General features: G+C 42.3%; 1 protein-coding gene across 2 annotated transcripts; it reads left to right on the top strand.

Annotated features, from left to right (window-relative positions):
• The first annotated feature begins 29,299 nt into the window (after positions 1 to 29,299).
• On the top strand, positions 29,300 to 122,892 carry LOC138368652 (1,5-anhydro-D-fructose reductase-like). 2 transcript variants are annotated; one of them, XM_069331360.1, is made up of 10 exons: positions 29,300 to 29,377; positions 36,617 to 36,731; positions 39,449 to 39,616; positions 43,694 to 43,811; positions 61,847 to 61,935; positions 79,466 to 79,538; positions 98,211 to 98,349; positions 101,898 to 102,072; positions 111,198 to 111,292; positions 122,553 to 122,892. In XM_069331360.1, exons 2-10 carry the CDS (start codon positions 36,621 to 36,623, stop codon positions 122,593 to 122,595), a joined length of 1,011 nt encoding a protein of 336 aa, XP_069187461.1. In that variant the 5' UTR covers positions 29,300 to 29,377; positions 36,617 to 36,620; the 3' UTR covers positions 122,596 to 122,892. The 2 variants fall into 2 exon arrangements, with proteins under 2 accessions (XP_069187461.1, XP_069187462.1); XM_069331361.1 differs by lacking the exon at positions 111,198 to 111,292.
• The last annotated feature ends 21,287 nt before the right edge of the window (positions 122,893 to 144,179 follow it).

Genomic DNA, 144,179 nt, shown 5'->3' with positions numbered 1-144,179 from the left:
AGAACTGATCCCTCCTGGATCTGGTTGGGTCAGTGACCTTGTCTTCTCAGGCTAGGCTCCGTCTCTCCATCTACACAACTTGTAATCGAATTTACATAAGATCCTGGCCTCTTGCTTTCTATTAAATGATGCAAAAAAAAAAACAGTATTTTCTAGACTATGTAAAAGTTGGAACTAGTTGATTCTCCTGATGGTACTATGAATGACAAAATGAAGTACATCTGCTAGCCTACACACTGCACCGATGGCTCATATCTCCTTTTCCTCGCACTGTCTCTCTGCCTTTATGGGCCACTACAACGCCCCTCACACTACACTGCTTGGCCTCCACTCCCACCCGTCTCATTTCATCTGTTGGGTTACTTCCTATTCCCGCTCCTCACGCCTGCACGCCTACCCTTACCACTGCGGTTTTAGGCCTTCATATCAAATCCTCAAACTGCCGGGTTTAGTCGCCAGTGCCATTCATCACCCTCGCCAGCCACCATCTATTCTCTCTATACAGCTACAACGCTCTGTGACGTCACCCATATGCCTCACCCGGCAGCCACACACCCGGCAGCCGCACCCGGCAGCCGCACCCGGCAGCAACACACCCGGCAGCCACACACCCGGCAGCCGCACCCGGTGTGGGAACCGACCTGTGAGATTTATATTTATTTAATTTATATGAATTTATATTTACGTTAATTTATATACTTCGATAGCAATTTGTATAATAATGAGTGGACTGTATTTCTGCAATAATCTCATAATCTCACAAATCGATCCTCTACACATTAGGGGGGTTTATTAAATTTATATATATGCAGCCAATCAAACTACAGTAATAGCTACATACATTGATGAGGTTCCTTATCTTATAGTACAGCAGGTTAGTCCACCAGGTATAACTAGGGTGTAGACACCAAATTATCCTCTTTGAGGTAGCTTCCATATCACCCAGTAACTGGTGCACAATCTTGCATCCTCGTCTTGACCTGTCAAAAGGGCGCTAACTGTGAAGCCAGAATCCTATATATGACAAGCTATATCAGAGAAAACACTATACAGTACATGGAACATTAAAGACCTGGCTTAATTACCTTTAGTTTGAGGCGATTTCGCGATCTAACCGGGTCACCCTATATCCTGACATTAATGGCCATAAATGAATGATAAACGGGTTTCGGATAGACTTAACTTGAATTGTAGACATCGTGTTGGAGATGGTACCTTTGGTTTCCATAACACTACGTCCAAGTAAATTAACAGGAGCCGAATTTGCTCCTATGTGAGCCTCTGGTCTCAATATAAACAATGGCTGTTTAACACTCCATTCTATTGACGTTACTGGCCGACATTGTCCAGAATGATAGGAGCCGAATTTGCTCCACACGTCTCGGAGGTGACACAACAATGGCTGCCCTCCTTCCTCACTCTGACGCCTGGCCTACTTTGTCCAGATTTCAGAAAGTGATAGAAGGGTCACATTTACTCTACTTTAATATTGATAATTAAGTTAATTTATATAAGATGTTTTTATGATGGTAAAGTCCAAAGACTAATGTATTTAAGAATAATTCCCAGCAGAATAGCTGGTGAATTATAATAGTATGTGGTGATGATATCCCGTTTTCTATAGACGGTAATTCCACTACAAGTTACGTTTTCTATGGTTAACTTGTTTATACAACACAGCTATTATCTGTATGATATATTAAATGGTGTCGGATTTTCCGACATAATTCCCCAGGGGGCTGCTCACGGGTCGAAGTCCTGTTTAGAACAGACGAACACCGATACTCCTCCTTCGAATTATTACATTAATTTGATGTTAGTAGTTAGTAATCACACATTTGTGCGTCTGTTCGTACAGGACGGATGTCCCGTACTAGAGTTGTAGGGGTTAGAAGTCTAATGCGATTTCATTTCCCTGTCAACTCTTGAAAGGCTAATATTCAAGCCTTATTACATATTATTTAACCCAGAAGACTGAATGTGATCAAGTACTACAGTCAAGTATGATTCAGGGACTGCAGTGAGATCAGTGACATTAGATATAACTTGAAGTTTCTTCAGGTAACTGGTCACTGATATATAAACACTGAGGCCCATGGAATACATCTTGATTAAATAATAAATGTATCAAATCAGTCATCAGATTTATTAGGGTTTAATTTAGTTAATTGATTCAGAAGATTGAATAGCTCATCATTAAAGTAAAGTATGGTTCTGAGACTGCAGTGGGTTCAGTGACATTGGTCGCAGTGACTTGTAGCTGTTTAAGCTACTGTTCACTGATTTGCCACTGAGGCCTCATGAACTCATCTCCAGCTTTAAATGATGATCTAACATCAACCTCTGTTGGTATAGTCAGCTGTAATCTCCTTAGTATAATGCTACTGGAGAAATATAATCAGCTGACAAATTTAGATTTCTATTGGTATTGTTTATCTGCAGTCATAGGTCTCCTCAGGCTTGATACTGGGCCTGAGAGTAATTTACCTCCTGCAGAGTTTAACATGGTTATACCCTGATATTTAGTAGGGCTACCGATGAATCGATGACAATAGTCTGTCCCTACAAGGAGATCGAAGTCGGTGAGGTGATCAGACTTAATATTATCTGCCAATTTTATTCCTCTATGAAACTTCTAATATTATCTAGAAGTATTAAATGTTATTAGTGACCTCGCGAAATAAAGTCCACAAAATTCGTAGATAATCTCTCGCGAAATGTAACACCACGAAATCCGTGAACAATCACGCGACACAGTCACTAATTAGGCTGGCTTCTATATTAGCGCTGTCATTTCACGAAATAACACGCCACCAAATATCTGTGGGTGTGCATGAAACCGCTGACGAAGCTGAACTGGGCTGAGGGAGGCTCCTGAGCTCCCTCGAGGCTACGCTGCCGTCTTGACTGCTGGCTTTGTTTAAATAACACTGCACTAGTATATTTAATGAATCCACTGGTTAACTGGTTCATCCGGTACTAAGATGACCAAATGTGGGTTCAAAGGACCGAATATTCCGGTTCCGAAGGTCCAAATAATTCGGTTTCGAAGGACCAAATAATGTGGGAACCGACCTGTGAGATTTATATTTATTTAATTTATATGAATTTATATTTACGTTAATTTATATACTTCGATAGCAATTTGTATAATAATGAGTGGACTGTATTTCTGCAATAATCTCATAATCTCACAAATCGATCCTCTACACATTAGGGGGGTTTATTAAATTTATATATATGCAGCCAATCAAACTACAGTAATAGCTACATACATTGATGAGGTTCCTTATCTTATAGTACAGCAGGTTAGTCCACCAGGTATAACTAGGGTGTAGACACCAAATTATCCTCTTTGAGGTAGCTTCCATATCACCCAGTAACTGGTGCACAATCTTGCATCCTCGTCTTGACCTGTCAAAAGGGCGCTAACTGTGAAGCCAGAATCCTATATATGACAAGCTATATCAGAGAAAACACTATACAGTACATGGAACATTAAAGACCTGGCTTAATTACCTTTAGTTTGAGGCGATTTCGCGATCTAACCGGGTCACCCTATATCCTGACATTAATGGCCATAAATGAATGATAAACGGGTTTCGGATAGACTTAACTTGAATTGTAGACATCGTGTTGGAGATGGTACCTTTGGTTTCCATAACACTACGTCCAAGTAAATTAACAGGAGCCGAATTTGCTCCTATGTGAGCCTCTGGTCTCAATATAAACAATGGCTGTTTAACACTCCATTCTATTGACGTTACTGGCCGACATTGTCCAGAATGATAGGAGCCGAATTTGCTCCACACGTCTCGGAGGTGACACAACAATGGCTGCCCTCCTTCCTCACTCTGACGCCTGGCCTACTTTGTCCAGATTTCAGAAAGTGATAGAAGGGTCACATTTACTCTACTTTAATATTGATAATTAAGTTAATTTATATAAGATGTTTTTATGATGGTAAAGTCCAAAGACTAATGTATTTAAGAATAATTCCCAGCAGAATAGCTGGTGAATTATAATAGTATGTGGTGATGATATCCCGTTTTCTATAGACGGTAATTCCACTACAAGTTACGTTTTCTATGGTTAACTTGTTTATACAACACAGCTATTATCTGTATGATATATTAAATGGTGTCGGATTTTCCGACACCCGGCAGAAACACCCGCCACTCCTCGGGTCTCTAGTTCCACATCTCCGATCGTTGAAGATACTCATGTATCATAATTGCGAGCTCGTTAAGTTACCCCACAGTAATCTATCACATGACACCTAACTAATGACTCTAAATCAACACCTGTGGTCACGAGAATGACCAAAATGTACTCAAACTCTCTAGATACATTTGCTTCAAAAAGGTTTCATAAGTTAGCAAGGAAATTGCATGATGAGTGTAAGAACGGAGCGAATTATGAGGCGAATTTAGCAGTGAGAGAGAAAATGATGATGGACGACCGTGGATATGTGTGGACTGCATCGGTGTTCCCAAAATTTACACGCACACACATTACTGTGTGTGCGTGCGTGTACTCGCCTAGTTGTACTCACCTAGTTGTGCTTATGGGGGTTGAGCTCTGACTCTTTGGTCCCGCCTCTCAACTGTCAAACACCTGGTATACAGGTTCTGATCCTACTGGGCTCTCTCATATCTACATTTGAAACTGTGCATGGAGATTGCCTCAACCTCATCACTGCCTAATTCATTTCATCTGTTAATTACTCTGACAATGAAAAAGTTCTTTCTAACGTCCCTGTGACTCATATGGGTACTAGGTTTCCACCTGAGTCTTCTTGTACACGTACCACCCGTGCTAAATAGTTCATCTATTTCTACGCTTTCGATTCCACTGATAAATATATAGGTAGTTATCCTGTCTCCCCTAACTTTTCTGTCTTCCAGTGTCGTGAGGATAAGTTCCAGTAATCTTTCCTCGTAGCTCATACGTCTCAGCTCGGGGGCTAGCCTGGTGGTATACCTAAGACCCTTTGTTTGCCTCGATGTGGACTCCATGCAAGAGATGAATATTCCAATATTGGTCTGACATATAATGTGTAAGGAATCATTCAGAATTCTGACATACAAGTTTCTGAAGGCAGTTCTTATCTCAGCCAATTTTGCATATGCCGCTGATATTATCCTTTTCACGTGGGCTTCAGGAGAAAGGTCTGGTGTGATATCAACCTGATCCTGACTTTTCTGACTCTTGAAGGATTTTCTCTTTTCTCTTTTCCTGACTCCTGGAGGATTTTCCCTCCAAGCTGGTACCTTCTGTTTGGCTTCCTGCTCCCTACGCCTATCCTCATAAATTTGCACTTGCTTGAGTTAACTGGGAGGACTTGCTTGAGGACTGGGAGGGCTTGGGGGTGGGCTGGACTTCTATTGGGTGGAAGGTGGGAGTGATATTCCTCTTTCTGGGGCTGCTGAAATGCTTGTGGAGGTTTCCACACTCCCCTCTGGGAGTGTAGGGAATGGAGCCATTGTTCCCTGATTTCCTTCTCTTTCTCCCTGCGCTTCTTCCTTGCATCTGATACCCTCATTTTCTCGTCCCTTGTTATATCCTTCTATAAGAATACCGTTTGGAATTTCATTACATGTAATAGTCTACTCTTCCTTGCTAGAAGTACCTCTTTTGAGTTCTCGTTCGTGAATTCTACCTTTATCAACCAGTCATTGTCCTTGTTGCACTGGCAAAGCCTGAAAACCTTTTCTATACATTGTTCAGCCCTCTTTATCTGTACCTCCCTTCAAGATCTCTGTCTCTGCAGCTTTTTCCCTTATCTCTCCACTCCACCTGACTGGAACCTTCCTGTCGTTTTATAAATACTATGACTACTGCTCTTTTCCTCTCTATCATCTGACTAGTACATCTTGCTGCTTCCTGAGAAGTGGCTACTTTCATGACAGTTTCCTTTACTGCAGACATAGCTTCACGGCTCTTTCAAAGCATGTCTGTGAATGAGGGTTGTACTGTAGAAGTTCCTTCTACAGAAACATTACCAACTTCTGGAGGGATGGTTGGTGTCTGTTACTGAATAGAGTTTTCTTTCAGGCTTTTTATCTCCGTTGCTACCTCCAGCACATCCTATAGGTTGATTACTGTCTTCCTTATTATGCTCAGTTCATTATTGAAATTTCCCCATATTTCAAAGATCATCTCTGTATGTGTGTGATTGTGTATTTACTTTTTATTTACTATTTCAGTCTGCAGAATCGAGCTATTCCATTTGATCTTGGACCCCGCCTTGCTAACCAATATATTTTTCTTCTATTATATCTATTACATATATTTCTAACACACACACACACACACCAGGCTAGTACCTGGGATCAGAGGTATGAGCTACGAGGAGAGACTACGGGAATTAAACCTCACGTCGTTCAAAGACAGGAGAGTTAGGTGAGGGGACATGATCACCACGTACAAAATTCTCAGAGGAATTGATAGGGAAGATAAAGACAGGCTATTTAACACAAGGAACACACACACTAGGGAGCACGGGTGGAAATTGAGTGCCCAAATGAGCCAAAGAGACATTAGAAAGAACATTTTTAGTGTCAGAGTGGTTGACAAATGGAATGAATTAGAAAGTGATGTGATGGAGGCTGACTCCATACACAGTTTCAAGTGTAGATATGATAAGAGCCCAATAGGCTCAGGAACCTGTACACTAGTTGATTGACAGTTGAGAGGTGGGACCAAAGAGCCAGAGCGCAACCCCCGCAAGCATAAATAGGTGAGTACACATCCCCAGGAAGCAGCTCGTAGCAGCTGTCTAACTTCCAGGTACCTATTTACTGCGAGGTGAACAGGATCATCAGGGTGAAAGAAACTGCGCATTGGTTTCTGCCTCCGCCGGGAATCGAACACGGGCCCTTAGGACTACGAACCCCCCGAGCGCTGTCCACTCAGCCGTGAGATCCCTACAGGAGGTGTGTGTGCTCACCTATTTGTACTCATCTATTTGTGCATGCAGAATCGAGCTCTAGCTCTTGAACCCCGCTTTTATAGCCGTTGGTTGTCTAATGCAATGACTCCTGACCTATTTCTCAATCATACCTGCTTTTAAAGTTATGAATGGAGTTAGCTCCTTTAACCTGGTTCTTTAGAACAATCATTTTCCTCACTACCCTTACGCTAAACGAAAACTTCCTAACATGTCTGTAACATTTGACTCTCAAGTTTCCATCCATGTTTCCTAATTCTACTGTTATTCATTGTAATCATTTCCTCTGTTTCCATCTTGTCAAGGCCTCAAAGTATTTTATAAGCCTCTATCATGTCCCCCCTCTAGTTCCACCTTTCTAACGTCATGAGGTTTAGTTAATTTAGTCTGTCTTCGTACCTCATCCCTCGCAGTTCTGAGACGAGTCTCGTTGTAAACTTCTGCACCTTTTCGAGCTTCCTGATGTGTTTTTTAGATGAGGGTTCCATGTTGGTGCAGCATACTTCAAGACTGGCCTCACATATGCTGTGAATAGTGATCTAAAGGTCTCCTTATTCAAGTTTCTGAAGGATGTTCTGACTTTTGCCAGAGTTGAGTATGCACCTAACGTTATTCTACTTATATGAGCCTCTGGGGTTAGGTTTGGTGTTATGTCCACTCCCAGATCATTTTCTCAAGACATTACACTGAGGTAGTTTCCCTTCATCGTATATTGGCATTTCGGTCTAATTGCTCCTTTCCCAATTTCAATCACCTTGCACTTATTAGTTTTGAACTCTAGCAGCCATTTATTGGACCATCTCTGCAACCTGTTCAAGTCATCCTGGAGAATCTTACAATCCCCATCTTTCTCAACCCTCCTCATTAGTTTTCCATTATCTGCAAACATTGACATATAAAAACTCAACTCCTGCAGTCAAGTCATTTACCAAAATGAAGAATAGAATGGGTCCCAGCACCGATCTTTGAGGCACCTTGTTACTCTGCGCCAGTCGGACTCCTCGCCCCTCACTTTCACACTCTTACACCTGTATGTTATATTACTCCTTACCCAAGATAGTGCATTTCCGTCTACACCCACCTGCCTCTCAAGTTTGCATAGTAGCCTTCTGTGTGGCACTGTATCAAAGGCTTTTTTACAGTCCAGAGGATGTTGTTGCGAACCCGATTCCATCGTCGGAGCATGGAGCAGCGACGTCAGTGCCATCTGTGAGTCCGCTCCCGAAACCCCCCAAAAATTGGACGACGCTATCTAGTGGTGACAGGATTATTCCAGCAAGAGGCGCTAGATTCCTGTCCTAGTCAGTTCGAGTGGTAGCTAGTACTGACCTCTGGTGAGGTGGCGCCTAGAAAATCAGGGCCATCTTTTATAAGAGTAGTTGTATGTCTATGTCAGAGTACGTAAGTGATGTTTCCTAGTGTCCCTTGTACTGACCACCCTGGAATCACAAACCGAAACTGTCTCTATTTTCCTCTTGTTACAACTTGTAATAAAGTTGTTACATCTTGGCTTAGCGTGTTTATAACGTATTAGAATGTTGTTACAACTTGCTATATTGGTTGTTATAACTGGTTAGGAAGTGTTAAAACTTGTTCGAACGTTGTACCAACGTCGTAATTTCGGTGTGTCTTTGGAGGGCAGTGTACTGATGATATGTCTGTATCCACAGAGCCGACATAAGGCTGCTGTGGTACGAGGACAGGCAGTCTACCCAGGGCAGCCAATAGCTCTCTACTACATTCTGCTTTACGGAAGCAGTGAGCCGCCGCCAGAGAAGAACTGTGTAGTGTTCTACTGTCTGCCTGTGAAGTGGCAGTGACAGAATTCGGCGTACCCGGGACTGGCTAACGGAAGAGACGACTGGCGTAAGGTGTTACAGAGGAGTGTAACCAGCGAGTTGCTAGAAGCTCCTGCCAAGGGTTCGCTTCCCTTGTATTTGTACGTGAAGAGGCCCAGCAGCGCGAGGCTGATGTTCTCTGCCAGCACCAAGCTGGAGAGTGATTGTGGGCGTGCACGAAGAGCACCTAGTGAGACTGTGTTTTGGCTGGCCCGTGGCCACGGTGGACTCGGTGTTTCCCAGTACTGGTTGAGGACAGTACTGTGTGTTGAGGAAACACGGTAGCTGACAAGACTGCATCAATTGAGCATTAGTGTCCTATGAGAGAGACACTTGTGTACATATAAAGTGTAGTAATAATTCCTTTAGGATTATATATGAGGTGATGGAAGAGTAATTATATGTGAATATATTGATAATTGATGAAGTGTCGTATTCAATGCACCTCCCCCATTGTGTTTTACTTGCATTACCGAGCTCACTCTTTGAAAGCCACTACTAACTTGGGGCCGGATACCAGAACTTTAGTTCCACCAGCAAAGAACCCGGTTGCGACCCATTGTGGCCGTAACATAATTGGCATCCCCAGCGGGATCCGACCTCTTGTCAAGTTCGTTTGACAAGGGTGGTGACGTAGTGCAACCCCCTGTGAATAATTCCCCTGTTCGTTTTTTTTCAGGACGTTACATGTCCTGTGCAGTGCTTAGTGTGATTAATTGCAGTATTGGCGAGTGCGGTGCTCAGTGTGATCAATTGCTGTATTGGCGAGTGTGGTGCTCGGTTATTATAAGTGCGTAGTGTCAAGTAAAGCGGTGTGTTGCGTGCTCGTTTACCACTTGGTGACAAAATGGCAGAAAAAATAACCATTGAGGATCTAGACGATGTTCAAGAATTTCTGAACAAGGAGGACTGTCTTCTTTGATTGAAACATCTGGGAAAGCAGGAACTTGTGCTAGTAAGTGCCTATTTAGAGATCAACATTCGTGAGAGTGATTCCCGTGTTGAAATCTTATCGAAGGTTCATAAGCACTTAAAGGTCGGGGAGAAGCAGGAAAGTGAGGCACAGAGTACAGAGGATAGTGTGGTGGCTTCCACTGATCAAGAAGATGAAGGCAGTGACGGTGAGAGTGAGGCGGGTGACCTGAATATAAGTTTTCTAACTCTCAAAATGCGTACCTTAGAAATAAATCGTGAGATAGAGTGGAAAAAAATAGAAATAGAACGGGAAATAAATGAGAAGGAAATGGAAATGAAACGGTTGTAATTACAAGAAAGGAAAGAAGAGCGAGAAAAAGAAGAAAGAAGAGAGAGGGAAAAAGAAGAACGAGAAAGACAAGAAAAGGAGAAGGAAATAGAAGAAAGAGGAGAAAGAGAAGAACGAGAAAGGCAAGAAAAGGAGAAGGAAAACTCCACGAGTTAGAAGTGCTACATTAGTTGGTCAGAGGAAAACAAAGGAATCAAGTAGTTTCGATCCAGTGAGAAATATAAAGATGGTCCCAAAATTCAATGAAAAAGAAGTTTCAAAGTTCTTCGCAGCCTTCGAGAAGGTTGCTGCCTCTTTGGATTGGCCATAGGAAAATTGGGCCATCATGATCCATGCAGTCCGTTTTGACTAGGAAGGCTCAAATTGCCTACTCCACGTTGTCGCTTGATGATTCCAGTGATTACGACGCTGTGAAGAAGGTAGTGCTCATGGCTTATCAGTTGGTGCCTGAGGCCTATAGACAAAAGTTCAGGAACCTGAAGAAGACCTTGGAGCACACATTCACAGAGTTTGCTAACATCAAGGAACGGCTTTTTCAGGGATGGTGTGCATCTTGAAAGGTGAAGACGAAAGAACAACTCGAGCAGCTGATACAGTTGGAGGACTTCAAAGAGTGTCTGTCTGGAGATCTCAAGATATACTTAGAGGAACATCAAGTAGAGACCTTGAGTGCGGCTGCCACTATGGCTGAGGAGTACATCCTAACTCATCGATCCTCTACAGGTATGTCCCGAAGAGTTACCCACATCTGTTTGGCAAATCTCGACCGGAAGAAGGAAGACCCGTCCCACAGAGTTCTTTGAAGACGCCCCCAGGTAGTCCCCGAAGGACTAGTCCTAACAGACCAACACACCGTAGTGCAAGGAGGAACGTAGTGTGTTGGACGTGCGGGCAGAAAGGGCATGTTGCTGCCAGGTGCCGAGGAGGGACAAGTAACGACCCACGTAGAGAAGTAATTCTGATGAGTTGTAGGACACCACCAGTGGGAACCCAGTCTCTAATGACGAGTAGAGAAGCACCAGGATTGTTTGCACCTCACACTTCAGGCGGGAATGTAACGAGTGATCATACTGGTAGATCAGTTGTAGTGCTCAGAGATAGTGGAGCAGCCCAGTCCCTGATCATGAGAGACTCGTTACCCGAGGGAATGAGTGTTGACGGGAGACAAAAGGTTGTTCTAGTTGGGTTTTCTTTGAAGCAGTACGTTGCCCCCTTAGTGCAAGTACACCTAGATTCGCCCTACTTCAGTGGCACACGTGCGTTGGCAGTAGTTGATATCCTGCCCATAGCTGGGATAGAAGTAGTACTAGGCAACGACTTGGCGACAGGTTTGAACTACGAACATCTCAAGATGGTGGACGATCCAGTAATAAGGTCTGAGGTGACAGCAGAAAACATTAATACCCAGGTACATGCAGACGTGAAATTATATAACCTGTTTAATTCTCCCTCTACCCAACAGATTGAGAGTATTCCAACAGATTCTGCTGACTCTTCTCCCGACGAGAAACATGGGGCTACAGTGACAGAAGCAACTGAGCAAGAGGAGAGGCCTCATGTATAAGTACCCACGGATACCCAAGAGTCTGGAGTACCGGCATATAAGTACTTGCGGTATGGCAAGGTACTATATTCACTGAACCGGCCAGAGATTCCCCTGACGTCAGAGGTATATGCGCAGGTTCTAGTGCCCTCTTTGATGCAAGCCAGGCTAATGGATATAGCCGGCTATGGATATTACAGGCTCATGAAAATTATTCCTAAGTTAGCCAAATGTTTCTTAGCAGTATTTTGTATTAGTCTCTTGTGTGTCCTAAGTGAAGATCAGTGGATGAACCGTCAGATGATGGCTCCTATGAACATCGTGGTGAGACACCAGGGATTGGAGACCCGCCCTATGAGTATTGCAGTCGAAGAAGGGAACCAGAAGGTGATTGATGATACAGGGAGTAGGAAAAATGTTTTAATGAGTGACTGTTCCCGACAGGTTGACACCCCCCGCGTAATTGCTGAGCCTGGATTCAACATTAAACGGAACGTTGGTCGACCTGACAGTGGAAGAGCGAACACAATTTTCAATGTACAAGTAGTCCTGTTGGGACAAGGGGTGGGCCTATTAAGCAGTTATGCTGTAAGTACACATATAAAGACTATCACTGTTACTCCGATTCATCTGTCCCCGGTATTCCAGATTTCCGTCTCCCTGAAGGACTGACAAACCGGTGAAAAAAATGCTTTCTGCGATCAGCCACTAGCAGTGCCACGACACAGGGAAGTGTCTATTCACTTCTAACCTCTCGAGATCGAGCCTCTGTAGATCCTTACCCAAGACACGTGAGACAATTGTGCCTCTGACAGGCATCCCAGTAAGGTTTCTGGAAGTCACATCAGGCAGGTCATTGCCTATGATCTTCGAGTTTTCCTTGTGCCAGAGTCTCCTATTAAGGCAGTTTTGCTGACAGGACATCCTTGCCTCATCAGTCCATTGTTTATGTGCGTCTGTTTGGTTTTGTACTAACGTTCTAATTTGGTTTGTTTTCTCTTTTGTGGAAACCCAAACCAAATTTCTTTTTGGTGGGGAGGTGTTACGAACCCGATTCCATCGTCGGAGCATGGAGCAGAGACGTCAATGCCATCTGTGAGTTCGCTCCCGAAACCCCCCACAAATTGGACGATGCCATCTAGTAGTGACAGGATTATACCAGCAAGAGACGCTAGATTCCTGTCCTAGTCAGCTCGAAAGGTAGCTGGTGCTGACCTCTGGTGAGGTGGCGCCTAGAAAATCAGCGCCATCTATTATAGGAGGAGTTGTATGTCTATGTTAGAGTACGTAAGAGATATTTCCTAGTGTCCCATGTACAGACCAGTGTACGGATGACGTGTCTGTATACACAGAGTCGACGTAGGGCTGCTGTGGTATGAGCACAGTCATTCTACCCATGGTCGCCAATAGCTCTCTACTCCATTCTGCTTTATGGAAGCAGTGAGCCGCCGCCAGAGAAGAACTGTGTAGTGTTCTACAGTCTGCCTGTGAAGTGGCAGTGACAGAATTCGGTGTACCCGGGACTGGCTAACAGAAGAGGTGACTGACAGTAATGTGTTACGGAGGAGTGTAACCAGTGAGTTGCAAGAAGCTCCTGCCAAGGGTTCGCTTCCCTTGTATTTGTACGTGAAGAGGCCCAGCAGCGCGAGGCTGATGTTCTCTGCCAGCACCAGGCTGGAGAGTGATTGTGGGTGTGCACGAAGAGCACCTAGTGAGACTGTGTTTTGGCTGGCCCGTGGCTAGGGTGGACTCGTTGGTGTTTCCCAGTACTGGTTGAGGACAGCACTGTGTGTTGAGGAACCACGGTAGTTGACAAGACTGCATCAATTGAGCATCGAGGAGCGTTTAGTGTCCTATGAGAGAGACACTTGTGTACATATAAAGTGTAGTAATACTTCCTTTAGGATTATATATGAGGTGATGGGAAAGTAATTATATGTGAATATATTGATAATTGATGAAGTGTCGTATTCAATGCACCTCCCCCATTGTGTTTTACTTGCATTACCGAGTTCACTCCTTGAAAGCCACTACTAACTTGGGGCCGGATACCAGAACTTTAGTTCCACCAGCAAAGAACCCGGTTGCGACCCATTGTGGCCGTAACAGATGTCAATGTTTTCATATGATGGAAAACTAATGAGAAGGTTTGAGACAGATTAGGATTGTATGATTCTCAATGATGACTTGAACAGGAGAGAGATGGCAGTTGTCACGCATCACTCACTTTGGCCTTTTGTTACTGGGGTTACAGTTAAATAGCGGGGGGGGGGGGGATCATGCTACTGATCCTGTAACCCCATGCCACGGGTCTTCGCTCCCTCTACCAGGGAACCATTTACCACACCCAGGGAAGTCTCCAAGTCATGCCACTAGTCCGGTCTCCATTACTTGACCATGGACCCAAGGTGGAGAGGAGAAGGCCCAGCGCACACTGCTCGAGCTCGATCCTGCAATGTTCGACACCTCCTGTTACGAACCTTACTTCCTGTGGAGGTTAGTTTCAAGTATAAAATGTTGGTGGACACAGTGGAGAATTTTTGATAGGAAAATATCTACAGCTGATTTCAGGGAGGCCGCGAGTTACTAGTAATACTCCGCCCAGCAAAGTTGTACCTTCTCAGCTGGAGATTGTCAGGAATAATGTGAAATGGAATAGCCTAACTATGTGAGGGAAAAATGGACTCAATCTAAAAGCATGCATGAGAAATATGGTAAATAAAGTCAATAAAGGGTTTGATTGTAAATGTAAAGCATAGAGTATTAAGGAGCGATGACGCAGGAGAGGTGGACGTCATCTTCACTGGAGGGGGGAAGTGTATTGCTAACGACAGATACTGCCATTTGAGGGGTTTTCTCCTGCTGTACAGTCAAATAACCCTTCCTTGGTACTTTAGCAGGGATGCAAAAAAGGGTAGAGTAGTTATACAGATTTTGGAGAGGTTTTATAAGTGAGTCTAGGTTTCCTAGAGGTGTAAGTATATGAGTCACTGTGTTGATTGCTGCGGTGGCTGTGTATATGGTTCCAGATTTGGGACGGTGAGCCTTAGGGTATCTAGAGCCGCTAGGGACTTTTCAATAATACTAAATGACCATGTATTGTAAGGATATCACCTTATTGAATATGTTTGTGTGTCTTTGCATAAAAATTTGTGTCAATGTTCTAGGCTGTTTACCTTACTCCTTGATTTGCTCTAGGCTCATGTACAATCATCTATTCCCCTAGACAACATTTAAAGGTTCACCACCACTAAATTCTTAACAGGCCTCTGAGACACAGCTATGACAAGTGTCTCTGACACATGCCCTATGACAAGCCCCCACCAGGCCTGCCCACCTACACCTGCAAAAGTTTTGCTGGACCTCAGGCTTTAACCTTAGTACTCACCTTGGTTTCCTGGTCACCAGCTGAGTAATCTTCTCTGCGTCCCAGCAACGCCTTTATTTCAAATCTATAACCATGTTGCCACCCAAGGGTCTCTTTTCTATTTAATGCCAGTACTAGTGTGGTGCAAACTAACGTCATTTATTCTCAATGATCAATGAGATGGAGGAGACATATAAAAGCTATAACAAAAGTTGATAGAATTTACTGAAGAGAAAACTATATAAACATTAGTGAAGTATGCATATAATGACATGATGTAATGTATATAAATAAAAATGGAAATGTTCGTTTGTTCAAAATCGTTAATCTCCGAAAGTTCTTCACCGATTGCTTTGAAATTTTCACACAATGTTTCATTCGCATCCGACCAGGTTTTTATATATATACTATATAGATGTCACATCTGTGACGGTAAAAAGGCATCCTTTTTCTGAAAAACTAAGTTTTTTATGTATTTTTCACGTGAGGGAAATCTTCGAAACCTCTTTACCGATTGCTTTGAAATTTTGGCTCAACATTGCATTCGAATAGGCGCATCTTTTTTTTTGTATATCTACTATATACATGCCTCACCTGTCACAGGAAAAAAACATTTTTTTTTTTTTTTTAAACAGAGCCATCTGTTGAACGTAAGAGCAACACACCCTGTAATCTCCGAAAGTTCTTCACCGATTGCTTTGAAATTTTGTCTCAACGTTGCATTCGAATAGGCGCATCTTTTTATATACCTACTATATAGATGCCACCTCTGAGACAGGTAAAAACATGTTTTTTTTTTTAAAACAGCGCCATCTGTTGCACATAATAGCAACATGCACGCTATACTAAATATGTTATGAATTCCATTTCAATGTTTCCGATTGCATTGATAAATTGAATTTATATAGATTTAAATTTATTTTAATTTTGATTTAATTATTTTGTGTGACATTGCGATGGAACTGAGCTTTGTTGTTTACCATACAGTTCGTTTCATGAGAGTAGCTAATTTTTTTATTTCTTAATTGTTTCTCATTTCGTTTTTTAATTGTTTTTCTTATATTTCAGTGATGGAAACATCAGATCATTTGATGTTCCCAATTTTCAGATTGGAACATCAGATCCTTTGGGAATGCATTGGACGAGGGAATTGGGAATGGTGGGCAGGATGAGGGGACGGGAGTGCAGAATAGTACTGAGGACTGCAGGACAGGGGAGGGGGGAAATGGTGTGGAGAACGAGGGGACGGGGGAGATGGTGGAGACGAGGAGATTGGGGAATGGAGAATGGTGGGAAGGACAAGGGGACAGGAGAGTGAGAGATGGTGCAGAGGACGAGGGGACATGGGAAGGGGGAATAATAGGGACAAGGGGATGGGGGAGTGGGAGATTGTGGAGAGAACGAGGGGACGGTGGAGTGTGGAGTGGTTAGGAGGACGAGGGAACGGTGAAGTGGGGGATGGTGGGGAGGACACTGGGATGGGGAAGGGAAGAAATGGCGGGGAGGAATGGGAGACAGGGGAAAGGTTGCTGCGCTCAGCAACGTACAAGCATTGCTGAGCACAGCAACGCGTGGCCAGGTACTGCTAGTACATAATAGTAACAGTAGACAGCAGAGCTTCTCTGGTGACCTCCGGCAACTCGTGTCAACTGGGCGAATTTAAAGGGGTACCAGCCCCCCCCCCTCCTCACAGGAGCCACCTCACTTCCCACAGTCACATAGTTCTCTAACGGTTCGGCCACTCACACCGCTCGATGTCTTACCCAGGCAGTAACATATGCAAGCTGCCCTACAGCCTACTCTACCTACTAATAATCGATAGACACTCTAGTAACACCCTATGTATATATTCCTAGGCCTATCTTGCCTAATACCAATGGAAAATGGGAGGGAATAATGATCTACCTTTTTAACATACCCTGCCCTCAGACGCCAGGACTCCGATGGTCGTCGTGGTCCTCGGTCCCTCATGTCGCTCTCCGGCGTTCCGGTCGAGTTACAGGTTCCTAGGTGTCGTGAAGATATGCGTCGTCTCTGTGCTCACTCCCATATGTGCAGTTCCTGGTCGCTGGCTGATCGAGTTATCAATGCTCACGTCGTCTCCCTTAATCGCCTCTTCACCAAGAAAAAATACTAATGGATCCGGATGCGACTTCTCCCTTCTGAGTTCCCAGTGGGCGTGATCCAATCACAGCAGATCTTAGCACCTCGGCGTTCCACTGACGGCGAGCCACTCACTACTCCTGCTGTGGCTACTTCCGACACTTCTAAGACTATCAGCTCACAGTCCTCGGCACCCTAACACAGCTGGAACTTGGCTTCCTCTCACTTCCCTGAAGTGTTGTAGTCTTCTGTGGTCGTTGTGAACGTGTCAGGATCCGTTACTACATTGAATGAGGCTCCTGGACCTCGGAACTTGAGAGCTCAACCAGCGTACGTCCGCTCTCAACGAAGCGCTATGAATTTCTGAGTACTCAGTGCTCTGCAAGTTGTGAGGCAGGCCTCCCAGTGACGTCACAGTCCCCAGGGGCGGGCTCTCATTAGCCACGCTCATTAGTTGACCACAGCCAGCCAATCGCTAGCTTGCTGGCGTCTTCACGTTTTTGGAGCCCTTTTGTCGAGATCGTCGTCATTTTGTATGCACTAGGGGCATAAGTCCCTTTTCAAGTCAAAACCAAAATAACAGTTTTATTCCCGAATAAGTACTCTTCCTAGCAGTTATCTATGTCAAACGAATCCCTGCAACTCAGGGAAGCTGCAGGGGGTATAAATATGACTCTTCTCGCTGGATAAGGGAAGATATAGGACAGTGCACCATAACAGTCCATAACACACAAATATGCAATACTTCACTGTCTTTCCTTATTCTCCTTACTTTATCATAAAATTCCAGGAGGTTCGTCAAGCATGATTTCCCTTCTCTAAAGCCGGGTTGTTGTTTACTTACAAATATAATTCTTCCTAGGTGTGCAACTCTTAGCCTTAGAATTCTTTCAAGTACATTCCAAGGGATGCTTGTGAGCAACACTGGTCAGTAGTTAAGTGTCTCTTTTCGATCTGCTTTCTTTTAGAGTGACACCACATTTGCCTTCTTTCAGCAGCTGGGCATGTCCCCCTGTGTTAGCGACTCATTATAGAATAGTGCTAGAAGTATGTTGAGGGCCTATACTGCTTCTTTTAACAGCCATGGTGATATTCTATCTGGCCCTGTAGCTTTAGTTACATCCAGTAATGCTAGCTGTATTCTTACTGCCATTGCTGTTACCTCCATATTTAGTAGTTTCTCATCAGGGGATACTTCCTCATTGAGCTGTGGGAGCTGTTCAGGTTCAGTAGTGAACACTCCATGGAAGCAGGCATTGAGCCCTCCTCACAATTTTTTTAATCATTTTCTGAATACTGGCCGGCTTCCCCTTTTTTCGTAACCTGATCACTTGGTATTTCACTGTCATTTTTCTTTTTATATTTCTATGTAGTAGTTTCTGTTTGGTTTTTGCTTTGGAGGCAATGTAATTTTCATAGTTTCTTTCTACTAATCTTCTTATGTCTGTGAAGTCATTCATGGTCCTGTTGTAACACAATAAATGGTTTTACTTAATATTTCACATACACCGAGAGTCAGTCACACAAGCTATTTGCGGCGCCATGTGGTCGACCCTCAGCATTCAAAAGTCACACATTGCAAGTGTTGTTTGTAACAGGATGCCTTCAGGTCTGGTCGCCTCTTGTGACCTCGCTCTCTGCTAAGCTGATAATTGCAGACGGTTGACCGTTGTTTCCATCAAACAGATTAAAGACAAGTCGTTGCCTTGGTATTGTAGGAAGATAGACAGAGGCTATCTCCTGGTTGACGGAGCTTAGCCCTTGGTGGCCCCTTAAATATCCGTGGAACTGTACGTTAGAGACACACAGATAAATAGATACAGAGAGAAGTCTTGCTACACCAGAGCAGCCCATCTTCCTGTTTTGATAGTACTTATAGTAATGATGCATCTGCATATATTCCGACGTACAACGAAACTAGAACGTATAAATCTGAACTATTAAGTTGTACAAACCAGAAAACTGTTTTTAACTTGTGTTGCTTTGACAAACTATCCTAACCACCCAAGGCCTAATACACGATATCTTGAAGCCCAATATAATACATATGTGTGCTAGGCCTAGGAATATTTAAATTTGTGTTTTAGGTTAATTTATTTAACAAAAATTACTTACTAGTGCTATGATCTCAGCCTACAGGAGAAACGAGTCTCCCCCTTGAAAATTATTCAGCAAGCCTGACCTAACTAGAAGGTATAGGAAATATAGAGGTGATAACACATATGTAAAATAGTTGGTAGGATTTAAATAACAATTTAAGATTATGAGCAGTGAAGAAGAAAACAGATAAATGACTGGTTAGAAGATGTGGACATTTTGCTGGAGGCGTGAGGCTCGCTTCTGGAGGGCTTTGACCTCACTTGAGCGCCAGACATCGAAAGGGAAAGCCGCGCTCCGTTGAGCTCACGTCAGAAAGGAACCCCTAGTGATATATTTCAAAGAGAAGTGTGCAGACGTACCAGCTGTGGAATCGAGCCTAAGGATGTGTGGTCTCAAGTCCTGGGCGATGAGGAGTGTTTATTAAACCGCCCAGAGGCATTATTGTGGGCCGTGGAAGCGCCCTGACCAAGCTTCGTCAGAGGGAGGAGCGCTCTCGACCAGATAATCTGTGGTAAGCACGATTTATGCCAGTTCATAGTGATTGCTTGTAGTTGGTCGTGTGCCCAGCGACAGTAGCAATGTTTATTGATAAGTTAGACATGTCTTAATAAGGCAGAAAACCTGAAATAAGAGAGTGGAGAGGGAGGAACACAGAGCGACATCCGTCTCCTCTGAGCGCTGGCAGGCAACTGAGGGAGCCCGGCTCCTGACGGCGGACGACCCTCCCAGCGTGAGTGAGGACCGCCGCCGGGCGAGGTGGAGTATGGACCCGCCCAACGGGGGAGTCCACTCTCACTGTATGTAGAGGACAGATAGAGGTTTGATGCAAACATATTGTGTGGTGATTTTTGTTTATGTGTTAAAGGGGAAACAATTTCATTGGAGTGTCAATGGGTTGCAGGTTTGTCTTTGGGGAAGAAGTTGCTGAGAACTTCGAAGCCAGCACAGATGAAGTAGTTGATGAGACTCCAAGGTAGTGGAGCAGAGGACCTCGAGCTGTGAGGAGAAGCAGTGAAGAGGAGTGTCACGTGCTTCTGTAGAGGTGGTGAAGCACCATAGTTACTCGAGGGAACTTCATGGTGTAGCAGCCAAGAGAGCTGTGTAGGAACCTAGCAGAAGGGTGAAGCACCGTAGTTGCTCAAGGAAACTTCATGGTAGCTGCCTGGAAGAGCTGCAGAGGATCCTGGTAGTTAAGCCCGGAAGAACCTAAAGATATCAGGGTAGTGAACTTCCAGAGGTGGAAGGGACGTTCTGGTGGATTACTTGTAGGGAGTTGATAGTGTTTGGTTGTCATTAGCGTGCAAGACGCAGTGAGAGGTGAGTGAGTGTTTTCATTCTTATGTCAAGGAGTGTTTTATACTGAAGTTTAGAGTTACAGTCGTAGGCTGGATTACCTACAGATGCATGTGTTCTAAGACTGATAGAGTGATCGATTGATCATTGTTGTGTATCAAGGAACATTTGTACTGATATATGTTATTGCATTCACATGCTGATTTTCTTTGTACACATTTATAGATACATATATATATTCTCTTGCTGATGGTGCAACAGTGTATGTAGACTTGATCAACTTGAGGAGGTTGATAGTATCAGGTGGTGAATCAGAAGATAGGATACCACTTGGTAAACTGATAATAGAGTTCTGATGGTGTTGGAATGCAACCTGATTGTAATATTATAGAGTATAGGATTCATTATTATTATATGTGTGTATGTATTGTGTATGTGCTTCGTCCAGTAAATGTATTCCAATTTGCTGGTGTTTGCCCTTGTCCTAGTGAGGCTTCCCAGAAAATAGTAAAGGAAGAGAGAGAGAGAGGGAGAGAGAGAGAGAGAGAGAGAGAACCAATAACCACCGCTGTGGACAGGGTAGGATGGAAGATTAGTAAGTTAAAGGGGATTGAGGAGATCATATCACATAAGGAGAGAGTGGGGAGTCACAGCGGCTCGAGTGGGTGTGTGCACGTGACAACGAGGCTAAGTGTTGGAGCCGCATCCCCTAAATATGTAACGTTGATCCCCTCTCCAAGAGCCAGAAGCGCCTAGTGTGATCTCCTAGCGAGGTATAAGCACTCTACCGAGTTGTGGGTTGGGTTGTCTGCAAAGGAGGAACAACACGACAACACCACCAACACACAATCTATAATACTAGTCAGTATACTACTGTCTAAAAGTTAAGAATTTACACATTCTGACTATTGACGATCGTCACAATAGGTACTATCTAAACAGGAGGATGTGCTGACCATAAAGGTTCCAGCAGATCGGGTGGGGACTGTCTTTTCAGCTGGACCCCTCCTCCCCCCATCTCTACTATTTTATACTCAGAGACTTTAGTGAGTGAATTTGTAAGGTTACTGCATATTGTATTTTCATATTTAAGAGGTAGGTGATTTCAGGAGCAGTCAGCTGTATTTGCTCTCAATTTGTTTTGTGTTGACTTTAATTCTGAATTAATGTTGACATTCGAATATCAACTGAAATGGTTGAATTATGATACCCTTAATAGTAAATGTATGAATGATTAACTTACTTTTTAAATTGTCTTTAATTATGATCCCTAGATCTTGGACAGTGAAAGGTAGAGTGGAGAGCACTTTGAAGCGTACTTGCTGAAGATGATTTAAAATTCTTGACTATATGATTACATGTTTTCTGTTGATGCGTGATAACATTAGATAATATTATTCTGCAGACAAGTTACATTCCTTGTTTTATAAGTAACTATTGAATGGATGGTGGCAGCACTTTCTACTATTCTTTCCTACTTTCTAACACTTTCATCCTTTCTACCTATTTCCTTCCCCCCCCCCATGTTCTCTCATTCTAAAATTTTCCCTTTCTCCTAACCACTCTTCCTCTTCCCTTCCACCTCATTACCTACCTCATTCTTTGAGTAATTTTATTTTCCTTCTCCAATTTCCGATACGTTACAATCCGGACGTTACACTGTTGCATCTATTCCAGTTTACCTGTCCTTTGCTTTCTATATTTCCTCGACTCCCTCCTGCATTTTGTATTTGCTTCCTGGCACTACCTATTGAACTCCGGTTTATTATATGTTTTCCAACTTTTTACCCTTAATGGTAGTATGAATCTCTCTTTTGCCCCTTTGCACTTCAGTTTTACTTTGTCCATCACTTCCTGGACCGTCTTCCCACTGGGTTCTTCCGTTCTTCCTCCATTACACATTTCCCAGATACTCTCTTACTTTCATGTAGTCTTCTTTTTAATAGTCTCCTCTCCCTTCCCTGACTCCTTGTCTAATGGGCACTGTTCTGAATTTCATCATGTAGTCGAATACCAGGACATAATGGTAACTTTCTCCTGGTGGTACTTAATGCTCAAAGTTTTCCATGTTTCCTCATTCTGGGTGAAAATCAAGTCCAGAAGGCTTGGTGTGTCTCCTCCCCGTTCTCTTGTGTCCTCCTTTATATGTTAGGTTAAGAAGTTTCCTTCTACAACTTCCCACGTTTTTTTCTCCCCACGTTTATTCCTCAACATGAGGATTTCTGGAATCCCAGTCAACCTCTCCATGATTTTGTCCCCCGTGACTAAAAGTTTAGCTCTCATTCTGTGTGCCACTGTTGCTGCTCTCTTTAATGTGTCTACGTATGCTTTGTTGTTGTCACCATATTCCTGCCTGGGCCTTGTGTTGTTTGGTGGGGGGTTGTAAATCACCAGAACCCAACCACAATTCATTTTCCAACTGCTGTCAGTGTCCCATGATGAAGTCTGTGTATACATTTTCATTCTGATTCTTGAGTTCTTAAAATTTCCACTCCTGTTTTACTCTGAGTGCAACTCCGTCTTGGCTTTGTTGTCTTTCTGTCCTTGTCACTTAGAATCCCCCTGAGAATATTGCATAATAGACCATACCATTTATTTTTGTTTCCACTATTGTAATCAAATCTAGGTAATTTTTACTTACACAATCTTTAATTTTCTCTGCTTTATATGTAACTCCGTCGGCGTTCGTGTACTAAATCTTCAGGCTCTTCCTGGACACCTTACTCCCAGACATTTCAGTGTGATGGAGGGGGCGGGAGTCCGAGGGTGAGTGGGAGTCAAGGTGTGGGTGGGAGTCAAGGTGTGGGTGGTAGTCAGGGTGTGGGGTGGAGATCAGGGAGTGGTTGAGGGTCAGGAAGAGGACAGGGGATTGGAAGTGTGTTGAGGTCTGGGAGTGAGTGGAGGTAAGGAAGTGAGTAGGAGTCAGGGAGTGAGTGGTGGTCAGAGAGTTGGGGAGGGGCTTCTCCAATGTCTTCAACGAAACCATAGGAGAAGCCGTTCGTTGAAGACATATGAAGGAAGGTGAAACACCATGCAACCTCTGAAGAGACAACTAACACAACACCTGTACCCCCTATTAGACTATTTTACAGGAACTTTTTTTCCACAGCTCATAAAACGGAGGAAAGGGTCCTGAAAGATATTGTTAATAGGAACGTTATCCCTACAGACAAAAATCAGAAGATACAATTGACGATCTACTATAAAACCAAGAAAACAGTCAACCTACTCATGAGAAACTCTCCAGACACAAAGCAGAACGCTTTAAAAAGAGACCAATGTCGTCTATGCCTTCAAATGCCCACTTGGGGACTGTAAGCCTCAAAGAATTCAGTATATAGGCAAGACAACAACATCTCTTTCCAGGCGATTAACGATGCATAAGCAACAGGGCTCCATTAAGGAACATATAATCTCTTCCCACAACCAGACCATCACCAGAGAAGTATTAACAAAAAACACAGAAATCATCGATAGATACAGCGATAGCAGGCGGCTAGATATCTGCGAGGCACTACTTATTAAGAAGTCAACACCAGCAATCAACAGCCAATTAATGCACAACTATATTCTACCCACTTCAAGACTCCGCACCAATATAGAAGCATCAAGAAATATGGGCCAATAGGCCCTTTGCAGTTACTTCCATTCTTCCCTTTAACTTACAAAATATTATACCCATTATTTCGTGTTCTGTTTTGTGTTGAAAGTTTGTTTTCACCTCATCCAAAACTGTTGTAACATATCACCTCACCCAAATGCAGGTATAAAATCGAAGATGTTTAAACTCTGTTCAGCTATAGTTGTGTGTGTGTAAACTAAAGTCTTTGAAAATGTAATAAGTTTTACGAAACGCCCTCAAGTGTCGCGTGAGATTAGAAATAAAAATGATTTTTGGAGAATTGATTTTTCAGTTACCATCAACAGTGAAAAAAAAATATAAGAAACATTGAGAAAATTAGTGTTAAAATTATTAATCTTAGTTTTTCGGTCATATTTAATAATATATGTCTACAGGAAAGACTGCTACCAAAATATATATTATGTAATATATATTATGTAATATATATATATATATATATATATATATATATATATATATATATATATATATATATATATATATATATATAACTGAAAACTCACACCCCAGAAGTGACTCGAACCCATACTGCCAGGAGCAACGCAACTGGTATGTACAGGGACGCCTTAATCCGCTTGACCATCACGACCGGACATAAGGAAGTGATAGCCGAAGCTATTTGAACCACTTCCCCGCCGGCACTCGGATGGTAATCTTGGGCATAGCATTTTATCAAATCACCTCATTCTTTGGGGCACACGTGAGGAACACAAATGGTCCTGGGGACCATTCAGGCTTGTTTGCATATATATATATATATATATATATATATATATATATATATATATATATATATATATATATATATATATATATATATATATATATATATATATATATATATATATATATGCAAACAAGCCTGAATGGTCCCCAGGACCATTTGTGTTCCTCACGTGTGCCCCAAAGAATGAGGTGATTTGATAAAATGCTATGCCCAAGATTACCATCCGAGTGCCGGCGGGGAAGTGGTTCAAATAGCTTCGGCTATCACTTCCTTATGTCCGGTCGTGATGGTCAAGCGGATTAAGGCGTCCCTGTACATACCAGTTGCGTTGCTCCTGGGAGTATGGGTTCGAGTCACTTCTGGGGTGTGAGTTTTCAGTTGCATATTGTCCTGGGGACCATTCAGGCTTGTTCGCATTTGTGTTCCTCACGTGTGCCCCAAAGAATGAGGTGATTTGGTTAAATGCTATGCCCAAGATTACTATCCGAGTGCCGGCGGTGGGGTGGTTCAAATAGCTTAGGCTATCACCTCATTATGTCCGGTCGTGATGGTCAAGTGGATTAAGGCGTCTTGTACATACCAGTTGCGTTGCTCCTGGGAGTATGGGTTCGAGTCACTTCTGGGGTGTGAGTTTTCAGTTGCATATTGTCCTGGGGACCATTCAGGCTTGTTCGCATTTGTGTTCCTCACGTGTGCCCCAAAGAATGAGGTGATTTGGTAAAATGCTATGCCCAAGATTACTATCCGAGTGCCGGCGGTGGGGTGGTTCAAATAGCTTAGGCTATCACCTCATTATGTCCGGTCGTGATGGTCAAGTGGATTAAGGCGTCTTGTACATACCAGTTGCGTTGCTCCTGGGAGTATGGATTCGAGTCACTTCTGGGGTGTGAGTTTTCAGTTGCATATTGTCCTGGGGACCATTCAGGCTTGTTCGCATTTGTGTTCCTCACGTGTGCTCCAAAGAATGAGGTGATTTGGTAAAATGCTATGCCCAAGATTACTATCCGAGTGCCGGCGGTGGGGTGGTTCAAATAACTTAGGCTATCACCTCATTATGTCCGGTCGTGATGGTCAAGTGGATTAAGGCGTCTTGTACATACCCGTTGCGTTGCTCCTGGGAGTATGGGTTCGAGTCACTTCTGGGGTGTGAGTTTTCAGTTGCATATTGTCCTGGGGACCATTCAGGCTTGTTCGCATTTGTGTTCCTCACGTGTGCCCCAAAGAATGAGGTGATTTGGTAAAATGCTATGCCCAAGATTACTATCCGAGTGCCGGCGGTGGGGTGGTTCAAATAGCTTAGGCTATCACCTCATTATGTCCGGTCGTGATGGTCAAGTGGATTAAGGCGTCTTGTACATACCAGTTGCGTTGCTCCTGGGAGTATGGGTTCGAGTCACTTCTGGGGTGTGAGTTTTCAGTTGCATATTGTCCTGGGGACCATTCAGGCTTGTTCGCATTTGTGTTCCTCACGTGTGCCCCAAAGAATGAGGTGATTTGGTAAAATGCTATGCCCAAGATTACTATCCGAGTGCCGGCGGTGGGGTGGTTCAAATAGCTTAGGCTATCACCTCATTATGTCCGGTCGTGATGGTCAAGTGGATTAAGGCGTCTTGTACATACCAGTTGCGTTGCTCCTGGGAGTATGGGTTCGAGTCACTTCTGGGGTGTGAGTTTTCAGTTGCATATTGTCCTGGGGACCATTCAGGCTTGTTCGCATATTTATATATATATATATTTATATATATATATATATATATATATATATATATATATATATATATATATATATATATATATTTATATATATATATATATATATATATATATATATATATATATATATTTATATATATATATATATATATATATATATATATATATATATATATATATATATATATATATATATATATATATATATATTTATTTATATTGCTACGAGAGATCAAAAGGATTGGAATTGCTAGTCCTTATGCTAGCCTGCTTCACAGTTGACAATCACAAAGTGCTTCTGCCGAGGTCTTCTTTGCGCACTCGCTGGTACGCCCAAGCAACAAAACCTGCAACACTCGACCAGCCCCACTGGATAGCGCCTCCAAAAGTAAAGTCCACAGTGCTCGACCAGCCCACTTGGCTATTCCATCCAGGAGTAACGCCTACAGCGCCCGACCAGCCCACTTGGCTAGTCCATCCAGAAGTCCACAGCACTCGACCAGCCCACTTGGCTAGTCCATCCAAAAGTCCACAGCACTCAACCAACCCAATTGGCTAGTCCATCCAGAAGTCCACAGTGCTCGACCAGCACACTTGGCTAGTCCATCCAGGAGTAAAGTCCACAACGCTCGACCAGCCCATTTGGCTAGTCCATCCACGTCGACCTCTGTCTTCCACTGTCCCGACTTCACTGTCTTCCCTAGCCTGCCTCTGGTTCCTATTCACCCTTCAGCTTGGCAGACTAAAGGATGGGAAGCTATGATTACTGGGGGAGTCAACTTGCATAGTTCGGCACCCGGATCGTAGATGGCGCCGAAGTCGTCACAGGGGTCAGGGAGTGGACGTGGGTCAGGGAGTGGACGGAGGTCAGGGAGTGGACGGTGGTCAAGGAGAGGACGGGGGGTCAGGGAATGGACAGTGGTCAGGGAGTGGACAGTGGTCAAGGAGTGGACGTGGGTCAGGGAGTGGACGGAGGTCAGGGAGTGGACAGTGGTCAGGGAGTGGACAGTGGTCATGGAGTGGACGGTGGTCAGGGAGTAGACAGAGGTCAGGGAGTGGACGGGGGTCAAGGAGTGGACGAGGGTCAGGGAATGGACGGTGGTCAGGGAGTGGACGCCATATTTCCTTTAAGAGGAGTCGGAGGTTTTTGCCTTAGATGACTGAGAGATGAAGAGGAGCTTCAGCCCAGGAGCTGAAGTTCAGTCTTACAAACCCATATTATTAAGCGTTCATTAGGTATTAATTGTTACATAACAACACACCTTCGTGCACCTATTTCTACACAAAATATTGTCATCATAACTTTGTTCTTGCCCAGGCACTCCTACCCCCACCTTCCTCGCCTCCTCCCCCACCCCTCCACGCTGCGACCTCCACCCCACCCCCTTCCATGCTCCGTCCATGCCTCTACACCCGTCCCCCCTCCACACTCCATCCAAGCAGAGACCCCCCCACCCCTATCCACGCTTCGAAACCCCCACCTACCCGTCCCCCAACACACTCCTTCATAATTATAATGGTTATACTTATTGTTATAGTGGTTATACTTATGATGGTTACAGAGACACAAAAAACGCTCATGAATTGAACCAAAAATATCTTTAGTTAAGCACGTTGCGTCTGTGATAATTAAGTTACATAATACCGTTGTATTATGTAACTAAATTATTATGTATTATGTAATTATATTTCATGACCGTTGTCCAGCCTCCAGAGCTGGGAGGCTGGACAACGGTCATGAAACAACAACTGAAACACTTACAACAGCTGTTGGTAGAACGTAACAAAATTTACTGTTGTTCCCTAAAAGTTAACGTTTAATTCTATTTATATACTTCAAATTGAAAGCCAAAAATGTGGATAGTACTGTAGAACCCATACTGCCCTAAGTCAGCAATCCCGGCCCTTGTCAACAGTACCTTACATAAAACATGTATGCACTATACGAGGCCTAGACAAGTTTGATTGCTTATCAAACTTGCTATACGGTTATCATAACGGCAATGGGCTGTTGACACTATTATATTGTCACGATAATGAGCAGATTTTGCATGACCTTCAACCGTCGAATATCGATAGTGGCATTCTTGACCTCTGTATTGGCCTCAACGTTTCCCAGACTCCAAACGTGTTTTTCCAGGTGGAAACTTTAAGACTGAACTTACGTGTAATATCGAACAGTCCAAAGGGACACATGATCCACAAGTTTACTTTACTAGTGAACTGTGTCCAGCATTAAATATATTTTCTGCTTTTTCAGATCATAGTGGTGGCCTTTGTGACCATCAATAACCCCAGAGATAGAAGATTTAGCAGAGGATAACTCAACTCATGGTGGAGAACTAAGACGCGGGGCTCAAGAGCTGGAGCTTGATCCCAAACTTCGCAAAGTACAAAAATACAAATATATTCGAATTAATGAAATTTTCATTTGTAGAGAGACTGCATTAAGCTCATCGTTGCATTATCTGACTAGTAACTGCAAATCCGGAGCTTAATACCTAAAGTTGAACCCTGTAAATATATCTATACATACATGCACGCACATTGATTACACAATATTCATAAACTCTCAAATATTAATACAAACACACTTCAGTGAGGTATACATATTCGGACAAACAAAAGACATTTGATGGATGATTCGTGTCTTCGCAACACCATGGTGCAAAAAACAAGAGCGAGAAAATAGTGATGAGCAATCATGCGATGGCATCCTGGGCCGCAGCGGGCCGCTACAGCGCTCTCTGGCCAGTAGGTGATGTGAGTGTGTGAGGTCCAGAAGAGTTCCAGAGTGCCACCTTGTCTCTCAACTTGTTATATTCTACCACCAGGTGAGTTATGATCATCGTTCTCTCATAATCTGCAGTAATGACTGTATTTATTAATTTGTGTTATAAGTATATACACCACAAAGCGACAACAGACCCCATTGATGATGTTTGGCTTCAGGAATGCAGAGTTCTCACCTGGGATCTTCTTTATAATTAACCCATATTTCCAGTAATTCTTGTATTTTGTATGTTAATAGGATCCTCGCTCATCGACCTCTCACACGTACAAGAACTCAAGGGCGTGAAGGTTTATTAGGGAAATTCTGCCCTCAATATTTTTAACCTGCATGCTATACGGTAATCGTAACGGCAATGGACTGTTGACACTATTATATTGTCACGATGATGAACAGATTTTACATCTGCTCATCTGCTTTGACCTTCAATCGTCGCATATCGATAGTGGCATTCTTGACCTCTGTATTGGCCTCAACGTCTCCCATACTCCAAACGTATTTTTCCAGTTGGAAACTTTAATACTGAACTTATGTGTAATATCAAACAGTCCAAAGGGACACATGACCCACTGCTCAGATCAAGTAACTCAATAACATGTTTATTATAATGACTCCAAACAATATTCACTTCGAAGCACAATTTGGAGAATTAGACTGGTGAATATGAAGATTCATATAACTCATATGTTTAGATGGCCTTAGAACCTCTTGTAGATAGTCCTGGATGAGGCAAGGAAATGTATGATAGAGCTGCGACGAAAGACTACAAAACCTTTATCAATAGCCTGAATTCTCACCCTGATACTCCAGGCATGGAGGATATCAACAAGATTACAGTTAAAATCTAATGTAGATCTTATCCGATACACAAAGCAAATAAGGTGGTTGGCGCTTTTGCCTTCCAGCTAAACACCCTTCCTCTAGCCAAAGAGAAGATATTAAATATTTGACGTGATGTCAAGAAAGGTTTGCTTACTTCATTTCCGTAAGGAATATGACTGTCATGCTTTCATTGAATTTTAACTAATCTCTGTCCTACATATAACTAAATCCACATCGCTTTTGATAAAATGCGTTGGCATTTTTAGGCTGGCATTCAAATTATTTGACCAATAGACTAATCATTTAAACTCCTAATCTCAATTATATATATATATATATATATATATATATATATATATATATATATATATATATATATATATATATATATATATATTAGTATATTTTGGTAGCAGTCTTTCCTGTAGACATATATTATTAAATATGACCAAAAAAGTAAGATAAATAATTCTAACACGAATTTTCTCAATATTTCGTACATTTCTTTTCACTGTTGGAGGTAATTCAAAAATCAATTCTCCAAAATTCATTTTTATTTCTAGTCTGACGCGACACTTGAGCGCGTTTCGTAAAACTTATTACATTTTCAAAGACTTTACACATACACAACTGAATAGAACTTACATATCTCCGATTTGTTTATATCTACATTTGAGTGAGGTGGATGGGGTGAGGTGGTATTTAATAGGGTATTAATTTCATCAACACAAGACAGAACACGAAACAATGGGTATTGAAATGGAAGTGATTGTAGAAAGCCTATTGGTCCATATTTCTTGATGCTTCTATATTGGAGCGGAGTCTTGAGGTGGGTAGAATATAGTTGTGCATTAATTGGCTGTTGATTGCTGGTGTTGACTTCTTAATGTGCAGTGCCTCGCAAACGTCAAGCCGTCTGCTATCGCTGTATCTATCGATGATTTCTGTGTTGTTTACTAGGATTTCTCTGGCGATGGTTTGGTTGTGGGAAGAGATTATATGTTCCTTAATGGAGCCCTGTTGCTTATGCATCGTTAAACACCTAGAAAGAGATGTTGTTATCTTGCCTATATATTGGGTTTTTTGGAGCTTACAGTCCCCAAGTGGGTATTTGAAGGCATAGACGACGTTGGTCTCTTTTAAAGCGTTCTGCTTTGTGTCTGGAGAGTTTCTCATGAGTAGGCTGGCCGTTTTTCTGGTTTTATAGTAAATCGTCAGTTGTATCCTCTGATTTTTGTCTGTAGGGATAACGTTTCTATTAACAATATCTTTCAGGACCCTTTCCTCCGTTTTATGAGCTGTGGAAAAGAAGTTCCTGTAAAATAGTCTAATAGGGGGTATAGGTGTTGTGTTAGTTGTCTCTTCAGAGGTTGCATGGCGTTTCACTTTCCTTCTTATGATGTCTTCGACGAAACCATTAAACCATAAATTATTTCTTCTGTTCCCCAACTAAACGTGTGCCCTGGCATTATTCTCATACATTAGCTGTTTCGGCCATTGGCTGTCAGACATTCTAACAACATTGCCTGAAAACTCACGCATCATAGCCGGAGTTTTCTGTAGGAGGGTGTTAGACACTGGGAATACCGGCCCCTTCCAGGATCTCCTTATCTGGGATTTCGTCGTGTCACCTGATGTGGAAGAGTCTGCAGAGACTACCCAAGTGAAAGTGATTGAGCTCTTTGGCGTGTCAACTGTAGGCAGTCCAGATCACACTGACGTAGAGAAGACTGGTGAGTACCACTACATGATAGACCTTCAGTTTGGTAATAAGGCTGAGGCCTTTCCGCTCCCAGACATTCTCACGGAATCTTCCAAATGCAGTGCTGGCCTTGGCGATCCTCTTGTTAACTTCTGCGTCTATGTTCACCGCTCTTGAGAGTATGGTGCTAAGATAGGTGAACAGGTTCTGCCTCTTGACAGTGATGTGCAGTTCATTGTAGGGTATACCTGGTGTGAGTTGGTACATGACTTTAGTCTTTTAGGTGCTGATGATGAGACCGAAGTTCTCGCAGGCTTGTGAGAAGCAGTCAATTTCGAGCTGCATCATTTGCTCTGTGCTGGCGTGGATGGTTCAGTCATCGACGAACAGGAAATATCTTATGGCAGTTTCCTTCAAATTGTAATGGCCTGCAGGCGCCTGAGGGAAACAGCTCACTGTCAAACTTCTCCATTACCTTCATCTCTGCTGACCGAATCGAGGGCATTGCTCAGGTCGACGAAGGTCACAAAGTGATCACTATGTTGCTCCTGACATTTTTCTTGGAGCTGGCGTGCAGCAAATATCATGTCGACAGTTCCACGTTAGTGTGAAAGTCGTATTGGGTTTCTGGGAGGAGACCCTGCTGAAGGTGTAGTAGGATACGATCAAGGAACTTCCTGGCGATGGACAGAAGTGAAATACTCGGGGATTATCGCAGGACTGGCGTTGCCTCTCCTCTTGTAAATGTGAACTATGCTGACACCTTTTAACTGTTGTGGGACCTTCCCTTCATTTAACATGGACGGGAAGAGCTTTGTCAGTTTTTGCATCATGGCTGATCCTCCTGTTTTGTACACTTTAGCAAGGATTGCATCTGATCCTGGCGCTTTACCACAAGAAAGCTGCTTGATGGCCTTTCTGACTTCTTCTGTGGAAGATTTATTAAGGTCCTGGTTGATCTCCACTTTAGGTAGTCGAGCAATGATTGCGGCAGGGCAGTTAAGGACCTGATCAAAAGAGTACACAATCAATCTGTCTAAGATCTGCTTCTTTGTCAGCAGTTAAGCCCATCTGCACTGAGGAGGGATGTGGAGCCAAACGATTGTAGTCCATATATAACGACAGTCTCCGTGGCGCAGTGGTAACACACTTAATGTGCACTTCGCAGGTGATTTGGCCCGGGTTTGTATCCTGGCCAGGGAGGATTGTGTAGCCGCTAATCCTTAACTATATGCCTCTGTTCACCCAGCAGTGACTGGTGTCACAGGGGGGTTGGGGGTGGGCTGGGGCTCTGCTAGCAATCGGCTACTAGGGGCTCAGAAGGCAGAATACTCAGCCCCTCCGACTCTCGGGACTCACCAGAGTCTCCTGGTCCCACATGGGAGGACCAGTAATACCCACCACCGCAGGTCTTTGCCCCCATCACTAGGGGTGCCACTGATTCACCCTGGGAGCCCTTCAGTCTACCACGGGAAAACTGCTATTAGCAATTCTGGCCTAGACCCGTGGAGAAGTGAAGGAAGTCCCAGGCTTACCTTTTAACAATAACGTCCTCTGAGTCTTGCCTGCCAGACAAAAAGTTGCAGGAATTCCTTTCCCGCCTGCCTTCTCTATCTTCTTTTAACAAGGTCGCCAGCTGGGTTGCGATCTCTGCACCCCAGCAGTGCAGTTCAGTGGGTGTATTCTATACTGCTTGTTGCCAAAGTGTTGCTACTCCTACAGGGTTGAGACTGGTCTGTCAGCCCAAGGTACACTTCCATAAAAGTCTGTGTGGCTTTACCTCTCTCCAGCCTCTACATTGCTTGTTGCCAAAATGTTGCCACCATTTCGGCTCTGATACTGGACAGATAGCCTAGGGTACACTTCTACATAAGTCTGTGCTGCTTTACCATTCTCCAGCCACTAAGAATTTCTGTAGAAAACGGGATGTTCACTAGGTGGGACTATAATATCCCTCGTGTATGCTCAGAAATTATTACAGAGGCACACTTAAACATAATAATAAAATATGTGAATTTACTGATATAAGCTACATTATTACATATACAATTAAAATCAATACGGGAAATGAAAAAAGAATAAAGAATCTGGAGATCGTCAGCAACTCTTCTTTCACGACCTCCAACAACTCCTTCAAATGGGCAGATTTAAAAGGGGCTACACTCTCTCACAGAGGGGCCGCTTCGTCGACGTCGGCTACCACCTCTTCAACTGCCCCATCGTCCACACACACTGTCCTCTTCAACAGTCCTGGACACAAGCTGCCCTGCAGCCTATCCTACTACTAATGTATCAATGTTATACTGTAACATACATAGGTAAATATCGTGGCCTATCTAGCCTACTCAAACAAGGGGTAATGGGAGGGAAATTGATCTATCTTTTCCATTCCTGACTCACGACGCCTGTCCCTCGATGGTGTGAGGTTCCCACGCTTCCTGAGTCGGTCCTTGACGATCCAGGAACGTTCCACAAGTCCTTAGGTGTCGTGAAGTCTTGGCGTCGTCGCTGAACCATTCCCAGAGTTTCAGATATCCCAGTCTTGGTTTACCAGTGGGTACTGAGCTAATCACTGTATGCACACACTCGTCCCTTCCCCAAGGCGTTGCTCCTTGCCCTAGGAACGGTGTCAACCCTCCAAAATCCTCAGTGAACGTGACCCGGTCACAGCTAGGCCTGCCCGCCACACCTTCCAGACCTTCAAGCGTCAGGTGGCGCCCCTCCAGTATCGTCGCCGATAGATTCTTCAAGTTTTGGCACTTCTCTGCTCAATGAACGTGGTTTCTTCTTGCTTCCCGGAAGCACAGAGTCTTCAATAACAATGGTGGGCTGCAATGGCTAGTTATAATCCACTGAGTAAGGCTCCAAGAGCCTCCAAACCTTAAGAGCTGACCGAGAAACGTCCTCCACCTCTCGCAGCCAGACCAACTCTGACACTACCACACAGCTGGCGTCACCAGGGGCACTCGGTGACGTCACAGCGAGCTCTGATTGGTCGCCCGTGACCAAAGTTAGCCAATCCGCAGTCGGCTGGCGTCCTCCACAAAATGGCGGATCTGCAGGTAGGGGGATACGGTTTCATTTGTATCAGGGCAATATTTCCCCTTATCGACGAACTTATAATGTAAATTTCTCCCTTATCAGGCGGCCGCTCTGGTCGCCACATATACCAAAAGATTCCCTGCATCTCAGAGAATCAGTAAAGAAAGCTGATATGACTCTTAAAGCAGCCATACAGGAGAAACAGAAGAGGCCACCGTAACACTGGGTACGTAGTTGTTCAATTATTTGGCAGGTCGTATTCCATGGAAAATTAAGGTTAAGGACCTACCCGAAATGCTATGCGTGTTAGTGGCTTTAGAAGAATGTAAGGTCTCTTGTACATATAAATAAAATACATAAATAAAAATAACCTTCAGAACGTGATAGAAACATGTAGCGTTGGGACTGTTTGCATTAACCTTGGATTTCATCAGCCTTCTTGCTAAACCATGCGTCTTGCATCTCACGGAGATTCCTTTGTACTATTCTTTGAGCACTGGCAAAGGCATCTTTCTTCCCTTATGATGTAGGGCATTCTGTAATCGGAGATGCAGTAGACAGTATCTCTGAAGACTGCCCACCTCACCTAAATGCTGTTCTGGCCATTCTAGGGTGTGTCTATCATCCTGCCTTCTAGGTCGTCAGAGAATCCTTCAGCAACTTTGCTGCTCTTAAGCTTAGAGACACTAAGTCTCTATTCAGTCTTCTGACTATGGGGTCTTCTCGTGGGTATGATGAAAAGTTTGCACTTGGACACAAAGAGGCAATGGTCTGTCCAGCAGTCAGCACCACACAGGGCTTTAGTCACTCTCATGTGCTGCCTGTCTTTCTACCTATTGATGACAATCAGATACCAATGCCGAGAGCATGGGTGCTTTCATGATGTCTTCTTGCGGCTGGGAAGGTTAAACAGTGTGATGGTGATGATGAGATCGTACGTAGCACACACCGTGACGAGCATAAGGCCGTTGCTGTTGCACTTGTCAGTATTATTTCTTCCAATGATCCCTTCCCTGGTCTGGTAGTCAGTCCCTACTCTGGCATTGAAGTCCTCGAGAATAATAAGCTTCTCTGATTTTGGACAGCTGCAATGAGGTTGTAGAGTTCCTCACAGAACATTTCCTTGATGTCATCTGGGTTGGTCATGGTTGAGGTATACACACTGATAAGTGTTGCACTCTTATTGCTTCCAGGTGGGAGCTGGAGTGTCATTCGGTGGTCGTTGATGCCCTCTGGGAGCTTGACAAGATGTTGGGCGGGGTGGAATCTGATGGCAAATCTAATGCCAGCTTCAAGTCGTTCTGCGTTAATGCGACCATTTAAAAAAGTGGTACTCATCACCGCTCTCTGTAAGCTGACCTTAGAAGTCAAGCGTGTTTCCCCTAAGTAGTAAGTAAATAAATACGCACACACACTCACAGATATTTAGGCACCAAGCCCCCTAAGATTGTCTGTAATACCCACCAGTTAAGTAACACTACAGAGTATTGTAAGTCATGCCCCAAGCGTCTGGCATGGACAGGATAACTTCCTTGTACTGGCAGATATATTTCCTATCTTATAGATTTCGATGGTATATTAACTAACATCCACGTAAGAAGTTTCACTCTCACTTGTGAATAATTAACTGAAATTTTAACTTTAATGATATTTATTTTAGAATGGATCATTGGTGATGTTTAGTGATCAACATCTTGCCTGTATATTTGTTACCAGGGTGATGCATAGGGCAGCTGCTGCCATGACAAAAATTCCAACACTTCCTCTCAGTTCAGGATCACATATTCCTGTGTTGGCGTTGGGTACAGGATACCTTGGCCACAAAGGCAAAGTAAGTGAATCTTGTTTTCACACAATCTATATAAATAAAAATATATATATTTGTTCAAAATTGCTAATCTCCGAAAGTTCTTCCCCGATTGCTTTGAAATTTTTACATAACGTTCCATTCGCATCAAAGAGGGTTTTTATATACATACTATATAAATGTCACGTCAGTGATGGGAAAAACATGCTTTTTTGAAAAACTGTGTTTTTCATGTATTTTTCTTGTGAGGGACACTTCGAAACCTCTTTACCGATTGCTTTGAAATTTTGACACCACGTTGCATTGGAATAGGTGCATGTTTTTATATACCTACTATATACATGCTTCACCTGGAACAGGAAAAAAACATGCATTTTTTGAAAAACAGCACTATCTGTTGGACGTAAGAGCCACACACTCTGTAATCTCTGAAAGTTCTTCACCTTTTGCTTTGAAATCTTGACAACGTTCCATTCGAATTAGCGCTTGTTTTTATATATATATATATATATACTATGTAGATGCCACACCTGTGGCAGGTAAAAAAAAAAAAATTAAGTACAGCGCCATCTGTTGCACAAAATAGCAACACACGCTAAACTAAATATGTTATGATTGCATTTCACTGTTTCCAATTGCATTTATGAATTTAATTTTCATAGATTTCAATTTATTTTCATTTTGTTTTAATTATTTTTGGTGACATTGCGTTGGAAATGAGCTGTGTTGTTTACCATACTGTTCATTTCATAAGTATAAGTATGGATGCCATACCTGTGACAGGTAAAAACATTCGTTTTTTTATGAACCAACGCACACTGCCTATATAAATAAAAATGTAAATGTTCGTTTTCTCAAAATCAATAATCTCCGAAAGTTATTCACCGATTGCTTAGATATTTTAACACAACGTTTCATTCTCATCTGAGAGTGTTTTTATATACATGCTATATAGGTGTTACATCTGTGACAGAAAATAAACATGCTTTTTAGAAAAACTGTGTTGTTCATGTGTTTTTTATGTGAGGGAAAATTTTGGAACCTATTTACCGATTGCTTTGAAATTTTAACAGGCACGTGTTTTTATATACCCACTATATACATGCCTCACATGAGACTGGAAAAAATGTTTTTTTTTTAAACAGTGTTGTTTATTAGAGCATTACACGTTGGAGCATTACATCATTAGAGCAACACACGTTGTTATCTCCAGAAGTTCTTCACTGATTGCTTTTAAATTTTAACACAATATTCCATTCGAATACGCGTGTGTTTTTATATACCTACTATATAATTGCCACCCCTGTGACAGGTAACAACATTTTTTTTTTTAAACAGCGCCATCTGTTTTACATAATAGCAACATACGCAATACTAAATATGTTTTGATTCCATTTCTCTGATTGCATTGATAAAATGAATTTTCGTAGATTTTGATTTATTTTGATTTTTATTTAATTATTTTGTGGGACATTGCATTGGAATTGAGCTGTGTTGTTTACCATACCATTCATTTCATCGGTATAGTTTATTTTTTATTTTTTTATTGTTTTTCATTTCGTTTTTATTTACTGTTTTTTTTATATTTCAGTGATGTGAACATCAGATCATTTAATGTATCCAATTTTCTGATGAAAACATCAGAAATTTCCCCAATGGAAATTCTCACTATTGCATTCTGGCTAAACTCTGAAAGAGTACTATATTATTATTATTATCATTCATGAGAAAATCAGTTGGAGCAATGTTCAAGGTTCGAACCCTTGACCTTAGTACTTCCAAGCCACGTACCTCACCTCAGGACCATGACATGGAATAACTTTTATTCCCTGGGATTCCAGTGAACCTAAATTGCAGCCTGAGGTACCTGCTGAAGCTAATGCAGTTTTTTTTTTATTTAACTCCCATGCACTCTGGTAAAGGTAATAGAGTTCTTATTACTGCAGCTTAATATGCTCCAGCTCCAGTTCTCATTACCCTCCAGCACTGATCAAATTGATTGTCTTATTGTTACATCAGACTAGTGTGATTCCCTCGTGCATTGTTATTATTATTACTATTATTATTATTATTATTATTATTATTATTATTATTATTATTATTATTATTATTATTATTATTATTATTATTATTATTATTATTATTATTATTATTGAGAAAATCCATTGGGGCTGTGAAGCGATGCGAACCAGTGATCAAGGCATTCCAGCCTCATACCCTACCACCGTACAACAACTGAAATCTCACGACGTCAGGAGGCCCCTACTGAAGCCAGCCCGTTCTTACCCATGACCCACAACCAACAAGGGGTCATACGTAAGTAGGGGCCTCCAGACTTCCTGTGATATCAGTAAGATCAACATAATAACTTAGCAATTATTCGTATACATGTATGTCAATATCGTTTTATTTATTTAAATTCCTGCGAAGATGCAGCTAACGGTGTAAAAGCCCTTACCTATGGACATAGTCATTTTGGATTTTTAGGCAAAGTCTGACGACTCTATTCCAAAAAGAGCACGGCTTATATATGTTAATTCCCAGTTTATGAGTATTTTTTGTAATAGAGAAATATTCCAACATGCCACTGCAGCAACCAGGTCTCAGTCTCATGACTGATCACCAGAGAGAGATGAGTAGTTCTTACATTCATATGTTACCGTTCTACCTGGCATTGTAATTAAATGGTCCAGTGGAGTGAGAATTTTGGGGTGTGATTAGCTCCTGTAATCACCTGACAGATGTCTGAGGAGGAAGTTACAGCGGTACTAGAAACAGCGCTGGAGTGTGGGTACCGACACTTCGACACAGCTGCTTTGTACCGCAACGAGACTATCATTGGCCAGGTCCTGCGGCGGTGGATCTCTGAGGGCATAGTTAAGCGGGAGGAACTCTTCATCACAACAAAGGTAGTATCACTGACAAACAACAATGGTCTTCATTTGAAAGTTTTCGGCATGCTGCGCGTTCATTTTGTCAAGATTTATATGTAATTTAATGGCATTATTTTGTTTGAGCTTCGAAGCATGTGAGAATTATATTAAAGTATTTTGTTCATACACGCATTACTATATCAACACTATTATTAATAGGTAATTATTGCAATGAATTTCTATTTGTCGAATTTATATTTAAGTGAACGTCTTCGACAGAAGTATAGAGGGCAACTAGGCCTAACAATGTTTGTGTTATTGCTAACTAAATTTTATGGGAGAATTTACTGAACAAATAAAACAGAGAATGCTGAAGCAAATTATTCATGTCACACCACGTCAAGTCACGAAGTGTGACATGACGTGATGTGACACGACGTGATGTGACATGACGAGGTGGTGACATGACGTGATGGGACTCTAGTGGTGAGTGACATTACACAGAACTGAGATGTACATTCAAACTATAAAACATTTACAAACATTCTCAGTAACTCCCAAATAGACAGCCACAGTCCACATTTACATTGTTTGTCACATAACCTTGACCCAAAATGGATAACCAGGGGATTTAGAACCTTATAAGAGAAAATGTTATATGCTAATTAATTATTAATAGTGAAGTCTGTTTAGAACAAGAAATTGTCAAACTAGTAAGAAATGTTTTAAAAAAAAATGAATAAGTTTTGAAATACGTACAACAGAGCAGGCAGAGGTAAATTTCACAGAAGTTTTCACATGTATAAAACAAATATAGTTGTGGGAACTGGGAAATAGAAAAAATGAGACAGGTCAGGTAATTGATTATAACAAAGAAATGGATCGGATAATGAGTAATTTATTTCTGTATTTACATGATAAGACCTTTATGTTATGGCAGGAGTTGAACAAACGTGTGAAGATGGTGAGGAAGACAAGTGGCCTAGTTTAGTGGCTATACCAGGTACAATGTTATTAAACAATTAGGACCAAATTAAGCCCAACACGTCTCCAGGCCAGACGAAGTATTTGGCAGGATTTTTAGAAATTGCAAAAAGAGCCTAGTGAACCCTTGTCTTGCACATTAAATTAATAATTAATTAGAGGCGAGGAATCGTGAATAAAATATATTTCAATCAGTAGACAGCGGAAATAGTAGTGACATTCTATATGTGAACTCTAACAAAGCCTTTAATGCTGGGCCTCATCATAACCTCATTAGAAGTGCAAGGAATCGAGGAGAGGATTAGTTTCTTAAACTGTTTCAGGTTACTTTACAAAAAGCAGAGTTAACATAAATGACCTCATTGGATGTATTCTGCAAAACACTTGCTGACAAGGTACTGGGTCCACACGGGACTGAAACTTCACCAGTGCCATTCTAGCCAACAAGTTTCAGTTGGATGTGTCGACCTGAGTAGTCTTGGTGGATGTGAACCAAGGGCTCCGAGTCTCCTCTGGGGTTTTTGAAAATTTCTTGTGCCTGTATTTAGTATTAATGATTTGCCAAGAGACATCCCAAGTAATCTATCTGGAATTATTTTCAACTGGAGCTTCAGACTATCAGACTAGCTGCGATAAACTCACGTACTCGACATGATTAATTAATAATGACGCAAGACAGTCAATAACCAGTCATTATATTGCTGAGTGGTTACGCAAGAGATAGTAAAGTTAAATGTTGTTTCCAGGAGCGTAGTGACAGTCAATAGTCGTCTGAGAAATCAGGTGAATCAATATGCCTCCGAATGTCATTACACTAGCTTAAGTGATAGTTGGCACTTAGCAAGCAAGCACTTAACGTACACAGGAAGGCACTTATTAGGTAGGCACTTATGACGAATACACTTAGAAGGTGGGTACTGAGGCAAATATCCTACCGCTGCCACTTGCGGTGATTAGGGATACAGTGGTACCTGTACCTCTAGTGTCACCTGTGATGACCAGGGGTACAGTGGTACCTGTACCTCTAGTGTCACCTGTGATGACCAGGGGTACAGTGGTACCTGTACCTCTAGTGTCACCTGTGATGACCAGGGGTACAGTGGTACCTGTACCTCTAGTGTCACTTGTGAGGACCAGGGGTACAGTGGTACCTGTACCTCTAGTGTCACCTGTGAGGACCAGGGGTACAGTGGTACCTGTACCTCTAGTGTCACCTGTGAGGACCAGGGGTACAGTGGTACCTGTACCTCTAGTGTCACCTGTGAGGACCAGGGGTACAGTGGTACCTGTACCTCTAGTGTCACCTGTGATGACCAGGGGGTACAGTGGTACCTGTACCTCTAGTGTCACCTGTGATGACCAGGGGGTACAGTGGTACCTGTACCTCTAGTGTCACCTGTAATGACTAGGGGTACAGTGGTACCTGTACCTCTAGTGTCACCTGTGATGACCAGGGGTACAGTGGTACCTGTACCTCTAGTGTCACCTGTGAGGACCAGGGGTACAGCGGTACCTGTACCTCTAGTGTTACCTGTGATGACCAGGGGTACAGTGGTACCTGTACCTCTAGTGTCACCCGTGATGACCAGGGGTACAGTGGTACCTGTACCTCTAGTGTCACCTGTGAGGACCAGGGGTACAGTGGTACCAGTACCACTAGTGTCACCTGTGAGGACCAGGGGTACAGTGGTACCTGTACCACTAGTGTCACCTGTGAGGACCAGGGGTACAGTGGTACCTGTACCTCTAGTGTCACCTGTGAGGACCAGGGAGTACAGTGGTACCTGTACCTCTAGTGTCACCCGTGATGACCAGGGGGTACAGTGGTACCTGTACCTCTAGTGTCACCTGTGAGGACCAGGGGGTACAGTGGTACCTGTACCTCTAGTGTCACCTGTAAGGACCAGGGGGTACAGTGGTACCTGTACCTCTAGTGTCACCTGTGAGGACCAGGGGGTACAGTGGTACCTGTTCTAGTGTCACCTGTGAGGACCAGGGGTACAGTGGTACCTGTACCTCTAGTGTCACCTGTGAGGACCAGGGGTACAGTGGTACCTGTACCACTAGTGTCACCTGTGAGGACCAGGGGTACAGTGGTACCTGTACTTCTAGTGTCACCTGTGAGGACCAGGGATACAGTGGTACCTGTACCTCTAGTGTCACCTGTGATGACCAGGGGTACAGTGGTACCTGTACCTCTAGTGTCACCTGTGAGGACCAGGGGTACAGTGGTACCTGTACCACTAGTAATATGTGTTAATATATACATGTAATGCACGGTCCTGTTTTGCGTCCTTCCATGTTACAATATTTTCATAGTATATCAACAATATTATAATTTTTAATTTGAAAAATATATGTAGGAACTTACATTTATTTTGTGTCAAAATCTAAAGATTTATTTAGGATCTCGCTTCATGCAGGTCGCCGTTCAATCCACGACCGTCCAAGTGGTTCGGCACCATTCCTTCCCCCCCTTCCTTGTCCTATCCCAAATCCTTATCCTGACCCTCTTCCCAGTACTATTTTCGTAATGACTTGGCGCTTTCTCCCTGATAGTTCCCTTCTTTTCTTCAAATATATACCGTCTGTACACATGATAGTTACTATTAATGCAACACTTCTGTATAGTACAACTTTTTTTATTATATCGATATTAAATATAAACACATTATTGTTTTGGTTTCAGTATATATTATTTTTCTTGATATAATTAGACGTTGAAGAGGTGTTCTACCTTTCATTTTTGTCGTACCGGTAAATTTCTAGACTAAAACTTTTTGAAACCTTAAAATTCTCAACGTTCAACTTCTCTTCAATTCACAATTTTACAAGATTTAAATTCAGTATTTTTCATACCACTATGTTTATTATCTAATTTAATAGTTGCTTTATTATTTACTGAAGAACAGAGAGGCGCAATGAAACATAACGCAAGGATCTGGGATAATGACGCCTAATTGGATCATTATATTCAGCTGTGTTCTCTTCTAGAAATAATGACAGTGTTAGGCAGGTTATATATACCTATGTTCTCTACCATACACTGTGTTTCAGGTCGAGTACTATGTACCTACTCCTCTCTCTGGTAGCTGTAGACAGTAAACAAGTAAATGACCTTTCCCTCAGCTGCCGTCTAACGGTAACCGTGAGAAGGACGTGGGCAGGTTCCTGCAGAAGTCCCTCGATGACCTGGGTCTGCCCTACGTCGACCTCTACCTCATCCACTATCCTTGTGGCATCCTTGGTACGTCATCCTGCCACCGTGCTGGGCCCTCGGGTATCACATCCATCTGTTAACTACTCTGACATTGAAAATGTTCTTTCTAACGTCCCTGTGGCTCATTTGGGTACTCAGCTTCCACCTGTGTCCCCCTTGTTCGCGTACCACGCGTGTTAAACAGTTTATTTTTATCTAACCAGTCAATTCCTCTGAGAATTTTGTAGGTAGTGATCATGTCTCCCCTTACTCTTCAGTCATCCGTATGGTGAGGCGAATTTCACGCACCCTTTCATCGTAACTCATGCCTCTTAGTTCTGGGACTAGCCTAATGGAATACTTCTGAACTTTTTCCAGCTTCATCTTGCGCTTGACAAGGTATGGGCTCCATGCCGCATACTCCAGGATTGGTCTTACATATGTGGTATACAAGTTTCTGAATGATTCCTTACACAGGTTCCTGAAGGCTGTTATGATGTTAACCAGCCTTGTGTATGCCGCAGATAAAATTCTTTTTATATGGGCTTCAGGAGACTGGTTTGATTTAGTATGAACTCCTAGATCTTTCTCTCTGTCCGTTTCATGAAGTACTTCATCTCCTTTTCTGTATCCTGTGTATGGCTTCCTGTTTCCACCACTAGTTTCATTACCTTGCATTTACTCGTGTTGAACTTTAATAGCCATTTGCTGGACCATTCATTCAGTCTGTCTAGGTTATCTTGTAGCCCCCATCTATCTTCCTCTGTTTTAATTCTCCTCATAATTTTTGCATCATCAGCAAACAATGAGAGGAACGACTCTATACCCTCTGGGTATAGAGACACATTTACATATATCAGAAACAGTATAGGTCTAAGGACTGAACCCTGCGGGATTCCACTAGTGATGTATCGCCAGTCTGAGACCTCATCTGTCACAGTGACTCGCTGATTCAGTTGATTAGGTACTCCCTTATTCAATGGAGTACCTTCCCTTTCACTTCCCAGGAGTACCATTCCCAGTGCTCACTGTGAAAAAGTTTGGATTATTTTTGGTTTGAGAAATACATTTATTTTCTTTATCCTTATTCCTGTCGTGATATTCTAATATTACATCCGTCAACTTTAACTGAAAGTCTAGAGGGGTCTCCCGAGGAAGGACTTGCTTAGCTGACCCGCTAAGTGTTGTAAGCACATCATTCCTCACTCTGGGACCATAGAAGAACAATTGACTAGGCGCGAGCAAATGCCGAGACCTCAAAAGTTTGAAATGCCCTTCACTTAGGCCGTCGACCTTCGTCATTCGCTGGAGCGAATCTAACGAGTAGGTCACAGGATCTCACAACATTTAGCTTTGTTGTGCGGTGCTATGAATTCAGTTCTAATTCTCAAAAGCAGTTTCAATTGAATAGCAAAAGTCCTTTCAGGTATGTGGCAGAACAATGGTACATCAGTAAAATGTAAATGTGGGGGGTGTAACGAAAAGACAGTGTCCAACATAACAATACAGTTTATTCAACAAAGTACTAACTACTACAACAACGAAAGAAATATCAATGACGTTACTTGAAATCCTTCCTGTGACACTTTCACTGACAGCTAGACACCAGCCATGAGTGCTGCAAAAGGAACTAACTTGAACATATTGAGTGATCACAGAGGAATCAATCAAGCAAAACATACTAAGTCTATAATCATTGAGGAGTCCCACCTGAGCTGCCGTAGGGTGAAGACGTGTCGTCTGACCGCTCCGGCAGTTTGGGGAGGTTACCGTTTTTCGCCAGCAGGGGGTGTGGGTGTCTCTTACCCTCCCTGCTGTCCCTGACTGGTGTTGACGTGGCGCGTTTGCGATGAGCGGCCATCTTCCCGCTGTCGAGAGGATAAACTCCGTGGGGTTGGAGTTTACCTGCCGTGCAGGGTATCCTCTCGTTGAGCAGGTCATGTGTGACGTGCTACATGTCCCGGTCGAGGAGGTCTACGGGGTTGAGCTGGTGACTGCTCGCCGGGTGATCATCAGGTTTGTTGGTGAGGAGGCGTACCGTGGATTTCTCCGGCGGTACGAGGGCCGTACCTTGAAGTTGTTGGATGGCACTGGTTCTGTGGCCATTTCTGATCGGAGTGGTGCTGTGACGTATGTGAGCGTCCATGGGGCCCCCATGGAATTCCCTGAGTCCCTTCTCCAGCGTTTCTTCCAGAGATTTGGCTCCGTTGTCAATGTGAGGATGCACAAGCTATCTTCTGGAAAATATGCGGGGGGTGAAGATGAACATTCGTACCCTCGGGATGCGCCTGAGGTCGGACATTCCATCCTCTGTCCGACTTTTAGGGTACTACGTGAGGGTGTATTATGCCCGGCAACCCCGTACTTGTTTCCGGTGTGGCATGTTGGGGCATCAGGCTGCCGAATGCACTGCGGATCTGGTTGCTCCGGTCAACTTGTTCCGAGAAGAGGATTTCCCACCGATCCCTCTGGAGGAGGTCTCCGGGGATGAAGAGGTGAGCGTTCAGTTAGCGGATGCGGCTCCCCCTACATCGCCGGACGTTCCTCCGGTTGTTGCAGACTCTCCTCCGGGTCTTGCAGTGCCATCGGATGGTCTACGTGCTCCTGTCGCTGTCTCCTATGCTCCTGACGGCCTTCTTGGTGATCATTGGGACGCGCCACCGTCTTCTCCCTCGTCTTCGGCTGCTGCGCCTGGCCCTGTGCTCTCGCCTCAGGTCCCGGATGTGCTGGGTGCTGGGGTGGCTGCGGAGCCTCCTGCTGTGTGTGGGCCGGTTCCCCCTGTGGTAGAGGCTGCTGCCGTTCTGCGTCGGGCATTGGTTCGTCCGGCTGGTGGGACCCGTGTTTCTGGGTCCGCTTCCGGCTCTGACGATCTCCGGCCGGAGCCCAAGCGTTCCAGGCGTTCATCGTCTGCCTGGGCCGATGTTGGGGAATTCGGTGACTGTTGGTCCTTGGGAGTTGACGGTGTGGAACCGGGTGTGTCGCTGTCTCCACGGTTGGTAGTGGCTGAGGTTCATGTGCCTGCTGATGCTGGTGCCCAGGTCTCGGGGATGCCTTCCGTTCCTTCTCCGCCTGGGGACTCTCCGTAGTGGGAAGTGGTGGCTCCCGCTCCCAGGGATGGTGTGTTTGCTGGTGCTGGGAGTGGCCTGGTTGTGACATTACGGAAGGATGCGCGCCGCCCTGGTTCCCTGCAGTCGTCTGGTGGTGTGCCCGTGGCCGCTGGTGCCCCGGTGGTGGTGCCATATGTCCGGCCCCCTCCTGTAAGGGTACGTGTTGAGGCCCTGGGGGACGTGTTGCCGGCGTCGGAGATGCCGCCGGGTCACTGGTCGGTGATTGCTGAGTTACTGCTGAATGACGAGCCTGGGGGAATTTCATTGTGGGGGTGTTCCCATGATGTGGGGGAATGTGGCAGTTACTCGCGTCAGAAGTGATACCATTTGGGTCCCCTGCTTACGGGTGTTTGTTGCTAGTGTTCCGGATGACATGGCGTTCCCGGTGGGTGAACGAGACCCTTGGGGATGGTTACGTTGGGAGGCATTCAATGTGCGATTCCCACGGGTCTTGTTCCCGGGCAAGTATGTCCGCTGATTCTCTGTTCCCTACTGTCTTCTGTGCCCGTGCCTCTCCCTTTGTTTGTGGAGGGGCCGGTGTTTTGCAGAGTGTGTATTCTCTTCGTGTATTACCATGTTGTCTTGTGTTTTATTTTTAGTTTTCCTTTTGTTTATATTTATGATTTGTTTTGTGTGTGCATTGTCTTGTTATGTTTCATTTTATACATTATGTGTTTTGTTGTCGGTCCTTCCGGCCGGTGCTTGTTTGTTTTGTTTTATATTGTTCCTAAGTTTTGTTTATTTGCTTACATTATTAGCTTGTTTGTTATTGTTATTGTTATATAATTTGTCTTGATGTACGCTGTGATTCTCATGCGTTCCTCCATTTTTGCTAATTATTGTCCTGTGCTGTCGGTCCTTCTGGCCGGTGGCTTCTAAGTTTGTTTTGGTTTTCTGTGATGTTTTATTGTATTTATTGTCTGTACCTTGCATGCTTGCATGTAAAAATAAAAAAAATAGTCTATAATCACTATGCAACAACAACGTAGGTTAGGAGACACGCCTCCAATAACCTCCTCTCAGTTACTTTACGCTACTTGCAGCCTTCCCTGCAAAAGCAGTTGCAATGCAATCAAACTAGTAGCCTATCAGTGGCATGACAATGACTAATGGGGGTTACTGGCAACTCCAGCAACCCTCCTCAATTAAATTCCCCCGTTAACACTCCGTCCCTCGGGCGATCAACAATCAATAACTAATTGATTACGTAATATCAAAGTAACACTTACGTTAACTTAATCTTGTCTCCCACAGACAAATCAAACTGTACAACTGTCACTAGTAACTCTGAATTACACAAACATTCTACCCGTCGAGCATTCAGTGAGTAATCCCAATTAATCCCTGTACTCCAGACAGCTGATTAATTCCAGTTCGAATTATGTTATTGGTTACTATCGCCCCTTCGATAGTTTACTACAATCTCAATGTCCAAAGAGTTAAGAGAACGGCAATCACCCTCGAGCAATTAATTACTATCCCGAAGATGAATAATTAATTATTACACAAATACGTCACCTTTCACACTGGCTCAGCAATTATAACTTCATTGGCATGAATTATCTCTGGGGCCTTCCATACCCCAGACGAATTCAGGTGACTAGTACACGATTCCACGAACCGATAATTAATCACTACGTCGACGTTATTTTACAATGACATTACTCTTCCACGAGTCAGTCAAATTACCTGTCCACTGACAAATATTATTAACCAACATTACGTTAATGAAACAATGGAGCCTTCGTGTGATTCGATCAACCCTGATCGGAAATAATTACCTTGACTTTCTGGAACCCGTTAATTGCCTGTCCTACTGACAGATAATTTGCAACAGACAGTACTAAGATGGAAGATTCAGACATCCCGGAATTCCTACAATTCTTGTCTGGCTTGGCTAGGATCCCTGACTGACCAAAACAACTGTTCCGTGGAAAATAATTAACCCAAACGTATTTTACGGTTCAGAAATTGTCATAGAACAATTTCTCTATAAGCAATGGGTGTTCCCTTGGTTACGATACATTTATTGCCTCACAATCACCTCACTGAATTCTGGACTTCGATGACCACCAAATATACAGGAAAATATAACACCAAGTACTCGTCCCAGTGACGAGTTTCACCCACGACACAATAAATCACAGCCCATGGTGATTTACGATACAATCCAGTTGCAATTACAATTACTGCAGAACACCAGTAAATAACACTCTTGGTGCTCTAACCCACTTGAACACGGACCATACAATTTACTGAACAAGAATAACACACACGATGATTGATCAACACTAGTAACAGTCACGGCCCAACAGTTACAACCCCTTTGAAATGACACACATAAACGGTGCTCTAATTTTACTAATATTAGAACACGACCCAACACTTTACTGCCCGGTTGCAATGACAATTTCACAGTGCTCTAATTACCTCTCAGAACACGGCCCCACACATTGCAACCCGGTTGCAATAACCACTTACTGCAACCACAATAATAACACCCTCGGCTTCGTGAAACTACAATTATACATATATCGTACCTGCTGACCACCTGTAGCCTTCAGCTGTCATCAAACGCTAATGGGAAACACTAAGGAGAATCACTCACTCCTGATCAACTTGAGTGAGTGATTAGCGATCCCACGGATCAATAATTACTCCCGTTAGTTACGTTACTCGACCGAGCTGTCAGATGTCACTCCCGACAACCACGTTACTCACCACAAATCTACCAAAATTACGTTAACAGGTCAGCCACATAAATATATATAATCATACTTATCATAGCCCTGGGAACACAACACTTGTATAAAAACACACAATGGTATTACTCCACAATAATCAAATGCCTGGAAATCCCCGGTGTTACCACAATGACACTCTACCGTGCATCATGACCAGAAACTGGACTCCCTCTCCTGGAAAGGATTACACAACATGAGGCAATAATAACACAAGCAATCCCACCAAAAGGTGGTAAAAAATACTAGGACGGCCTACACAGTCCTCAGTCTAATACATGTACATGGTGTTCCTGTGTGTACTCTCACACAAAAACATGTACGTCTGCCCTCACCAAAATACGTCCTCTCTTAATTGACAAGGAAGTCACTAGGGATGAAAATCTCACGCGCCCGCACTTCCCTCCACCTTGACAGGTGCTACAGAGACAATGCGGGTGGAACACCTGACCTCAAATCCAGGCTAAGAGATGATAATCACAAAATACACACAGGGAACTTGCTCATTAATACAGCCGGCATTCACGCTCACACACATGTCCTACCATACACAGACACTGCTTGAAGAGGCATTCTCTCGAAATTCCCACAAATTTCTATGGGAAAACTACCTCCCGCTACTCGCTCTGCTCGCTTCTGTCTCCCTCAACTCTTCACAATAAAAGCTACACAATAAAAGCTCTTCACAATAAACAGACTTAATAGAATTACACGATCAGGTGACAAAGATTAAGCAAGAAAGAGAAGGATTGCATTTTTTTGGACTGTCGAAAAGCCTTTGACACAGTACCCCATAAATGGTTGATGCATAAGCTGGAGAAATAGGCAGGAGTAACTGGTAGGGCGCTCCAGTGGATAAAGGAGTACCTAAGCAATAGGAAGCAGAGAGTTACAGTGAGGGGTGAGACCTCAGATTGGCGTGAAGTCACCAGTGGAGTCCCACAGGGCTATGTACTTGGACCTATCCTGTTTCTGATATACATAAATGATCTTCCAGAGGGTATAGACTCATTCCTCTCAATGTTTGCTGACGACGCGAAAATTATGAAACGGATTTAGACAGAGGAGGACAGCTTGAGGCTTCAAAAAGACCTGGACAAGCTGCAGGAATGGTCGAACAAATGGTTATTAGAGTTTAACCCCAGCAAATGTAATGTAATGAAGATAGGGGTAGGAAGCAGGAGACCAGATACAAGGTATCATTTGGGAGATGAAATACTTCAAGAGTCAGAGAGAGAGAAAGACCTGGGGATTGATATTACGCCAGACCTGTCCCCTGAAGCTCATATCAAGAGGATAACATCAGCAGCATATGCCAGGGAACGATCGGCCTTTAGAAACTTGTGTAAGGAATCTTTCAGAACATTATATACCACATATGTCCGACCAATCCTAGAGTATGCGGCTCCAGCATGGAGTCCATATCTAGTCAAGCATAAGACTAAACTGGAAAAGGTTCAAAGGTTTGCCACCAGACTAGTACCCGAGCTGAGAGGTATGAGCTACGAGGAGAGACTACGGGAATTAAACCTCACTTCGTTGGAAGACAGGAGAGTTGGGGGGGGGGGGGCATAATCACCACATTCAAGATTCTCAAGGGAATCGACAGGGTAGATAAAGACAGGCTATTTAACACAAGGGGCACACGCACTAGGGGGGCAGAGGTGGAAACTGAGTGCCCAAATGAGCCACAGAGATATTAGAAAGAACTTTTTTATTGTCAGAGTGGTTGACAAATGGAATGCATTAGGAAGTGATGTGGTGGAGGCTGACTCCATACACAGTTTCAAGTGTAGATATGATAGAGCCCAATAGGCTCAGGAATCTGTACACCTGTTGATTGACGGTTGAGTGGCGGGACCAAAGAGCCAGAGCTCAACCCCCGCAAACACAACTAGGTGAGTACAACTAGGTTAGTACACACACACACACACACACACACACTGTGTGTGCTCCTCTGCTGTCACAGGTGACAGCAGAGGAGGTAATGAAAGTTCTGACAATACTGTTTGCAGCTAATGCGGTTGAACCAGACAAAGTATCACCGTGGATACTAAAATAGGCAGCACAAGCCCTCAGCATGCCTCTGGCAAGGATCTTTAATGAATCACTTATGTCGGGAGAATTGTCCAATTGCTGGAAGAAGGCAGATGTTGTACCGATTTTCAAGAAAGGTGATAGGGAGGAGGCACTTAACTATAGACCTGTATCACTGACAAACATCCCCTGTAAAATACTTGAGAGAAAAATTAGGCTAAGACTGGTTGCACACCTAGAGAACGTTAGGTTTGAAAACAAACATCAACACGGGTTTTGGAAAGGGAAATCTTGCCTAACAAACCTTTTGGAATTCTATGATAAAATAAAGAGGCTAAGGCAACACAGAGAAGGTTGGGCAGACTGCAAATTTCTGGACTGTAAAAAAGCCTTTGATACAGTACCGCACATGAGACTGCTATTCAAACTCGAGAGGCAGGCAGGGGTGAGAGGAAAGGCCCTAGCATGCATAAGGAACTACCTAACAGGAAGGAGCCAGAGAGTTACGGTAAGGGATGAGAAGTCGGACTGGCGAACAGTAACAAGTGGAGTACTTCGAGGATCGGTGCTGGGACCATTTCTATTTCTAATATACGTTAATGGCATGTTTACAGGAGTAGAGTCTTACATGTTGATGTTCGCGGATGACGCAAAGTTGATGACAAGAGTTGTGACAGATGAGAATTGAAGGATCCTCTAAGAGGACCTGAACAGGTTGCAGAGATGGTCAGAGAAATGGCTACTGGAGTTCAACACGAGCAAATGTAAAGTTATGGGAATGGGACTAGGTGATAAGAGACCAAAGGAACAGTACGAAATGAAAGGGAACTGTCTAAATGTGACGACGCGAGAAAGAAACCTGGGCGTGGACGTAACACCTAATCTATCTCCTGAGGCACATATAAATAGGATAATGACAAAGCGTACTCTACACTGGCAAAAGTTAGAACATCATTCAGAAACCTATGTAAGGAGGCATTTAGGGCGCTTTACCCTGCATACGTGAGGCCAGTCTAAGAGTATGCTGCTTCATCATGGAGTCCCCACCTGAAGAAACACATAAGGAAACTGAAAATGGTTCAGAAGTTTGCAATGAGGCTCGTCCCAGCGTTACGAGGGATGGTATATGAAGAGCTCCTGAAGGAACTGAGCCTTATGAAACTAGAAAAAAGAAGGGAGACGGGGGATATGATAGGAACGTATAAAATACTCAGGGGGATTAACAGAGTGGACATAGACGAAATGTTCACACAGAATAGTAACAGTACGAGGGGACATGGGTGGAAGCTGAAAACTCAGATGAGTCACAGAGATGTTCGGAAGTTTTCCTTTAGTGTGAGACTATTGGAAAAATGGAAATCACTTAAGGTGCAGGTTGTGGAAGCAAATTCTATTCGTAATTTTAAAACTAGGTATGATAGGGAAATAGGACTGTGGTCATTGCTGTAAACAACCGATGGCTCGAAAGGCGGGATCCAAGAGTTAATACTCGATTCCGTAGACACAAATAGGTGAGTATAAACACACACACACACACACACACGAGATGAGGTCCAGAAGCACCTATTAGAGCTGGATGTGAGAAAAGCTGTTGGGCCGGACGGAATATCACCATGGGTATTGAAAGAATGTGCAGGAGCACTTTGCTTACCACTCTCCATAGTGTATAGTAGGTCACTGGAAATGGGATACCTACCAGAAATATGGAAGACTGCTAATGTAGTACCAATATACAAAAAGGGTGACAGACAAGAGGCACTGAACTACAGGCCAGTGTCCCTAACTTGTATACCATGCAAGGTGATGGAGAAGATTGTGAGAAAAAACCTAGTAACACATCTGGAGAAAAGGGACTTCGTGACAACCCATCAACATGGGTTCAAGGAGGGTAAATCTTGCCTTCCAGGCTTAATAGAATTCTACGATCAGGTGACAAAGATTAAGCAAGAAAGAGAAGGACGGGCAGACTGCATTTTCTTGGACTGTCGGAAAGCCTTTGACACGGTACCCCATAAAAGGCTGATGCATAACCTGGAGAAACAGGCAGGAGTAACAGGTAGGGCACTGCAGTGGATAAGGGAGTACATAAGCAATAGGAAGCAGAGAGTTACAGTGAGGGGTGAGACCTAAGATTGGCGTGAAGTCACCAGTGGAGTCCCACAGGGCTCTGTACTCGGACCTATTCTGTTTCTGATATAAGTAAATGATCTCCCAGAGGGTATAGACTCATTCCTCTCAATGTTTGCTGACGACGCAAAAATTATGAGAAGGATTAAGAAAGAGGAGGACAGCTTGAGTATTCAAGAAGACCTGGACAAGCTGAAGGAATGGTCGAACAAATGGTTGTTAGAGTTTAACCCAAGTAAATGTAATGTAATGAAGATAGGGGTAGGGAGCAGGAGACCAGGGTCAAGGTATCATGAAATACTTCTAGAGTCAGAGAGAGAGAAAGACCTGGGGGTTGATATCACGCCAGACCTGTCCTCTGAAGCTTATATCAAGAGGATAACATCAGCGGCATATGCCAGGTTGACTAACATAAGAACGGCCTTCAGAAACTTGTGTAAGGAATCTTTCAGAACATTATATACCACACATGTTAGACCAATCCTGGAGTATGTGGTTCCAGCAAGGAGTCCATATCTAGTGAAGCATAAGACTAAACTGGAAAAGGTTAAAAGGTTTGCCACCAGACTAGTACCTGAACTGAGGGGTATGACCTACTAGGAGAGACTACGGGAATTAAACTTCACGCCACTTGGAGACAGAAGAGTTAGGGGGGACATGATCACCACATACAAGATTCCCAGAAGAATTGATAGGGTAGTTAAAGACAGGCATTTTAGCACATGGGGCACATGCAGTTGGGGACACAGGTGGAAATTGAGTGCCCAAATGAGCTATAGAGACGTTAGAAAGAATTTTTCAGTGTCAGAGTAGTAGATAAATGGAATGCATTAGGAAGTGGTGTGGTGGAGGCTCACTCCATACACAGCTTCAAGTGTAGATGTGATAGAGCCCAGTAGGCTCAGGAACCTGTACATTAGTTGATTGACCGTTGAGAGGCGGGACCAAAGAGCCAGAGCTTAACCCCCACAAGCCCAATTAGGTAAGTAAATTAGGTAAGGTAAGTACATCCACTACACACACACTCACCGACTAGACACACACTCACCCTCTACACAAACACACTCACACACACACACACACACAGGTCAAGCAGGTTGGTAAGAAAACAGTGATCACAGAGTTCCTTCTGAGAGGAACAGGACGAGTCATACTTGGAGATGGTTGCTCATGCATGGAGGGAACTCAGGGGGGGAATTGAAGGACTTAAGAGAACCTATAAGTAAAATGCAGATGGAACAAAGTGCAGCACATGAGGAGATAAAAAAAAATCAGCCCCTCCTCAGATTCTGGCCCAGGCAACCATCCCCCAGGTAACAGGGAATGTAGCAATGTCAGGGGACCCTAACAATGGGTGCCACCTTTGCTGAAATACTGAAGAACCCAGATGCCATGTCCAAAGTTAAGGAAGTTGTAATGAAAACAGTAACTTCACAGGAGGCAACTAGATACACAAGCCAGCTAATGGAAAGGAAAAGACCTGTAGTAGTGGTAGGTATTAGGGAAGAATGGAAGACTAAGGACAAAGCTGCAGTGTCAGGGATACTGAAGGCGATAGGAATGGAATGGGCCATACAAGACATAGAGCAGTTTTTCTGGAATGGCCAATACAACAAAAACAAAAAGCGATTGATCAAGGTACTATTCAGGAACAAGGCCATCAAAGAGGACATCCTAGTAAAGAAGAGCAAACTGAAAAATGCATGGAATTACAGAGAGGTAGGGCAGGACTTCTGAGGTAGAACTTCTGATGGGCATTACCAGGGACGAGATAATAAGGGCAGCAGATGCAAGGAAAAGGTACAAGAAGGAAGGGAGCCAGGGAACCTCAAACTCCAACCCAGCAATCTCAGAGGGGAGTGGGAAACCTCAATTCACCAATTCAGGAACCCCAGAGGGGGCTGCAACACCCCCAACCCACCACCCCATTGGACCCTCCACCTCCAGCATAAAATCTTCGTTGGCCATACATAATGCCCACCATATCACCCAAATCCTTCCTCTCCCCCCCCTAACCCCAAGTATCCCTTGCCTTCCTATCCCCTTGTCTTCTTCCTGCCCCAAGCAGGCCCAGGCAAGACCTAAGCCCTCCATCCCCCACCCCACCTCTCAACTACATCACAGGAGAATGTGCCCTTACCCTGAGCAATCACTGCCCCCCCAACCCCAAGCACTCCCTACCCCCCCAACCCCAAGCACTCCCGCCCCCTACCCCCAGTGCTTCTTCCTGCCCCAAGCAGGCCTGGGCAAGACCTCAGCCCTCCATCCCCCACCCCATCTCCCTCTGAACCCCTGGAAACTAACCCACAGGAAGACGAGACTACCCAAGTAGCAATGCCTATGGAACACCTTCCTACACTTGTGGGGATGGAAAGTGAAAATGGATATAGGAAAGTGAGCTTAAAGGTTATGTACTCAAACATGAATGGGATTACCAATAAAGCAAGTGAACTGGCGGAAAGGGCATAGAAAGAAAACGCAGATGTAATATGACTCACGGAAACAAAATTGTCAGGAGTCATAACAGATGCTGTGTTTCCAAAGGACTATTATATAGCAAGGAAAGTTAGTAGGGAGAGGAGATGGAGGAGTGGCCCTGCTGATAAGGAAGGATTGGAGTTTTGATGAGTTGGAAATTACGGGCTGTGACGGATTGAAAGATTACATAATCTTTGACTCTGACAATGGGTGAACCTGATAATAGTGGAAGTCATTTACAACCCTCCACTAAATGATAGATGACCCTGACAGGAGTTTGATAAGAACAACATTCATCCAATCTATGTAAATAAAAATGGAAATGTTCGTTTGTACAAAATCGCTAATCTCCGAAAGTTCTTCACCGATTGCTTTGATATTTTCACACAATGTTCCATTCGCATCCGAACAGGTTTTTATATACATACTGTATCAAGTGTCAGGTGTGAGAGGGATAAAAAAAAAATTATTTTGGAAACTGTGTTTTTCATGTGAGAGAAATCTTCGAAACCTCTTTACCGATTGCTTTGAAATTTTGACTCGACATTGCATTCGAATAGGCGAGTGTTTAATATACGTACTATGTACGTGCCTTACATGTGACAGGAAAAAAACATGTTTTTTTTTTTAAACAGCACCATCTGTTGGATGTAAGGGCAAAACACGATGTAATCTCCCAAAATTCTTCACTGATTGCTTTGAAATTCTGACACAACATTCCATTCGAATATGCACATGTTGTTATACACCTACTATATAGATGCCACACCTGTGACAGATAAAAACATGTTTTTTTTTTAGAACAGCGCCATCTGTTGTACGTAATTGCAACACTCAAACACCATACTAAATATGTTACGAATTCCATTTCAATGTTTCCGATTGCATTGATGTTGGAATTCCGATGATATAGCATTGGAATTGAGCTGTGTTGTTTACCATACCATTCATTTCATAAGTATACGTATAAATGGCACACCTGTCACAGGTAAAAATGTTCTTTTTTTTTAAGAAGTAGTGCCATCTGTTGCACCTAAGAGCCACAAACACTACTATCAATTATGTTACGATTCCATTTCAGTTTCTTTGATTGCATTGACAAAATAAATTTTCATACATTTCGATTAATTTTCATTTAGATTTAATTATTTGGTGTGATATTGCATTGAAACTAAGCTATGTTGTTTACCATACCATTCATTTCATGAGTATAAGTATAGATGCCGCACCTGTGACAGGTAAAAACATGATTTAAAAAAAGCCAGCACAATCTGCTTCACGTAAGAGCAACTCACACTGTACTAAATATGTTCCGATTCCATTTCAATGTGTCCGATTTCATTGACAAATTAAATTTTCATAGATTTCGAATTATTTCATTTACATTTAATTATTTTGTGTGATATTGAATTGGAATTGAGCTTTCTTGTTTACCATACCGTTCATTTCGTGAGTATAGTTTATTTATTTATTACAGGGAAGCTGGGGATGGTGGGGATGATGAGGGGACTGGGGAGGGGGTAATGGTTGGGAGGACGAGGGGAATATCTTGAGTTATCTTGAGAGGGATATCTTGACTTGAGTTATCTTGATACCTGGCCTCCTTTTTGTTACACACCACCCAGGAAGCAGCCCGTAGCACCTGTCTAACTCCCAGGTACCTATTTACTGCTAGGTAACAGGGGCATCATGGTGAAAACATTTTGCCCATATGTCTCCACCTCCGCCGGGTGGGTCTGAATCTGAAGCGCTGTCCACCCAGCTGTCAGGCACCTGTCATGGAAGGGGGAGTGGGAGATGGTGAAGAGAACAAGGGGATGGTGGAGAGGGGAATGGTTAGGAGGACGAGAGGATGGTGGAGTGGTGGATGGTGGGAAGGACATAGGGATGGGGAAGGGAGTAAATGTTGGGGGAAGACGAGGGGATGGGGTAGTGGGGAATGATTGGGAGGACAAAGGAACAGAGAAATGAGGAATGGTTGGAAGGACGAGGGGACATGGAGGAGGGAATGGTGGGGAGGACTGGGAGACAGGGGGAGGGTTGCTGTTACTCAGCAATTCACATGCGTTGCTAAGCCACAGCAACGCGTGGCCGGGTACCTCTAGTAATATAACAGAGAGAGCAGCTTCAGTTGCCTGCAGGAATGGCTCCAGACATTTAAACATGGGCGATTTCAACCATGGAGAGATAGTCTGGGAAAATGGGGACCCACATGGTGGTGCAGATACATGGAGAGCTAAACTCTTGGAAGTGGCAACAAGGAATTTTCTGAGCCAACACATCAGGGAACCCACAAGAATGAGCGGTGATGACGAACCTGCCACACTCCATCTAATATTCAACTTGAATGCTTAAATGAGTCAGAAATAAGGGAAGTCAAATTTCAAGCCCCCATATTGACCACAGAGTATGGACATTTGAGTATCTGATGGAGGTAGAGATAACTTATCCAAGGATGGGATCGGAAGGGAAAAGACTAAATTACTGAAGAGGAAAATACGACAAGATGAGGAACATCCTAGGGAGAACACCATAGGAAACAGAACTCAGAGAAAATACTGTACAGGATATGATGGACTGTGTCACCCAGAAGTGCCAGGAAGCAGAAAATAGGTTTATCCCGGATCAAAAGGAGAAAAACGAAAAGCAAGAGAAGAATCCATGGTTCAGCCTGGAATGTAAGGTCGTGAAGTAATTGAGTAAAATAACAAGTAGAAACTAAAGGAATAACAGAACACGAGAGAGCAGAGAGAGATACCAGAGGGCAAGAAATGAGTACCTCAGAGTGAGGAGAGAAGCAGAGAGACAGTATGAAAATAACATTGTGAGTAAAACTAAGATCCAACCAAAACTGCTCCACAGCCACATCAGGAGGAAAACAGCTGTAAATGAACAAGTGATGAAACTGAGAAAAGGGGAGAACAGATACACAGAGAACGACAAGGATGTGTGTTAAGAACTTAACAAGATATTCCAGGAGGTCTTCACAAAAGAACAACGAGAAGCCCCTACACTTATAAGAAGGAGGCAAACCAAGCAACCTTGTAGGAATTTGACCTCACCAGTGATGAGGTCAAAAGGAATCTGTTTGAGCTGAATGTAACAAAGGCTGTTGGGCCTGATAGAATCTCACCGTGGATATTAAAGGAAGGTGCAGAGGCACAAAGTGTGCCACTCTCTATGGTGTATAACAAGTCACTGGAGACAGGAGACCTACAGGAAAGCTGGAAAAACAGCTAATGTAGTCCCATTATAGAAAAAGGGTGACAGGCAAAAGGCACTGAACTACAGGCCAGTTTCCCTAACTTGCATACCATGCAAGATGATGGAGAAGATCGTGAGGAAAAGGCTCGTAGAGCATCTGGAGGGAAATAGCTTTGTAACACATCACCAGCATGGGTTCAGAAATAGTAAATCGTGCCTCACAAGTTTAATAAAATTCTACGACCAAGAAACAAAAATTAGGCAAGAAAGAAAAGGGTGGGCAGACTGCATTTTCTTGAACTGTCAGAATGCCTTTGACACAGAACCCAATGAAAGGCTGTTACAAAAGTTGGAACAACAGCCAGGAGCAAAAGGTAAAGTGTTCCAGTCGATAAGAGAGTATCTAACCAACAGGAACCGGCGAGTAACTGTGAGGGAAGAGACATCAGAATGGCAAGATGTCACCAGCGGAATCCTACAGAGCTCTGTAATTGGACCCATCCTGTTTCTAATATATTTAAACAATCTTCCAGAGGGTATAGACACATTCTTTTCAATGTTTGCTGATGATGCAAAAGTTATGAGAAGAGTGAAGGCAGATGAAGATAGACAGAGACTACAGGATGACCTGGACGAACTTGTGGAATGGTCTAGAAAATGACTACTAAAGCTCAACTCAGGAAAGTGTAAAGTAATGAAATTAGGCAAAGGGAGCAGAATTGTGAACACAAGGTACCATCTGAGAGGTGAAATCCTGCAAGCGTCAAATAGACAGAAAAATCTTGGGGTTGATATCACACCGAACCTGTCCCCAGAGGCCCACATCAAAAGGATATCATCAGCAGCATATGCTAGGTTGGCCAACATAAGAGCTGCCTTTAGAAACTTGTATTAGGAATCGTTCTGGACCCTCTATACCACTTATGGCAGACCAATCCTGGAATATGCGGCTGCAGCCTGGAGTCCATATCTAGTTAAATACAAAACAATGTTAGAGAAGATTCAGCTGTATGCAACCAGACTCGTCCCGGAACCTGAGAGGCATGAGCTACGAGGAAAGGCTAAAGGAGCTGAATCTCACGTCCCTCGAAAACAGAAGATTAAAGGGAGACATAATAACCACCTACAAAATTCTCAGGGGAATTAACAGGGTGGACAAAGACAAAGTCTTTAGCACGGGCAGAACACAAACAAGGGGACATAGGTGGAAACCTAGTACCCAAATGAGCCACAGAGACATTAGAAAGATTTTTTTCAGTGACAGAGTAGTAAATAAATGGAATGCATTTGGAAGTGATGAGGTGGTGGGAGACTCCATTCACAGTTTCAAGTGAAGATATGATAGAGCCCAGTGGAGTCCGAAACAGACCTGTACACCAGTTGATTGATAGTTGAGAGGCCGAAACAAATAGTCCGAAACAAACCTGTACACCAGTTGATTGATAGTTGAGGAGCGGGACCAAAGAGCCCGAGCTCAACCCCCGCAAGCACAACTAGGTAAGTACACACACACACACACACACACACACACACACACACACACACACACACTCACATGGTCCAAGCAAGAAAGGACAATCAGCGAGTGCCTCACCTCCCGATAAGATGTCTTACTCGCACCCAACCCATTCACTCACAGCAACGCCACATGCTCTACACCTGAGCCAAGCTTAGGTCTTCTATACATATGCTTAAACTCACTCTAAGCATAAATGTGCGAGTTGAAAATTAACGCTTGCAAACTTACACTTTCTACACTCAACTTACCACTACTGGGACTACGACCGTGCGAGCAGGAGCAACACATACACACTCATCCTGACAGGTGAACCACAGGTGCTCACCCTACGCTAACCTACCACCTCTTAACCTCACGACCGCACGCGCAGGGCACCACTCACCAGAGCTGAGATGGATTGCCTTACGCTCACCTGACCACGTGCTTGCGCACGGTTGTAGCCATGAATTTCCCTACTGACCAACACCTTTATCGAAGTTACAAATGCCAACACCTTCGTCAACTCACAAACGCCAACACCTTCGTCAACTCACAAACACCAACACCTTCACCAAACTCACAAACGGAGCTGAGAACAGACTAGGCAGAAGCTTGACACATCTCTCACATGAAGAACTGTTTGAGTCTTAGTAATTCATTGTTAGAGAAGAAAAGTGGATTGATCCGGAGAGTAATGAGGAATTAATAAACAAAAAGAGTTTAAAGAGGTAAAAAACTAAAGAAAAAATCCAAATAGAAAGGCAACTACGGATAACTGGGTTCACCTTGACGCTCGGGCAGTGGTGAAGAACGGCGGTGGTTTGGTGTATTGTGTTCTTACCTACAATGAACTGTTACTGTACTCACAACTTAACAAAGTGTCTGTTGCAGGAACGGCTGATGATACTTCGTTCCCACATGAAATTATATTCGATCCAACGACCGACATTCTCGGTATCTGGAGAGGCATGGAGGCACAGGTAAAGTCATCCTCAACCTCTCTACCATCAGGAGGGCCATGGAGGTACAGGTAAAGTCATCCTCAACTTCTGTACCTACTTCTCTACTATCTAAAGGGCTATGGTGGCACAAGTAAAGAAATCCTCAACTTCTCTACCTACTTCTCTACCATCTGGAGGGGCCATGGAAGCACAGGTTGATACCTGGTTGATACCTGGTTGATGGGGTTCTGGGAGTTCTTCTACTCCCCAAGCCCAGCCCGAGGCCAGGCTCGACTTGTGAGAGTTTGGTCCACCAGGCTGTTGCTTGGAGCGGCCCGCAGGCCCACATACCCACCACAGCCCGGTTGGTCCGGCACTCCTTGGAGGAATAAATCTAGTTTCCTCTTGAAAAGGTAAAGTCATCCTCAACCTCTCTACCATCTGGAGGGCCATGGAGGTACAGGTAAAGTCATCCTCAACCTCTCTACCATCAGGAGGGCCATGGAGGTACAGGTAAAGTCATCCTCAACCTCTCTACCATCTGGAGGGCCATGGAGGTACAGGTAAAGTCATCCTCAACCTCTCTACCATCAGGAGGGCCATGGAGGTACAGGTAAAGTCATCCTCAACCTCTCTACAATCTGGAGGGCCATGGAGGTACAGGTAAAGTCATCCTCAACCTCTCTACCATCTGGAGGGCCATGGAGGTACAGGTAAATTCATCCTCAACCTCTCTACCTTCTTCACCACTATCTGAAAGGACATGGAGGCACAGGTTATCTTGAAACTTTACCACCTCTGGTAAAAGTTCACATACAACTACAAATTTTCCCCAGTGGGTTAAGTTCACTGACATTGTATTGTAAAAAAAAAGTGTAATTCTGAAACTGATCATTGAACAAATAGTTACGAAAGTAAGTTAATTTATTTGTGCCTAATAGTATGCTTTTTGCCCTCTTGATGCATGTTAAACAATGACTGTTAATTAATCTATTCTTGAAATTAAAATGAGGTTAAGTATCTTATTTTCTATCTGATTACCCATCTATTCATTCATTTATCGAATCATCTAATAAATTATCTTTCAATCTATCTAAATATATATAAATCTTTCCATCCTTCTGTACATTACTCCCTTTATTTGTCTGTCTCTCCATCTATCCATCCATCAATCTACTGTCTGTCTGTCTGTCTGTCGCAGTTTCTATCTGTTTTTCTGTCTCTGTCTCTCTTTTATCAATAACTATCAAAGGAAAGGTCTGTTTGAGCGTCCGTCTGTTCAGAGTTGGAGGCCTGACGCTCGAGGCTAGCCTCAACCAGTTGATAGAAGGAATGATCTGGGGTGAGGGATGAACATAGGCTGGTAGAGGTCCCCAGAATTCAAAAGGGAATAGCGTGCTGTGGCCACATTATGAACCCCACCAGTACAGCCTGCCAACCATACAGCTAAATATTTTGAAAGCAAACATTTCAAAACCATATTTTGTTCTTGTATTAAAGTACACCATAATTCACTGATCTCGGTAATCCTGCTATTATAGTGACCATATTGGCATAAAATTGACTATCCTCCCACAGCTTCAAAGTTTTTTTTAAAGATAAGGACCCATTTCAAAGTAAATGGGATATCTACTAATTTTTTTAGTATTACACACCGCTAAGCTGACGACCTAACAGAGACAGAGGGACAAACACAAAACAAGGACAAAGTCCGAGAGAGAAACTGACACAGAGGCAGGGACAGATACAGACAGTAGTAGATGGATGCTTAGACGGATGGATAGATGGATAGATGAGTAGATGGATAGACAATTGGATGGATGGATTGACGGATAGAGGGATAGATACATCCATGGAAAGATAGGTAGACAAATATGATGGTTGGATATTTTGATAGATTCATTGATGGATAGGTGGATAAATTGATAGGTAGATTGACAGATAGATGCATTGACAGATAGGTGGAGGTATAGATGGATAAATGGGTGGTAAGAATGATGGATAGATAGATGGATGGATATACAGAATTGCATGTAGTGATAGATATATGGATGTGTGGATAGCTGGATAGATATATGGATGTGTGGATAGCTGGATAGATAGATAGATAGAGAGAGAGAGAGATTGACAGTTGAGAGACAGAAAGAGAGAGAGAGACCTGGACAAGGCCGGGTCCACCTCTAATAATAAATAAAATTGTCTACCACGGGCGTGTTGGTGTTCGCCGGTAACTGGAGCGCATCAGTGTTAAATACTTAAAAATAAAAGAGTTACCCCATTTACTTTGCGACAGGGGTGAGGCTTCAGAAACCTTACAGCTGAGGGTGGAGCGTCTGTTCTAAACGATTATGGGCAAATAAATAAAAGCAGAAATTTTGTGTACATTTTCCATGATCAGTGTATATTGGTGTACAGTACTACAAGGAAAAAATTATATTTGAAATTTTTGTTTTTAATTAAAATATTTTGCTATGTTGCTGGCGGGCAGTGCCAAAAATCGCCATTTGTGTGATTTAAATGTTTTCACCAAGATTTGCTTGCAGGGTCAAGCTAGGCACCTAGCCCTGCTTGCCGAACGTTCTTAGATCGTTTTAGATCTTTACTTTTATCATATTTACATTTAAAATTTTGAACAGATATAGCTTCAAGGACTTCTGCGTCTAACCTGTTCTAATTACTGACAGCTCTAACAAAGAAAATATTCCTCCTGATGTCTCTATAACTCCCTCGTGTCCTGATGTCCTGAAGAAACCTGATGACTCTTTCCTAAAGTTCAGTTCTCTCTGTCTTTCCTCAAAGCTCATTCCCCTCAGCTCCGTAACGAGTTTCGTTGCATATCTTTGGACCTTTCCTAGTTTCTCATTGTTCTTTTTTACGTAAAAGATCCATGATGGGGACATATTCAGGAGTGGATCGTACCTTCGCTGTTATCAGCTCGGAAAGCTCTTCTGTCCAAGTTTCTGAAGAATACACGGATGTTGGCAAATATGCCATATGCAGCTGTTGTTATTCTGCTAATGTGGGCTTCTGGCATTAGATGTGGGATTATGTCCACTCACAGGTCTTTCTCGTTTTCTGATTGAAGAATTTGTCTTTCCTTCATATTCTACTGCTGTATCGGTCTTAGCCCTCCTGTTCCAGACCTCATAACATTGCATTTGGCTGGTTTAAACTCTAGCAGACATTTTTCAGACCACTTCTGGAGTGTGTCCAAATCCGTTGACAATGCCTAAATGAGCAAAGTATGCTAATAATAAGTAGTATTAATATATATTTGAGAAAATTCTTATTTTGAATAAACAGCATGTTATAATATTTGGAGGCGTTTTTGGTTCAACAGCTGGGTGGAATGGACTGGGTCTGTGGACGGGTTTCAAAAAACAGTTGTACGTTCTAATAGATATTGATATTATTCTCTGAAGAAGAGGTTCGGCCTTGTATGTGTGTCTAGAAAATGTGGACCGATGAAGCTTTTGTCAATATTTATGAGAAGCTTAGGAAAAGTGAATGGAAGTTAGGCTTTGCAGTATATTCCATGATGGATGAGGTGAGGTGTTAACAAGTCTAGGGGCCGGGGCGCTCGTGTTCTACATTATTACTGATGGTCTTTGGCAATATATGTCACAAGTGACAGAAAGGAGTAATCCCTAGGAGTAATCTGGCTGTTTATATATTGATGAGTGTGTTAAATATGTGTTGCTTTAGCTATGTCTAAACATTGAAGCATTTTTTTTATTGGTTCCATGTTGGCTGTGGGTATAGTCATATATGTTGGTGGTCTGTTTGTGTGCAGAAATTATGTGATCTCTGAGAGAGCCTAGTTTTTTGTTCATTGTCATAACAGCTGTTGTCTTCCCTGTATGAAGAAAGATGGAGCTGGTAGTCAAGAAATGGAATTTACTTTATAATGTATATCTGAAGGAGAGAATGCCTGTTTGTCTGTCTGTCTGTCTGTCTGTCTGTCTGTCTGTCTGTCTGTCTGTCTGTCTGTCTGTCTGTCTGTCTGTCTGTCTGTCTGTCTCTCTGTCTCTCTGTTTGTATGTCTGCTGTCTGAGGTTGAAGGCCAAATGCTTCTGGGCTTCCTTCGCCCAACTTTGCAACGGGAATGGTCTAGGGTACGGGACGGCAAAGGCTTGTCGGGGTTGCCAAGTTCAAGAGGGAATAGCGTTCCAGGGATATTTTTTGACCTACCGCGATGATTTTTGGCCCTGCCCGCTTACTGCACCTTGCTAAAAAAAACCTTGCACCTTGTTGCAAAAATAGTAAATATTAGATTAATATACACCATGAGCAAACCAGTTGGACCCCACGAGAAGAATTCGAACTTGCTCACTTGGTACTCCCAAGGTGGGGCCCTAAACCACCACACCTCAACATGGGATTCCACCGAAACCTCTAGGATTCCTGAGGCTTACAACTGAAGCCCAATCAGGATTTTAAGCAATGACCCCATGCACTCTGCTTAATGGTCTATGTGGACCAACCTTAAAGCCCTAATTGGACTCTAGTTGTAAGCCTTAGGAATCATAGAGGATTCAGAGGAATCCCATGTTGTATTGCTTCTGACCATGTCGTGGTGTAGTGGTCAAAGGCGAATTTTTGGGAGTACCAAGTGAGCAGGTTCGAATCCTCCTCGTGGGTCTTACTGATTTTCTCATTGCTACATCACATTAATGTAATTTTGCTGTACAACGTACACCATAAAATACTGATCTCTATAAAATTGACAGTTTTCCAATTTTCTACTTCTCATAACTTGGCCGTAGTACCATTAAACGCATAACTACAACACAGCTCCCTCTCCTCCAGATGCCTGTGACAGCCCAAGGACAACACACCACCCTAAAAGAGATTTAAAGCCAAAATAAATCTGTTTCATTCATGGAAAGAATTTTTTTTATATACAAAATTAGAAAAATTTCTTCAGCTGCTAAATATCTTTTTCATCTAATATTCAATAATATTAACTGATCTGGGGGAAAATATTGAGATCTCTGAGAGGTTCTTGTTGTGTGCACTGTGAGGCACCTCATAGGCGATGTTGTCTGGCTTTCATGTAGAAAGATGGATCTGAAACTCAAGGTGGTGAATGGTAGGGAAGGTGGCGAAGAAGAGGGAAGGTGGTGATGAGTAGAGAGACTGGTGAAGGGTATATGGAAGGATGATGAAGGAGACGGGAAATGTAGCAAATGAGAAAGAACCAAGTGAAGGGTAGTGAGTGGTAGAGAAAGGTGGTAAAGGGAAGTGAAGATGGTTAATGATAGGGAAGGTGGGGATGATCAGGGAGGGTGGTGAAAGGTAGGGAAGGTGGTGATGGGCACGGATGGTGCTTAAGGAGAGACAGAAGGTGGTGAAGTAAAAGGAAGGACTGATGATGATGGTTAAAGATGGGATTGGCTGACTATTGAAAATGGTTAATGTGGTGAAGATGGTATGTTGTGAAGGTGATTAAAGTGATTAGGATGATCGTTTATAGTTTTGATGGTTACAGTGAAGAGGACAGTAAGGAGGACCGTCACAGTGACAATGGCAGCGGGGGAGCAACGATGGGTGGAGTGCTTACAATAATATGAAGTGATGATGTGGCTTCCACGCATGCGTGTGTGTACTCACCTACTTGTGTTTACGGGGGTTGAGCTTCGGCTCTTTTGTTCCGCCTCTCAACGGCAAACTAACCGGTCTCCATCAACTGTCAGTCAACTGTGAGCTGCATACTCCAGGACTGATTTGTGTGTGTACCTTTACTCTTTGTATTTACTATTTGTGTCTGCAGAATCGAGCTATTAACTACTGGACCCGGCCTTTCTATCCAATATATTGTTCCCTCTATTATACCTACTACATATATATGTATCTCTAACGTACACACACACAAACACACACACACACACACACACACACACACACACACACACACACACACACACACACACACACACACACACACACACACACACACACACAGGAATTGATAAAATCGATAGGGAAGATTTCCTGAGACCTGGAACTTAAAGAACAAGAGGTCATAGATTTAAACTAACTGAACACAGATGCCGAAGAAATATAAGAAAATTCACTTTCGCAAACAGAGTGGTAGACGGTTGGAACAAGTTAGGTGAGAAGGTGGTGGAGGCCTAGACCGTCAGTAGTTTCAAAGCGTTATATGACAAAGAGTGCTGGGAAGACGGGACACCACGAGCGTAGCTCTCATCCTGTAACTAAACTTCGGTAATTACACTTAGGTAATTACACACACACACACACGCACACACAAACAAACAAACAAGTAGTGTAAAGTACGCCTAGACCCGCATACAGCACCTGAGCAGGTGAGCTCATTAGGCCACCCTGCTCAGGTGGTGGCCTAATGAGCCAGGTGTCTAGTCGTACAGTATTCTGGGGGGTTTCCTGGGTGTGTTACGCTTGCCGGGCGTGTGGCGTCCGGCCGCGCAGCACTTGACAGAGGGTAGAATTATGTTGGAGTGTGGGGCAGCGGTATGTGGGTTATGTAGGGTAAGTATAGGAAGAGCAGTGATGAAGAGGTGAACAGGTGTGGAATAGTAGTAGATGAATATGTATGAGTATGTGCCATAGAGTTAATCCTGTGTGAGGATAGATCGATAAATAGATAGATAGATGCGAGTGTGTAGGTTATGTAGAGGAGGGAGGACCCCCCCCACCTGGCAAGGATATGTTGAGGAGGGAGGGGGGCCCCCCCCCCTACCCGAGAGGGTAGACCAGGCTCTTAATAACACTTTAGTGCGCGCAGCACTCGTGAAAAAAAAAGCGCCTTGTGTCGGAAAATCCGACACCATTTAATAATATCATACAGGCAGATAATATTGCAGTGTTGTATACACAAGTTAACCCATAGAAAATGTAACTTGTAGTGGAATTTCCGTCTATAGAAAACGGGATATCATTACCACATACTATTATAAATTCACCACCTATTATGGTGGGAATTATTCTTAAATACATTAGTTTTTGGACTTTACCATCATAAAAACATCTCATATAAATTAACTTAATTATCAGAATTAAAATAGAGTAAATGTGACCCTTCTATCACTTACTGTCATCTGGACAATGTAGGCCAGTAGCGTCAGTGAGGAGGGAGTGGTCAGCCATTGTTATTGTTTAAGACCACAGAGTCATGGAGCGAATTTCGGCTCCTATAAATTCTCTTGGACGAAGTGTTATGGAAGATCAGAGTAGTGATCTGCCATCATCAACACGCTGTCATCAATCTCAAGGGAAGTGTCTTTTCGAAACCCGTTTATCTTTCATTTATGGCCATTAATGTCAGTAGATATTGGGTGATCCGGTTAGATCACAAATGATCGACTCAAACAAGGTAATTAAGCCTAGGTCTTTATGGTTCCATGTACAGTGTTTTCTCTGATATAGCTGTCATATATTAGGATTCTGGCTTCATAGCTAGCGCCCTTTTGACAGGTCAAGACGAGGAAGCATGCTTTGTGCATCAGTTACCAGGGTGATGGAAGCCACCTCACACGAGGGAAAATGTGGTGTCTACATCCTGGTTATACCTGGTGGACTAAGGCCTGCTGTACAATAAGATAAGGAACCTCTTCAATGTTTAACAATATGTGTAGTTAATACTGTAGTTTAATTGGCTGCATATATATAATTTTAATATAAACCCCCCCTAATGTGTAGAGGATCGATTTGTGAGATTATTGCAGAAATACAGTCCACTTATCATCATACAAATTGCTATCGAAGTATATAAATTAACGTAAATATAAATTCATACAAATTAAATAAATATAAATTTCACAGGTCGGTTCCCACACCTTGTGTGCGCGGCTTTCTGCACGGTCAAGCGTAAACACAAAAAAGTGTATAATCTTTTCACGCTCCTAACAACAATTCTCGAGCTACGTTTTTTATTTTGGTATCAATGCGTTGGCAATAAAATTCTCTATAAGATCATATGCATAAAATGTCACCAAGGCATTTGCTATCCCACCACGAAGTAAATAAACACGAAGATGACTCGCCGTGACATCCAAACAGGAAGTAAATGTTCATACTCTTTCGTTTGTTGCCAGCCTCACAGGCATCCTACAGCGCTCATTTTGATATCACTGAACTCGCAATAAAATACCCCACCCAGTCATATGCCTATCAATGTCTAATTATGTTTCGCACGAGTGTGGGAACTGGGCGAAGCGTTAGCCGTGATTTCAGCAGCGACGACACTGTTGTGATGTAGCGCTTTGAAAGTTTATACTTATTTCACTGTCCTAACATTATTTCTCGAGCTACGTATTTAATTTTTATAGCAATGTGTTTGCAATAGAAAGTTCTATAAGAACATGGGTAGAATTGGCCAACAGAGCGTCAAATAAATTTGCGGCGAATAAAATCTTACGCGTGTTTGTACCCGTGAGCGTAAAAAGTTTTTACTTTGCTCATGTTTTTTCAAGTTTATAGTTGTTTCACACCGTTTTCTTTGTTTGTATAGTGTTCGGAATAAAATTCTCTACTACAATTCCATCTTTACTACATCTTCCATCTTTCATCTACTAAAATTCTCTTCTCTACAATTCCACACACTTCACATTTCCCCAGTCCGCAATAAACGAGGGTAAAGTAAACACATTATATAAATTTCTTTCTTTTATTAAACACTAAAGCGATTCACAAAGATAATAATAATAATAATAATAATAATAATAATAATAATAATAATAATAATAATAATACTAATAAGACTACTTCTTGGTAGTTTGATAGTAGACAGATGGGGAGAGGCATGAGAGTTTGACATAAGTGTACTGACCTGCAGCCCCTACTCTGCTTCCAGAGCGCTAAGGCTTCCAGAGCGCTAAGGATATGTGGCTCACACTTACCACATAGGTCTGAGGAGTGTCACCACATGACCACATGGGGTCACCTCTTAAAAGGTTGAGGCATAACTGTTATGAATGTCAACATCTGCCTCTACCATAGTCAGTCCTCTCCATCCCCTCCCCCTCCAACCACATAGCAGGGCACACCACTTACCATCAACACCACCACCACAGGCTGGCAGGTGAGCCATGACCACAACATACAAATTCCAAGCATTGAGGTGTTAGCAAAGTAAACATATCATCTCCCCCCTCCCCAACCAGTTAACACCCTCAACTCTTCCTCCCTCAAGCCTCGCCTCAAAGGAGGAGTGCATAGTGGACCACATTGCAGGACTTACCAGCACAATGTCGCGCATGCCTGGGGTGGCTATCCTCTTTGGAGTTTGACACTTAACTGGTTAAATGAAGCATTACCGCTCACCCTACCCACGCTCCAGCAGGCCCCCCACCCCCCTTCCACTACATCTACTACTCAAGTCTGTTTACTTTCCCCCCTCCAAGGTTGTGGGGGCTTACATGCGTGTCCCAGTATTCATAACAGTTACTCAGGTAAAGTCAGTAGTCATTTTTACTGAATGTGGGAAACATAACTTCTGGAGGTAGCAGGTAGGTGTTTTCCACTACTGAATGAATATTTGCAATTTTAGATCAATCCCAGGAACTTCACCAATACACACATCTGGGGTGGTGGTTTGAGGTGTACTGAGATGGGCGAGGTATTGGGGATGATCATACCCTCACCTCCATCCACCCCAACCCCCACCACCTCCACAACCCTTACCAGCTTGAATTGAAGGAAGGTCATAGGTCTGACCTCTGCTCTACCTCAAACACGTCATTCATTCATTGACTCTCTCTCCCCCTTAGGTGCGCCATGTTCCCACATACAAATTCCAAGCCTGCGATGTTAGCAAAGTAAACATATATATAAGACTAATGTGGAAAATCTTAGTCTTGATATTATTATTATCAGTAAGTCAAACAGCAACTGTATACTGAAGACTCTAATATGCTATGGGGATAGACAGCTTCTCTCTCTCTCTCTGGCTGAGCCATTAGTGAAATACCCGACTTCAATTGCTAGGACATAGGATCTACAGTTTCGTCAGGTTGACTTTATGCCTTAGCGAGATGACTGTGCGCAACAGTAGCTCAGCGAAAACATAGACCTTTGATATCATAGCAAGACAATGACACAGAATGTTAAAGACTCTTATACTGAATGAGGGAAACATTTTTCATCTTAAAAGGTGTGTCGAGTAAATGAGGAAGCGAGGCACTTAGTAACGTAACGTGGAAATCAACTTTCTGTCTGATGTCCAAATAACATTATTGAAAATGTGAACCATGTTTAGCAATAGCTTCATTACATTCCAAACATAAATAAAATATTACCACATGCATGTTTAGTTCTTGTATCGCACTATATTGTTGCATAACGTAACGTGGAAAACATCTTTCTGCAATCCAAAATAACATTTTGAAATGTAAAGTGTGACTTAGTCCATCTCCTTTACATCTCTCTTACCATATAAATATTACTGTGTGGCAGTTTTACCCCCCTGTAACACAAAGTAACATAACGTAAGCTTATTCGACCTCTCTTGGAATCCCCATGCACCCCCAGTTTCTGTTACAAAAAAGTCAAATATGCTGAAACTTCAACGGGTTCAAAATAGAGCACTCAGATTTGTAGCAGGCGTGACACTAGCCAACAGAATTCGGACTGTGAGTCTCCACACCTGATTAAAGATAGATCCGTTGAACAGAAGTCTCCACAACCTATCAGCAAAGCAGCAGCTATACAACATGACATTCCAAACACAAATAAAATATTACCACATGCATGTTTAGTTCTTGTATCGCACTATATTGTTGCGTAACGTAACGTGGAAAACATCTTTCTGCAATCCAAAATAACACTTTGAAATGTAAAGTGTAACTTAGTCCATCTCCATTACATCTCTCTTACCATATAAATATTACTGTGTGGCAGTTTTACCCCCCTGTAACACAATGTAACATAACGTAACAGTGGAAAACATCATTCTGCAGTCCAAAATAACATTTTCGGAATGTAAAGTGTGTGACGGTAACGCGTTGGTGTTCGGCTGTTTAAGGCTAGGGGTATGGCCTCGTCACATAGTTATAAAAAAAAATAGAAAAAACTGGAACTTCGTCTGTGGTAAGGTAAGGAGAAGACACACAAAACACAAGTAAACTTTAACAATGAAATTTTAATTACGTTAAATAAATCAAAACATGAAAAAATGGACAAACAAATTCTTATAATAAAATCAATCAATCAAAATAATAAGAATAATTAAATGACACAATGAAAAGTTACGTTAAGACAAAATAACCAGAAGTGCAATACAAAAATAAAGGTAAGGTGCTGGAATATTGGCTTTAAGCTACCACCTCTCTCAGTATACGCTAACGTCTAGCCGGGAGGAGTGGTAACCGCGGAAGCACAGAATATTCTGAGGTCTGAGGTCGTGGCGACCCCAGACATCAAGTAGTATGGGGGGGGGGCGAGTGCAGGTGCAGCCAGACCGGCGACCAATCAGCGGAGCCGGTAGCGATCAACAGGTAGTTTGGCGGTTTGAGTCTGAACAGGTGTCTCTGGCTGCATACGTTTTGCGCTCTGGCAAACCTTGCTGGTGTTGTTGTCGTTGTTGGACATTTCTTCCATAGTAGTTATATATATTTGTTGCGACGTATTTGTGGAGGGAAGAGCAGGCTCAATCTCTTGAAGGAGATTACCGTCACAAGTGTAACTTAGTCCATCTCCATTACCATATAAATGTTACCATCTCTTACCATATAAATATTACTGTGTGGCAGTTTTAGCCCCCCCTGTAACACAATATAATGTAACATAACGTGGAAATCATCATTCTGCAGTCCAAAATAGCATTTTGAAATGTAAAGTGAGACTTAGTCCATCTCCATTACATCTCTTACCATATGAATATTACTGTGTGCCAGTTTTAGCCCCTGTAACACAATTTAACGTAACGCAACGTGGAAATCTTCTTTCTGCTGTCTAAATATACCACATGGCTGCAGAAGCGAGCATTCGAGCGGTGTACCTTTTGTTGTCTGGCTTTCGCATGACTGGGTTAATGACCACAATATTCCACTTAATACCTGCTCCTGCTTACCCCCTACACTTAGTAATGTATCGTGGAAATCAACTTTCTTTCTGATGACCGAATAACATTATTGAAAATGTGAACCATGTTTAGCCATTACATCCAAACACAAATAAAATATTACCGCATGCCTGTTTAGTTTTTGTAACACATTATATCGTTACATAACATAACGTGGAAATCATCTTTCTGTTTGATGACCAAATAACATTTTTGAAAATGTGAAGCTTTATAGGTTTAATTTTAAACAAAGGTGCACCACTAGTCCACGAACTAAGAGGGGTGAGTTAGGAAAAAAGACTTTGTGAAATATGCACAAAAGAGTTTGGGGAGACGTGATCACTACCTACAAATTCTAATATTTTTTGTTAACTGTGTTATCACAACATATACCTCTTGGTCTCTTGTTCTGCCTCTCACGAGTCAATAAACACAATTTTGTATCATTTCCTGACTAAAATAGCTCTCCGAAACATCTTTGCACATTTTTTTATTTTTCACTGACACGCGCACAGCCATCAAAGGGAATCTCACTACTGCATGGATGTCTTGTGTGTTAAATAAACGGTCCTTACCTAGCTTATCATTTTCTTTGAGAAACTTATATGTGGTGATCATATCTCCCGAGTCCACACAAATAACCCACACATCACCCAAGATCTGTTTTCAAATCATAGCTCGCATCTAATTTACTTTTATTTTTTGCAGAAACTAAGTTTTGAGAATATGCACAAAGTCACCAATTACTTATCGTATCATCAAAGTTATTCTCAGAGGTTTTTTAGTTTAAAAAAAATACTTCCACCATCCTACAGCCATATTGAGAGAGAGAAGGCAAACATAACTTAGTTATTGCATCTAGTTTTAAAAAGGGGTTTGAATAAGAAGAGTCATGTTCCATAAAAAATACTTTACAACATCTATTATTTATGAGCAGTAAGAGGGAAACGGGATCCTAACATACAATTTCCAAGCATTACAATGCTATCGAGGTAAACATAACATAAAAAGACAATAATATAGTAGTTCGCTAATTGCCGGCTAGTCAAAACTTAACATAACAGTTATGATTTCACAGAGTTTTAACCTTTGCAAGTTTTTCAATGTTTTCTCTTCACTTGTGCTAAGTGAGCCAGACAAAATGTGGCACTGCACTATTAGCAAGGCAAGGCAATACATAACTAAGACAAAAAGTAGCAATACGCTATTAGCTAGTCAAAACATATAACACGCCTTATTTCACAGGCTTTTTTTCTAGTAAATAAAGTTCATCAAACACCACCAGTCCACGAAATAAGAGGATGACTTAAGAGGAAAGAAAAGGTATTGTGAAATATGCACCACACCACCCTGTGGAAGACAGAGGAGTTTCGGGAGACGTGATCAATACCTACATAGCCTCCTCCTCTTTCTCTCATTAGTCAATAAACATCCTTTGCATAATTTCTTGACTTAAATAACACTCCAAAACATGTGGTCATTTTTATTCTAATTGTCACACTTATAGCCAACAATTTGTTTTGCAGAGTGACGAGTTATGCATAGTGACGAGATTTCATGGTGAACACAGTTTTAAGAGAGTTCACAGTGTATTAATTATGGTCGTGGATATGTTATGTTATGTTTATGAAGATCATTGCATCTAATTTTTACCCATTTCACTACGCCCTGCTTTTCAGTCTTCTCGTGTTCTTTTCAAATAAAGTTTGATTACTGCAGGCGTAGGGCTTCTGCAGTTCTCATTATTACTACTATCCCCTACACCTTACTTTCCTCCTCAGCTCTCTCTGGCCTATTTATTGCCTGTCCCTACCTGTCCTCATCACAATCGACTTGAGAATGGTCCAGGACGAACCGAAACGTCGTCGTCCCTTCAACTTCTAGTGTGTGGTCTGGTCAACAAGTTTGATTACTGTTTTCCAGTAGATTCGCTTCACACTACATATATTAATCAACTTTCAAATTCTTTACAACTTCAATTCAGTTTCATTTCAATATCATGGTTTTTTGTCGTTTCCCCTGCCAGTATCTAGTTCAAGACCTCGCATTATCAATGTCCTTACTGTTTGTCAACAAATTATTTTTTAGTTCCAATTATTTGGTGCACATCACACGGTTACCGCTTATTGTCCACCGCTGATGTGTGAATCATATTTCCTCTTTCACAAAAACATATATATATATATTTATACTTGAACACTACGCTCACAGTCTTTTATGCTCATCATAGCTTAACATGAGCACTTGACTTTTACTTATTTTATATTTTCTCATTCTTTTCAAATATTATATTTGAATTCAAGGTTTAGATTGAACTCCGGTCCACAACCAAATCCCGGACCAGTGTTGTAAAACAGTCTCAAATAAATAATGACGGCTTTCCCATACGAGGCGAGGGGCGAACAGTTATGCAAGAGGAACTAGTTATGCTTATTAATTTTTGGTCTGACGAATTGACAGAAAAATATCTCAATACCTGGAAGAGAAGGAGGGGTCTAATGTCTTGGTTGGGAGGCTCACCGGTTTTTATATCAACTGTGCTCAGATTGAACATCCAATAAGATTTGGCTCACATGTAAACTATCCTGAAGGCTTGCGTGGAAAGCAGTTGCTTTTCAATCCAGAGGGAGAGGCTGATATATGCCTTATGCAGTGTGTTGTGGCTTATAAATGTTTAGCAAAGGGGATGCATCTAGATAATATTCGCGCTAGATCTGTGAAAGCTAGTTGGTGTCTCAGACACATTAATTGGCCCGCCGATGTTAATTCTGAAGTGACATTTGAGGATATTCACAAGGTAGACAAAATTAATAAAGACAGTATATTCATCTATTCACTAGAAAGAGATGAAAATGTGTGGTAACAACGACACTACATTACACTAGCTAGTAAGGGTAGGGCCTGCACTACCTCTTTTAGTACCCACGGTGATACTTTGTCTGGTCCAACTGCTTTAGTTGCATCCATTGTTGTCAACTGTTTCATTACCTCCTCTGCTGTCACCTCTATATCTGATAGTTTTTCATTTAGGGTAATCTCTTTTAACAATAGGAGCTGCTCAGGCTCGGATGTGAACATTCCATGGAAACTGGCATTCAGTGCCTCACAGATTTCCTTGACACTTTCCATATATGCCCCTTCTGTTTTCCTTAGTCGTGTCACTTGGTCGTTCACCGACATTTTTCTTCTTATATGGCTGAGTAGTAATATAGGTTGTTTTTTGCTTTGATCACAATATTGTTCTCATAATTTCTTTCTGATATTCTTCTGATCCTGTTGTCCCTCGGTCCTTTGTCTTCTGTGCTTCCTCCACTCTCTCCATAATAGGCTCGATGCATCCCCTCCTCTTTCCCTTGTGTCTTCCTTCACATGTTGTATTAGGAAATTCCTGCCTGTTGTGGGAAAAACCTGCTGGGATTGATATAAGAGGAGACTACCAGGGACTTGTACTGAACTAAATTAAAAAATTACTGTCTGCAAATTAATTCAACTAGAATCTCTAGCTAGGGTTGTAAATCCTAGCTCCTCTTTTCCTAATGACAGATTGTGGGCTGTAAGGGAAAGGTGGGGTGAATGAATTAGTTGATAGAAGTTCCAGTCCACCTGTAGACAGGGATTCTCACATCAGCTTGTATTTTATACAAGGATAAGATTTAATAAATTCAGTTATATGACTGAACACTGGCTCTGTTTAAATCAGGGATTTAAACATGTACATAGTCTAGCCTAGCACCATAACTATTAACAGCCAATATATACTTATACTATAAACAACAATTTAAATTGTAAAAGAATAATAAATGACTTTAAATGTAGTCTAAGTACTGTTACCTAAGCACTAAAAATTATATTCAATTAAATGAACTTATATTATAACTTAAAAATTAACTAAGCGAGCAATTGTTAACTTAATTTATATATTCAAGTATATATGCAATGTATTTATACTCAATTTATATGATTAGTACAGTCAGCTTGACTGAATCTCTTCCAACGCCATGGACACTTATGAGGTTTTATTTACTTATTGCAGCTGAATCTTTTTCTGACTCAAATGGACACTCATGAGGTCTAGTGCTTGGATAAAGATTCACTGCTACACTACAATTTTAATAAACTTACTGAGATATGAGGCGTTGCCTCGCTTTATTACCGACAGACAGATTTATTGAATATTAAAGTCATACAAGCATACAATTGGCCAACTATATACTCAAATAACCTTCAATATACTTCTCTGAATGCCGGAGTGCCTGTCTGACAAGTGTGCCAGACTGATTAACTCTCTTGTCGTGAGTTTAGGCACGATATTTTATTTCACAGCTTTGCTGTAGATTGTTGTTGTAGCGTTGCTATGTGGATGTTTCTTTAACTGCGTTGCAGAAGATGAGGGTTGATAGTGAAGGTGGAGCCAAGTCACTGTGTGCTCCACTCTACACTTATAGATATAAATGTTCTAGGGATATTTCTTTGTAGATATATTGTCCAGGTACTCCCCCAGTTCTAGAGAGTATTCACTGGTGATAAAAATAACTAGATAAGGTGTCCTAAGCCAAATAATGTTCGCTAAGGATCCATCACACTTGTTCACTGTGTTGTAAGTGCCCCGAGGTGTAGTCGTGGGTGCTTCTTGTTCCCAAGATGCTCCTCCCTCTCCCTTGAGAGGTAGCTTTCAATTAATATTGATTGATTATTTTCACAGTCTAGACTTATGATTGAGATAAGATGTGGTTATAATATAATTTAGATATAGGATTTAAAGATTATAAGTAGTACTTGATAGTACCACTGATTCTTATTAAGGATTCAATTTTTAATCTCTACCGGAAGCGATTAATGTTCCAATAGTTTTTAATTAATTAACAAATCCTTCTAGAAGCTTCTGGTTCATTGGGAGATCATGCACAAAGTCACGTAGGCATCTAGAGGGCCCTATGGCGTACGTGATCATAGTGGCATTGTCATTTAGGATCAAGCTGTATAATGAATCTATAATGATTCTAATATGATTTTGATATGATTTGATATGATTTTGATATGATACCGAAATTATACATTTCTTAGATGATAATTAGATATGGTGGGTAAAAATTTCCCACATCTGTAACATCTACGAACTTTGCTCCCCACGTTTCTTCCCCGCCACGGAGATTCCTTGACTCCCATTTTACCTCTCCATGATTTAGGTCCCCCATGACCAGCAGCTTCACTCTCATTCTGTGAGCAAATGTTGCCTCACTCTGCAGTTCATCTATACTTGCCTTGTTGTTGTCATCATACTCCTGCCTGGGTCTTTTACTGTTTGGTGGGGGTTGTAGATTACCAAGATCACAATCTTCCTCCCATCTGCAGTCAGAGTTCCATGTATGGAGCTTGTGCTTTCATTGGTACCCCGATTTTCCTGGTCGTCACATTTCCATTTCCACTTTATTAGGAGTGCCACTCCCCACACACACTCTCCACGGGTGTGTGTTTGTGTGTGTATATATGTAAGGTCGTTTCTGAAAACTGGTTCTATTCCCTCAGGTTGCTGCCGGCAAGGCCAAGAATATTGGACTGTCCAACTTCAACGCTGATCAAGTTCAGCGTATAATTAAAGGTAACGTGGACCTTCATATTAATATTAGACAAATTACTAAGACACACATTAAGATATTGTTACTAAGCTGTACCTGGAGTAAAGTCATCATTTTCCCTCCCCTCTCCTGTCACAAGCCTTGCCCAAGGTCTCCTGTCTCTCTTGAGGGTGTGCTGTCTTCTGAAGGTTACCTTCTGAGTAACAATTCTCTGCATTGTTAGTACCAAGAAGATATTTTGTCAAGGTTTTCATAAGGAATCTGTATTAGGTGAGTGGTTAGCTAAGTTTAGATCAATAGTCGTAGTTATAATTACCATCCCCATGCTGCTCAAAGACGTAAAATGTTTCATGTATACAACAGTATTCATCATTCTACACATTTCATCTTCTGAGGAGCAGTTGTAATACGTTTCAGATTCATGGCGATGGTACCTCATTGCCTGAATAATGGCGGAATAATGAGGCTGATTATAAATATTATTGAACAGTTGAAGTCACTTTTTGATGCATGCCTCCAAGGCAACAGAGCCGTACAATACTTTTATTCCTTGTCGGGTGCTTCTAGATGGTCAATACACAATTCACAATCATTAATGTTCTGTTGGCTGAAGCCAACCGTTGAGCGTCACGCTACTGTTAGTGAACCACACTACTGTTAGCGACCCACACTACTGTTAGCGACCCGCGCCACTGTTAGCGACCCGCACTACTGTTAGCTACCCGCGCTACTGTTAGCGACCCGCGCTACTGTTAGCGACCCGCGCCACTGTTAGCGACCCGCACTACTGTTAGCTACCCGCGCTACTGTTAGCGACCCGCGCTACTGTTAGCGACCCGTGCTACTGTTAGTGAACCACGCTACTGCTAGTGACCCGGGCATCAAACAACGTCACTTGTCTTTAGTATGAGCTTATATCATTTTTGTGTATGTCGGATATTGTTTTAACAGAATAGCTAGGATGATAGAATGGAGTGATGACGTTGTATATCGAATAAACATTCATATATAATTTGTAGTGTATATACACACACATACAGACACACACACATACACACACACACACACACACACACACACACACACACACACACACACACATACACACACACACACACACACTTTCAATGGGAAGACTTTATTAGGAAGTGATGTGGTGGAGGCTGACTCCATACACAGTTTCAAGTGTAGATATGATAGAGCCCAATAGGCTCATGAATCTGTACACCTGTTGATTGACGGTTGAGAGGCGGGACCAAAGAGCCAGAGCTCAACCCCCGCAAACACAACTAGGTGAGTACACACACACACACACACACACACACACACACACACACACACACACACAAACACACACACACACACACACACACACACACACACACACACACACACACACGCACACACACACACACTCACACTCACACACACACACACACACAACCAGCTATGCTTGATCTCATATTTACCCTAAATGAGTCGGATATATGGGAAGTTAAGTTGGAAGCCCCCCTTTGGGAATGAGTGATCACAATGTATTGATCTTTGAGTACCTGGTAGAGCTAGGAATTACTCCCCCAAAAAAGAACTGGGAGACAAAGGGCTGGTGTACCGAAAGGGAAATTATGAGATGAGAAAATTCCTGAGGGATATACCATGGAACACAGAACCCACAACTAAGACCGTACAAGACATGGTGGACTATATCACCCAAAAGTGTCAGGGGGCAGGCAGTAAACTGGTTTATCCCGCCCCGACAGGAAAAAACCGAGAAGCAAAAGAAGAATCACTGGTTTAATAGGACATGTATGAAAGCAAAGGAACTGAACAAAAGGGCGTTGAGGAACTTCCAAAATATCAAAACACCAGAAAGCAGAGAGACATACCAGAGAACCAGGAACGAGTATGTTAGTGTGAGAAGAGAAGCTGAGAGAAAGTATGAATATGATACAGCTAATAAAGCCAAGACCGAACCAAAGCTTCTGCACAGTCACATCAGGAGGAAAACAACAGTGAAGGAACAGGTGATGAAACTTAGAACGGGTGAGGACAGGTACACAGAGAATGACAAAGAGGTGTGTGAAGAACTCAACAAGAGGTTCCAGGAGGTCTTCACAATAGAACAAGGAGAGGTCAATGCGCTAGGAGAGGTAGCAGTAAACCTGGCGGCCTAGGAAGGGTTCGATATTACAAGAGATTAGGTCAAGAGGCACCTGTTGGATCTGGAGGTGAGAAAGGCTGTTGGCCCGGACGGAATCTCACCATGGGTATGGAAAGAGTGTGTAGGAACGCTTTGTATGCTACTCCCCATAGTGAATAGTAGGTCACTGGAAACGGGAGACCTACCAGAAATATGAAAGATGGCTAATGTAGTCCCAATAAATAAAAAGAGTGACAGACAAGAGGCACTGAACTGCAGGCCAATGTCCTTAACTTGTATACCTTGCAAGATGATGGACCTAGTAACACATCTGGAGAGAAGGGACTTCGTGACAATCTATCAACATGGGTTCAGAGAGGGTAAATCTTGCCTTACAGGGTTTAATAGAATTCTTCGATCAGGTGACAAAGATTAAGCAAAAATGAGAAGGAAGGGCGGACTGCATTTTTTTTGACTGTCGGAAAGCCTTTGACACAGTACCCCATAAAAGGCTGATGCATAAGCTGGAGAAACTGGTAGGGTGCTCCAGTGCATAAAGGAGTACCTAAGCAATAGAAAGCAGAGAGTTACAGTGAGGGGTGAGACCTCAGATGGGCGTGAAGTCCCCAGTGGAGTCCCACCGTGCTCTGTACTCGGACCTATCTAGTTTCTTATAAATGTAAATGATCTCCCAGAGGGTATAGACTCATTCCTCTCAATGTTTGCCGACGAAGCCAAAATTATGAGAAGGATTAAGACAGAAGAGGACTGTTTGAGGCTTCAAGAAGACCTAGACAAGCTGAAGGAATGGTCGAACAAATGGTTGGTAGAGTTTAACCCAACCAAATGTAATGTAATGAAGATAGGTGTAGAGAGCAGGAGGCCAGATACAAGGTATCATCTGGGAGAAGAAATTCTTCAGGAGTCAGAGAAGGAAAAAGACTTGGGGGTTCATATCACGCTAGACCTGTCTCCTGCAGCACATATCAAGCGGATAACATCAGCGGCATATGCCAGGCTGGCCAACATACGAACGGCATTCAGAAACTTGTGTAAAGAATCATTCAGAACTTTGTATACCACATATGTCAGGTCAATCCTGGAGTATGCAGCCCCAGCATGGAGTCCATATCTAGTCAAGGATAAGACTAAACTGGAAAAGGTTCAAAGGTTTGCCACCAGACTAGTACCGGAGCTGAGAGGTATGAGCTACGAGGAGAGACTACGGGAATTAAACCTCACTTCGCTGGAAGGCAGAAGAGTTAGGGGGGACATGATCACCACATTCAAGATTCTGAAGGGAATTGATAGGGTAGATAAAGACAGTCTATTTAACACAAGGGGAACACGCACAAGGGGACACAGGTGGAAACTGAGTGCCCAAATGAGCCACAGAGATATTAGAAAGAACTTTTTTAGTGTCAGAGTGGTTGACAAATGGAATGCATTAGGAAGTGATGTGGTGGAGGCTGACTCCATACACAGTTTCAAGTGTAGATATGATAGAGCCCGATAGGCTCAATAATCTGTACACCTGTTGATTGACGGTTGAGAGGCGGGACCAAAGAGCCAGAGCTCAACCCCCGCAAACACAACTAGGTGAGTACAACTAGGTGAGTACACACACACATATACACATGAAAGAAAGGAATTAGGGAACCACAGCCCTGAACCCTATAATCCCAAAGGGGGTGTGGGGAACCCTCCACAAGCAGTTCAATAGCCACAGTGAGAGGAGCACCACCCACACCTTCCATCCAATAGATGTCCTACCTGTCCCCAACCCTTGCCAGCTCCTCACTAAGTGCCCATCTAGGGCACCCTCCCCACCCCCACCCCCCACTTTCCCAAGGACCTCCCTTCTTTCCCACCCCCCAAAGCCCTCCCTTCTACAAACTCTCCCACGCAAGCCCTCCCCTTCTCCCCCCTCCCTTTTCTATCACCCCCAAGCCCTCCGTTCTCTCCCACTTCCCTAAGCCCTCCATTCTCCCCCCACACCCATAAGCCCTCCCTTCTCCCTCACTCGCCTAAGCCCTCCTTTCTTCCTCACCCTCCTAAGCCCTCCCTCCCTCCCACCCCACCAAGCCTTCCCTCCTCTTCTGCCCCCCATGCCTCCCCTCCTCTCCAGCCTCCCAATGCCCTCCCTTCTCCCCCTTCCTCCCAAGCCTTCCTACCCCCTTGCCTGCCCTTCTCCCCCACCCTTCAAGCCTCCCCCTCTACCCCCAAAATCCCTCTGTTTTCCTCCTCCAACCCAAGTCCTCCCTCCACCACCACTCTCCCCATACCAGATCCTCCCAGCCCCCTCACATCCCAGATCCCCCAGGTCCCCCTTTCCTAGGCCCTCCCATCCCGGACCCTCCCTGTTTTCTCTGCTTCAGGGGAACCAACAGAAACTGAGGAAGGACAGAAGAGAATCAGTTTCAAGGTGATGTGCTCGAGCACAGATGGGATCACAAGCAAGGCAAGTAAACTAAGGGAAAAAGCACAAGAACTGAACCCAGATGTGCTTGGATAAAAGTCACAAAACTCTCAGGAATCATAACGAATGCAGTGATTTCCCAGGACTACACTGCAATAAGGAAGAGAAGGAAGGGGAGGAGGTGGAGTGGGCCTAATAATGAGAAAGTACTAGAGTTTTAAAGAGATGGTTATCCCGGGCTGCGAGGGGTTCAGAGACTACATAACAGGCACTATGACTATGGAAGGACCAAGAGTAGTAGTAGCAGTGATATTTAACCCTCCACAGAACAACAGAAGCCCCAGGGAAGAGTATGATAACAACAACATGGCAGTTAACACTGTAATTGAGAGGGCAGCCTGTGCTGCCTGTAGAAATAGATCTCATCTTCTCATCATGCTTAATCACAGAAGAATAGACTGGGAGAACAAGGAACCGCATAGAGGTGAGAATACATGGAGAGCTAAATTATGAGAGGTGGCGACAGGAAACTTTTTAAGCCAGCATGTCAGGGAACCCACAAAAATAAGAGGAAACGATGAACCAGCGATACTCGACCTAATCTTCACTCTGAACGACTCCAACATGAGGGAAATCGGTTTCAAGGCCCCCAGTAGGAATGACCGACCACAGTGTTCTGACGTTTAAGTATCTTGTCGAAGATGGGTTAATGAACTCGAGGAGGGGCACTGAAAACAAAAGGCTGGCATTCCGAAAGGGAAACTATGAGGAGATAAGAAAATTCCTAACAGATTCCATGGGCAACAGTGCTCTGGGAAAAGACGGCCCAAGATATGATGGAATACATTACGCAAAAGTGTAAGGAGGCAGCAGACAAGTTTATCCCGGTCCAAAAGGAAAACAACAAAATGCAGATGAGAAACCCTTGGTTTAATCAGAGATGCAGGCTACGTAAGCAGCAAAGTAAAAGGACGTGGAGAAACGATCGAAATAACAGAACCCTTGAGAGCAGAGAAATATACCCCTAAGAATGGTATATTTCTGAGTGCCATGGAGAGTGCCAATTATGAATGTTTCAGATTGATTAGAGAGGGAGACGGGCAATACGAATATGACATCGCAAGCAAGGTAAAGACTCAACCTAAGTTGCTGCACAGCCACAACAGGAGAAAACCAACAGTAAAGGAACACGTAATGAAATTGAGGACAGGGGCAGACAGATTCTCTACAAACGACTAGGAAGTGTGCGAGGAAATGAATAAGAAATTCCAGGAGGTCTTCACATTAGAGAAAGGAGAAGTTTCAGAGATAAGAGAGGGAATAGTTAACTAGGAACCATTAGAAGAGTTTGAGATTACCAGTGGGGATGTAAGGAAGCTCTTGCAAGAGTTGTATGTGACAAAGGCTATAGGCCGAGATGGACTCTCTCCTTGGATACTAAAGGAAGGAGCAGAAGCACTGTGCCAGCCACTCTCCATATTGTATAACAAATCATTGGTAACATGGGAACTGTCAACAATTTGGAAGACAGCTAATGTAGTCCCGATGTACAAGAAGGGGGATAGACAGGAGGCACTGAACTACAGGCCAGTGTCCCTAACTTGCACACCATGCAAGCTGATGGAGAAGATTGTGCGAAAAAAGCTAGTGGAACATCTGGAGCAAAAGAACTTTATAACATAGAATCAACTTGGGATCAGGGTTGGCAAATCCTGCCTCACAGGATTAATTGAATTCTACAACCAAGCAACAAAAATTAGGCAAGAAAGAGAGGGGTGGGCAGACTGCATATTTTTGGATTTGCCAGAAAGCCTCTGACACAGTACCACACAAGAAGCTAATGCAAAAGCTGAAGATGAAGGCAGAAGTGAAAGGGAAGGTACTCCATTGGAAAAAAGAGTACCTAAGCAACAGAAGACAGCGAATCACTGTGACAGATGAGGGGTGAGGTCTCAGATTGGCATCACCAGTGGAATCCCGCAGTGTTCAGTCCATTGGACCTATATTGTTTCTGATAGATGTAAATCATCTCCCAGAGGGTATAGATTCGTTCCTCTTATGGTTTTGTGATGATGCAAAAATTATGAGGAGGATTAAAACAGAGGAAGACAGTATGAGGCTACAAGATGACATAGACAAACTGAATGAATGGTCCAACAAATGGTTACTAAAGTTCAACCTGAGTAAATGTAAGGTAATGAAACTAGGCGGTGGAAACAAGAGGCCATGCAGACACAGAATACAGAATGGGAGAGGAAGTTGACAGTTTGACAATTTGACAAAATTTGACAATTCGCGGACAGAGAGAAAGATCTAGGAGCTGATATCACAACAAACATGTCTCCTGAAGCCCACATAAAATGAATTACATCTGTGGCATACACGAGGCTGGCTAACATCAGAACAGCTTTCAGGAACTTGTGTAAGGAATCATTCAGAACCTTGAATACTACACATTTAAGACTTATCCAGGAGTATGTGGCCCCAGCATGGAGCCCGCAACCCGTTACTCGTACAAGACAGTACATATATGACTTATTGCTTATAGTCACTATTTGGCTTATTAATAATAAGTATATGTGTGTATATGCTAAGTTATATTTTGTTTTCAAGGTACAAACTATTTCCATAGTTTTGCTAAACACCAGTTTTAATATTAGGAATTTCTTTTTCAGTTTTATTAAACAATAGAGATTTTATACAAAATTTGACAATATCCTGATTACTTTACAATTTATGTTATATTTTAGTTTTATTTCATTATTTTTATAAAACTGTAATATCAATATCAGTATAGATTAAGTACTAATTGTGATTAAGAAGCAATAAGATGCTTATCTTAATTATCATACAAAGAAGGTTAGGTTAGGTCGGTGTTTTCTATTCAGCTTTTTAAGGTAAACTCAGATATTCACAATAAATTAGTATGTCACATATGCACTTATTTATAAGCCAAATATTGACTATAAGCAAGTGCGAGATCGGGTTACGAGCGAACCCGTACCTTCTCAGGCACAAGACGAAGCTGGAAAAGGTTCTGAGGTATGCCACTAGGCTAGTGCAAGAACTAAGAGGAATGAGTTACGGGGAAAGGCTGCGGGAAATGAACCTCACGACACTGGAAGACAGAAGAGTAAGTGGAGACATGATCACTACCTACAAAATGCTCAGAGGAATTGACAGGTAGATAAGGATAAACTGTTTAAAAAGGATGAATCGCAAACAAGGGGACACAGGTGGAGACTGAATACCCAAATGAGCCACAGGGACGTTAGAAAAACCTTTTTCAGTGTTCAGGAGTAGTTAACAGATGGAATGCATTAGGCATTTATGTGATGGAGGCTGACTCCATACAGTTTCAAATGTAGATATGATAGAGCCCATTAGGCTCAGGAATCTGTAAATCAGTTGACTGACGGTATAGAGGTGGGACCAAAGAGCCAGAGCTCAAGCCCCTCCCCCCCCGGCAAGCACAACTAGGTGAGTACAACTAGGTAAGTTCACACATACACAATTTTATGACGAGGCTACAAAAACTAAACAAGAAAGAGAACGGTGGACAGACTGCATTTTCTTGGACTGTTTGAAAGCCTTTGACACAGTACCCCATAAAAGGAAGTTACAAAAGTTGGAGAAACAGACAGGAAGGGAGGGAATGACCAGGGAAAAGTTTGGGGGGGGTGAACTATAGGCAATTTAAGTCTTGCTTAGGCCTAATCTAGGGGTGTGGGATGCTATAGGATGGAGAGTCAGGGAAGGCTTGGGGTGAAGGGACGTAGGGTTGGGGCGGGGGTAAGCATTAGAAGGATGACAGGAATGACTTGAGGGGTGGGGAGGGATTCTATGGAGTGGCAGGGGGTTAGTATTACACTTCTCTCTCCAGATACATAATTATCGTAATTACATGTTGAGGGTTCCACTTCCCAGGCTGAGGTTCTTGGGTTCCTGTTCCTGTTCTTGGATTCCTGCTGAATCCTGCGAAGGATTCGCTCGTCCTTCGTCATGTCCCTCTGAGGGAAAACGTTTTTTGCAATTCGTTGCATTTTGTAGTTTGATTTTTTATACTAAGATTTCCTCTTTTGTGGCCTCATCCGTGAATACTATCTGCATCATTCGATCTTTGTCTGTGTTGTACCAGCCCGAAAACCTTCTTTATACTATGATCCCCTCCCGCCCCCCACCACACCATCCTCACTCTTTCTGTATCCCCCTTCAAGATCTCTGTCTCTGCAGATCTTCCTTTATATTTCAACTCTTTATTTTAAGTAAGGGGCGGGTTGCAGGGAAGTAATTGGAGTCTGGGGACGTGAAAAAGTCTCACTTGGTGAGAGAACTTTGCTACCAACGGGGCTAACACACATATGTTGAGTTATAGAGTTATGAATGTTTTTTCATATGTCCCAAAGTAGTAATTTTTATATGATATTAAGTTTCCTTGGACACCTTCAAAGACTTTGAGATGTGTGCTTAAATAATTTGTACCCGCTCCACACCTACACGAGTCTGTATTGAAGTTATGAGTTTATGGTGGAAGGCTTGGCGGGGCGATGATGGTATTTTCAGGGTGGTGTTGTGACTCTCATGGCGTCCCTTTTTCATTATATTTAATTAAGTTCTCTTAGTATTTAAGTATACATTCCTTTTACTTGATTATGTTTATATAATATGGAGCACCTGGTGGACACGAATTTTCCATTTTTGAACCTGCGAGAGAAATTATTGCTTATACCTTAGCAATTTGTAGCATAGCAGAGTTTTCAATTGATCTTTTCTTTTTCACCAATACAAATACAAATACAATGTTTATGATGTATTTTTCAATATGCTTGCAGTGTCATGTTATTTGATCAAGCACTAGATTTTATTCCCATAACCTCTTAGTGTCCCGAGATAATTTATATTATTCACATCACCGTGATATGTGTGTGTTCCTATCAACTCTCAATGTGTACTCACCTAGTTATGATTGAGGGGTTTGAGCTGCGGCATTTTGGTCCCGCATCTCTTCTGCCTACTGGTGTACAGATTAATGAGCTTCTTGAGCTCTATCATATCTACTTCTATAATTGAGTATGAAGTCTGCCTCCACCACATCACTTCCTAATGTATTCCATTTACTAATTACTCTGATACTGAAAAAGTTCTTTCTAATGTCTCTGTGGCTCATTTGGGTACTCAACTTCCACTTGTGTCCCTTTGTGTGAGTACCACCCGTGTTAAGTAATACGTCTTTATCTACCCTATCATTTCTCCTGATAATTTTATATGTGGTGATCATGTCTTCCCGAGCTCTTCTGTCTTCCAGCTACGTGAGGCTGCGTTTTCATGCAGCCTCATAACTCGTGCCTCATAACTCCTTATAACTCGTGCCACATATTTCTGGGACTATTCCACTGGTATACCTATGAACTTTCTCCAGCTTAGTCGTATGTGTGACACTGTAAGGACTCCAGGGTGGGGCCCTCATACTTTTTTTTTTTTTTTTTTTTTTTGAGATATATACAATAGTTGTTACATTCTTGTACAGCCACTAGTACGCGTGGCGTTTCGGGCAAGTCCTTAATCCTATGGTCCCTGGAATACGATCCCCTGCCGCGAAGAATCGTTTTTTCATCCAAGTACACATTTTACTGTTGCGTTAAACAGAGGCTACAGTTAAGAAATTGCGCCCAGTAAATCCTCCCCGGCCAGGATACGAACCCATGACATAGCGCTCGCGGAACGTCAGGCGAGTGTCTTACCACTACACCACGGAGACTGCAGGATTGGTCTTACATATGTGGTATACATGGTCCTGAATACCACATATTGTCGGAAAACCCGACACCATTTACTAATATAAAATACAATATGCAGATAATATTGCTGCTGTTGTATATACAATTTAACCCATAGAAAATGTAGCTTGTAGTGGAATTTTCCATCAATAGAAAACGGGCTATTATTGCTACATAGTGCTATAAATTCACCAGCTATTCTGTTGGGAATTATTCTTAAATACAGTAGTCTTTGGAATTATAACATCATAAAAACATCTCATTTGAATTAACTTAATTATCAGTATCAAAATAGAGTAAATGTGACCCTTCTATCACTTATTGACGCACAAGGAGAGCCAAGGACGTCAGTGGTGAGGGAGGTCAGCCATTGTTAAGACCATAGTGGCAGGAGCAAATTCAGCTCCTATAATTCTCCTTTGGACTGAAGTGTTATGGAGATCAAATTAGTGCTTCTTCCATCATCAACACACAGTCAACATCTAAACAAGGGAAGTGTCTTACCGAAACCCGTTTATCTAATAATTTCTGGCTAGTTAATGTTAAGTAGATTTAGGGCGAATGGGTTAGGACACTAGACAAGCCACTAAACACAGGTAATTGGTCCTTGGTTCTTATGTAATAATATACAGTGTTTCATCTGATATAGCTGTCATATATTAAGATTCCGGCTTACAGCTAGTGCCCTTTGACAGGAACATAGAAGAAGAAGCAAGAATTATTCTTGGTACATCAGTTACTAGGGTGTTAGAAGCTAGCCTCACACGAGGATTATTTGGTGTCTACATCCTAATTATAACTGGTGGACTAAGCCTACCACACAATTAGATAAGGCCTCATCATTTATTTACGTATATATGTAGTTTAATATTCTGGTTTGATTGGGTTGCATATATATAAATTTAATATAACCCCCTAATGTTTAAGGATCTATTTGTGAGAATATTGCAGAAATACAGTCCACTAAACATCATGCAAATTGCTATCGGAATATATAAATTAATGTAAATTAATTCAATATAAATTCATATAAATTAAACAAATATAAATCTCACAGGTCGGTTCCCACACCTATTAAGAATGCACTTTCACCCGAGGAAGACTTCCTTCAAGACCAAGCAGAAGGAAGAGTGATAATTATTAAATACAACAATTATTATTATTATAATAATTATTATAATAATAATATCATTAATTAATGATTATCACTCTTCTTTCTGCTGGGTCATGAAGGATGCCGGCCACGGGTGAAAGAGGGCTCTGTCTGGAGCCCGTAGGTGTGGGACACAGACGTCCACCCCTCAGCATTGCCAGAGGCATGCTGAGGGCCTGCACTGCCTCTTTTAGTATCCATGGTGATACTTGGTCTGCTCCAACCGCTTTAGTTGCATCCAGTGTTGTCAACTGTTTCATTACCTCCTCTGCTGTCACCTCTATTTCTGATAGTCTTTCATCTAGGGTAATCTCTTAAAACAATTGGAGCTGCTCAGGCTCAGTTGTGAACACTCCATGGAAACTGGCATTCCGTGCCTCGCAGATTTCCTTGTCACTTTTAGTATATGCCCCCATTTCTTTTCCTTAGTCTTGTCACTTGGTCGTTCACCGACATTTTTCTTCTTACATGGCTGTGTAGTAATTTAGGTTGCTTTTACACTTTGATTGCAATATCGTTCTCATAGTTCCTTTCCGATGTTCGTCTTATGTTAATGTAATCGTTCCTAGCTCTGTTGCATCTGATTCTGTTGTCCTCTGTCATTTGTCTTCTGTACTTCCTCCACTCCCGCCTGCTGCCCATTTTTGCTTCCTGATACTGTCTATTAAACCATGGGTTAATTTATGCCCTCTTATTTTTTCCCTTTACTATTGGTATAAATCTCTCTTCGGCCTCCTGGCATTTCCCTATGTCTAGGTCCATCATATCTTGGACTGTTTTTCCTCGAATTTCTTCCTCCCACTGAATTTCTCCCCAGATAGTCCCTTATCCTCCATGTAGTCCCCTTTCCTGTAGTCAACTCTCCTTTCCCAGACCTCCTGTCCCATGGTCACAAATTTGAATTCCATCATGTACTCAAAGACTAGGACACAATGGTCGCTGGCCCCTAGAGGTATTTCATGCTGCAAATTCTCGATGTCTTCTACGTTCTGGGGGGAAAATCAGATCTAATAGGTTCGGTGCATCTCCTGCTCTTTCCCTTGTGTCTTCCTTCACAGGTTGTGTTAGGAAATTCCTTTCTATAACATCTACTAACTTTGCTCCCCACGTTTCGTCTCCTCCATGGGGATTCCTTGATTCCCAATTTATCTCACCATGATATAGGTCCCCCATGACCAGCAGCTTCGCTCTCATTCTGTGAGCTAATGTTGCTGCCTTCTGCAGTTCATCTATGCATGCCTTCTTGTTGTCATCATACTCCTGCCTGGGTCTTCTACTGTTTGGTGGGGGATTGTAGATTACCAAGATCACAATCTTTCTCCCATCTGCTGTAAGAGTTCCATGTATGAAGCTTGTGCACTCATTGGTAACCCGATTTCCCAGGTCTTCAAACTTCCATTTCCGCTTTACTAGAAGTGCCACTCCCCCTCCCTGTCTGTGTCCTCTTTTTTCTTATCACCTGGTAGCCCTCTGGAAAGACTACATCCGAGATCATGTCATTTATTTTAGTTTCCACTATTGCACCTATGTCATGATCTGCCTCACTCACTTTTTCTTTTATCTTTTCTGCTTTATTAGATACCCCAACAGCATTAGTGTTCCAAACCTTGAGATTTTTCATTGAAACTCTGGTACCAGATTTCGCCCTTTCTCTAGGGGTCTGGGGGAATCAGGGGGGTGTCTGGGGGTGAATGGGGGTTGGGGAGTGATTGGGGGGGTGAATGGGGTCTGGAGGGGTGTTTGGGGTGCGAATGAGGGTTGGGCATCTAGGAAGGTAGGTAGGAAGGTCAGGGGTAGGGCCTCGGCAGGTAGGTCTGGAGTATGAAGGGCATATTGGGTCTGAAGATTAGGGAGGGTCTGAGAGGAATAGGGGAGGTTGAGAGGTGGCGTAAGGTTGAGAGTCAGATAGATGTTGAGAGGTTGGGGAGGAGAAGGATAGAGAGGGTGGGGGGAAGAGGGGCGGATGGAACATGGAAAGTGAGAGTGGGAGGGAGGTTGTATTAGTCAGGAGGAACTCAGGGGTAGGTGTGGGCATTGGGGCAGAAGGAGGGAAGAGGGAAATGGAAGAAGAGGTGGGGGGTCTCCCCCGTCCCCACGTAGGGTCCATGTACCCCCCCTTGCAAGGGTAGGAGGTCACATGGAAGGAGAGGGGATGAGGAGGGGTGAGGGCTAGGCGGGTTTTGGGGGTTGAGGGGATGAGGGCTGGGCGGGTTTTGGGGTTTAAGGGGGATGAGGGCTGGGCAGGTTTTAGGGGTTGAGAGGATGAGGGGGTCATGAAATGACGGAGGAAGCAGATGGATTCGAATGCAGTGGGGTCAGAGGGGACAGGGGAGGCATTGGGGAGATAAGCAGGGGCAGGGAGGGGTGATTTGGGGAGGGTGTGACCTGGGAAGCAGGTGTGGGCTCGTTAGCACAGGGTGGGGCACAGGGTAGGTTAGCACAGGGTGGGGCGCAGGGTGGGTTATCACTGGGGTGGGTAATTACGCTCAAATTTGACAAAGTGTGTTGTGGAGGTCGGCTCGCCCTATGGGCTATCTGCTCATCTTTGTGTATTCACCTAGTTGAATTCACCTACTTGTGCTTGCAGGGTTTGAACTCTGCTCTTTTGGCCAGGCTCTCAGCTGTCAATCAACTGTTTCTACTAGTACTACTACTATTTGTTGTTTTTTTTCCACACACCACACACACACACCCCAGGAAGCAGCCCGCAACAGCTGACTAACTCCCAGGTACCTATTTACTGCTAGGTAACAGGGGCATAGGGTGAAAGAAACTCTGCCCATCGTTTTTTCGCCGCCCGCCGGGATCGAGCCCGGGACCACCGGATCAAGTGTCTAGCGTGCTGTACGCTCGGCCACCGGGTCCCAGTGGCCGAGCGTGTGTGTGTGTGTGTGTGTGTGTGTGTGTGTGTGTGTACTTATTTATTTGTACTTGATGGGGGTTGAGCTTTGGCTCTTTGGTTCCGCCACTCAACTGGTGTACGGATTCCTGAGCCTACTGGGCTCTGTCATATCTTCATTTGAAACAGTGTATGGAGTCAGCCTCCACCACATCACGGCCTAATGCATTCCATCTGTTAAATACTCCGACACTGAAAAAGTTCTTTCTAACGTCTCTGTGGCTCATGGGTTCATGGGTAATGGGTCCCTGTGTGTGTGTGTGTTTGAGTGTGTGTGTGTGTGTGTGTGTGTGTGTGTGTGTGTGTGTGTGTGTTTGTGTGTGTAATCACCTAGTTGTACTCACCTAGTTGTGCTTGCGGGGGTTGAGCTCTGGCTCTTTGGTCCCGCCTCTCAACCGTCAATCAACAGGTGTACAGGTTCCTGAGCCTATTGGGCTCTATCATATCTACACTTGAAACTATGTATGGCGTCAGCCTCCACCACATTGCTTCCTAATGCTTTCCATTTGTCAACCACTCTGACACTAAAAAAGTTCTTTCTAATATCTCTGTGGCTCATTTGGGCACTCAGTTTCCACCTGTGTCCCCTAGTGCGTGTGCCCCTTGTGTTAAATAGCCTGTCTTTATCAACCCTGTGGATTCCCTTGAGAATCTTGAATGTGGTGATCATGTCCCCCCTAACTCTTCTGTCTTCCAACGAAGTGAGGTTCAATTCCCGTAGTCTCTCCTCGTAGCTCATACCTCTCAGCTCGGGTACTAGTCTGGTGGCAAACCTTTGAACCTTTTCCAGTTTAGTCTTATGCTTGACTAGATATGGACTCCATGCTGGAGCCGCATACTCCAGGATTGGTCTGACATATGTGGTATATAATGTTCTGAAAGATTCCTTACACAAGTTTCTGAAGGCCGTTCTTATGTTAGCCAATCTGGCATATGCTGCTGATGTTATCCTCTTGATATGAGCTTGAGGGGACAGGTCTGGCGTGATATCAACCCCCAGGTCTTTCTCTCTCTCTGACTCTTGAAGTATTTCATCTCCCAAGTGATACCTTGTATCTGGTCTCCTGCTTCCTACCCCTATCTTCATTACATTACATTTGCTTGGGTTAAACTCTAACATCCATTTGTTCGACCATTCCTGCAGCTTGTCCAGGTCTTCTTGAAGCCTCAAGCTGTCCTCCTCTGTCTTAATCCTTCTCATAATTTTGGCGTCGTCAGCAAACATTGAGAGGAATGAGTCTATACCCTCTGGGAGATCATTTACGTATATCAGAAACAGGATAGGTCCAAGCACAGAGCCCTTTGGGACTCCACTGGTGACTTCACGCCATTCTGAGGTCTCACCCCTCACTATAACTCTCTGCTTCCTATTACTTAGGTACTCCCTTATCCACTGGAGCGCCCTACCAGTTACTCCTGCCTGTTTCTCCAGCTTATGCATCAACCTTTTATGGGGTACTGTGTCAAAGGCTTTCCGACAGTCCAAAAAAATGCAGTCCGCCCATCCTTCTCTTTCTTGCTTAATCTTTGTTACCTGATCATAGAATTCTATCAAGCCTGTAAGGCAAGATTTACCCTCCCTGAACCCATGTTGATGGGTTGTCACGAAGTCTCTTCTCTCCAGATGTGTTACTAGGTTTTTTCTCACAATCTTCTCCATCACCTTGTATGGTATACAAGTTAAGGACACTGGCCTGTAGTTCAGTGCCTCTTGTCTGTCACCCTTTTTAAATATTGGTACTACATTAGCAGTCTTCCATACTTCTGGTAGGTCTCCCGTTTCCAGTGACCTACTATACACTATGGAGAGTGGCAAGCAAAGCGCTCATGCACACTCTTTCAATACCCATGGTGAGATTCCATCCGGCCCAACAGCTTTTCTCACATCCAGCTCCAATAGGTGCTTCTTGTCCTCATCTCTTGTAATTTCGAACCTTTCCAAGGTCACCTGGGTTGCTGCCAACTCTCCTAGCGCCCTGTTCTATTGTAAAGACCTCCTGGAACCTTTTGTTGAGTTCTTCATATACCTCTTTGTCATTCTCTGTGTACCTGTCCTCGCTCACCCTAAGTTTCATCACCTGTTCCTTCACTGTTGTCTTCCTCCTGATGTGACTGTGTAGTAGTAGCTGTGTACTCACCTAGTTGTGCTTGTGGGGGTTGAGCTCTGGCTCTTTGGTCCCACCTCTCAACCGTCAATCAACAGGTGTACAGGTTCCTGAGCCTATTGGGCTCTATCATATCTACCCTTGAAACTATGTATGGCGTCAGCCTCCACCACATTGCTTCCTAATGCTTTCCATTTGTCAACCACTCTGACACTAAAAAAGTTCTTTCTAATATCTCTGTGGCTTATTTGGGCACTCAGTTTCCACCTGTGTCCCCAAGTGCGTGTGCCCCTTGTGTTAAATAGCCTGTCTTTATCAACCCTGTCGATTCCCTTGAGAATCTTGAATGTGGTGATCATGTCCCCCCTAACTCTTCTGTCTTCCAACGAAGTGAGGTTCAATTCCCGTAGTCTCTCCTCGTAGCTCATACCTCTCAGCTCGGGTACTAGTCTGGTGGCAAACCTTTGAACCTTTTCCAGTTTAGTCTTATGCTTGACTAGATATGGACTCCATGCTGGAGCCGCATACTCCAGGATTGGTCTGACATATGTGGTATATAATGTTCTGAAAGATTCCTTACACAAGTTTCTGAAGGCCGTTCTTATGTTAGCCAATCTGGCATATGCTGCTGATGTTATCCTCTTGATATGAGCTTGAGGGGACAGGTCTGGCGTGATATCAACCCCCAGGTCTTTCTCTCTCTCTGACTCTTGAAGTATTTCATCTCCCAAGTGATACCTTGTATCTGGTCTCCTGCTTCCTACCCCTATCTTCATTACATTACATTTGCTTAGGTTAAACTCTAACATCCATTTGTTCGACCATTCCTGCAGCTTGTCCAGGTCTTCTTGAAGCCTCAAGCTGTCCTCCTCTGTCTTAATCCTTCTCATAATTTTGGCGTCGTCAGCAAACATTGAGAGGAATGAGTCTATACCCTCTGGGAGATCATTTACGTATATCAGAAACAGGATAGGTCCAAGTACAGAGCCCTGTGGGACTTTTTCAGTGTCAGAGTAGTGTGTGTGTGTGTGTGTGTGTGTGTGTGTGTGTGTGTGTGTGTGTGTGTGTGTGTGTGTGTGTGTGTGTGTGTGTGTGTAAGAGTGTATGTGTGTGTACTCACCTATTTGTACTCCCCTATTTGTGCTTGTGGGGGTTGAGCTCTGGCTCTTTGGTCCCGCCTCTCAACTGTCAATCAACTGGTGTACAGGTTCCTGAGCCTATTGGGCTCTATAATTTCTAAGCTTGAAACTGTGTATGTAGTCAGCCTCCACCACATCACCACTCCACCACAATGCATTCCATTTGTCAACTACTCTGACACTGAAAAAGTTCTTTCTAACGTTCCTGTGGCTCATTTGGGTACTCAGTCTCCACCTGTGTCCCCTTGTTCGCGTCCCACCAGTGTTAAATATTTTATCCTTATCTACCCTGTCAATTCCTCCGACAATTTTGTTAGTAGTGATCATGTCTTCCCTTACTTTTCTGTCTTCCAGTGTCGTGAGGTGCATCTCACGCAGTCTTTCCTCGTAACTCATGCCTCTTAGTTCTGGAACTAGCCCAGTGTCAAACCTCTGAACTATTTCCAGCTTCGTCTTGTGCTTGACATGATACGGGCTCCACGCTGGGGCCGCATACTCCAGGATTGGTCTTAAATATATGGTGTACAAGATTCTAATGATTCCTTACACAGGTTCCTGAACGCTGTTCTGATGTTAGCCAGCCTCGCCTATGCCGCAGACGTTATTCTTTTCATGTGGGCTTCAGAAGACAGGATTGGTGTGATATCAACTCCTAGATCTTTCTCTCTGTCCGTTTCATGAAGTACTTCATCTCTCATTCGGTTTCCTGTGTCTGGCCTCCTGTTTCCACTGCCTAGTTTCATTACTTTGCATTTACTCGGGTTGAACTTTAGTAGCCATTTGTTGGACCATTCATTCAGTCTGTCTAGGTCATCTTGTAGCCTCCTACTATCATCCTCTGTTTTAATCCTCTTCATAATTTTTGCATCATCAGCAAACAATGACAGGAACGATTCTATACACACAGGGTACATTAACTGACTGTGTGTGTGTGTGTGTGTGTGTGTGTGTGTGTGTGTGTGTGTGTGTGTGTGTGTGTGTGTGTGTGTGTGTGTGTGTGTGTGTGTGTTTGTTCACCTATAGAGAATAAGGCTGACGTGTTGGTCTTCCCTACATGGTGCAGGGTGTCAGGTGAGGCCGTCCGTGCTGCAGGTGGAGGTTCACGTCTACATGCAGCAGGGGGCCCTCAGAGCCCTCTGCGCCCAGCACGACATCCTGGTGTGCGGCTTCTGCGCCCTCGGAGGATCCTACATGCTGAACAGGTAATGCTGGCCTGCCCACACTCACCACCGAGTGTCATTTATTATAGCTTGTATGTACTTATCTATCTTGGTCACCTGTGCATGCATGTTTGGAGTAAGATCAAGCTCCTGGGCTACCGCTTCATTAGTGCCCCTCAAGTGTTATGCTTCATTAACGCCTTGGCTCTTTTCCTGTTTTCTTTTATCATGTGTATGAGGCGCGTCTGAGGATTCCATTGCCACATGTATCTTCCGCTTCCTAGTTTCACTTATTATTAACATAATCTTATTATCTACCTATACTATCCACTTGGACTGCTCAGGAGAGCGACGGCTTCGCACCTTGCAAGGTCGGAGTGTGATCCTCCGGTTTCCGAGTTGTTGCACACCTTTCCTTGCCCCTGGTCCTCATATCCCAGCTACTTGTCCTCATATCCCAGCTACTTGTCCTCATATCCCAGCTACTTGTCCTCATATCAACACTTAGTCTTTACGTGTACCTTTGATATACCTTTCTTGCTTACCCCATCCTGCTAGTTCCTCAAAGTACCTTTTATATGGTAATCATGTGCCCAGTGTCTGCTGCCTTGCTGTGTTGTGATGCCAAACTTTCACAGAATGTCTTCGCTGTTCACCTTTTTGTACACAAGTCCGAGTCTGGTGGCACATTTATGTACATTCTATTAAATTGTTTATGTATTTGAGGAAGTGTGTCACACGGGCTCATCATACCATAATATTGGTCCTACAAAGGTGGTATACATTATTGGCCAGTCAGATGTGGCGTACAATATTGGTCATACATTTCTGGAGAACAATATTTGTCCTCCTTATATCGTGTTCAATAATTGGTCTAACACTTGTGGTGATACAAAAATGTGTTTGAAGACTTGTGTGGTAATAACCTGGCTGAAAATATGATGATAAAACCACACATAAAAAACATATATAAGAAATGATGATGTTTCGGCTGGTCTTGGATCATCAACAAGTAGTGTACGTGTCTTAATAATGGGCCAGGAGAACCAGAAACCTCGTCGTTTCTTCATTTTCTAATGTGAGGTTTGGTCACCATAATTGTCTTTATTTTGTAATGGACGATATTTGTCTTTCACATACGTGCAATATTAGTTTTTAGGCAGCTGGTGTAGAATAATAGTCATACGCATATGGTGCCAAGTACTGGTTCTTCATGGATGGACCAATACTTGACTGATGAATGTCTACTACTACTATTGGCCCGACACATGTAGGGTCCAGTTTTGGTCCTTCACATGTGGGGTCCAGTATTGGTCCCATACATGTGGGATTCAGTATTGGTCCTACACATGTGGGGTTCAGTATTGGGCCTACACATGTGGGATTCAGTATTGGTCCTACACTTGTGGGGTTCAGTATTGGTCCTACACATGTGGGATTCAGTATTGGTCCTACACTTGTGGGGTTCAGTATTGGGCCTACACATACGGTGTCCAGTATTGGGCCTACACATGTGGTGTCCAGTATTGGGCCTTCATATATGGTGTCCATTATAGGTCCTACACATGTGTCCAGTATTGGCCATACACATGTGGTGTCCAGTATTGGGCCTACACATGTGGTGTCCAGTATTGGGCCTTAACATGTAGCGTCCAGAATTGTTCCTACACATATGAGCCAGATTCACGAAGCAGTTAAGCAAGCACTTGCGAACCTGTCCATCTTTTCTCAATCCTTGGCGGCTTTGTTTACAATTATTAACAGTTAATGAGCTCCGAAGCACTAGGAGGCTGTTTATAACAAGAACAACAGTCGATTGGCAAGTTTTCATGCTTTTAAACTGTTTAATTAATGTTACCAAAGCCGTCAAAGATTGAGGAAAGATGTACACGTTCGCAAGTATTGTAGGACCAATACTTGCGTAACTGCTTCGTGAATTAGGCTCATGCTGTCCAGAATTAGGACTACACATGTGGTTTACTATTTTTGTCTTACCCTTCCTATATATAACAGTGATCCTACACATAACTCTGTATATCATCGTCAAACCATCTGCTTTTCCAGGTTAGTTATTCCTCTAGAACCAGTCTTTTTTATGGGCACAACTTCTTTGTCTGGAATGTATCTTATGTCTGTCTTGGTGCATACTACACTGAGGGTCTTAGAGAGGAAAAGTCTTCTTTTGCATTGTGTTGACACTGACAAAAATAAGTTTCCAGTCAATCACGGTATCTTTTCCCAACTGGAGACTCATCTGTTATGCTAAACGTCTTATCTCTTATGTCTTATGTTATGTCTCTTCCACTATCTCTGTGATCGATTCATCACGGATGGTATGATTACCTTCTCTCACCTGTGTGGCTTGCCTGATGTGCTGATCTATAAATTTATAGATCATCTGATCTATCAGTACTAACTCTGCTCTCTCTACTTCTGAGTTGTACAATTTCCAATTCTACTAGCTACTACCTTTTAACTAGCTACTTTGTCTACAATTGTTTGAAATAGCGTTATAGATATTAACTCTTCTTTCTTGTCTACATGTTGTTCACTGATATTGTAACCTTATTGTAAAAAAACTTATATTACATTTAAATTAATTGTATTCCCTTTTAAGGTGTATTCGAGAACAATGTATGGAACATATTGATAACCTAATAAATGTCGTAACTTTCCTATTTTATCAAAATCACTGATGACTCTAAACATGTGGGTAATCATCCAGAGAAGATACATGGTCAGAAAGAAACAAATATGTATCACTCTCTCTTAAAAATCCTTATTACGTTAAAGTTTAGCGCGGAAGACGTTGTAATTTTTCTAATTTACCAATATTTAATTTGGGCTATGATTAATAGTCAGTTTATGCATCAGATGAACATAGTAGGTCAACCCGACTATGTGCATCAAAAAGAAAAATATTTAAAATTGTTTGTTATTAGGGAAAATGGCAGTTGTGTAGAGGGCTTAACGAACTTTCAAAATATTTCAATACATCTGCCTATTATTTATATATCAGAGGAAGTTTAGTTCTGATACCTTTATGATGTAGATAATTATTTGTACGGTAATATAAGTTAAAAACATATTTTAGCAGTGACAAAACTTTTCCCTGGTAAAATATGCGAACTGACTTCTCATGCCCACTATGGGACTGTCTGCCACAAGTGTCTCAGAGTATAGCGACAACATTGCTATCAACGCGCGTGACAATGAACAAACAACAAGGCCACATCATGGAACACGTGGTCTCTACACACCACCAGAGTCATCCTGACATTCAACACTAAAATAATAGACAGGTACAACGACAACTCAACACTGGACATGAGCGAGGCACTTCACATCAAACACACTAAGCCCACTACCACCAGCCAGCTAACACCTGAGTACACTCTGCCTTCTTCAAGACCAAGACGGAGCATCCAAAACACTGCCCCAACCATTACTTAAATTACTGGACCCCTGTAAGCTGCAGGGATATATTGACTCTAGTTAAGGATTCTCACTATTGCTCTCGTAGGAATTGTTCCTGTTTGACCAGTCTCGTTGATTTCTATTTTTATCACAAAATAAATGTTCAATGACAGTAAGGCTTCCAAACTCGAAAAGTTGAAGCCGCTGCTGGATGACCCGCTGGTGCTGGACGTGGCCGCTGCTCACCACAAGACACCGGCGCAAGTCCTTCTTCGGTACCTCCATCAGATCAACGTCATTCCCATCCCCAAGTCGGCGAATCCGACACGACTGCTTCAGAACACCCAGGTAACGTCTCCAAGGTAACCTCAACGGCCAGGTAAACACTCTACTTTGGACAAACTTCTTCCAGGTAATTTCGTCTTCCAGAGAACCTTCTCTTGGATAATGTTTTGTCTTGGTAATTATTACGCTCACAAACTTTCTCTGTTCTTCTGTTCATGCAACTCGTCGCACATACACATTTTATATCCAGATAATTCCTCTTAACATATATTATCCTTCCTATGTCATTCCTTTACCATGATAATTACTTCTGCCAGGTAACTTTTCCACTTCGTCAACTCTTCCACACTGAAAAGTCTGTCACTCTGGGAACTCTTTCTACTCTTGTAACCCTTCTGGTCTGGCAATTCCTAAACTTACGCACCGCCTCAACTCTGACAACTTTTTCTCTCGACATATTCACTCAGGAAACTCGTTCACTTCGTCAACTTCCACTCTGTAGTAATAGTGGGAAGGGAGACATTAACATTTTGTGGTGATATATTTAAAGCCCTTTTATATTTAAATACTTCAGTCATGTCACCATAAATTCTTCGTCTTTCAAGAGAATGCAAATTTAGCTTTATTAATCTCTTTCCTCATCTAGAAGGTTTCTAATTCCTTGGGTAAACTTTCTCATCATTTTTACGCGTTCCAGTGAATATATGTCCACTCAATACTAGGGACAACATAACAGAACTGCGTGATCACAATGAAGCCTACAAAGGCAAAGATAAAACAGAGTTGTGGAGAAAACTAAAAATGTTGATCATTGCAATTCTTGTGTCTATCAAGCCTTAACAAATATTAACTGCTTAGCTTTTAACATTTGCTGCAGGAAATTGGCTTGAATCAGTAACCGCAAAAAATATTCCTATACATCTTGGAAAAATATTGAAAAATGAAAGTTGTCAGGCAGTCAGCTCTTGTATGAGAAGTTTGCTCTCATTTGTTTCAATCATATTTTATGCAGAGGAAAGTGGAAAGGTTTTTGTCATTATATATCTTGACTTCAGCAAAATTTTTACCATTGTGTCTCATAAAAACTAATTAAAAAGGCAGAGGGTCTTGGAATTGCCGGCGTTATCCAACGTTGGAAAAGGGCCAGGTTTTTTAAAGGAAACAATAAGTTTTTAAAGGAAACGAAAAAAAGAATCACAATCGCTTCAGACGATCTTGATATGGTATTGAAATGGACGAATGATTGGCAGATGAAGTTAAATGGCAAAGAATGTAGAGTTCAGAGGCTACGTAATAATGCTAGAGTTACCAGATATCTGCAGGACGATGTTGAAAATGTGTAATTTGAATGCGAAGAAAATCTGGGACTTACAATTAGTGGAGATCTAATGCCAAAATACCAAATATAATTCTTAGAAATTAGGCGTCTGGGATTCCGGAATACATTTCCCGGAATTGTTAATCTCAGGTATTAGGAACGTCATATATGAAAATATTTGGAAAGCTTAACTCACGTTACCAACAAAGGCAAAGAATAAGGAGAAACATGACTGAAGTTTATACATAGATGCAAGGAAATAATAACATGAATAATAAGGGTTCAAAATTACGTGTTATATACATCGACATAAAACAGGACACGAAACAATGGATATATATATTTATATGGGTTAGATTCAAGAAAGACCTTATTAAATACTGTTTTGGATATAGGGTTAGTTGATGTTTAGAACACATTACTGGGTCACACAATGCAGTTGGGATGGCTCGATGGCATGAAATGTAGGTTAGGCATGAGTATGAGTGAGTTTAGGTGGATATAAATAGGATCTCACTCGGATCGGGTGACATGTCTTCTGCGGTTGTTTTTATTCTTATGCTACGTTCATATTTACGAGAATTGTACTCGATGGCGTTTAAGCTTTTAGAAATACAACCCCATGACTTAATATACCTACCGTGACTCTTTGACATTTCTCGTAATCGGACTTTGTCCAGCTGATATCAGATATCTCCTAATAAGTTTGATGTAAACAAAGGACACTCAATTTTTCAATATTTGAAATCCTCTGTCAATCTTTCTTCCATTCGAAAGCCCATATTGATCATGTGGCAGTGATTTTGTATTAATCTTCCTATTGACTGGTCTTCTTCTAAAATAATCTTTCCTGCCTCTACTCTTCACAGACGCCGTCTTGTTGACTCGGCTCTGATACACAACCTTCTCAACATGAACCTTAGTCCTGACTTTGTTGCTGTTGACTCTTCCCTTTCACAGTACATGCTTAACCTTCACAGTATATAACTCTAACCTTCTTAACACACTTTACCTGACTTATGTTTTACCCCTGATGCTTATTCCTTCTCACTTTTCTTACCTTTCCTCTTACTCTTATTCTTACATTCATCCTATTCTAACTTTATTCTTATATTCATTCTATACTAACCATATTCTTATATTCATCCTATTCTAACCTTATTCTTACATTCATCCTATTCTAACTTTATTCTTATATTCATTCTATACTAACCATATTCTTATATTCATCCTATTCTAACCTTATTCTTATATTCATCCTATTCTAACCTTATTCTTACATTCATCCTATTCTTACCTTATTTTTACATTCATCTTATTCTTACCTTATTATTACTTTCATCCTGCTCTTACCCCTCTCTTAGCTGCTCCTCTCTTCCTTCGGGTTCACCATAGCCCGTGCTACTTGGAACATTTTGTTCCGAGTATCCTGGCCGGGGAGGATTTACTGGGCGCCAATCCTTAACTGTAGCCTCTGTTTACCCAACAGTAAAATGGGAACCTGGTTGTTAAACGATTTGGCGGGTCATATTCCGGGGAATATTATGATTAAGGACATGCCGAAAACGCTATGCGTGCTAGTGGCTGTACATAGATGAAAGAACTCCTGTATATATAAACAGAATCGCCCCAAAATGTTTATGTTCACTCCTATGTCAAATTCGTTTATATATATTGTGAACCACAGAGGTTTCAGTAAATATTTTTGGAGCAATCCACGAACAAAAGTTCCCAGTAAGATTTAACCCCGTTTTATAAGCTCGCTGTTTTCCTTGAAATAACCAAGCCGTAATAAGAGAATAACCCGCCAATACCATGAGCCTCTAACATTGCTATATCTCCGGTGAGGCACACTATCAAGGACTTTGCTAGAGTGGAGAAACCAACTGCCACAACCCTACCTGCTATCAACTACTTGAACAGATGAGTAGATGGATAGATATGGATGTATATCCATCAATAGATGGATATACATAGATTTAGATGATAGATGGATACATTAAAGGATAGAAAGATGAGAAGGTGGACTAGAAAGGTTGATGGGTGGATAAATGGATAGATAAATAGTTAGGTGGTTAAAAAAATTAATACGTGGACCGAAATATGTATATATATAAATGGGTGGATAGATGGATTGATAAATGGATGGATGTATAGATCGATGGTTGAAATAGATGGATGAGGAGATGGATGGGTACATTGGTGGATCGATTAATAGATAGATAGTTGACAGATAGATGTATATTTGAATAGATGGATGTATGGATAGATGGATCGAAAGATGGATGGATATATAGATGGGAGATTCCGCCATGTTGAAGATGACAGGTCAAACGCCTCGTCAGCTTGGTCGACGTCATACCTATGTACTTAGATTGAAGGCTATATCCTTCCTGGGGTCAGGTGTACATATCTTTATAAATAAAAATAGAAATGTTCGTTGGTTCAAAATCGCTCATCTCCGAAAGTTCTTCACTGATTGCTTTCAATGTTACACACAAGTGTTCCATTCTCATCCGAGCAGGTTTTTATATTCATACTATATTGATGTCACGTCTGAGAGGGGGAAAACACATGCTTTTTTGTAAAACTGTGTTTTTCATGTGAGAGAAATCTTCGAAAGCTCTTTACCGATTGCTTTGAAATTTTGACACGACATTGCATTCGAATAGGCGAGTGTTTTATATACCTACTATATACATGGCTTACCTGTGACAGGAAAAAATGCTTTTTAAAAAAACAGCGCCATCTGTTGGATGTAAGAGCATCACATGCAGCAATCTCCCAAAATTCTTCACCGATTTCTTTGAAAATCTGACAAAACATTCCATTTGAATATGAACATATTTTTATATACTTACTATATAGATGCCACACCTGTGACAGATAAAAACATTTTTTTTTTTCAAAAACAGCGCCATCTGTTGCATGTAATAGCAACACACATGCAGTACTAAATATGTTACAAATTTCATTTCAATATTTCCGATTGCATTGATGTTGGAATTCTGGTGACATTTTGTTGGAATTGGGCTGTGTTGTTTACCATACCATTCATTTTATAAGTAAAAGTATAAATGCCACAAATGTGACAGGTAATTTTTTTTTTAGGAAATAGTGTCATCTGTTGCACATAAGAGCCACACACACTCTCTATCAAATATGTTACAATTCCATTTCACTGTCTTTGATTGCATTGAAAAATTTAATTTTCATACATTTCGATTAATTTTCATTTTGATTTAATTATTTTATGTGACATTGCATTGAAATTGAGCTATTTTGTTTACTATACCATTCATTTCGTGAGTAAAAGTATAGATGCCATACCTGTGACAGGTAAAAACATGATTTAAAAAAAAACAGCACAATCTGTTGCATGTTGGAGCAACTCATGCTATACTAAATATGTTTCGATTACATATCAATGTTTCCAACTTTATTGATAAATTGAATTTACATAGATTTCGAATTAATTTCATTTTTATTTAATTATTTTGTGTGACATTGCGTTGGAATTGAGCTGTGTTGTTTACCATACCGTTCATTTCGTGAGTATAGTTTATTTTTTATTTTTTTATTTTTTTATTTCGTTTTTAATTGTTTTCTTATATTTCAGTAGATGGGAACATCTGATCATTTGATGTTCCCAATTTTCTGATGGGAACATCAGCATCATTTGGGAGTGCATCGGGAGAGGGAGTGCAGGAATGGTGGGGAGGACGAGGGGACAGGAGTGGAGGATGGTGGAGAGGACGAGGGGAACAGGGGAGCAGGAGAATGGTAGGGAAGGACGAGGGGATGGGGAGGAGGGAATGGTGGGGAGGACTGGGAGACCAGGGGGAGGGTTGCTGTTACTCAGCAATTCACATGCTTTGCTGAGACACAGCAAATAAGTATAATTCATGTTATAATATAATAATGATATTTAATAGGAAACAATTTATTGAAAATAAAGAAAATCACTCGGCCTATTAGGCAAATCGGGCCTTGCATAGTAGGCCGAGAAGTGCGTTCTAGCTACTAGGTACTGCTATATGTATATATATATATATATATATATATATATATATATATATATATATATATATATATAGGTATATATATATATATATATATATATATATATATATATATATATATATATATATATATATATATATATTATTAAATATGACCGAAAAAGTAAGATTAATAATACTAACACGAATATTCTCGATCTTTCGTGCGTTTCTTTTCACTGTTGGTGGTAATTCAAAAATCAATTCTCCAAAATTCATTTTTATTTCTAGTCTGACGCGACACTTGAGCGCGTTTCGTAAAACTTATTACATTTTCAAAGACTTTAGTTTACACATACACAACTGAATAGAACTTACACATCTTCGATTTGTTTATATCTACATTTGAGTGAGGTGGATGGGGTGAGGTGGCATTAATAGGGTATTAAATTCCTAAACACAAGACAGAACACGAAACAATGGGTATTGAATGGAAGTGATTGTAGAAAGCCTATTGGTCCATATTTCTTGATGCTTCTATATTGGAGCGGAGTCTTGAGGTGGGTAGAATATAGTTGTGCATTAATTGGCTGTTGATTACTGGTGTTGACTTCTTGATGTGTAGTGCCTCGCAGACGTCAAGCCGCCTGCTATCGCTGTATCTATCGATGATTTCTGTGTTGTTTACTAGGATTTCTCTGGCGATCGTTTGGTTGTGGGAAGAGAGTATATGTTCCTTAATGGAGCCCTGTTGCTTATGCATCGTTAAACGCCTAGAAAGAGATGTTGTTGTCTTGCCTATATACTGGTTTTTTTGAAGCTTACAGTCCCCAAGAGGGCATTTGAAGGCATAGACGACGTTAGTCTCTTTTAAAGCGTTCTGCTTTTGTGTCTGGAGAGTTTCTCATGAGTAGGCTGGCCGTTTTTCTGGTTTTATAGTAAATCGTCAGTTGTATCCTCTGATTTTTGTCTGTAGGGATAACGTTTCTATTAACAATATCTTTCAGGACCCTTTCCTCCGTTTTATGAGCTGTGGAAAAGAAGTTCCTGTAAAATAGTCTAATAGAGGGGTATAGGTGTTGTGTTAGTTGTCTCTTCAGAGGTTGCATGGCGTTCACTTTCCTTCTTATGATGTCTTCGACAAAACCATTGGAGAAGCCGTTGTTGACTAGGACCTGCCTTACCCTACAGAGTTCTTCGTCGACTTGCTTCCATTCTGAGCTGTGGCTGAGAGCACGGTCGACATAAACGTTAACAATATATATATATATATATATATATATATATATATATATATATATATATATATATATATATATATATATATATATATATATATATATATATATATGTCGTACCTAGTAGCCAGAACGCACTTCTCGGCCTACTATGCAAGGCCTGATTTGCCTAATAAGCCAAGTTTTCCTGAATTAATATATTTTCTATAATTTTTTTCTTATGAAATGATAAAGCTACCCATTTCATTATGTATGAGGTCAATTTTTGTTTATTGGAGTTAAAATTAACAAAGATATATGACCGAACCTAACCAACCCTTACCTAACCTAACCTAACCTATCTTTATAGGTTAGGTTAGGTTAGGTAGCCGAAAAAGTTAGGTTAGGTTAGGTTTGGTAGGTTAGGTTGTCGAAAAAACATTAATTCATGAAAACTTTGCTTATTAGGCAAATCGGGCCTTGCATAGTAGGCTCAGAAGTGCGTTCTGGCTACTAGGTACGACATATATATATATATATATATATATATATATATATATATATATATATATATATATATATATATATATATATATATATGTCGTACCTAGTAGCCAGAACTCACTTCTCAGCTTACTATGCAAGGCCCGATTTGCCTAATAAGCCAAGTTTTCATGAATTAATTGTTTTTCGACTACCTAACCTACCTAACCTAACCTAACCTAACTTTTTCCGCTACCTAACCTAACCTAACCTATAAAGATAGGTTAGGTTAGGTTAGGTAGGGTTGGTTAGGTTCGGTCATATATCTACGTTAATTTTAACTCCAATAAAAAAAAATTCACCTCATTCGTAATGAAATGGGTAGCTTTATCATTTCATAAGAAAACAATTAGAGAAAATATATTAATTCAGGAAAACTTTGCTTATTAGGCAAATCGGGCCTTGCATAGTAGGCATAGAAGTGAGTTCTGGCTACTAGGTACGACATATATATATATATATATATATATATATATATATATATATATATATATATATATATAGAGAGAGAGAGAGAGAGAGAGGGAGAGAGAGAGAGAGAGAGAGAGAGAGAGAGAGAGAGAGAGAGAGAGAGAGAGAGAGAGAGAGAGAGAGAGAGAGAGAGAGAGAGAGAGAGAGAGAGAGAGAGAGTTTCCTTCACCTTGATGTCCCTGTTACCTAGCAGTAAATAGGTACCTGGGAGTTAGCCAGCTGCAACCCGTCCTCTCAAAATAATGTCGCTTTTTGCTCGTATGCGCACGGCCGAAAACTGACGTAATATGAAATGAAATTGGTTCACGAAAGTGATGCACTATCCCGTTTTCTGTTTGGGTCCTCCAGCTTTGTCTGTTAGGGTAGGAGAAGACACTTTTAATTAACTTTTTCACATGACGTTTTGAAACTTTATAAGAATTTCCTGCCCTGCTAACCTACCAGAGGACCCTTAACTTATTGTTTTGGAAAAAAATCCAAAATTTATTTTCCATTTTTTTAATTTTCAAATTACATCAGTTTTCGGCCATACGGGTAAACGGTCAAATTCAGACATAATTTGTAAGAGAACAGGTTGAAGCTCTGTGTGCGTATGTGTGCACACACGCACACAGTGTGTGTGCGTTTGTGTTTTTTTTTTGTAATATATGCAAGAGTTGTTACATTCTTGTACAGTCACTAGTACGCGTAGCGCTTGGGGCAGGTCCCTGGAATACGATCCCCACCGCGAAGAATCGTTATAGAGAGTTGAGCAGGGCTCAACCCCCTTCAAGCACAACTAGGTGAATACCATGTTTGACTGCTGTTAAGGGTTCTGGGTCGGCTTTGGACTGTTTTCAATAATGAGGTCTGTAGTCTTCTTTATTATGTGGTACTGTATATGATTAGGTCAATGTTTTGGTTAGGAGTTATGTTTTGTTAACCTATACTATAAAACAAAGAAAACAGTTTAGAAAAAAAGAATAATGTTAGTATTTATCGTGTGAAGAAGACATTACATATATATATATATATATATATATATATATATATATATATATATATATATATATATATATATATATATATATATGTCGTACCTAGTAGCCAGAACGCACTTCTCAGCCTACTATGCAAGGCCCGATTTGCCTAATAAGCCAAGTTTTCCTGAATTAATATATTTTCTCTAATTTTTTTCTTATGAAATGATAAAGCTACCCATTTCATTATGTATGAGGTCAATTTTTTTTTATTGGAGTTAATATTAACGACGATATATGACCGAACCTAACCAACCCTACCTAACCTAACCTAACCTATCTCTATAGGTTAGGTTAGGTTAGGTAGCCGAGAAAGTTAGTTTAGGTTAGGTTAGGTAGGTTAGGTACTCGAAAAACAATTAATTAATGAAAACTTGGCTTATTAGGCAAATCGGGCCTTGCATAGTAGGCTGAGAAGTGCGTTCTGGCTACTAGGTACGACATATATATATATATATATATATATATATATATATATATATATATATATATATATATATATATATATATATATATATATATATATATATATATATATATATATATATATATATATATGTACGTAAATTTCACGTGACGTAAATTTCACGTAAATTTCATATATCTGTACTTATGACAGCTTTTTGACTTCGAGCTGACGCCTGCAGAGATGTCGAGGCTCGCCGGGCTGGACCAAGGGCCTGACGGAAGAATCCATAAAAACTTCTTAAATGGGTAAGTAGACCAATTTAAGCTCCACTCAGTTCTCGTTGTTGTGGAAGAGTAACAGGCAGTAGTGGACAGGGAAGCTTAAGTCCCAATGCCCCCGTAGAGAACTGGTAACACACTCGCCTGGCGTTTCGCGAGCGCTTTGGCCCGGGTTCGTATCCTGGCCGTGGAATATTTTCTGGTCACCAATCCTTAACTATAGCCTTGTTCACCCAGCAGTGAATGGAAACCTGGTTGTTAAACGATTAGGCAGGTTGTATTATGGGGAAAATTAGGATTAAGGAATATCACGAAACGATATGCCTGCTAGTGGCTGTACAAGAATGTAAGAACTCTCGTATACAAACAAGAGTTCTTTCAAACAATAAACACAAACACAAACGTCAATCAGAACCAAGTACTCACAATCAGAACCTTGGCGGTGCTCAGAAACCTACAAGTGATCAGAACCTTCCAAGTGCTTAAAACCTTCCTGTGGCTCAGAACCCTCCAGTTGTTCACAACCCTCCATGTGCTCAGAACTCTCCAGGCGCTCAGAACCCTCCAGGTGCTTAGAACCATCTAGGTGCTCAGAACTCTCCAGGAGCTCAGAACCCTCAAGGTGCTCACAAACCTCCAGGTGCTCACAAACCTCCAGGTGCTCAAAACCCTCCAGGTGCTCACAACTTTCCAGGTGTTCACAACCTTCCAGGTGCTCACAATCAGAACCTTGCAGGTGCTCAGAACCCTCCAGGTGCACACTACCCTCCAGGTGCTCACAAACCTTCACGTGCTTTGGAGCCGGTCGGCCGAGCGGACAGCACGCTGGACTTGTGATCCTGTGGTCCTGGGTTCGATCCCATGCGCCGGCGAGAAACATTGGGCAGAGTTTCTTTCACCCTATGCCCCTGTTACCTAGCAGTAAAATAAGTACCTGGGTGTTAGTCAGCTGTCACGGGCTGCTTCCTGGGGGTGGAGGCCTGGTCGAGAACCGGGCCGCGGGGACACTAAAAAGCCCCGAAATCATTTCAAGATAACCTCAAGATGCTCTGAACCCTCCAAGTGCACAGAACCTTCCAGGTGCTCACAACCCTCCAGGTGCTCACAATCAGAACCTTGCAGGTGCTCAGAACCCTCCAGGTGCTCAGAACCCTCCGGTGCTCACAACCCTCCAGGTGCTCACAAACCTTCAGGTTCTCTGAACCCTCCAGGTGCTCAGAACCCTCCAGGTGCTCACAATCCTCCTGGTGCTCACAAACCACCAGGTGCTCACAAACTTCCAGGTGCTCAAAACCCTCCAGGTGCTCACAAACTTTCACGTGCTCAGAATCCTCTAGGTGTTTACAACTCTCCTGGTACTCAGAAACCTCCAGGTGCTCATAACCATCCAGGTGCTCATAACCATCCAGGTGCTCAGAACCCTCCAGGTGCTCAGAACCCTCCAGGTGCTCACACTCCTCAGGTGCTCAGAACCCTCCAGGTGCTCAGAACCCTCCATGTGTTTAGAACCATCCTGGTGCTCAGATCACTCGTAGTGCTCAGAACCACCCAGTTGCTCGGAACCCTCCAAGTGCTTAGAACCCTCCGGGTACTCACACTCCTATAGGTGCTCACACTCCTACAGGTGCTCAGAACCCTCCAGGTGCTCAGCAACCTACAAGTGTTCAGAACCCTCCAGGTGCTCAAAATCCTCCAGGTGCTCAGAACCCTCCAGGTGCCAACAACACTCCAGGTGCTCACATCCCTCTAGGTGCTCATTTAAATCTCTTTTACGTTCTTCATGAGATGCACATTGTACGTTGTAATGTTTTACAAGTACAGATTTAATATAATCATTATATACTGTATGCTGTTGATGGTGTTATTTTGCCTATTAAAAAGACATTCTCTCGTTATGCTACTTTTGGCTTTCTTCTTTCTATTGAGTTCTGTACTTTAAATATGTACCAATTCCACATTTCATAGCCCTATATATATTAGAATTTAATTCCAGCAGTTTAGTGTCTATTCACTCGCACAGATTATCACGTTTTTCTTGCAGTCTTTTATATTCCTTGTCAGTCTTTACTCGCATGATTAACTTTCCGACGTCTGCAAATTATAAAATGTATGTTCTCACACCGTCATATAAATCAATTATATTACAAGGAGCAGACGGTCCGAGACCGAGCCTTGATGGATACCGCTTTAATATCTCAACATTTTGACATCTTTGCTGTTGACTCTCTGTTACCTATCTGTCAGGTATTCTCCTGTTCAGTCTTTTTCCGATTGCCTTAGGTTGCCTCTACATCTTGTACATAAAGTTTTTGAGTGTCTTGCAAAGTGTAATCAAACTAGCTTTAACTAACTAATTAAAATGTTATTGAAATGCCTTTCAATAGAACTGTATTAAGTGTTCTAGACACAACATTTGTTCCTGTAACAAATGTTTCTATCCCGTTACAAAGTTTGATCTCTCCAGAAAATCCACCATTATCTGCCTGATTGTTTTCTCCAGCACTTATACTTCATTAGAGAAGTATTATAATTCCAGGAGTTTCCATTGTCTAAAATTTTGTTAAATATTAAGTTTAATGGATAATGAAGCAGCCATTGAGCCTCCTTCAGAAGCTATGGATATATCAGTTCTTGTGTCCGCTCTCGGTGCATCCAGGTCTTGTTAGTTCCTATTTAGTAATTGTCAGCTATACAATGTTGCTTCGAGCTCTCCGCTGTGTCCTATTTTCGGTCTCACCTTTGATCCACGTTTATAAGCTTCCAGGAACCTGTGGTAAGTTTCCTACACACCCTCGTGTTGTGCGCTGGGTGCCTCCCTCCTCTGACGTAAGTCGCAAGGTTATAGTATTATTTTTCTCCGTACGTGACTACGTACCTGTATAGCCAGTCACCTTCCACTATTTGCCAAGCGTAATATATGACTTGGTTTTGTCTAACAATAAGCTTTCAACTCTAGGAAAGTCACTCAACCTATCTAGGCCGATTATCATTAGCCAAACGAGAAAGTTAATGTTGCAGTGATCTCAATTATATCAATGTGGAATTATATCTCCAAAGTTGTGGGAAATTAGGTTAATATTTCTGTGCAATAAGTGCGAGGACAAGATGACACAACAGCTTACGATGATGTGTCAATCTCTAAATGCTGATCTGCTTCACTATGACACTAGAGTACACTTTTCTGGATCTCAAAATTGCCTCCCTGTTGCCCTCCTTCCTCTGTTCTCATTATTTTGTCCTTGCTTTTGCTTTATTTTAAGCTTTATTGGTAAGTTTAAGACTTACGAACCTTGGTACTTCACCATTGTCTAAACTAAGTTTTCAGGTTAAATACCAGAAACGATAGCTACGTCGATCGGTGTAAATATCCCTTGTCGTGACGTCATGACAATCTTGTCGTGACAAGTCGAAACAAACTTGTCGTGACAAGTCGTGACAATCTTGTCATGGCATCTTTCTCTTCTCCAGTTATTGGAGAGTTACAGACGCTTATAAATATACTAGCTGTACCCGGCAACGCATTGCTGTAGCTCAGCAATGCCCTCCCCACCATTCCCCATTTCCCCGTCCCCTCGTTCTCAACACCATCCCCCACTCCCCCATCCCCTCGTCCACCCCACCATTACCCCCAACTCCGTCCATTTGTCCTCCACACCATTAATCCATCCCTCGTCCGCCCTACCATTCTCCACACCCTCTTCTAATGCGTTCCCAAATGATCTGATGCTCCCATCTGAAAAATGGGAACATGAAATGATCTAATGCTCCCATCACTGAAAAATAAGAAGAACAGGTAAAAACACGAAATGCAAAACAGTAAGAAAATAAAATAAATAAACTATACTCATGAAATAAACGGTATGGTTATTCCAACACACGCAATGTCACACAAAATAATTAAATCAAAATGAAAAAAAAAATCAAAATCTATAAAAATTCAATTTACCAATGCAATTGCAACATTGAAATGGAATCGTAAGATATTTAGTATAGCGTGTGTTGTTATTACGTTCAACAGATGGAGCTTTTTAAAAAAAAGCATGTTTTTACCTGTCACAGTTGTGGCATCTATATAGTAGATATATATAAAAACACGTGTGTATTCGAATGGAACGTGGTGTCAAAATTTCAAAACAATCGGTGAAAAACTTTTGGGGGTTACAGCGTGTATTGCTTTTATGTCCAAGAGATGGTGCTGTTTTTTAAAAAAAACATGTTTTTTCTTGTCAGAGGTGAGGCATGTATATAGTAGGTGTATAAAAACACACGCCTATTTGTATGCATTGTTGTGTTAAAATTTTAAAGCAATCGGAAAAGAGGTTTCGAAGTTTTCCCTCACATGAAAAACACATGAAAACACAGTTTAAAAAAAAAACGTTTTTTCCCAGTTACAGACATCTATTAAGTATGACATAAAAATACGCTCAGATGCGAATGGAACAAACGAACATTTACATTTTTATTTATATAGAGTGTGTGTTCCTCTTACGTGCAACAGATGGCACTGTTTTTCAAAAACGCATGTTTTTACCTGTCATAGGTGTGGGCATCTATACATATATTCACAAAATGAACGGTATGGTAAACAACACAGCTCAATTCCAATGCAATGTCACACAAAATAATTAAATCAAAATGAAAAACAATTGAAATTTATGAAAATTCAATTTAGCAATGCAATCGAAAACCAATCGGAAACATATTTAGCATAGTGTGTGTTGCTATTACGTGCAATAGATGGCGCTGCTTTTGAAAAAAGCATGTTTTTATCTGTCACAGGTGTGGCATCTATATAGTAGGTATATAAAATAGCGCGCACATTAGAATGAAACGTTGTGTCAAAATTTCAAAGCAATCAGTGAAGAACTTTCGGAGAATTACAGCATGTTGCTCTTATGTCCAACAGATGGCACTGTTTCTCAAAACAAAGCATGTTTTTTTCCTGTTACAGGAGAGGCATATATATAGTAGGTATATAAAAACATGCGCTTATTCGAATGCAACGTTGTGTCAAAATTAAAAAAAATCTGTAATGAGGTTTCGAAGATTTCCCTCACATGAAAAATACGGTTTAAAAAAAGGCATGTTTTTTCCCGTCACAGACGTGACATCTATATCATATGTATATTTGAAAACACGCTCGGATGGGAATAGAACGTTTTGTGAACATTTCAAAGCAATCGGTGAAGAACTTTCGGAGATTAGCGATTTAGAACAAATGAACATTTACTTTTTTTATATTGATAGGAAGCGTGAAATATATAAATCCTTTATATTTGTATAGTAATAACTGACAACGAAACTATTAACGATATTGTAGTTAGGTAATAAGAATACAGAGACATTTTCATGAAATTGAGACATAAATAATGACTATACCAATAATTTGTATTTTTCCTAAGTTTAGCTGCTTACTTCCATAAATATAATTATCATCAAAGTATCTAACATCAATATTTTATATGACTCGGTTTCCAAAAATTATAACACTTTATTGCCTTCTTTATCAGTGTCTCGTTTCCGCCAGAAGCAAAACCTGTCTTCTATAAGTATTTCATTACTTAAGCCTAAGACTTATGATTATTAAGAAGTTTTAATAATTTTTTTCATATACTGGATTTAATATAAATTGATTCGGTGTTGGCTAAGTTATTAAATTATGTACCTCGCCCTGCCCTGGTGACGCTCTATTACTCCCTTATCTATCCATATCTCAACTATGGTATTTGTGCTTCGGGTTCTGCTACCCTAAATCATTTACGTCCTCTAATTACTCAACACAAAGCTGCTATTAGGACAATATCCAACTCTGGCCCCGGACATCACTCGGTACCCCTACTCAAATCTCTGAATATGTTAGACATTAAGTCACTGCACATCCTCCTGTATATATAATATATATATATATATATATATATATATATATATATATATATATATATATATATATATATATATATATTTATATATATATATATATACATATATATATATACATATATATATATATATATATATATATATATATATATATATATATATATATATATATATATATATATATATATATATTAGTATATTTTGGTAGCAGTCTTTCCTGTAGACATATATTATTAAATATGACCGATAAAGTAAGATTAATAATTCATTATTAATCTTACTTTTTCGGTCATATTTAATAATATATATATATATATATATATATATATATATATATATATATATATATATATATATATATATATATATATATATATATATATATATATATATTTATATATATATATATATATATGTATATATATATATTTATATATATATATATATATATATATATATATATATATATATATATATATATATATATATATATATATGTATATATATATATATATATATATATATATATATATATATATATATATATATATATATATTTTATTAAATATGACCGAAAAAGTAAGATTAATAATTCTAACACGAATTTTCTCAATCTTTCGTACATTATGCTTCACTGTTGGAGGTAAATCAAAAATCACTTCTCCAAAATTCATTTTTATTTCTAGTCTGACGCGACACGGGCGCGTTTCGTAAAACTTATTACATTTTCAAAGACTTCACAAATACACAACTGATTAGAACTTGCGTTTCCCTGATTTTATATCTACATTTGAGTGAGGTGGGAAGGGTGATGTGGCATTACATTTGAGTAAGGTGGGAAGGATGATGTGGCATTAGAGGATATTAATAGGGTATTAAAAGTATCAACACAAGACAGAACACGAAACAATGGATATTGAATAGAAGTGTTTGTAGAAAGCCTATTGGTCCATATTTCTTGATGCTTCTATATTGGAGCGGAGTCTTGAGGTGGGTAGAATATAGTTGTGCAATAATTGGCTGTTGATTGCTGGTGTTGACTTCTTGATGTGTAGTGCCTCGCAAACGTCTAGCCGCCTGCTATCGCTGTATCTATCGATGATTTCTGTGTTGTTTACTAGGATTTCTCTGGCGATGGTTTGGTTATGGGAAGAGATTATATGTTCCTTAATGGAGCCCTGTTGTTTATGCATCGTTAAACGCCTAGAAAGAGATGTTGTTGTCTTGCCTATATACTGGGTTTTTTGGAGCTTACAGTCCCCAAGTGGGCATTTGAAGGCATAGACGACGTTAGTCTCTTTTAAAGCGTTCTGTTTCGTGTCTGGAGAGTTTCTCATGAGTAGGCTGGCCGTTTTTCTGGTTTTATAGTAAATCGTCAGTTGTATCCTCTGATTTTTGTCTGTAGGGATAACGTTTCTATTAACAATATCTTTCAGGACCCTTTCCTCTGTTTTATGAGCTGTGGAAAAGAAGTTCCTGTAAAATAGTCTAATAGGGGGTATAGGTGTTGTGTTAGTTGTCTCTTCGGAGGTTGCATGGCTTTTCACTTTCCTTCTTATGATGTCTTCGATGAAACCATTGGAGAAGCCGTTATTGACTAGAACCTGCCTTACCCTACAGAGTTCTTCGTCGACTTGCTTCCATTCTGAGCTGTGGCTGAGAGCACGGTCGACGTATGCGTTAACAACACTCCTCTTGTACCTGTCAGGGCAGTCGCTGTTGGCATTTAGGCACATTCCTATGTTTGTTTCCTTTGTGTAGACTGCAGTGTGGAAACCTCCGCCCTTTTCCATGACTGTTACATCTAGAAAAGGCAGCTTCCCATCCTTTTCCGTCTCGTAAGTGAAACGCAGCACGGAACTCTGCTCAAATGCCTCCTTCAGCTCCTGCAGATGTCTGACATCAGGTACCTGTGTAAAAATGTCGTCAACATACCTGCAGTATATGGCCGGTTTCAAGTTCATGTCGACTAAGACTTTTTGCTCGATGGTACCCATGTAGAAGTTTGCAAACAGGACACCTAGGGGAGAACCCATAGCGACCCCATCTACTTGCTTATACATGTGCCCATCCGGGCTCAAGAAGGGTGCCTCTTTAGTACAAGCTTGGAGTAGTTTCCTCAGAATACTTTCTGGCATGTCAAGAGGAGTACAGGCTGGATCACGATACACTCTGTCGGCTATCATTCCGATTGTCTCGTCCACAGGTACGTTGGTAAACAGCGATTCTACGTCCAACGAGGCTCTTATCCCTGTGGCCCGTGCGCCCCGCAGTAAGTCCACAAATTCCTTTGGAGACTTCAGGCTGAAGGCGCAAGGAACATAAGGAGTCAGCAGGCCGTTGAGTCGCTTCGCCAATCTGTACGTGGGTGTGGGTTTCATCGAAATCCAATGGTTTCATCGAAGACATCATAAGAAGGAAAGTGAAAAGCCATGCAACCTCCGAAGAGACAACTAACACAACACCTATACCCCCTATTAGACTATTTTACAGGAACTTCTTTTCCACAGCTCATAAAACAGAGGAAAGGGTCCTGAAAGATATTGTTAATAGAAACGTTATCCCTACAGACAAAAATCAGAGGATACAACTGACGATTTACTATAAAACCAGAAAAACGGCCAGCCTACTCATGAGAAACTCTCCAGACACGAAACAGAACGCTTTAAAAGAGACTAACGTCGTCTATGCCTTCAAATGCCCACTTGGGGACTGTAAGCTCCAAAAAACCCAGTATATAGGCAAGACAACAACATCTCTTTCTAGGCGTTTAACGATGCATAAACAACAGGGCTCCATTAAGGAACATATAATCTCTTCCCATAACCAAACCATCGCCAGAGAAATCCTAGTAAACAACACAGAAATCATCGATAGATACAGCGATAGCAGGCGGCTAGACGTTTGCGAGGCACTACACATCAAGAAGTCAACACCAGCAATCAACAGCCAATTATTGCACAACTATATTCTACCCACCTCAAGACTCCGCTCCAATATAGAAGCATCAAGAAATATGGACCAATAGGCTTTCTACAAACACTTCTATTCAATATCCATTGTTTCGTGTTCTGTCTTGTGTTGATACTTTTAATACCCTATTAATATCCTCTAATGCCACATCATCCTTCCCACCTTACTCAAATGTAATGCCACATCACCCTTCCCACCTCACTCAAATGTAGATATAAAATCAGGGAAACGCAAGTTCTAATCAGTTGTGTATTTGTGAAGTCTTTGAAAATGTAATAAGTTTTACGAAACGCGCCCGTGTCGCGTCAGACTAGAAATAAAAATGAATTTTGGAGAAGTGATTTTTGATTTACCTCCAACAGTGAAGCATAATGTACGAAAGATTGAGAAAATTCGTGTTAGAATTATTAATCTTACTTTTTCGGTCATATTTAATAAAATATGTCTACAGGAAAGACTGCTACCAAAATATACTAATATATATATATATATATATATATATATATATATATATATATATATATATATATATATATATATATATGCAATTGACGATCACAAAACACTGATCATTTTATGCGGAAAATCCACAGAGAAATATGAAATGAGGTGAACGTTTCGGCTTGTTAAAGCCTTTGTCAACACCGGACTGACTAAGGAGAAGGGAAGGGGGAGGATATATAGGCCGACACCTGACCAACCCATCCCTAGGGAAAGAATTAACCAAAAACAGGTATAGCTTAGCTTAGAATGGTCAAAGAGGATTAAGCGGTCAGAGAATAAGGATGAAAGATTAAAGAAAAGCCTCATGAACACACAATATATGAATATACAATTATAATGAGACATTGTAAGCCTCTCTATCAGAGTTGTTTCTTAAATTGTTGTGCAATATTATAATTTAAAAATTTATCAAGTTTGTACATATCAGTACTAACATTAAGAAGATTTGGACACTGACTGATTAGAGCAGACTCAATCAAATTCCGTTCCACGAAATCCCCACAATTGGTAATGCTTTTTGCCCCATTCCAGTTAATATTGTGATCGCATAAACTCGTATGTAGATACAATGCATTAGACGTTTGGGCAGTTCTAATACTATAAGCATGTTGTGACAACCGCAATTGTAAGGACTTTCCTGTTTGTCCAAGGTACACAGAATCACAATCATTGCAGGGAATCGAATACACACAACCTGCTGTGTCAGGGGAGTTTTTTATTAAATTGGATTTGATCGTACTATTAGTGAACACCAAATTTATATTAAGTTTCTTAAAAATCAGAGACAATTTTTCAAGTCCACTCGCATAAGGTACCACCAATGAGTTAATAATTTTTGGTTTCGCCTTAGGGACGTGATTATAAAACGTACGCTTGGCTTGTACAAACGAGAAATCCAAAAATCTCTTAGGATATTGTAAACTCTTCCCAATTTCATATATTTTAGCAATCTCTTCATAAAAAAACTCAGGGCTGCAAACCCTCAAAGCTCGTAGAAACATTCCTGAAAATACTGCCTGTTTAACTTTACTATGATGATTCGAATAAAAATGAACATACGACCCCACGTTGGTAGGTTTCCTATACACATTAAATTTGAACTTTCTAGTGACTCTATGAATCATAATGTCCAAAAACGGAAGAGTACCATTCTCCTCAGTCTCACAAGTGAATTTTATTGAAGGTACCTCACTTGTCAGACTATCTGGAATGACTTTCCCAATTATGTTAAAGACTGTACGTCTCTCAACCAGTTTTAGATAAAAACTAAGCACTACTTAATAAATTCCCTGTAACCTACCTTACCTTTATATTGTCAACCTGTGTCTGTTATTTTTAAACAATGCTGTTTGTCGACCTAATTGTGTTTTTGCTGTTTTTCGGCCTATGTTCCCCCTCTTTTATTTTTTCTCAACACATTTTATACTTTAATCTCAATTAGTATTAAGTTTTAGTCTTTAATGTTTTTCCTTCCCGAAACGCTTTGCGTAATAGTGGCTCTAGGCATTGTATGTACTAGCTCTATCTATAAATTTATCAATTTTTGTATCACCTCTTGCATGTATGTACTTTACCTGAATAAACGTTTTAATTTTTTTAATTTTGAATTTTGAATGTTGTGTAGAAGACTCCCAACACACTAGCAAGATTTCCTGGCCATACCCCTCATAAGGTTAATGTTATTGTCACCAACGCTAGTTGGGGGTATAAAATTTCCTAACATTTTATCCGAAATATTTGTATCTAGAATGTCAGTAACATGCCAAACATGATTATAATATCCATAGACTTGATACTCACCATCACCTTTAGTGTCACCACAGCAACGGTCTCTCACACTCACCATCCTGACGACACTCATCATCACCTGCTGTGTCACCACAGCAACGGTCTCTCACACTCACCATCTTGACAAATCTCTCTTTTCCAGAGACCACACTCATCCAGAGTTCCCTTTCCATCCTCCAAACTAAACGGGAAGGCATATGAGAGAGATGAACCATTCCGTTCCACTGGCCAAACGAGCCTGGAAGCCAAAATGAGATGATGGATCATCGAGCCTCTCTCTTTCATCCTCCTTACCTCATAGGACGTTTCCATAGCTCCAGTTCCAGATGGATTAAAAGGAATTGAATTGGATTTATAGACTTGTTTTATTATGTTCTACCACAGACGTGGCCATACATTTGCAAATGCTAATCAACATATTTACAATTTCTTCTGTCACTCATGGACAGAGTTAGTTATTTAATAAACATGTAGTCCAGTGATTTATTGAACAATTAACCACACAAGGTAATAGTAGTCCTTTTAAAATGCTAACCTAACCTTCATACATAAATACACAGACTTATGTCTGTGCTACATAAACAGTGTTAAAGAAATCTTTTTACATTGCGTCATTAATGTTCGTTTACAAAGGTGAAATGCAATTCTCACCAGCTTACACATGTCGTGTATATAGATTTATAGATGACAGAAGACCTACTTTTATATAGCGATGGACTCTGTCTTGTGTTGATTTAATTCCATATACTATTACGTAAGAAAAAGTGTTTTGACTCTAAGCACATATCCAGCTTATTTTTTACATTTCACTGCTATAGTTGACTGCAGTATTCTCACAGGTAACATAATTTTTTCGTAAGTCAAAATTATTTCAGTTACCTAGGAAAAATTTCTTAACGGTGTAACGATCTACTAAGTCCTTTGTCCATGAAGTCGAACGCTGGACATGCGTTAGTTCCCAAAACCGAGATGTTGAAGACTTACTGTTTTGAATAATTAAAACATAATCAAGGTTCCTTGCCAGATCCTTACCGGAAGGTATTCGGCCCCTGATAGCCTAATACTGGCAATGCCATTCTGTTCGCCAGTCCGACTTCTTGCCCCTTACCATTACCCTCTGGCTCCTTCCTGTTAGATAGTTCTTCACCCATGCTAGGGCCTTTCTTCTTACTCCTATCTGTCTCTCAAGTTTGTAAAGCAGTCTCATATGCGGTACTGTATCAAAGGCCTTTTGGCAGTCAAGAAATATGCAGTCTGCCCAGCCTTCTCTGTCCTGCCTTATCCTTGTTACTGTGTCATAGAATTCTAAAAGGTTTGTTAGGCATGATTTCCCTGTCCAGAACCCATGTTGGTGCTTGTTTACAAACCCAATGCTCTCCAGGTGCTCAACAAGTCTCGCACACACACACACACACACACACGCACACACACACACACACACACACACACACACACACACACACACACACACACACACACACACACACACACAAACACAAACACACACACACACACACACACACACACACACACACACACACACACACACACACACACACACACACACAATGTCGGTGAGGGGAAAACCAGGAAGTCACAGCTCCCAACACAACACCCCCAGAGGCGAGGGGGGAACCCACAACCAGCTACCCAGTAACACCAGAAGGGAGGACAACCCCGCCTTCCTCCTCTGCATAGAAAACCCCCCTACCCCAAACCCTCCCTGCCCCCACTCAAATGTTCAGCCAAATCTCCCTCCCCCCACACCCAATCCCCACCCTTCTACCCCTCCCCTCCTCCCGAGTCCTCCCTCCCCCCCTTTCCTTCCCGTCGTCCCTCCCCTTTCACCCCATACCCTCCCTGTCCCTCCCCCTTCACTGGATCCCCCGCCCTTCATCCCAGTATCCTCTGAGACCCTGTTATCCACCTCACAGGTCCTCACACCCATGGAACAGCCTCCCCCACCAGCAGAACACTCACCAAGGAGGCGATTTGAGAAGGGACAGAAGAAAGTGAGCCTCAAAGCGATGTACACTAACATAGATGGAATTACAAATAAAGCAAATGAGCTTGGAGAACTGGTACTAGAGGAAAACCCAGACATAATAACCCTCACAGAAACAAAGATCACGAAAACGATAACGAATGCAGTGTTCCCACAGGACTATTATGTTATGAGGAAAGAGAGGGAAGGAAGAGGTGGGGGTGGTGTAGCTCTGCTGGTAAGAAAAGGCTGGGATTTTGAGGAGATGGATATTCAGGGCTGTGAAGGTTTCAGTGACTACATAGCAGGTACTGTAACAAATGGAGGGAAAAAAATTATAGTCGCAGTCATATATAATCCACCACCAAATGACAGAAGACCTAGACAGGAATATGATAGAAACAACATGGCCACCATTAACATAATAGAAAGAGCAGCTTCTGTTGCTAGCAGGAATGGATCTGGACTACTAATTATGGGAGACTTCAACCATGGGAAGATAGATTGGAAGAACAGAGACCCGCATGGAGGACCAGAAACATGGAGAGCTAAGCTGCTGGACGTGGCCACAAGAAACTTTCTAAGCCAGCACACCAAAGAACCAACAAGAATGAGAGGAGAAGATGAACCAGCAATGCTTGATTTAATATTTACCCTAAATGAATGGGATATAAGGGAAGTTAAGATGGAAGCGCCCTTGGGAATGAGTGACCACAGTGTATTGAACTTTGAGTACCTGGTAGAGCTAGGACTTATCTCCCCCCAAAAAGAACTAGGAATCAAAAGGCTGGCATACCGAAAGTGGAATTATGAACAGATGAGAAGTTTCCTAAGTGAAATACCTTGGGACACAGACCTCAGAGACAAGTCTGTAGAGGGTATGATGGACTATGTTACCCAAAAGTGTCAGGAGGCAGTAAACAGGTTCATCCCGGCCCAAAGGGAAAAATCCGAGAAGCATCAGAAGAATCCATGGTATAATAGGGCATGTATGGAAGCGAAGAAACTGAACAAAAAGGCGTGGAGGAACTTCCGGAATAACAGAACACCAGAAAGCAGAGAGAGATACCAGAGAACCAGGAATGAGTACGTCAGGGTGAGAAGAGAAGCAGAGAAAAATTTTGAAAATGATATAGCAAACAAAGCCAAGACCGAACCAAAGCTACTCCACAGTCACATCAGAAGGAAAACAACAGTGAAAGAACAGGTATTGAAACTTAGAACAGGCGAGGACAGGTATACAGAGAATGACAGAGAGGTGTGTGAGGAACTCAACAAGAGGTTCCAGGAGGTCTTCACAATAGAACAGGGTGAGGTCACTGTGCTAGGAGAAAGGGAGGTAAACCAGGCGGCCTTGGAGGAGTTCGAAATTACGAGAGAGGAGGTCAAGAGACACCTGCTGGATCTGGATGTTAGAAAGGCTGTTGGTCCAGATGGGATCTCACCATGGGTACTGAAAGAGTGTGCAGAGGCACTTTGCTTGCCACTCTCCATAGTGTATAGTAAGTCACTAGAGACAGGAGACCTACCAGAAATATGGAAGACGGCGAATGTGGTCCCAATATACAAAAAGGGCGACAGACAAGAGGCACTGAACTACAGGCCAGTGTCCTTGACTTGTATACCATGCAAGGTGATGGAGAAGATCGTGAGAAAAAACCTGGTAACACATCTGGAGAGAAGGGACTTCGTGACAAATCGCCAACATGGATTCAGGGAGGGTAAATCTTGCCTTACAGGCTTGATAGAATTCTACGATCAGGTGACACAGATTAAGCAAGAAAGAGAGGGCTGGACGGACTGCATTTTCTTGAATTGTCGGAAAGCCTTTGACACAGTACCGCATAAGAGGCTGGTACATAAGCTGGAGAGACAGGCAGGTGTAGCTGGTAAGGTGCTCCAGTGGATAAGGGAGTATCTAAGCAATAGGAAGCAGAGAGTTACGGTGAGGGGTGAGACCTCCGATTGGCGTGAAGTCACCAGTGGAGTCCCACAGGGCTCTGTACTCGGTCCTATCTTGTTTCTGATATATGTAAATGATCTCCTGGAGGGTATCGATTCATTTCTCTCAATGTTTGCGGACGATGCTAAAATTATGAGAAGGATTAAAACAGAAGAGGACTGTTTGAGGCTTCAAGAAGACCTAGACAAGCTGAAGGAATGGTCGAACAAATGGTTGTTAGAGTTTAACCCAACCAAATGTAATGTAATGAAGATAGGTGTAGGGAGCAGGAGGCCAGATACAAGGTATCATCTGGGAGAGGAAATTCTTCAGGAGTCAGAGAAGGAAAAAGACTTGGGGGTTGATATCACGCCAGACCTGTCTCCTGCAGCACATATCAAGCGGATAACATCAGCGGCATATGCCAGGCTGGCCAACATACGAACGGCATTCAGAAACTTGTGTAAAGAATCATTCAGAACTTTGTATACCACATATGTCAGGCCAATCCTGGAGTATGCAGCCCCAGCATGGAGTCCATATCTAGTCAAGGATAAGACTAAACTGGAAAAGGTTCAAAGGTTTGCCACCAGACTAGTACCCGAGCTGAGAGGTATGAGCTACGAGGAGAGACTACGGGAATTAAACCTCACTTCGCTGGAAGACAGAAGAGTTAGGGGGGACATGATCACCACATTCAAGATTCTGAAGGGGATTGATAGGGTAGATAAAGACAGTCTATTAACACAAGGGGAACACGCACAAGGGGACACAGGTGGAAACTGAGTGCCCAGATGAGCCACAGAGATATTAGAAATAACTTTTTTAGTGTCAGAGTGGTTGACAAATGGAATGCATTAGGAAGTGATGTGGTGGAGGCTGACTCCATACACAGTTTCAAGTGTAGATATGACAGAGCCCGATAGGCTCAGGAATCTGTACACCTGTTGATTGACGGTTGAGAGGCGGGACCAAAGAGCCAGAGCTCAACCCCCGCAAACACAACTAGGTGAGTACACACACACACACACACACACACACACACACACACACACACACACACACACACACACACACACACACACACACACACACAGGAAACTGGACCAAAGAGCCAGAGCTCAATCCCCGCAAGCACAATTAGGTGAGTACAATTAGGTGAGTACACACACACACACACACACACACACACACACACACACACACACACACACACACACACACACACACACACAACAACCTAAGTTACTACACAGTCATATCAGAAGAAAAATGTCGGTGAACGACCAAGTGACAAGACTAAGGAAGACAGAGGGGGCATATACTGAAAGTGACAAGGAAATCTGCGAGGCACTGATTGCCAGTTTCCATGGAGTGTTCACTACCGAGCCTGAGCAGCTCCCATTTTTGGAAGGGGTTACCCTAGATGAAAGACTATCAGATATGGAGGTGACAGCAGAGGAGGTAATGAAACAGTTGACAACTCTAGATGCAACTAAAGCAGTTGGACCAAAGTATCACCGTGGATACTAAAAGAAGCAGCACAGGCCCTCAGCGTGCCTCTGGCAAGGGTCTTTAATGAGTCACTTATGTTGGGAGAATTGCCCAGTTGCTGGAAGAGGGCAAATGTCGTGCCGATCTTCAAGAAAGATGATAGGGAGGAGGCACCTAACTATAGACCTGTATCACTGACAAGCATCCCCTGTAAAATACTGGAAAGAATAATTAGGCTACGACTGGTTGCACACCTGGAGAACATTAGGTTTGTGAATAAACATCAACATGGGTTCTGGACAGGGAAATCGTGCCTAATAAACCTTCTGGAATTTTATGATAAAATAACGAGGATAAGACAGGACAGAGATGGTTGGGCAGACTGCATATTTCTGGACTGCCAAAAAGCCTTTGATACAGTACCGCACATGAGACTGCTGTTCAAGCTCGAGAGGCAGGCGGGGGTGGGGGGAAAGGTCCTAGCATGGATAAGGAACTATCTAACAGGAAGGAGCCAAAGAGTTACGGTAAGGGGCGAGAAGTCGGATTGGCGAACAGTAACAAGTGGAGTACCACAAGGATCGGTGCTGGGACCAATTCTATTTCTTGTATATGTTAACGACATGTTTACAGGCGTAGAGTCCTACATGTCGATGTTTGCGGATGACGCAAAGTTGATGAGAAGAGTTGTGACAGATGAGGATTGCAGGATCCTCCAAGAGGACCTGAACAGGTTGCAGAGATGGTCAGAGAAATGGCTACTGGAATTCAACACGAGCAAATGTAAAGTTATGGAAATGGGACTAGGAGATAGGAGACCAAAGGGACAGTACACAATGAAGGGGAACAGCCTACCTGTGACGACGCGTGAAAGAGACCTGGGGGTAGACGTAACACCTAATCTATCTCCTGAGGCACATATAAATAGGATAACGACAGCAGCGTACTCTACACTGGCAAAAGTTAGAACATCATTCAGAAACCTAAGTAAGGAGGCATTTAGGGCGCTTTACACTGCCTACGTGAGGCCAGTCTTAGAGTATGCCGCCTCATCATGGAGTCCCCATCTGAAGAAGCATATAATGAAACTGGAAAAGGTTCAGAGGTTTGCAACGAGACTCGTCCCAGAGCTACGAGGGATGGGGTATGAGGAGCGCCTGAGGGAACTGTGCCTTACGACACCAGAAAGAAGAAGGGAGAGGGGGGACATGATAGGAACGTATAAGATACTCAGAGGGATTGACAGAGTGGACATAGACGAAAAGTTCACACGGAATAGTAACAGAACGAGGGGACATGGATGGAAGCTTGAAACTCAGATGAGTCACAGAGATGTTAGGAAGTTTTCTTTTAGCGTGAGAGAAGTGGGAAAATGGAATGCACTTCAGGAACAGGTTGTGGAAGCAAATACTATTCATAATTTTAAAACCAGGTATGATAGGGAAATGGGACAGGAGTCATTGCTGTAAACAACCGATGCTCGAAATGCGGGATCCAAGAGTCAATGCTCGATCCTGCAGACACAACTAGGTGAGTACACACACACACACACACACACACACACACACACACACACACACACACACACACACACACACACACACACACACACACACATACAGACACACACACACACACACACACACACATACAGACACACACACACACACACACACACATACAGACACACATCCAAGAGTGTCGGGATTAGGCGGGATCCAAGAGTCAATGCTCGATCCTGCAAGCACATATAGGTGAGTACACACACACACACACTCACATTACACTGTAATAAGGAAAGAGAGGGAGGGTAGGGGAGGAGGCGGAGTGGCCCTACTCATGAGATAGGAATGTAGTTTCAAGGAGATGGTTATCCCAGGCTGTGAGGGGCTTAGAGATTACATAACAGGCACCATGACGATGGGAGGACCTAGAGTAGTAGTAGCAGTGATGTATAACTCTCCACCAAATGATAGAAGACCCAGGCAAGAGTATGATAGAAACAACATGGCAGTAAATAACATAATTGATAGGGCAGCTTCTGCTGCCTGAAGAAATCGATCCCATCTGCTCGTCATGAGGGACTTCAATCACGGAAGGATAGACTGGGAGAACAAGAAACCACACGGAGGAGAGGATACACGGAGAGCCAAACTAGTGGAGGTGGTGACAAGAAACTTTCTAAGCCAACATGTCAGGAAACCCCACTAGAATGAGGGGAAATGACGAACCAGCGAGACTCGACATAGTATTCACTCTGAATGACTCCGACATAAGGGAAATTAACTTCGCGGCCCCAGTAGGAATGAGCGATCACAGTGTAGTGATGTTTAAGTATCTGGTAGAAGAATGGCTAAGGTACTGGAGAAAAGGAGCTGAATGCAAAAGGCTAGCATTCCGTAAGGGAAATTACGAGGAGATAAAAAAAATCCTAACAGATATAACATGGGAATCAGAGCAAAGGGAAAAAACGGACCAAGAATACATCATGCAAAAGTGCAAGGACTCAGCAGAAAAATTTATCCCGGCCCAAAAGGTAAAAAATGAAATGCAGATGAGAAACCCATAGTTTAATCAGAGATGTAGGCTAGCTAAGCAACAAAGTAAAAGAGCATGGAGAAACTATAGAAATAACAGGACACTTGAGAGCAGGAAAGGCTACCAGAGAGCCAAGAATGAGTACGTCAGGGAGAGAAGTGAGGCAGAAGGGCAATATGAAAACGACATAGCAAGCATGGCTAAGACCCAACCCAAATTGCTGCACAGCCACATCAGGAGAAAGACAACAGTGAAGCAACAGGTAATGAAACTGAGGATAGGGGCAGATAGATTCACTACAAAGAAGTGTGCGAGGAACTCAATATGAAATTCTCGGAAGTCTTCACATTAGAGCAAGGAGAAGTTCCAGAGATAAGAGAAGGAATAGTTAATCAGGCAACACAAGAGGAATTTGAGACTACCAATGGGGATGTAAGGAAGCTTTTGCTCGAGTTGGATGTGACAAAGGCTATAGGTCTGGATGGACTATCGCCATGGATATTAAAGGAAGGAGCAGAAGCACTGTGCCTGCCACTCTCCATGGTGTATAACAAATCACTGGTAACAGGGGAACTGCCAAAAATTTGGAAGGCAGCAAACGTAGTCTCGATATACTAGAAGGGGGATAGACAGGAGGCACTGAACTACAGGCAAGAGTCCTTTACTTGCATACCATGCAAGCTAATGGAGAAAATTGTGCGAAAAAAGCAAGTCGAACATCTGGAGCGAAGGAACTTTGTGACACAACACCAACATGGTTTCAGGAATGGCAAGTCATGACTCACAGGATTAATTCAGTTTTACGATCAGGCAACAAGAATCAGACAAGAAAGAGAGGGGTGGGCAGACTGCATATTTTTGGATTGCCAGAAAGCCTTTGACACAGTGCCACACCAGAGACTAGTGCAAAAGCTAGAGATGCAGGCAGGAGTGAAAGGGAAGGTGCTCCATTGGATTAGGGAGTACCTAAGTAACAGAAGGCAGCGAGTCACTGTGTAGGGTGAGGCCTCAGATTGGCGAGACGTCACCAGTGGGCTCCCCCAGGGTTCAGGCCTTGGACCTATACTGTTTCTTATATATGTAAATGATCTTCCAGATGGTATAGAATCATTCCTCTCATTGTTTGCTGATGATGCAATAATTATGAGGGGGATTAAGACGGAGGAAGACAGAATGAGAATAAAAGATGACCTAGACAGTCTGCATGAATGGTCCAAGAAGTGGCTACTAAAGTTCAACCTGAATAAATGTAAGGTAATGAAACTAGGCAGTGGAAACAGGAGGCCAGACACAGGATACAAAATGGGAGATGAAGTCCTTCATGAAACGGACAGAGAGAAGGATCTAGGAGTTGATATCACACCAACCCTGTCTCCTGAAGCCCACATCAAAAGAATAACGTCTGCGGCGTATACGAAGCTGGCTAACATCAGAATAGCCTTCAGGAACCTGTGTAAGGAATCATTCAGAACTTTGTATATTGTATACCACATATGTACGACCAATCCTGGAGTATGAGGCCCCAGTAGGGAGCCCATACCTTGTCAAGCACAAGGCGAAGCTTGAAAAAGTTCAGAGATTTGCCACTAGGCTAGTCCCAGACCTAAGAGGCATGAGTTACGTAGAATTAGTGCAAAAAATACACCTCACGACACTTGAAGACAGATGAGTAAAGGGAGACATGATCATTACCTTCAAAATTCTCAGAGGAATTGACAGGGGAGACAAAGATAAACTGTTTAACCCGGGTGGAACGCAAACAAGGGGACACAGGTGGAAACTGAGTGCCCAAATGAGCCACAGACGTTAGAAAGAACTTTTTCAGTGTCAGAGTAGTTAAGAGATGGAATGCATTAATGTGGTGGAGGCGGACTCTATACACAGTTTCAAATGTAGATATGATAGAGCCCAGTAGGCACAGGAATCTGTACATCAGTTGATTGACAGTTGAAAGGCGGGACCAAAGAGCCAGAGCTCAACCCCCGCAAGCACAATTAGGTGAGTGCACTCACACACAGGTCTAGCAGGATGGTAAGGAAACAGACCAAAGTTGGTGGAGAGGAAAGGGAAGATCCATACGTGGAATTTATTGCTCAGGCATGAAGGGAACTCAGGGAGGAAATGAAGGACACGAAGGAAACTATAAGTAAACTGCAGATGGAACTAAGTGCAGTTCATGAGAAGATAATAAAACTAAAAATAGGCTCTCCTTAGACTCTGGCCCAGGAAACAGGGGATATAACAATGGCAGGGACCCCTACAATGGGTGCAACCTTTGCTGAAATACTGAAGAGCCCAGATGCCATGTCCACAGTCAAGGAAGTTGTAATGAAAGCAGTAACCTCACAGCAGGCAGCTAGATGCACGAGCCAGCTAATGGAAAGGAAAAGAGCTGTAGTGGTGATAGGTGTTAGGAACAAAAAGGTACCACAAGGAAAGAATGGAGGACTAAAGACAAAGCAACAGTGTCAGGGATACTGAAGGAGATAGGAATGGAAGGGGCTGAACGAGGCATAGAACAGTTTTTCCGGATTGGCCAGTACAACAAAGACAAAGAGAGATTGAACAAGGTAGTATTCAGGAACGAGGCCATCAAAGAGGACATACTAGTAACGAAGAGTAAACTGAAAAATGCAAGGAATTACACAGAGGTATACCTTCAGAGGGACATGATCAGGGGCGAGATAATAAGGGCAGCAGATGCAAGGAAAGGACGCAGGAAGAGGGAAGGGAGCCAGGAATCAGCCTCCATTCCAGCATTCCCAGAGGGGAGTGGGGAACCCCAACCCAGCAATTCAGGAACCCCAGAAGGGAATGTAACACCCCAGCCCAACACCCCATAGGCCCCCCTCCACCCCCCAGCTCAAATCCCTCCTTGCCGCTACACAATGCCCACCATATCACAAAAATCCTCCCTCCCCCTTTACCCGGCGTATCCCCTACCATCCCATCCCCTGGTATTCTTCCTGCCACATGCAGGCCCAGGCATCCCCCACCCAAACCCCTGTTAACTACACCACAGGAGTGCATGCCCTCACCCCAAGCAATCCCTGCCCCCCAACCCCAAGGAAGGACATGAACCTCCTCTTGCCTTGCATCCCCACCCTCAGAACTTCTTCCTGTCCCAAGCAGGCCTGGGCAAGACTTAAGCCCTTTATTCCCCACCCCACCTCCCCCTTGAACCCCTGGCAACTTCCCTACAAGAGGAGGAGCCGACCCAAGTAGAAATGCCCATGGAACAACTTCCTACACTTGTCGGGAGGGAGGGTCAAAATGGAAATAGGAAAGTGAGCATCAAGGTAATGTACTCAAACATCGATGGGATTACCAATAAAGCAAGAGAACTGGCGGAAAGGGTAAGGAAGAAAACCCAGATGTAATAGGAGTCACGGAAACAAATTGTCAGGAGTTATAACAGATGCAATGTTTCCAAAAGATTTCTATATAGTAAGGAAAGAGAGGGAAGGGAGAGGAGGTGGAGGAGTGTCCCTGCTGATAAGCGAGGACTGGAGCTTTGATGAGATAGAATTTCCGGGCTGTGACGGTTTCAGAGATTACATAACAGGAACTATGACAATGGGTAGACCTAAGATAATAGTGGCAGTCGTTTACAACCCACCACTAAATGACAGAAGACCCAGACAACATGGCAACCAATAATATAATAGAGAGAGAGCAGCTTCAGTTGCCTGCAAGAATGGCTCTGACTCTTAATCATGGGCGACATCAACCATGGAAAGATAGACTGGGAGAATGGGGACCTACATGAAGGTAAAGGTACATGGAGAGCTAAACTCTTGGAAGTGGCAACAAGGAACTTTCTGAGCCAACCTCTCAGGGAACCCACAAGAATGCGAGGCAATGACGAACCAACTAGACTCGACCTGATATTCACCTTGAATGAGTCAGAAATAAGCGAAGATAAATTTAAAGCCCCCATTAAATAAGTGACCATAGTGCATTGACTTTTGAGTATCTGGTGGAGGTAGGGATAACCTATCCAAGGATGAGACCGTAAGAGAAAAGACTGAATTGCCGAAGAGGAAAATATGATGAGATGAGGAACTTCCTAGGGGGAATACCATGGGAAACAGAACTCAGAGAGAAGAATGTACAGGATATGATGGACTATGCTACCAAGAAATGCCAGGAAGCTGCAGATAGATTTATCCCGGTCCAAAAGGAGAAAAGCAAAAAGCAACAGAAGAACCCATGGTTCAACCAGGAATGTAAGGTAGCGAAGCAATTGAGTAAAAGAACATGGAGAAAGACAGAAATAACAGAACGCCTGAGAGCAGGGAGAGATACCAGAGGGCAAGAAATGAGTGCCTCAGAGTGAGGAGAGAAGCAGAGAGACGGTATGAAAATGACATTGTGAGTAAAGCTATGACCCAACCAAAGCTGCTCCACAGCCATATTAGGAGGAAAACCACGATGGAGGAACAAGTGATGAAACTGAAAAAGGGGAGAATAGATACACAGAGAATGACAAGGAGGTGTGTGAAGAACTCAACAAGAGATTCCAGGAGGTCTTTGTTACGAACCTTACCCTCCTGTGGAGGTTAGTTTCAAGTATAAAATGTTGGTTGGATACAGTGGAGAATATTTGATAGGAAAATATCTATAGCTGATATCAGAGAGGCCGAGAGTCACCAGTAATACTCCGCCCAGCAAAGTAGTGCCTTCTCAGCTGGAGATTGTTAGGAATAATGTGAACTGGAATAGCCTAACTTTGTGAGGGAAAAATGGACACAATCAAAAAGCATGCATAGGGAATATGGTAAATAAAGTCAATAAAGGATTTGATTGCAAATGTAAGGAATAGAGTATTTTTTTCTACCACAGACGTGGTCACACATTTACAATGCTAACCAGCATATATACATTTTCTTCTGTCCTCCGTGGACAGGGTTAGAGATGTGTTAAACATATAGTTCTGGGGTTTATTGAACAATCAACCACAGAAGGTGATACGGTGCTTTTAAAATGCTAAGCTAACCTACATACGTAAATACATAGATACACAGATTTATGTATGCCCTACATAAAGTGTTCGATGTGTCTTTTACATAGTGTCATTAATGTGCATTTATAAAGGTGAAAAGTAATTCTTATCAGCTTCCATATATACTTTATACACATACTTATACATACACTATTAGAGTATTAAGGGGCGATGACGCAAGAGAGGTGGACGCCATCTTGACTTGAGGGGGAGGTGAATCGCTGACGACCAGATCCTGCTATCTGAGACTTTTTCTCTGGCTGTACGGTCAGATAAGCCTTCCTTTGTATCTAAACAGGGATACCAGATAGGGTAGAGTAGTTATGCAGACTTTGGAGATGTTTTATAAGAGAGAGTCAAGGTTTCCTAGAGTTACTTACATACGTCACTGGTTGATAGGTGTGGTGGCTGTGTGCACGGTTCCAGATTTGGGATTGTGAGCCATAGGGTAGCCAGAGCCCACTTGGGAGGTTCATTAATAAAATATGACCTTGTGTTGTAAGGAATAAAATTTCATATATGTAATATTGTGTGTTTTATACATATAAATTAGTGCCTTTGTATTAGGCTGTTTTCCTTACTCCATGATTCCCCCTAGGCTCCAGCAAAATCATCTATTCCCCAAGACAACATTTAAAGGTCCACCACCACCAAATTCTTGACAGGTCTCTATGTCACACAACCATGACACAATTGGGGGCCTGTCCCGGAGGACCTCACATATTGAGCAGCCTGATCGAAAGCCTTATAAAAGTAGGTAGCCTGTATGTGTAACCTGACATAAAAATAGTGTAGCCTATTTATTCACTTTGCCTTGTGTAGAAATTTAGAATATTTTTAATATTGGTATAATATAATTATGTACTTTGTTACTTAATTATGTACATTTTATTAATCTTTATGAAAAACGTTAAAAAAAATTGTGTGTGTGCTCGAGTGCAAAAGTTTACCAGTAGACAGGGCAGTGAAGTGAACTAAGCACTGTCCTTATCAGTTTTCCGAACTAATTCTCAGCTTATAAGAGAAAGGTGGTGCTGAAGCTTAAATTTTATGTTGAAGTCTGCTGTATCTTAGCACACTAAAGATGGATTTGGCAGCTCAACAAATTGTCGACAATCCTAGTGTTGAGGGTTTGAAAGCGGCAAAAACGTCTATCCTAGTGGCTGTTGGCAAGCTCTATGGACTATTATTGCACATGGGAGTGGTGAGGACGGAACTGCTAAGAGAGATAATGACGCACTGGGTAGTTGAGGAAATTCTCCCACCGGAAATATTAGAGCAGTCCCCGTCCACCAGTGGTGCAAATGTTGTAACTACAGGAAAGGTGGGGACTCAGATGCAGTGGCAGGCAGAATTGGAACTAAAGAAGTTGCACTTGGAGGCAGAGCAAGCTCAGAAGAGGCTAGAGGCAGAGCAAGCTCAGAAGAGGCTAGAGGCAGAGCAAGCTCAGAAGAGGCTAGAGGCAGAGCAAGCTCAGAAGAGGCTAGAGGCAGAGCAAGCTCAGTAGAGGCTAGAGGCAGAGCAAGCTCAGAAGAGGCTAGAGGCAGAGCAAGCTCAGAAGAGGCTAGAGGAAGAACAAGCTCAGAAGAGGCTAGAGGCAGAACAAGCTCAGAAGAGGCTAGAGGCAGAACAAGATTAGAAGAGGCTGGAGGCAGAACAAGATTAGAAGAGGCTAGAGTCAGAACAAGATTAGAAGAGGCAAGAGGCAGTACAAGATTAGAAGAGGCTGGAGGCAGAGCAAACCCAGAAGAAGCTGGAGGCAGAGCAAACCCAGAAGAGGCTGGAGGCAGAGCAAACCCAGAAGAGGCTGGATGCAGAGCAAACCCAGAAGAGGCTGGAGGCAGAGCAAGTTCAGAAGAGGCTAGAGGTAGAGCAGATTAGAAGAGGCTGGAGGCAGAACAAGTTCAAAAGAGGCTAGATACAGATTGTTGATTTAGGAACACCTATCTTGAGATGATTTCGGAGCTTTAGTGTCCCCGCGGCCCGGTCCTCGACCAGGCCTCCACCCCCAGGAAGGAGCCCGTGACAGCTGACAAACACCCAGGTACCTATTTTACTGGTAGGTAACAGGGGCATAGGGTGAAAGAAACTCTGCCCATTGTTTCTCGCCGGCGCCCGGGATCGAACCCGTGACCACAGGATCACAAGCCCAGCGTGCTGTCCGCTCGGCCGACCGACCGACCTAGGCAGTTAAAGGTTAACAAAAATGTCAAGTTTCCTCTATTCTGTGAGATTGACCCAGACCAGTTCTTCACTCATTTTGAAAAATTGGCACGGAGTATGAAATGGCCTGAAGCACAATGGGTATCTCTTCTGCAGGGTCAGTTGGTGGGAAAGGCATAGAAGATATTTGCAGCTATGCCTTTGAGTGACAGTTTTGACTATGACAAGGTAAATGCAGACATCCTTACTGCTTATCAACTTGTTCCTGAGGCTTATAGGCAAAAGTTAAGACAACTGAGACGAGACCCAAGTCAAACCTTGGTACAATATGCACAAGAGAAATATAATATTTTTAATAAATGGTAAGATGCAGAAAAAATTTGGGATCTGAACGCTCTTAAAAATTTACTCTTAGTAGAAGAATTTTTATCTTGCATACCTTCTAATGTGGCTTTGTATTTGGCAGAGAAATTACCCAGAGATGTTTCTGAGTTGGCTAAATTAGCAGATGAATATGAGTTGATGCATAAAGTAACTTTTAAAAATAAAATTCAATCAAATAGACAAGGATCTGGTCGAGCAGTAAACTCCTCAGTCAGATTTGGGTTCCACATGTACCCAACAGCAGGTCAAGGAAACACTTTTTCAAAGGTGCCAGGTGGTAAAGAGAGTAATATGAAACCCACAAAGGATCACACCAGTAATAAGCCTCACCCAGAGTTGAAACAGTGTTCCTACTGCCATAGGAAGGGTCATGTTGTTAAGAGTTGTTGGTTTCTCCACCCAGAAAAGAGGCCTATGGCGCTCAGTGTGTGAGGGGAGGAGAACCAAATGTGTAGAAAAAATAATGGAAAAAAAGTACTTGCTATAAATCCTTTTGGAGAGTTTATTTCAAATGGGAAATTACAGTGCGCAAATGGTTTGTGGCATGATGTTAAAATTTTGAGGGATACAGGAGCATCCCAATCTTTATTATTAGAGAGTGTGTTACAATATATTCAGTCTACAGAGACTGGGGAGGTAATGATTATACAGGGAATCACAGGAGATTTCCAGACTGTACCTTTGAGGGAAGTAAGTGTAATTTTATTAAAGGCAAAAGTTTAGTAGGTGTTAGTCCTAAATTACCAGTTGCTGGCATTGATCTAATTGTGGGGAATGATCTTGCTGGTAATAGAGTTAAAAGAGATGACCACCCAATAATGCTAACTAAACCAGAGGTGATTAGGGCATGGACAGATTCTGAGGACAAAAGTAATGTACCCAGCATGTCCGGTTACCACATCTGGCTCTTCAGACTTGAGATCAAAATCAAATTTTATTTATCAGCAAAGAACTGATCCTACGTTGACTGACTTGCATAATAAGGCAGTAACTGAACTAGAAGCAGAATCGGAGGCTATGACTTATTACTACACTAAAGAGGTGTTGATGCGGAAGTGGAGACCTAGGAGCTCACCTGTGTCACACACTTGGGAGTAGTTAATCAAGTAGTCCTACCGAGGGGTTATAGAGAAAAGGTGCTAAGTGTAGCCCATGATTCACCAATAGGCGGTCATCAGGGTATTGCAAAAACATATAATAAAATAAGCAAGTATTTTTACCTGGCCTGGATTAATGAAAGATGTTATCCAGTATTGTAATGAATGTCCTGTATGAGGAAAAACTGGCAAACCAAACCAGGTAATACCAAAAGCCCCATTACAGTCAATTGTGGTGGCTGAAGAACCCTTTACCCACATTATAGTTGATGTAGTAGGCCCATTGCCTAGAACCAAGAGTGGTAATATGTATATCATCACCATGATGTGTCAGACTACACGCTTTCCTGAGGCATTCCCTGTGAGAAATGCTACAACGAAAGTGGTAGTAAAGCACATAATGAAATTTTGTACTATTTTTGGTTTACCAAAAGTAATACAGACAGATAATTGGGCCAATTTCACTTCCAAAGGTTTTCAGCAGTTTTGTGAGGAGTTTGGCATCCTCCATAAGAAATCTACTACTTACCATCCTGAGAGCCAAGGTGCTTTGGAAAGAATACACCAAACCCTTAAAGAAATGCTGAGAACTAGTTGCATAGAAACTGGCAGAGACTGGGATGATGGTCTTTCACTGATGCTCATGGCACTGAGGGATACTTATCAGGAGTCCCTGGGGCGTTCACCCAACTCATTAGTTTTGGCCATGAGGTGAGAGGTCCCCTAACCATCTTAAGAGATAAGTTGGTCGAAAGTCTGAAAAGTGTTGTGCAGGTGAATTATATTGATAAATTACAAGCCAAGTTAAACAAAAACAGTGCTAAAGCCTTAATTCATCTTAAAGAAGCTGAAGGAAAAATGAAGGCACAATATGATATATCCCGAAGGCACAATATCCATCCCGACCAAGACTGACAGCCTTCGTGTTTCTCCGTCTGGAAGTTCTGGGGTCCGAGGTGGCTGTGCTGCTCTCCCCTCCACCCCATCACTGAGCGAGGGAGCTGTGTCCTCTCAACCCTCTCCTGATTCAACGCTTACATCCTACTTTACGAAATTCGAGCGTGCTTCTGGTCTCTCACTGGATTTCCCTAACTGAGCCGAGAATCAGTGATTCAAAAAGTTGTGCCTAATCCTTGAGACTCAAAATACGATCATCCCGAGTCTTCAAACTGAGAATCAAGCGAACCGCGCTAACCTTCATCAACAACAACAAGAAATAACCCTTCTCCGCGAGGATATTAGAAACTATAAGGCTAGCCAAGATCAACTCCAGCATGACTTGAATGATTTCCGTGAGGAAAACATACGTCTGAAAACTGATGAAGCCATAAAAAAACAAGAGGAAGCTCTCAACAAAATGACTGCATGTATCTGTACATTATCAGCCCAACATTCCATCTCCCAGGATGAACAATACCAGCAAAAGCTGTTTGACTCTGTTGTTGCGTCGTCCCAAGATATTCCTGTGGAACGTGAAGGTGAAAAGTGTATTGATATAGTTCATGCTCTCATAAAAGACAAATTGCGTGTCACTCTAAATAAAACAGACATTATTGCTGCCTACAGAGTTGGCACAAAGAATCCAACAGGACTATACCAGCGTAAAATTCGCCTCCAGCTAGCTTCCCAAACCATAAAATCGCATCTTGTCCGGACAGCTGCATCCCAACGATAGCAAATCTACATCAACGAGTGCTTGACTAGAAAAAGACAGCAACTCCTCTACCGGCTGCGTCAAATCCGTTATCAAAACCCAGGTGTGATTCATCAGTGCTTCGTTAGAGATGGGATGATGAAAGCGAGAAAGACTTCAGCAGGTAAAATGTTTACAATTGCTAATGAGGATAACCTCAACACTTTCCTCTCCCAATGTGGTTTGTCTCACCTTATTATCCCTCTCAATGAGTCAATATAATTAACCCCCTTGTCACCTAGAGCGGGCTAGGAGTCCATAGTCTCTTTGTTACACTTTATAAAATTCGATTTTTAATTTAATTTTTACTAGTCATTTATTGGACTTAATTAATTGAGTGCATTAATATTTTCTTTAGTTCTTACTAATTATAAGTTCATAACTAAACTATTGTTAGTTAATAATCATTAGATTAAATTTGCCTATGTTTATTATTCACCTTCTTTCTTACTTTCATTTATTACCTAGGTTGCCTAGCCTCGCCATACTCCCTTACTCCATTGTACCCCTGGCTTTTCCTGTGTCTCAAAATGGAAATTATTACCTACAGTGTACCTGAGACTACTTGTAAGCAATGTATCTCATTTTTCTTTTTTTTTGTGTTGTTCATTTTGTGTTTGTCTTGTATAGTCTTGTTTAGATTTTTATTATTTCCCCCTTTTATATCAAAATTTTATTTTGTAATTGCCATTCTTGCCTTGTTTTCCTACAACCAGTCTTCTAATGCAGACAAGTATTGACCCAGAACTAAACCTCTTATCCACTATCTATGACAATCATCACTTTAATGATCGAAATTGCAGATATTTTACAGCACATGATGTAAACAATGTATTAACACATAATCACAATATCTCTGTATTTAACTTGAATGTAAGATCTCTAAGCAAACACTTCAATGATGTTAGTGCCTTCATTGAAACTATTGGCAACAAATTATCTTTTATTATACTTACTGAAACGTGGTTAAAAGAGGATACTACTCAACATACCAAACTACTCAGCAATTCACAACTGTCGACCAGTTCAGAGAGGTGGTGGAACTGCTCTTTACTACCGCTAAGAACTAACATGCTTAAAAGTAACTAGAACTAGAGACTACTGTGGGGAGTATATCTTCGCCAGTTTCAGAGTCAAGGGTGCTGAGTCTGTCCTGACTGTGGGAGCAGTCTATAGAATTCCTAACACTGATGTGTCCGAATTCAACTCTAACCTTAGAAATCTGATACTAGATAACAAGCTGAACAAAAACCATCTAATTATCGCAGGGGACTTTAGTATTGGTCTCTGCGAGCCTGAAAATCCTACTGCTGCCAGCTTCCTCAACTGTATGAATCCCTTAATCACTAGACCTACTAGAGTCCCTGATAGTACTGCTACGGGTCTTGATCAAATCTGGACCAACATAACCTCTCCACTTACTTCAGGGATAATCGTCGATAGCACTACAGACCATTATCCCACATTTCTCCTAACTAACATTAACAAACCACCTCTAGAGACAAGGGAGATAAGCTTTAGGCTGCACAATAAAACTGCCATAGGCAATTTTATAGGTGCTGCTGCTAATGTCAACTGGGAGTCCGAATTAGGTAACATAGGGGATATCAACCTAGCAGTGCAATCTTCTCTTCACAAAACTCTCAGCCTTTATAACACCCACTGTCCTATGCTAATGAAACAAGTCACAACTAAAAGGCTAAGCAATCCTTGGCTTACAAAGGGAATACTTAAATCCATTAATAAAAATCATGACCTTGAGAAGAAGTATAGGTTAGGAATCGTCTCCAAAGAATTTTCAAAGAATTACTCATCATTGCTATCTAAAATAATTAGAAGAGCCAAAACTAAATTCTACGAAGATAAATTTACCCAAACAAAGGGCAACATTAAGAAAATATGGAGCACAATTTCACAAATATTGGGATCAAAGAAGAGTTTAAATAACAAACCAACACTCCTGTCAAATAACGATGGTCAGCTTACAGCCTCTGATACTGCTATTGAGTTCAATAGGTTCTTCTCTTCCATTGGGGCATCCCTTGCAAATGATATTCCATCTTCCAGTAGTAATGTTCAGGACTATCTTACAGGTAACTATCCACAGTCTCTGTACCTAACGCCTGCAAATTCCACTGATGTTAATGAGGTAATCCTTTCCCTTAAAACCACGTCTAGTGCCCTTGAGGAGATACCAACTTTAATTTACAAAAAAGCCTTCAGATCTTTAGCCCCTGCTATTGCATTGTTCTTCAACAAGCCACTTGAACTCCAAACCTTTCCAGATATTCTAAAAAAAAGCGAGAGTAACCCCAGTCCACAAATGTGGTGATCCCACTGATGTTAACAACTACAGACCTATATCAATTCTGCCAAACTTGTCAAAAATATTTGAAAACTAATCTACAAGCAGCTTTACTCTTATCAAGCCAAACACAATATACTTAACTCCTGTTAATATGACTTCAGACCCAAAAAAGCACTAATGATACACTTATTAGTATGATTAACTTGATACATGCAGCTCTTGATGAAAATGAGTTCCTTGTTGGATCATTTGTGGACCTGCGTAAGGCATTTCACATTGTCAGCCACCAAAACCTTCTTCTTAAATTACATCATTATGGAGTCAGAGGACACTCCCTGCAATACCTCAAATCATATCTTACTGACAGGCTCCAGTATGTTTCTGTGAATAATTAAATTTCTCCCACCCTACCCATCAACATTGGTGTTCCTCAGGGCTGCATACTTGGCCATCTCCTCTTCCTCATCTAAATTAATGATCTTCCAAATGCCTCCCAACACCTCAAACCAATTCTATTTTCTGACGACACAGAAAACCCCAAAATCTCACGTGTGCCCCAAAGAATGAGGTGATTTGGTAAAATGCTATGCACAAGATTACTATCCGAGTGCCGGCGGTGGGGTGGTTCAAATAGCCTCGGCTATCACCTCATTTTGTCCGGTCGTGATGGTCAAGTGGATTAAGGCGTCTTGTACATACCAGTTGCGTTGCTCCTGGGAGTATGGGTTCGAGTCACTTCTGGGGTGTGAGTTTTCAGTTGCATATTGTCCTGGGGACCATTCAGGCTTGTTCGCATTTGTGTTCCTCACGTGTGCCCCAAAGAATGAGGTGATTTGGTAAAATGCTATGCCCAAGATTACTATCCGAGTGCCGGCGGTGGGGTGGTTCAAATAGCCTCGGCTATCACCTCATTTTGTCCGGTCGTGATGGTCAAGTGGATTAAGGCGTCTTGTACATACCAGTTGCGTTGCTCCTGGGAGTATGGGTTCGAGTCACTTCTGGGGTGTGAGTTTTCAGTTGCATATTGTCCTGGGGACCATTCTGGCTTGTTCGCATTTGTGTTCCTCACGTGTGCCCCAAAGAATGAGATGATTTGGTAAAATGCTATGCCCAAGATTACTATCCGAGTGCCGGCGGTGGGGTGGTTCAAATAGCCTCGGC

This window comes from Procambarus clarkii, chromosome 25, assembly GCF_040958095.1.
Source record: "Procambarus clarkii isolate CNS0578487 chromosome 25, FALCON_Pclarkii_2.0, whole genome shotgun sequence".
In the NCBI taxonomy this organism is placed as follows: domain Eukaryota; kingdom Metazoa; phylum Arthropoda; class Malacostraca; order Decapoda; family Cambaridae; genus Procambarus; species Procambarus clarkii.
This window is presented reverse-complemented; position numbering and strand designations above follow the sequence as displayed.

What these genes read in the sequence shown, in the direction of transcription:
- LOC138368652 (XM_069331360.1), top strand. Translation starts at nt 36,621, where the DNA reads ATGCATAGGGCAGCTGCTGCCATGACAAAAATTCCAACACTTCCTCTC. An exon ending in GGAGAGGCATGGAGGCACAG is followed by an intron (nt 61,936 to 79,465) that starts GTAAAGTCATCC and finishes CTATTCCCTCAG; the next exon opens with GTTGCTGCCGGCAAGGCCAA. An exon ending in CATAAAAACTTCTTAAATGG is followed by an intron (nt 111,293 to 122,552) that starts GTAAGTAGACCA and finishes TCTCTTTTCCAG; the next exon opens with AGACCACACTCATCCAGAGT.